The following is a 130,539-nucleotide window of genomic DNA, read 5'->3' as shown; positions in this document are numbered from 1 at the left end:
CCTCCTCCACATATTTTTACTTCCCTTTTTTAAGACACTTGCTCTTTGTCTCCCTCCCTCTCTTCCTCACCCTCTGTCTCATTAGGCATCATCTCATTTTGAGGAGGAGAGTGTTAAGCCAATCAGAGAGGAGAAGAAAGAGCGGAGGAAGCAGGGAGATGGAGAGGTTGCAGGAGGAAGAGGGCAGAGATGAAGAGAGAGAGAGAGAGTGACGGAAGGAAAGAGAGGGCGATGGATGGATGGATGGATGGATGGGGGAGGGAGGGAGAAAGAGAGAATAAATAGCTCTGGCGCACTCATCCCCCATTACCCCGGGAGGGCACTGTCGCCATGGCAATGTGGCAGAAAAAGGCTAGCACAAGCATGATGAGCCTCTACACACACACACATTTACAAATGAAAACTGTGGTTCACACATATATCAGCCCACATTAACAGTTTCATGGAAACAGCTTTGACAAGTTCGTACTTTCAAATACCATAATCACTCTCTATCTATCTATCTATCTATCTATCTATCTATCTATCTATCACACACACACACACACACACACACACACACACACACACACACACACACACACACACACACACACACACACACACACACACACACACACACACACACACACACACACACACACACACACACACACACACACACACACACACACACACACACACACACACACACACACACACACACACACACACACACACACACACAGCTGTGGAGGCCAAAGTATGAAAGACAGACAGTACAAACAAACAAGAAGCTGAAGAAAAGGCATCAGAGAAGAAAATGACAAAGGAGAACAGGAAAGCAATTTCTGGAGAAAATCAAGTATCACAGTTTTCTGCTGTGGCTTCTATTCCCTCTGAAATGTTTCCTCAGTTCTTTCTTTTTACTTTCCTTGATTCATGTATTTATGAATCATCTTGGTTAAATTTGAATTGACAGATTTTTCAGCTCGACTTGAGGGCGGCGCAACAAGTTGTAAACACAACATTGACATATTATCACCTTATAAAGTTGTTAGTGGAAACGTGTTAGCAAATCAGTTTCTAAAACCAAAACAATGAGCTAAAAGACGCTGAAACATAGTACAGTCTGCAGCCATGCCAGCAGCTCTGTGAGGAACAGGCACAGTGCTTTGCTAAAGTGCAAGCACATTTGTTAATTAGTATAGCTGGGGCTGATGGGAATGTCATTAGTTGTGCCGGTACTCGGTCATAAACAACACATCATGTTGACCTGATGGTAGAGCTACATGAAAAGCCAGGGATTAGAAGTTATTACAATTCAGCCAGGGGGGACATTTAAATCTTAACCACAAATTTCAACCTCATGGTGGCATTGGAGGTGAAGTCAGGGTATCACCAAAGCCAGTGGGATACATCCTCCGGGGACCATGAATGTTTGTAACAAATTTCCTGGGAATCCATGGTTTGCGATATATTTCAGTGTGGAACCACCACAAACTAACACACTAACTAATAAACTAACGCTGCTATCATGGCTAAAATATTGATTTAGTGCGTTTCAGATTTTGATTTGGTCTAATCTAATCTCTCCAAGGTAAATAGTGACCCCTGCTAGACCCCAATTATGTCTCTTTGACCTCTGAACTGTGACAACAATGTGCTTTGGCTCTTGGCAGGTCCCACCTTATCAATGTGTCCGTAGCTGCAGAGACAAAGTTCAGTTCCCAGGTCATGAGTGTTAAAGGATTCGTACTTTAACAAACTACCCAGGCCTGCTTCAAACAACAGGCTTGTTTCAATAATGGAACTCCAAAAACACTACTGAAAAATGTTGCCCCACAGGGTAAAACAATTCACCTGAATCAGTAGACTAAAGTTGGCTTTAGCGTCGCTCTCGTTGTCTTTGATGTGGCACACTTTTAATCTTGAAAATGTTGTTTGGATGGCAAATGTGGTGGTTAATTAGCTTGAGAAATCTTGTGTGCATCCCGCCTGAGGGCAAAGCTGAGAATGAAAGAGGCTGTTCTGAGACAGCCAGACCCCTGTAAACTCTTATGTAAGGCAGAATCTGCATCCTGTTTCTCTCAGCTACATTATTGATGCCGGCTTCTGTTACCACGCTGAGTGTGTTTGTGTGTGCGTACACGCTCGTGTACACGCTCATGTACACCTGTAAGTCACTGCCTCTCTCACCTCTGCTGTTTTGTAGAAAGGATGGTCTCCTCCAGCTGATGTCGTATCACTTTCTCCCCTCTGCTTTCCACCTCTCTGCATGCCCTCTTGTTCTTCACCTCCTTTGTTTTCCCTCCACTTGTATTAATGTATGTCCCCTTCCTCCTCCTCCTCCTCTTTCTCTCTCAGGCCTTCATTTCTCACTAACAGATGTTCTCGGCACCATGTGGGAGGGCATTCCTCTTCCCCGCTCTGAAAGCTGAAGAAAAAGAAGACTTACTTCAAGTGAAGAAGAATGAAACGAGTACAACGGCAACACAACTCCCTAACTTCTGCGGTCTCAAAGTAACGGCTGTGTGGAGAAGGTGTCAAGTTAAAGATCAGAGTGCTTTGCCCCCGGCGTTGCACAATATCTGAAAGGTCATAGACGTGCATGCATACGCAAAACATTACACGACTGGAAATCATATAGAAAAATGCTCTCACACACACACACACACACACACACACACACACACACACACACACACACACACACACACACACACACACACACACACATATTTCACTCCTTAGATCTCATGGGATCTTTAAAAATTCAAACATGCCAAAAGAGCACCGTGGGAGTCCTCCTTCAGGTCAGTAGTGAGGGAGGGATGAGATGCAAAAGGGAGGGGGGGGCGTGATATATAGAGAGAGTAGAGACATGAAAGTAAAATAGAAGAAAGATGTGTTTTGCTTTTCTTCCTTTCCCCCCTAGAGAATGAGAGTAAAGTCTGGCACTCTGTAGAACTAAAGGGAATTAGGGAAAATGCCTGTTTATGAGTGAGTGCATTTTATATTTCCAAACAAAAAACTATGGACCGAGTGGGAAAGAAAGGGGACAGTGGATGGAGAGTATAGGTTAAATGTGTGTGTGTGTGTGTGTGTGTGTGTGTGTGTGTGTGTGTGTGTGTGTGTGTGTGTGTGTGTGTGTGGGGACATGTACTGACATGGTGGCTGGGCGCTGGAAGCTGCAGTAAGGTGACCCAGTTACACAGAACTCCCCCCTCCTAACACACTTACACTCTGCACGCTCCTGAACACACTCGCACCTCACCCGCTGGAGACGGGAAGATGCTTTGGCCCCATTTCATACAGTAATGTGTTTCAAGAGTTGTGGGAGATGGGGCGGGAGATGGGGCGGGAGATGGGGCGGGAGGTGGCGCGCGTTTGTGTGTGTGTGTGTGTGTGTGTGTGTGGCGGGGATGAAGAGAGATGTAGCAACAGTACAGAAGAAGATGTTGGATTAAGGCAAAAATATTGGGGGTTTTTCAGGCTATTTTGCTTCTATAACATGTCTCCTTTCAGACTAGTGGACATTTAGGAGTTTCTTTTACTAACTTTGTCTGTTTGCATTCATAGAGTTCTCCTAAATTCTCCAAAAGTTAGCATTAGATAATGCCTAATTTGGATATTTAAACATACAATTTCAGAAAACGTCTGATGCAAAATGTAATAGTCTTAATGTAAGTAATCTAATCTAATCTAGTAATGTAAAGTGTCATGGGGATACCTGTTAGTGACAGATGTTGACCTTAGTCCCCTGTAGTGTCTTGCAAAATATATGGAATTTTACAATCTATATTTTTAAAGGCCGTTTTCTCAAAATGAGTTTTCTTTTCTCACGCTGAGCCAGAAACTCTTCCAACACCCGGTCCACTTCAGTGGCACTTTCATTCCTCTCTATATTCTGAAGGTTTTTACAGAAGCGTTTGTTCATATATCATTCATAGCCTGATTTATAGAACATTTTATTTATAAAAACATGGAGAAAATCGCCAAAATTCCACAAATGACAAAATTCCCTCTTTAATAAAATCTGACTCTAATATGTCAATAAAAAATTAAACAAGAATTTTGATCCTGGCTTTATCCAATGTTCAGATTTCTGTTTTGGAAATGTTTGCAAATTAGCACAAATTGAATAAGAGAATACAGAATTAAACATTTCAGACGACTTGTAATACAAAAAATAATTGTCTTATTGTAAGAGATCAACTGGGAAACTTTCATGTTGATATTAGTCTTATTTATTTTTTACCCTATTCACCTGTAGTGTTTCTCCTTATGGGAAGAAGCAAACAAAAAAGCAGGCCCACCGATGGAGGTCATTGAGCAGGTGTACTGAAGGTATGACGCGTGGGGAAGAACACACCAGGTGGCCGAGTGCATCAAAATAAATGGACAGGGAATACGTGGTGCCTTGTTAAAGTGCGTGTCTGTGAGCATAGATTTCCCTCTAAACTAATCTAGACTCCGTGTACCGTCATGACATTCAGCAGAAAGGTCAACTCCTCGCTGGTATGCACGAGATAACTGGCCAGACACATCCATAGTCCTCCACAGACAAACAATGAGATGATACAAGATAACGCCACACAAATGAAGAGGTGACGAACCGGAATTCATTATGCAGCCATTGCATTCAGGTATGAATATCTGATTGGCAACCATTGCTGGATAGGTGGCTCGCTCGGAGCAATCAGATCACTGGGAATTAACTCATTCACAACTTTAGAGGGCTAAATCAAATCAAATCAAATCAAATTTATTTGTATAGTCCAATATCACAAATTATACATTTGTCTCAGTGTGCTTTACAGACTGTACAGGTTACGACACCCTCTGTCCTTAGACCCTCGCATCACACAAGGAAACACTTCCTAAAAGAAACCCCATAATTAAAGGGGGAAAAATGGAAGAAACCTCAGGGAGAGCAACTGAGGAGGGATCCCTCTCCCAGGACGGACAGACGTGCAATAGATGTTGTGTGTACAGGATAAACAACATAGTACAAATACAACATTTGACAGAAATGATGTTGTGTTGGAAAAAAAAAAGAAATAGAAAGTTTGGATGAATCCAGGAAAATGTCAATAAGGCTTCCCGGTGTCCAGCAGGACCAGGTCAGCAGGCGCTGTCACGATTCCTGATCCTGACGTAAACTTTATCAGTGGCAACCTGCTACATGAGAGACAGACACTCCGGGGATGATGCCCCAATAGAAAGGCTAATAGAAAAGTAGAACGTGTAAGGGGAAGTTAGTGGCAGATGTGTAATATCACCATCTAGTGGAGAAGATAAATCACAACACATGAATCTACATTGTTCGCAGGACAGCATATTATCAGGAAGCTACAGTACAGGGGGGGATATATATATTTTTTTATTCTCTCTCTCTCTCTCTCTCTCTCTCTCTCTCTCATATATATATATATATATCCCCTGTTCATCCCTTTAAGGTTGTCCTGATGTTCTTAGAGGACAGAAATGTCTTAAAAACTGCCATAAAATTATATATTAATATAATTTTCCACTTTTATCTTTAGTCCTGATCCAAACATTCATTAATTTTCTCAATTTTGACAATTTAATTGCCAGTTTCTTTTTTACAGAATGCCACTTATGAAAAAACAAATACATAAGCATTTATTATTTTATGTTTACTTGATGCTATGGGGATTTGTTTTCTCATGACAAGCAACAAAATTGATTTTCAATGAGGACAACACGCTGCGCTGTTTATTATAGGAGCTCAACTTCCAAAAAATAAAAACCAAAATGAGAAAATATTAAAAATGTAAACGCCAAGACTATATGCATAAGGGATATCTTCCTGCAGTGAGGGGGCAAACATGGTTAATTACTCTTCTGAGTACATTGTGACCACAGCATGACAGCCAGTACAATATTTTTAAAGAAAATAAATTAAACCAAGTGTGATGCATGACAGGTCCACCACACATTGTGATCTTCTGCTCCGACCATCTGATATGTGCACAAGAACTGTCAACTAAAACTTTCTTTCTTCTGGTGGGTTTCCCCTGACAGGCCTTTACAGTGAGTGTCTGATGTGACAGCTCTCCTGAAACATGCTGCTCCCAAGCCGTTTGAAAACAACATCCACATACAGCACTGCTACACTCTCACACTAAACGAGGCGATGCTCGGTTTGCGTTTGTAAATCAAGGACAGAAAAGTGTGAAAATAAATCTAAATTAAATTTCAACTAAAAGTTGCTCCATCCTTTGAGTGCATTGCACTGAAATACGTTAAGATAGCTCACATGTCTCTTCTCGCCAGGTAAGGGAGAATTTTAGGTCCAGAGTTTTTAAGCTTGATCATGGAACAATGGGCCCCTGACCACAGACGTACAGTACAAAAGGCCCCACCACATCTCCTACATAGGAGCACGACACACAGACTTATAGTTGTTTAGCCTCTTTCTGTTGTTGTGTCTCTTTGTAATTGTTTTGGTATTTATTTCTGTGGTTTTGACCATTTGCTTCTTTGTGGTCATTTAAAGTCTCTTTGTAGTTGTTTTATGATTCTTTTGTAGATGTTTTGTGGTCATTTTGTGTCTCTTTGGTCATTTGTTTAGCCTCTCTGTAGTTGTTTTGTGAGAAATAACCATCGCATGTTGAAGGATATAAGGATTAAATCTGACATGGTTAAGGTGGTGATAAGCATGATGTCAGTTGGTCAAGCTGGACTGGTTTGACCGAATTCATTACAAGACAAACAGTCCAACTCCTGTACAAATAATTAACTGTGCAGTGGAACAACTTCAGCATCACTGCACAATTGGAAACAGGCGAGTGCAATGGTTACTTACAGTAGGAGATGAGAGGAAAGAACTTGGCTGCTGTTCTGAATATGTAAATGCAATCAACCATCCAAAGACCTTAACATGATTTGTCAGTGGAGCATGAGGTTTGCTGCTGTGGGTCTCCATTAATGAATGGACAGCCGTGTTTGTTAGTAGGACGTTTAGAATGTTCTGTTTTGTTATACATCAGGTAGCACAGTGTGGAGCAGCGAAGGATGAAGAGGAATAAAACACAAGTTATGAAACAGCACTGGTTCTGATTCATGTGACTGCAAAGTCATGCAGGGCCTCAGGCATCGAAGCATTCAAATGTATTCAATCATAATGTTCTAGTGGGCTATACAAATGCTTTCTGAGGCCTGAACCAATTTGAATTAATGCAAAGACTTAAAACTGGACCGGGACGTGCAGAGGATGTTAGAGGGGCAGGGGCTAAAATTCATAAAATGACATTTTTGCAAATAATGAAAATTTGTAACAATAAACACTTTAATTTCCTGCATTCAGTTTATTTATTTTTATGCACTAATGTGTGCCTTTTTTGGATAAATCTATAGTGGAAATGTCATTATTTATGTAAAAGAAAACAAGATTCAGGCACCAGGTGAAGGTTCAAAATGTTACAGATAAAATGGAATATAATATGTACGGCTCACAGGTATTATGTGTTGCTTGTTATGTGTGATCCCTGCCGAGTCAACACACATGTTGGTATGATTTACTTTTCAAAACTCTTCTGTGTCTTTTATTTGTAATTGCTTGTTAAATATTCATGTGCTACTCACATCAATGATAAATGAATTCATTGTAATTCATTTATAAACACCTGGACTGTAATAGCGCACAAGTCTCAGGAAGATTTCTCCTCAAGTTCAAAACGTTCTGCACATTCAACACACATCTATGTTCTGAGAAGTCTGTGTAAAGTCGTAATATTTACGAGAATAAAGTTGCAATATAATAATAACAATAATAATAGTCACAATATTTTAAGAAAGTCTGCTGTGCATTTAGTTATCGCTCTGCTGAAACGGCCTTCAGACTGTCAGTAGAAGTCAGTGCAGTGAAACGGAGTAGCAACACTGTTGTTAGGCCCTGACAGCCAACCATGTCGAGGTGGAGGGTGTGTATACACATTAATCAGCAAAGTCAACACATCAATATTGCAATGTCTGAACATAAAGATAATCTCTGTTTGTCCTGGTGATGAGGCAGGCAACAGGAAGCAGATACACTCTTCGCTTCGCCATACTACACCACGCCAAGGATTGATTATATTAATGCCACATATTATATCTACCATGCGATGATACTGATGTTGAATGCACTGGTATTGCCATGATGTTCTTAGCTATTATTACATGGGGAAATAATGGAGCACTTTAACAGCTTTACAGGGTGTTTGTTACCATTTCAAGATAACTCCCAGTTACACAATTAGTGCTCTCGCTATGAAAGCCTCTTGCCATAAAGGGGAAACTGATCCAAACTAATTGTTTATTTCACGATGTGTGAGGCAGCCTGAGCAGTATCTTAGGGTTTTTAATCATTTTGCTGAAATGCTGCATATTTAATGAATACAAAACGCAAATAACATGAGTCTTTAAGGCAACAGATTGCTCAAAGCTGCTTCTATTACAGCCTGATTTAATTGGTACGTTTGCTTATTACAGGATTAGTAAATTAAAGGTATATTAAAACCTGTGATAATATATCTGGGTCATTGGTGCCGCCTGTCGAGCTTCTGCTGTATGTTCATTAATTAGAATTTGTAGTGTTGTCATTTGGACGCAAGGTGGCGCTTTAAATAAATAAATACAATTAAAAAGTGAAGCCGCTGTATTAAAAGTCCTACTATGTATAATAAGAATAAGAATAATACGAATAATAACTTTATATAATCGTTTATAAATGACGCTACTGAAGTGACATGAACGCAGCTTAACAAACCATTATTTCCACGAAAAGTTGTCACAGGCTATATGAAAACATGTTCCTTAAAACAGACTACTTATTTGTATCTACTGAATAATCAATACAAAAACAGAGTTGGTGCATTACCTTTTCTGAGTCTCTGCAGCAAAATAAATCCCGAAGCTCGTTATTTAAGAAAAAACTAATTGACACTCAATGAAGAACACACGAGGCATATCGCTGACCTTGGATCTGATTTCTACTCGTCTCCTCACTCTCACTAAAAGAGGTGGTGGTGTCAATCTGATCCCAGGTCGGTGTTTTTCGCGCGCTTCCAGTCGGTAACCACGTGTCTCTCTCCGGCCTGCCAGCGGACCATGTGGAGCAGCAAGATGGCGGTGCGGTGGAGGGGGAAAGACGGGGATTTAAATGCCGGCAACAGCGACTTTCTGACCAACAACACTCCCAATGAGGTACAGGTTTGCTTATTTTAGTTTAGTGAAATCGAAATAGCTGCACACGAGCGGTTTTCCAAGTTTTAATAGGGGGTATTTCGCCTGCGCACGAGGCCACACGCGGGCATGGCGACACGTGGCTGAAACTGGCTTGTAGTACTACCGAGGTAGTAACCAGGGAGTTGGCAGAGCTGGTAGATTAATCTGCTACTTGACTCGTGGAGTTACGGTAACAGCTCAATGACACGTTAGTTAGTGTCGTTACCTCCTCGTGCATGTTTAACACATTCTCCACCGTCAATGAATTACACGTGTAAACTGCCGGTTCATTTCCTCTGAAGTACAAAATGTTCAGGGTGCACTCTCAGTGCACTGTCCCCAGACCCTTTCGATATTTCTATTCAACAAGACTCTTACAGTAAGGGTCTTACTTAACCCTGCTTGTGTTTGCTGTAAGTCTAAAATAAAGTTGTTTCAGACGAAATGCTTAACTGTCACCTAAGAGCGTTTAGATCATGGTTTAAATGCCTTGTGACTACAGTACAGGCCCTGGGAGCTGTAGTTTCTACTTCCCATGCACTGCAGGTTGTGCACCCACCTCTAGGGCCACTTTCCCCTCAATCTGACATCCTACTCACTAGAATGTCCCAATTTGGTACATCTATCTAGCACACTTCTCTCGTGGATCATTACACGTTGGTAGAGAGAGGCATTGCTCTATGACAGCGTCCATGTTTATACATTAATCCACAGATATAGTTTTACACTACATTGACACGTTCTCATGCACTAACCCCCCCATAATGTTTGTGGCTGCAGGAGTCCATACTTTGTCATGTACACATTTGTTTTCCGGCTTAATGACTCTGAAAAATTAAACTATCTGCAAATGATCCTTATCAAACTTAAGTTTCAGTGCAGCATATAACTAACAATCCCAGCTGTGGAGACATCGGTGCAATAACTGATTTCTGTTCTTTTTTAAACCATGAGTGTTTATTGTGCTTTTAGATGTAATGTATTCTATGTAATGTCTCTTGTCTGGAATTTGTTACAGTATAGGGTTCAGATATTTCTGCAGTATTCCGTTTTTGTAGAGCTGAAATAATTACTTGATTAAAGAATTAGTTGAGTGACAGAAAATGAATCAGCAATCAATTCGCAAATGCCAGAAATTCACTGGTTCCACCTGGTCAAATGTTGTTTTTCGTCTTTAATAATAGTATATGATTTATATATGATCTTTTGGTTTGAGAGTGTTGGTCTGACAAAACGTGACTTTTAAATATATGAAGTTGTGATATGAAATTTGTGAGTTACAGTGTTAGTTTGATTTATTTTCTGTAAGTAATTCTAATTTACAAAGAGATGTCTCCCTATCGATGCATTAATTTAGCTCATCGCTTTATAAACATGGAGCATTGAGCATCAGCTCTGCTGTACTGAAGCATTGGCAGAATTGGCAGCAAGATTATAGGAGGTAGGAATAGACCAGATCAATGTACATTCAAATTCCCAACACATGAGTGTAATATAATGTTTGTGTGTCTGCAGTTGGTCCTGAGTAGAAGTGACATGGACGGCGTGGAGATGGACGCACAGTCCTGCATGGATCACTCAATCCTGGCCATTTTTGAAGACTCTACTGTCGCTTCAGAGGTCAGAGTTAAAGCAGGTTTTTCCATGAACTCCTTCAGAGTACAAAGTTGACACTTACCACTTGTTGGTAGAATATGAATTTTGCATATCAACGAATAAATGTGGATACTGGTGCCCATTTTCAGGATAAGAGTGGAGCGGAGGAAGAGAGTGAGACCCTGCTGTCGGCCCTGACCGAGATGCTGGACAGTGTGGAGGATGACGACGTGACTCTGTCTCCCTTCGACACCCTGCCAGACACCCAGCTCCTCACCCACACAGAGCACAGGGATCACTCAGTGGTGGGTGCACACTCACAAGCCGGAAATCACTTATATTACCTTTTAAAAAGTATTAAAAGGCACAGAATTCATTAATCTAAAAATGTATTTGGTATTAAATCAATCTTTCAAAAGTCTTAAATGCCAAGAGATGGGAAGTAGGATTTCATGAATCTTTCTAAAATCTCAAAATAATGGGTAACATTTTTTTATTTATTTTAGATACATTTACCAAATGCCTCTTGTGTTATTGTCACGCATATCTGGATAGCGTAAATATTGCACTTCATTCCGAGTGGCATTTAAGAAGTTTTTATTTTATTTCTCTTTTCTCTTTAGGAACTATCACTTGCTGAGAGACTCAGACCAAGATCCAAATCATCAAATGTGACATTCTCAATAAAGATTGATGGAGACAAGGAAGATGAGAGCAAAATGGAGAGAAACGGCCCCCCCGAGCGGTTCAGAAAACAAAGTCAAACATTGTTTCACTCCAAGAAGCAGAAAGCAGAGGCTGAAGTGGAGATCTTCACCTCGACTTCTCTTGTCAACCTGGTGAAGCTCATGCACCCGTACTGCCTGAAGCTGCGTGTGGAAGAAGAGGGGGTTGAACTGAGGAAGGATCAGACATTCTCTCAGGAGGAGGTGTGGAAGTATGAGAGGCCCAGCGAAGAGAGCGATGAAGAGATAAATGTTGTGTCTGATGACGAAGTAACTCTGGAGGACACAAAGGAGGAAGAGGCAAGAGATGAAAAGAGAGATAATGACAACCTGTTAAAGAGCGGGTTGCAGGACAAAGACTCATCCATAACTCCGCCATCCAGAGAGAAGAAAAGGGTGAGCTTTGGCCCCGTTCAAGTGGTTTCATTTGCTGAATCAGTGGAAAAGGAATTGAATGAGAAAAATCTAACAAGTGGGCACACGAGTGAAGGTGTGTCAGTTCCACTGAACTGCACCAAAGCACTTGAAAACCCGGCTTGCTCAGCACCCCAAACACCCCCCACAGAAATGAACAGCAGCAAGGCCGAGGTTTTGCCACTCAGAGGTGAGACGAAGGGCAAATCACTCAGCCTCCAAGAGTACAGGCAGCTGCGCCAAAAGAGACAGCCCCTGGTGGAGAAACAGGGGAACTACACCACCAAGTGGCCCTGTGTTTCTGAGACCCCCAAGGAGCTGACCCCCATCCTCTGTTTACAGGGACAACGACAAAACAGCTGTGGACCAAATGCAGCCCATAATCCAGACGGTAGAAGAAGTGGTGCCGATCAGCTCCATAGATCTCAAACTCCTGGTCACAATGGCATCTCTGCTGCGCCGAGGCCACACCCCTCGGAGGCCAAACCATCCTCTCATCTACGTCGCAGCGGATTAAAGCGCCCAAGGACTGAATCTAAGATCCTCCCAGCTGCCGGTCAGCAGCCAGATGTCACAGCAGATCCAGATATTTCTGTGCCTGAAAGCAAAAAAAGTCCAGTAAAGAAGCCAACACTGCTCAGTAGTGATCCCCCAAACCCTGTCTTCCTCCCCTTGCCAGTTAGCCGAACAATATCCCCAACCACTGACCACTCCTCATCAGAGTCAAAAGTGGAGTTCTTAAACTCCAACCCTCGCACCACGCACTTTCCACAAATCCAAAATGAATCCTCAGACACATCTCTTCAAAGACAGACGGAGGTGTTGTTAGTAAAGCAGGGCTACACCACCCTGTTCCAGGAAATCAAAAACAAGCTTACTGAGATAGCTTCAGGTGTCTCCTCCCAACCTCAAGCACTGTGCCTTACCTCAACACAACTCAAATCTTCCTCAGACTGCAGGAGACCGCAGCCTCAAAGATGCAGTCCGAACCAGACGAAAGAAGCCATGCTGGAACCAAAGTCTCCTCTATCACCAAGTCCAGATACAGCGAGGGGGATAAAGTGTCAGCCGCCTGCTCCCGTAGAGGCTCCTACACCAGTAAAGGAGACATTATCCGAGGTTCACCCCAGTGTTTCCCCGTCTGAGGAACCAGCTGACTCAGGTAAACTCATGAGACATGTCTGTTAATGTGACGTATGATATATTGAGGTCAGTGTGATGATGCTTAGAGTAAGGGCTAACTGAGAAATAAACCGCATCTTCCAAAGTTTCATGTCTGTTTGTTCTTCTACTTCAGGAATCGAGGCGCCTGATCTGACCAGCCTGCTGGAACAGTTTGAGGAAACGCAAGGTGAGTAATTAGAAACCTTTCAATCTTAGGTGCCTGATTCGACTACCAGTATTACTGTCAAATCGTCGCAGTCGTGGTAAAATGTGGTTATGTAACAAAGGATCATTTCTTTCAGGCTATATTTGGGGCGCTGAGTGTCTGATTTTACATAGAATTACTTAGTTTCTCCCAATAAATCATGATATAAAGCCGGTATTGGTTTAATTATTTGACTATTAATAATACGCTGCTGACGTCCAATTTCTTTTTAACCTTTTTATTCTTCCTCATCCAGCGAAAGTGGAGAGGGTGTGCGAGAAGGAGCCGGAGCCCAAACTTGCTACTTCACCTTCAAACGTACAGACAGATGGACACTTGGACAGAAGTCAGCCTGTAGGAACACAACGAGCAGCTGTGGAAGAACTTGAACCTTTAAGCACTTCAGAATCACCTGGGAATCCAAAAACCTTTGGGGACTCGCCACATCTTCAAACGTCGGACGGTGCGGACATCCCAGAGCCCCTCAGCACTGAAATCATCCTCAGCACTCAAGATCTGCCAGCAAGACGCAAAAATCCCCCATCCAAGGCTATTCAGATAATCGACCCCCGTCCTCTACCGTCCAGGAAGACGCACCCGAACCTCCCAGAGCTCCTCCCTGCTCGTACATCTCCTCACATGTATTCGTCTGTATTCTCAGATCATGATTACTGCGGGTCCGTAGACCGCTCACTTACGAGTGCTCCTCAGCGCAGCAGAGCCTCTCAACTCAAGGATGTATCTAAAACCTCTGAGTTGCAGGTGACCCATGAATCAAGTGCTAAAAAACAGACCTCCACCTGTGAGGTTAACAACACCATCAGGGCTGTGGATAACTATGCAAAGTCTGTGATGCAGGATCTCTCTGAGAAACCCAGCACCAGATCAGGGACGAGCCCGTCCACAGACAAAGTCCTTTCAGACGGCGCTGCCACAGAGCCAGACTGCGCTTGTGCAGATGAAGACAAGATGGCCCCGTGCACTCTGCCCACTCCCCCACCCAGCCCTCCTGCCAGAGGGAGGGAGAGGAGATACCGAAGAAGATCTCCTTGTTCGGACTCCAGTTCCAGCTCTCCTTCCTCGTCGTCGTCCTCCTCCTCCAGCTCTGCATCTCCCTCTCCAAAAAGACAAAAGTAATCCTCCTCTGTTATGTTCAGTATTAGTCTGTATTTGTCCTCTTTGTGCATCAGTCCTAATTCTCAATTTTTCCGTATTGCAGGCGGCGTCACAAGCGTTCAGAGAGCAGTTCATGTTCGTCGTCATCCCCCTCTCTTTCCATTTCCCGCTCCCCACCTCGGCGCTACAGGTGGTCTTACTCAAGAAGGTCGAGGTGTAGCAGGTCACGATCCAGATCTTGGTCCACATCCAGATCCCGATCACCATCCCTGCGGGTTTGCCATCGGCAGTGGAGAGATGTTTACAGGTCAGTTAATGTTGACATAATAAATAAAAAGAACAGAAAATGTAGCCGTTCCTTTTTATAAATGTCAAAAATGTTTGCGTCTTTTACGAGTGTAATCTCAGTCTCCGTCTTCCTCTCATCCCTCCAGCAGCCGAGAGTCCAGGAAGCTCAGGAGAGAGCGCGAGATCAGGATTCAGAAACTTAAAGCCATAGTGAGTAAAAGATTACTGACGTGTAAACTGATGTGTTTAGGATTATTTATTTATTTTTGATTGTGTATTGAGTAATTATAAAAATGCTCTTTCAGGATGAGCGCAGGGTGGTGTATGTGGGACGCATCTGCAAGTCTATGACACACGACGAACTGAAGGAGCGCTTCTCTCAGTTCGGAGATGTGGAATGTGTGTCGCTTCACTTTAGAGATAGAGGGTAAGTGTGCACAATTTAAATGATGTTTTAAATGTTTTTATTGCCTTTTACAACTCGTCTGTATTTATCAGTATTAACACCCTGCGCCTTTTGTTTCCCATAGCGACCATTACGCTTTCGTCACTTTCTACAACATGGATGATGCGTTTGCAGCAATCGATAACGGCGGCAAACTACGGAAGCCCAATGAGCTGCCGTTTGACATCTGCTTTGGTGGAAGAAGACAGTTCTGTAATTCGCACTACGCGGATCTAGGTGAGACTCAAAACCACAAACAGAGTGCAGTGCAGCGCTACAGCGAAGCCCCGGTTTAAGTTTAGCTGTGTATAGTTTTGCTCTCAGCGTGCTTTAATCAGAAGGCAAGACACGGGAACTTGGCTTGGGACCTGAGGAGTTGTAGCATTTTATCACCAACATATAAACTGTACACACACTGCACTGCCTCGTTCACATGCACTTCATACTCACGTCACACACGGCGTGCGCATGGTGGCAGATTGGACGGTGAATAAAAATAATATGGCTTTAAACTTCTTTTGTAGTTGGAAGAAGATTGAACCCAAAATACCGACAAAACAGAGACAGAGGCCTTTGTCTTTTTTACTAGTCCTGTTACGTTATCCTCGCCACTCGTAGTCGCCATCTTTCTGAGCTCAGCTGCCTGTTGCACCAGTAGAGACTGACCCTCAATACATCGCATCAATACTGCATCAAAAAATAAATGAGCTACAGTATTTATGACTAATGTAAGTCATACCGTAAGGATCTCTAAATATCCTGGTATACTGTGCTACCCAAGCCTACACCATGGAAACTATAATATAATATTCCTGCTAGAATGTGGATTCATTGATTCAATCATTAGCTTATTATCATTAGTTACATCCAACTATAACGCATATTTTAAATTAACTTCCCCAAAAGTGCCTAAAGAAAATGTATAATTAATTTGCTACCTAACAGTGAGCTTGTAAATGTTCTTCTCTTCCTCAGACGCAAACAAAGATGCAGAGCCGTCTCCTGCCAACAGCAGGTTTGAGGACCTTGACTTTGATTCGTTGCTGAAACAGGCCCAGAGAGGAATAAAGAGTTAGCAGAGCCGTGTGGGAGGACAAGAACACCAAGCTAGATGTGGCAAAGTTAAAAAAGAACATGTTTTATTCTCATGAACCTCAGAGCCGTATGGCTCTTATGTAGCAATCTTTTGTATGTTAGTTTTTTCATGTTTCCACTCTAACGCATGCGTTAATATGTACAAATATGTAGCACTGTTAATTTGATAGCATGCTGTCTACTAAAGAGTTAAATTCCATATCACTGGTAAAGTTTTGTATATTTGTATATAAACAAAATAAAGGCTCTTAATTGTGTTTCCTCATGAACTGTCAACTTTAGCTAATTTGGTTTATTTTATGCAGGGAGCCTTCAACCAGTTATGTTATGAGTTAAGTATGTTTGACAAGTCAAACTGTCCACTGCCACAGTACAAACGAGTCTAAATGTCAGCTCCTTGTAGTGATTACAGACCTGTACTGACCCTGAATCCTGTTTCTGCTTTAAGCTCTATCTTCTATATGTTTCTGTTTTCTTTTTATTCCAGCCAATTTGTTTTGCAGGCCTCTAATCTTAATTTAAATCTTGTACAGTTAAAAAAAAATCTTAATCGTCTCTCTTTAACTCTCTTTACACATCAGCTCAAAGTGTTTGTAGTTTGTTTTGATCTGCTGCCTTCAGATCCTCAGCACCCTCATTATCATCCCTTGTGGAGTCGGCATCTTCATTAACACTCATCACATCAAGTGAAGGCTGCCCCATCAAATATCAAAGACGTGGCATCAAATGTGGATTTAATTTGGGTATATCCAAAATTTCCACAGGGCCTAATAACTTTTATTCGGTTAGCTTTAACTTCTCTGCTTGTTAAATAGCCCTCATGGCAGACAATGAATGATCAAAGGTGTAACTAATAAAATGAACATAGCATAAAGTTTTCTTGTTCTACAAATGAAGTTCCACATCGAGGGCCCCATTGTATCCCAACTGGCTCATTGTCATGGCAATCTAGCACACCTAAATGAAACAGCCAACGTTAATGTTACATCTGCATTTTTGATTTTTTTAATGAGGGAGAATGAGTAGGTGTAATTAAAAAGCTATTTTGTTGAGGAAAATAACCCAAGCAGTGTATATATATGTCTCAAACCACAATTAACAATGACATAGGCCCATAGCCTGTTCAACTTAATAAGTGTGTCAGTCACTGCTTAGATTGCTTGTGAATATCAGTCACAAATACTGCCAAATAAAGTGACAAAAGGAAAATTAGTAAAGAATCATAAGGTCATGTGCCATACTCATATGAGAACTGCACAAAGAGGAACAATGTTCACAAATAGATAAACATATTATCTTACACAGCACTGCAAGATGGGAAACCGACCACTTACGTCAGAATATCTGGCATATGAGCTATATTTACTGCAGAGCTATGAAATGCAAAGTGTTTGTTTGTGGCTGCTAACTTCGTGTTTTCAGGTGAACTGTCCCTTTAAGACGTCCGCCCGGTAGTCGGTCACGTTCTGTCAGCAGGCGCCTCCTGCATCTGAGGTGAACTTCAGTCATCACAACAACAAGAGCTGATTCTTTTATTATTCTTTCACAGTATTTACAGCTACAGACTTTAGACCATGTTAGCGTCATTATGCGCAATGCTGCAGGCGCTTTAAAGCTGACCGGTCTGCGCAGGCGTGAGAGGATGGGGCAATAAAAAGCATTTAAATTAAAGGCTGGCATACACAGCTATTGACTGATAATAGCGCGGTGTCAGTGCTGGAGTTCCTGTCTGAGCAGTAGTAAGCTGGAAGCAGAGACTGAGAAGAGACGACAACTCAACACTAAACTTAAAACATGTCGAAACCAGGCAGTGCAAAGGGCCGACCTCACACTGGGACAAGGCGGTTCATCAGTGGGGTAGTGGAAGGTGAGCAGACTGGGACCGTCCCAGTGTTGATCTATTTGCAAACATCCAAATTGCGCTACAAGCTAACATAATCATAATTCAGATATATTTTGTAGAAATGCATTCAGGATATCAACCATGTATTGATCACTTCTGGTGAGGTTTGGTGCATAACCTGACCTCTTGCTTGATGCAGGTTTTTATGGGCGACCATGGACTATGGAGCAGAGAACAGAGCTGTTTAAAAGGTTTGTGGCCTCCAAGTACAATTGCAGGGACATAACTGAAACTGGAGGTTAAACACTCCCATGCAAACAGAATCTGTCCCAAAAATGGCTTCATCTTGGGTGTTGTCTCATACTTTATTTTATGTGCACCTTTTATTTGGGTACAGGGGAGAGGTTAACACTGGACAAACACTATTTAGCGTCTCCTGGTGCCTAGGTTCATTTTCACTTTCTGGACACACAATGACAGACCACTTACAATAATCTATCATCGTATAACAACTGACATAACGGTTGATGTGAATTTGTTCATTGGCTGGTGTTTTACAGAGAACAGAAGTGGGGTTTGAACACGTACCTGTACGCCCCCAAGGACGACTACAAACACAGGATGTACTGGAGGGACTTGTACTCTGCAGAGGAGGCAGGTGAGCTTCACCCCTCTACATGTCCTCCGTGTTGATTGAACAAAATCACAAATCTCATCAGTGTCTCTGGGATCTGGAGGTTGGCCTGACTGGGACCACCCAATGACCAAAAGCACAAAAGACTGACAAAGCACCTCAGCCTCTCTACTTTTTCTCTTTTATTAGAACTGTTTAGAGAGTAAAAATGAGTTGACTACTCCCTGGGTATCAATATTATATTTTTCAAGATGTCATTTTTTAGGGTCTGAATAAAAAGTAATCTGTCCACATCTGTACAGAGAAAATGGCAACACTCGCACTAAATTAAATAACTGCGTTTTGGTGCAACAACTGCCTAACAAAGGTGGAATATATTATTTATATATATATATATATATATATATATATATATATATATATATATATATATATATATATATATATATATATATATATATATATATATAATAATGATTTATATTAATAACTTTAGATTACTTTTTCATTCCGACCCCTACTTTTGAAAGTATCCTTCATGTGTGTCATCGCGACCCACGCGTTCTTAAAACCCCCTAATGGCCGATAATCTTCCTGCTAAGAGTCCTGAGACTAAAAATATCGTGAACTGGTACCTGTAGTCTAATCATGGAGTACGTGTTGGCATTAGGATCTTCATTAAAACTGAACTGAAGTTGTCTCTCATTTTGTATCAGTGTCCTACCAAAGTCCCTTTCTGAGTCACCATTATCTCCTTGGACACATTGTTTAATTGCTCAGTTTGGAAGCATCTTATCAAAAATGAAGTTTGACCCATTACAACTCTCATGTCTGCAATGACTCAAAGTGCATGTCAAAACAGACACTGTCAGTGGACTTTGTATATAATCACAGATTATTGTACCTTTGCATAAATCACAGGCTTGAATGATGTCGGACATGGTGTGAACTAAACGGCCCAATGAAAGAATAAATTATCTAAAATCCCCACTTTGTATAGAGAGAGAAAGAGCGAGAGCAATAAACTGCTCGATATTGTACTTTGACCAATTCTTCATAAACATTTAAATCCAAATGGCTATAATTTAATGGTTTGATTCTGCAAACTGTTTTTTTTATTATTTATATGTATATATATATATATATATATATATATATATATATATATTTATATTAATATATATATATTTATTAATATATATATATATATATATTTATATTAATATATATATTTATATATATATATATTTATATTAATATATATTAATATATTATATATATATTAATATATATATATATATATATATATATATATCTATATATATATATATATCTATATATATATTTATATTAATATATTATATATATATATCTATCTCTATATATATCTATATATATATAATATAATATTTATATCTATATATCTATATATATATTATATATTAGATATTATCTCTTATTCTTTCCCGAACAACTCATCGCCCTGATATCAGCAGCTAAACAGCACGACGTGGAGTTCGTCTATGCGATCTCTCCCGGCCTGGACATTACTTTCTCCAACCCCAAAGAGGTTGCTGCCCTGAAGAGGAAGCTGGGTCAGGTTAGGACTTATGCAGAGATGGAGTGTGGAGCATGAGAGATAATTGTAGCTTTATGGCTCTCAAAGGGTTTGTGTTGGACACCATATTACTTTATATGAAACATGCCGCAGTAAAATAGAAGATCCACTGCTCGTAGGTGAACGGCCAACTGATATCACTGACACTGCTAGTAGCGGGTTTATTCCTGGTGGAATAACTTTATTATCTAATGTATAGTAAAAACATAATGTTGTTAAGAGCTCTAAAGCTGTCCTCTCTCTCCTTTAGGTGAGGCAGTTTGGCTGCAGGTCCTTCTCTTTACTGTTTGATGACATCGAGACTGAGATGTGTGCAGCTGATAAGCAGGCCTTTAGCTCCTTCGCCCACGCTCAGGTGGCCATCACTAATGCGGTGTACCAGCACCTGGGAGACCCTGAGACCTTCCTTTTCTGTCCCACAGGTCAGGCGGTGGGGTTGCCTTAAACTGCAGTGCGCTTGTTCTTTAAGTAGCAGTTTGTTTCTGTAAAGGGTAAAAGTTTCCCATCATTGACACTCGCTCTGTCGTTGTAACTTCAGATTATTGTGCTGCGTTCTGTACCCCCAACGTGTCCCAGTCCTTGTACCTGCACACTGTGGGAGAGAAGCTGCTGCCTGGGATAGATATACTGTGGACTGGTGAGGCTGCACTAAACCTCCACTGAAGAAGCCAAAGGTACAGTTGTATCACTTTTTTTTACTCTCTCTCTCTCTCTCTCTCTCTCTCTCTCTCTCTCTCTCTCTCTCTCTCTCTCTCTCTCTCTCTCGCCTATTTGTGTTTTTTAGGTCCTAAAGTGGTATCCCACAAAATCTCTGTTGAGTCCATAGAAGAGGTGTCCTCCGTCCTGAGGAGGGCACCAGTCATCTGGGACAATATCCACGCAAACGACTATGACCCCCAAAGGCTGTTCCTCGGACCCTTTAAGGTTAATTTGCCCAAAGATTGTATTTATTTTTGTTAATTTGAGCGGTCTCTAATCTGATCTGTATCTGGAAATAATTATTACAATTGATATTTTCCTGATAGGATCGTCCCACTGAGCTGATCTCCAAACTGGGAGGAGTGCTCACCAATCCCAACTGTGAGTTCCACCCAAACTTTGTGGCCATCCACACTTTGGCTACGTGGTGCAAAGCAACAACTGACGGAGGACAGAGGGATGTGGAAATGGGTGAGAAATGAAATGACACTCTCGGTGCTGCCATCTGCTTTGGCATATACACAGAAAATCCCCAAAACATGAGATCGATAAGATCTTCCCATAATCACTGATATGCATCAACTAAACAGGATTAGCTGAAATTAGGGTCATAAAATATCGATACACTTGAATATAGCAATATTATGTATTGTGATAATCTATCGTTTTTTTAAAAACATTTCTTAATTAAGTTTTAAAAAGATTATGCGTGTTTAACACTCTGTTTACATTTTTTATTTACTTAATTTGTTTACCTGCAAGCACCTTATTTAAATGTTTTACTGATAAAGGCAAATGTTAATTCCTTTGTTCAGATTGCACACAAAGTAATTGCTGTGTTGTTCAGGGACTGGGATAATTACGTTTTGCATCGCCAGATTCTTGCTCAAACACAGCCCTCGCTGAAATATATAAATGATCTGTTGAAGTGTGGATTGTCTCTCAGTCTCTCCATCCCCAGACGATGAGGAGCAGGACCCCTGCTACAGCCCTCAGAAAGCCCTGACGCTGGCTCTCACCGACTGGCTGCAGGAGTTTATGAGCACCGACCAACCTGGAGGTAGAGATTCATCAAAGAACACTTGAACTTAAACAACTTAAACTGCAACTAGGCAGGGGTGGGGTGGGTATCAGTGTCATCGCTCTCCTCATCATTCCAGGCCCTTGTCGTCCTGCAGCTCGTTTCAAGAAGGAGTCGTCAGAAGAGGAGCCCATGCAGACGGACATGGGAGAGAGCTCCTATGTTCCTGGAGCTGGGGAGAACCCTCTGTACACAGCGGAGCCCCTGACCCTCGATGACCTGAAGCTGCTGTCTGACCTCTTCTACCTGCCATACGAATACGGCCCGACAGCCCGGACCATGCTGCAGGAGCTGGACTGGCTCAAGAACCACAGTTGGGCTGCCACCGCAGAGACAGACAAGGTAGTCTTGCTTTGCTTTCCCCCCCAAAAGCAAATAATGTTCTTCATCCTGTAAATTAATGCGTAAACACTTTTTCAGACTGCGGAGTGGCGCTCAAGAGCACAGCAGTTCGATGACATGTGCAAAGCGGTGGTGCAGATGTTCAATCGTCTGTCAAACGCCCCGAACCGCAGAATTCTGTACGACCTCTACAACTACATCTGCGACATCAAGAGTGGGGTCGGTCTGGCTCGAGCCTACGTGAAAACACTCGGTGAGAAAATCTGAATCTGCTGGTGCTGATCGAACCACACAGGTCGCCGTGTAAAGGATACAGTATTAGACCTTTTGTATAGCTATTTAATTTGTTTTTAATTCTTCGTTCACCGTGTGTGCATGCATATACAAATGATCAGTTTGTGGGTTGAGTATTCTTTTTATAGGAGGAAAATATTAAAGACACACAGATGGCATCCTGTTTATTTTCCTATGGGGTGCAGCCTGACAGAAAAGTTAAATCAGTGAACTTTGTGCTCAAAAATGACAACAAAGAGTCCGACGTATTATGTTGCTCATCTTGAACCATATTTATAGCTCTCATTTTAATCCATAAAAGTTGACTTATTAAAGCATCACATGATGTGCTTTCTATAGGAGGGCAGGCTCAACCCTCAGCCCAGCTGTTGAACGATGATCCTGAACCCTGGGGCTTCAGAGGAGGCCTTTCTGGAGAGTTACAGGTAACTTTATCTAAAGACATTTGAAACTTAAAAAAATAAATCATAGATCATATTGAATCTGCCATTTTTCCCAGTCTGCAGTGCTGGGTGTCATTATTATGACAAGGCAGCAAGTATTGTTATCTCATTAAATATCGTTCAGCATATTTCTCCATGAATATACTGAGTATTTGTACTTGCAGAGAATGCTGCCTTGCCACGGAAACAGGGATCTGTTCAGACATCCTCCCATGACGGCGGTTTACAGCATACGGCTGTATTGCCCTGAGGACAAGGTCAGGATACAAGCTCTTCAGACATCATGGTACAGTTTTTGTTGAAATTCAGCAGTCGATGTTACACAGTTTTGCTCTCTGTACTAGCTGGAGGTGCAAAGGATTTTCAAGGAGATGCAGAGCGCAGGAGAGGGCAAAGTCCCCTTGATGATGCAGCCTCCACTGATCTGTGACGGGTAAGAAGGAGTCACATTTCTCTTCCTGGAGTTTTTCATGCTTCAGCCTAATGTTGCCTCTGGCCCCCTGCAGTCTGTCAGCAGGTGAGATCTCCCCCTCCCCTCAGTGTGCTCTCGTCCTGGAGGATGAGATCGGGATGTGTGGTTACGCCCTGGCGCTCATCGACGCCAAACCAGCCGCAGCCAAGATTCAGGTGATGAAATGCAACATCTAGTCGGTTTTTTTTCAGAATGCAAGATGATGATAAAATACATTACTTATATATTTTCTTATCTCCTACCTCTAGAGGGCACTAGGTGATTCAGTGTTCAAGGACTTCCCCTCCCTGGTTACCATACAAGTGCTGCCCCGGGTCACTGATCCCTCTCCAGCCAAGCGCATGATTGGTCGGTTGTTGTCCTCCATCAGGAGCAGTGGTAGGTCGAGGCCTTGCACAAGGCCTTTTGATCATTCTTAGATGCGCCCTATGGAACTGTCCTGCAACCAATTCACAAACTCAGTTTTAAAGGGACAGTTCACCCCAAAATCCAAAATACATATTACATTTTTTTTGGTTTAAGTTTGAACTAGATGGCACTCGGCTTGTGGTGCTCAAAACGCCAAATAAATAAAAACATTTAAAACTCAGCAGCAATGTCTCTTTGCAGAAATCCTGACCCGGTCATTCAAGATAATCCACAGACCTCGTTTTGAGCCGTTTCATGTAGGAACTATTTTCTTTCTACCGACTGTATCTCCGCACAGAAGGAAGCGTGCAGGGCGAGAGGCTCGTGCTCGTGCTCACTTGGTGGGTGTAGTCCGGTAGAAAGAAAATAGTTCCTACATGAAACCGCTCAAAACGAGGTCTGTGGATTATCTCGAGTAACCAGGTCAGGACTTCTGGAAAGAGAAGTTACTTGTGAGTTTTTCTAATTATTTTTTTGCAGCTTTGAGCACAAGACGAGTTCCATCTAGTTTCATTATATTGTAGAGAAGGCAGACATCTCTACGGCCGATATCTAACACTCTGCAACTCACACCAAAACTATCTAGATTGATAAATAGCTCTACAGGTAAGGACAAATATGTATTCTGATTTAGTGTGAACTGTCCCTTTAACACGTTGCTTATTTCCACGAGGAGGAACTGTTCAGTCATTACATTAGTGCCTTGCTCAGGGGCACAATGGTGACCTGACCAACATCTATCTGTAATGAGGGAATTTAACACCAGTTAATTCCAGCAGCTGTTGACATGTAAAGGTTTCCAGGCAAAGTAATTAATAACTCCTGCAATTTTATTACTGGTGCCAGCTGAGAGTTGAAGCTTCGGTTTTTCTAAAGGCCACACACTTTACGTTTTCTAGAACAAACATTACATCTCAATAATCTCAGTCTCATTTTCATACCTTTTAGGTTCCAGAGGAATGTTCTGTGAGTTGAGGCAGAGCGATCGGAGGATGCTCGACTTCTACACTAAACTGGGCTTCTTCAAACCCATACAGCCGGCCGGTCTACCTCCAGACATCATCGCCATGGGAACAAGCCTGTGATCAAGATGAATCACTAGGACTTTCCTCAGGTTTGAAATGTTGAGATGAAACTTTGAATAATGGCTTTGCAGCATTTCAAACTGAAATTCATCATCGTTTTTGATCAGTTAATATCATTTGTGTAGTTTAGTAGCCATTCTTGTGCAAAGTTGTAACATTAGTCAAGGAAATGTGCAATAAAGTACTGTATGATGAAAAGTGTAATGCAATACTGATTTTGTAGACATTAACATTTTAAAATGTAAAGATTTTTAAGATACATTTGTTAAAAATAAAACATTTAACAACCTTAAGTTCCTAATTTGTTGCATCTGTTTGACTCATTAAAAACAAGATAAATAAATAACAAAACATTCAAACGAGAAGATATTTTAAATATTTGTATTTTGGGAGGATACAAAATGAATTCATGAATGGTTACTGTATAAATAAAATAAAAATAGCTGGTGCTTCACTCGTTTTCTGTCCTGAGAAGCTAACAACAGTTTATTGACAGGTGATAAATGTGAGGTGGACCTGTTCCAAAGAAAAACTTATCACATGTAGTTTATGAATCAGAAGTTGATATGCATCTTGTAACTAGACCCATTACATTAATATAAATATGACAGACTTATGCGTGTCTGAACAGGTAAGATAAAACACAGAGCTATGAGTATATCTAATATTTCAAGTAATTTAAGGACATTTGATTCTATCCCTTAAAATATTGTATCCTGTTTGTTCCCCTGAGTGTCTGACCAGCAGTTTGGCTGCAGGGGAGGAGATCCACTTTGCCTGGTGCTTGATCGACTGACGGCTACTCGCTTATAAAGTTTGTTTTTCTTCCCCAGACTCCTGGAATATCTGTAGTGTCTTAAACATAATAGCATTTCAAATCTTACGACACGTAAATGTCTTCCCTGGTGGTGGTGTGGCATTCTCCTTCCCTGTTACCTTCTCTTGCTGCTCTCAATTATCATACAATAGAATTATGAAATATATAGCTTTGGGTCATACGACATTATTGCACAGTAGAACTGAGAGGGGAATGTAATACTACGGACTCAAAACAAGAGTGTTGCACATCTACAGTCCACTTCCTAATCTTCTAAACCATGGAGGACCCCTGCAGACCTTCAGCGCTGTCCTTCTCAAATAAACTCCAGTCCTTCAAACTTCACATCCCCTATCTTTGTCTCGGGCATCAGCACCTGACCGTCTAGCGTGAATGCAATAATGTAGGTGGCAATCCTGCCTGCATACTCCTCTGACTTCAGGGCCAGAATAATCTGATCGTCTGTGTCTGGGACAAATTTAAACGAGGAGAACCCATGGGTTGGGTTGAGCGGTCCGACGTGCCGCACTGTTATGTAGCTGAAATCTGTGGGGCAGGACAGCAGGAGGTTGGTGGCACGCCGCTCATCTGCAGCCTCTTCGTAGTGCTCGTGACTGGCGCGGCGAGGGAGGAAAAACCAGCGCTGGAGAAGCTCACTCCACGCTGCTGATTCATGGATAAGGTAGCCTATAGGGAGAGAGGGTAAGGAATTATAGAGACTGTAATTGTGAGCGTCAATCATGGATGACACATGTAATGTAATGTGTGCGGGAAGAGCTGCACACATTACTCAGAACTGAAAGAATACCGTCATCAACAGCTTATTTTCTCAATAAAAGATGCATAAAGCACTAAATCACAGAGGAGGGTTTTATTAAAAGTGCAAACAACATTATCTTCCAATCCAACCCAAAATTATTTGAAATACAGTTAGTGAATTGCTGTGTTACCATTGCACTAACAGTTTTATTTATTTCATCTTAACGAGCCCGACATCCAAAACACAAACTACTCCCTTGGTGCCAATTCAGTAATCATTGTATGTGGACAAGACTATAAAGAAGAAATCCCCAAAAAAGTAAAAACCTGGTGGTTGTATCCCTGTTGCGCTCCGCAGGGCGTTGTAGTGCGGCACCCAGTTCTCGTGCTGCACATCACCATGGTAGCCAACGACTTTCACCCACTCTGGGTGGTTGTTGACGACTTCTCCAGAGGTCGTGGTCCACTCTTTCCCCAGGCCGCCAACATACAGGTGCTCATCCTTCACCGCCAGCCACTCCGCCTTGAACCCTGCACACAAAACAAGGATCGATTTGTGAGAAGAAATGTGAACCTCTTAAACACAAATCAAAACAATCTGAGAACGGCTGCATTGGCTGTCTTTGGACTACATTTGTTCTAGACATTTTGAGTGCAAAAGAAATTGTGCTGTTGGAAGTAAATCAGAACGTTCAATAAAAGTTTGTTTGAGGATCTACGTGTATCAATGGATAGAGGTAGATAGAGGTAAGAGGTCTTCTGGAGACTGACCTTTGGAGACGGAGCCATCACCGTCAGGTAATATAACCCAGGGGACAGCCTGGTTGCCCTCGATCCTGTACACCACGCCCGTACGGTCGTCCACACTGTACAGGTGGCCGTTGAACGCCACCAACTCAGACAGCTCCATACCTGCAGCACAGTGAGTCCATCAAACATAGAGGTAACACACTGATGTAAGAACACCAATATAGCGAGCAGCGATCTCTGTCTGTGTGTGTGTGTGTGTGTGTGTGTGTGTGTGTGTCTCTCTCTACCTCGTCCTTTCTCAGCCAGATGACTCTCCAGTGTGACTGTCTCAGCATCCCACTCCACCTCCAGTCTGTCAGCGTTGTTGGAAACACTCAGGTAACCTCTCTTCATGTAGCTGAACCACGTCTGATCCTTAGAGCTACGCGACGCCGTGTCCAGATCTGCAATCACACCGATACGGTAGCGGATGCCGTGCTTCGTCTTCTCTGGCAGACTTAGCGGGTATGTGTCATTGTAAAGTTTTTCCCCTCTCTGGTGGCGGGAGAGGCTTTGTGCGGTTTGTCCGTTTGTGTCCCTGAAGATGTCGTCCTGCATTTGCAAACTGTGAACCCCGTTGCGGTAGTAACCTCTGGTAGCAGGGTCTCTGCCCCCTACTGTCCGGTTCAGGTATAACATGAGCACTAAAGCCAGCAGGGTCGCCACAGTGATCGCCCGCCATTTAGGGTGGAAGCGCGAGTCTGAGGCGGTAGCTTGTGTCATGGACGCCAAGGCCAGGGGGAGGCCTCGGACGGCAACGCCAAAGGAGGTCATGGAAGTATCGTCTCCATCCTCACTTTCAGGCTCGGACTGACCACTAAAGGCTGGGATTGAGCAGAGAGAGACAAATCAGAGGCATGATGGAGGAAGTGGTATAGCACAAACTGTAACACAAACTAACAAAGACAAAAGTGCAATTGCAAAAACTGTAAGAAAAGGAAAAAATAAATTATTTTAAATATCTGTATTCCTATTACACTGTGTCAAAACGGCTACGTTTTCTTAAAATATCAATATACATCATTTAGACATTTATTTAGGTATTCAAATCACATGTCAAATTTTCTGGTAATGTTAATTACATATGGCATCGTTTTCAGCTTAAAAGAATAAAAATCCATATTTGTAAATGCTTTGTATTGTTAATTGTATCAAAGATCTGTGTGATGTTTGATTAAAGAACACAATGGCAGGGGAAGATGAAAGAATGAACATGGGGGGGGGGGGGGGGGGGACAACAAGTTGGGAAAATAGGCTGTTGTTTCTATTGTTCTTTGTTCACAACAAAGCTTTGTTGTACTGTTCACCCAGAATCTCTAATATGTATACTGAGTAGGTAGCTGGCTCGTCCCACTTCCTCAGGACGACAAGAATACAACTAACCTCGCTCTGTTCTGACATTAATGTTAAATGATGTCTTCCTTCTATGTTATATACCAATAAAATACTTATTTTAAAGTATTTTTCCTTCTCCTAAACAACAAACTGTTAAAACATTTGTATGGATGCACTTTTGCTCAACCCAGTCATCAAAAACACACAGAGCATTTAGCATTTGTGATTGGTCAGCACCATTGAAACAATCAAAATGAAGCTTAAAGCACAACTTTGTAAAATGGTTTAAACTAGAATATTTCGAATAACAAAGAACTTGTAATTCCTGTGTAAAATACTGGATATATTACAACTCTAAATGTACCCTACACCTCAATGACAGTTAGACAGATTTCTTTAGACTAATGGATCGTATCGGATTATTAAAATGTACCCGATGATCATCTTTTCCTATAATTCTGCTGCGCAGTACTATCAGTTTGACACCTGTCATGCCTGTAGGCGTCTGCTGGCAATACACGTAATGTCATCAACAAATCTAGAGGCTAGAAGCTAGAAGCCAGTAAAACAAGTTTAATACATGAGATTTCACCAAATGTCCAAATCTAAACTTGTGCAGACAATTAACAGGATCCACACACTGAGGGTATGAACAGGTCCACATTAGTGAGTTATAATCAGCCATTGTCTACTTTCGTTTGAGTTGAAATCGGCTCTTCAATTATTTTAAGTTTCACAAACACGGTATGACGTGCCAACATACCTGAAATACGATAGGTGCACTTGTTTTGTGAGCACTAGAGTGCTGAGGTGATCCTTAACCTTTCCGTAGTCAACGATAACCAACAGGTGTAGAAAATAAGCTTCAACACAGTTGACTCATGTGGTTTATCCCTGTTTAAATCATTGTCTAGCAATAACTGTCCAATATTATCATTTCTGACCAGCCTCTCTAGTCTTTAAAACACATTTTGAAGCATTACCTCCCAAAACAGATATGAACGCTGCTTAAGTTTACTAGATCTTTTTCTTGCACATGTAGTACCACAGACCTTTATTCCTGCAGTTTGAAAAGCAATTCCCCAAACAAGTAAACCACTTGCCTAGCAATTACAAAATTACACAACTATAAATTACACATTTATGATAGAGCTGAAGCTATATCTAGGAGGGGCAGAGCACTTAAATGGATAAATCATCACCATTTAGCCACCCAAAATAAATGTCACAACAGCATCAACAAAATGTTCGTCTCTGTGAAAGAGAAATATCAGGCAGCCGAAGAAAAGCGTCTGCTTTAATGAATACATTCTCAAAGATATGGGTGTGAACACAAACCAGTTTGTAGAAATATTTACCAAGAGGCTATTTGGTGTTACTGAAGTGGAGCACATAATCCTACATCCCGTACAACTGGTAACCATTGCTTCTCTTCAGCAGCTCTCTGAACAAGTTCATACTCCTTGACTAACATGCTCACACACGCAGACATGTCAAATTGGCAAACTCAGCCAACAAATAATGCCCTTATTGTACGCATGGCCCCTATTCCCCCACCCCTCTACAGCACAGACCCAAACACTGTCTCCCTGTACGATGTATGAAGAATTCAATTATTCACCCTTTCTTTGCCTCTTCTCCCGTGAACACGGTGTAACCATCATGTTGCTCTGCTTCGCACGCATTCCATAATAAACTCCACGTCCCTTTCAGCCCTCTCGTCTGTCCAACATGAATAACTGATCTCCATCTCACCAAGTCTCCTCCTTTTCTCTCCATTACACTATCTCAAGTTTCTAACCCTCCTTGTACACTCAAGAAAGAATGCCGGGCTTCAAAAATGTTTAAATATTTATTGGGACAATCAGAAAGAAGAAGTTAAAAACCAATCCTGTAAAGGTGAAACACCATTTCAGTTCAAATAATAATAATGGGATTTACAAATAAGGCCTGGTAAAAAAAAATGTGCTGATTAGAGGTGGGGAGCACAGTGAATCTTGAACAAAGAGTTTTGAAACCAGTTTTAAAAGCCACGGTTGCACTTTCAATGAGGACTGAACAGATTTTCAAGTGTGGTTGATGTTGATACAAACTATATGAGGTTTAATACATCCAAGTCTCCATTATGTGTCATTTAAGGTCACAACACGGGCAGCACCGACTTCTAGATGTGTGTTTTTGTGCGTTTCACTGTTTAAGGCTCGACGGTGTCCTGCTTGTTGTTGCCTCTTCACCTTAACACTAATTCTAAAAGGATGTCAAACTGAAATTATATACATTTTCTATTATTAATGAGGCTCGAACCAACTACCAAATATGTGCAGGTTATAGCTTACTAAATGTGAAATGTTGCTGGCTTTCCCCCCCCCCCCATTTCATCAATCTTAAATTACACTTACTAGCTTTTTTTGGGGGGGAGCTTTCATCCACATCTCACGGTCACCCTCTGTGGGGGAAGTTTGCAGGGAAGTTTCCAATGGCATTATATATTATACTCTACACTGAAGCAAGTTTGAGTGCGCCGTTAAACAGGAACACAACCAAAGAGTAAATGTTTGTGTATCTGTTAGTTTAGCCTGACCTTCAGAAACACTGAAAACACCCAACAAGCGCAATAAAACCTTTTATTTTTATTTACCATTAACAGATAGTGACTTATATTTGAAAGCCAGAGGACGCAATAGATGCAGACACACAGGTAGTTGGTTACCTCCACACTGACCAGTCCTCGTTCGTGTTTTATTAGTGCCAACATGATAACGTTATGGTTTCAGAAACATTTCTGCTTTGATAGTTAGTGTAATTTAACACTTTCACAGCCACGAAGGCACAGAGACACGAGTCGGTAAAGCACCGGCAACACTAGTAAACTTCGACCAGCTTCCACAAAAGTGAACAAAATGTTCAAAACTCAACCTCAAAACGTTGTCTTCAAATCACACGAAATGATTTAACGTCGACGTACTTCAGAATAAAAGACATGTCGCTTAGTATAAAGTCAACTAAACACTTGCTTATGAAGAGTTGGAAACACCGGTTCCATTTTAAAATGTTAGCTATGAAGCTACGTTAGCTAGCAAATTGAGCTTGCTAGCATAAATCTAACGTAAGCCATGCTAACGTTAGTGTTACCAACAAGCTTAGTGACTGGATTTAGGACGTTGAACAGAGTTAAGCTTTGTCAAGTCGTCATTTTGTGATGTATACACCATCAGGGCTTACCTATCGCAGTGAGTCTTCAGGTCTTCAAAGCCCGGCCGGTTGGCCATATTTAATGGACTGTAGGAATCTCTCGGCGATGAGCTCCTTCTGCCTGGAGACTGAACCAGCTGATGTCAACGCTCAACTCCCCACTGTCTGTCAAAACCTTAGCAACTGATACCCAAAATACTTTAACCACTCCCTTTAACCAAGACTGATTTATTATTGACTACAAGTTAAACAAATTACAGAAATGTTTAGAAGTAAGTCTATTTTTCTGATATCTAATATAGCTACTCTCTTTTATATAAATGGGGTGGAGAAAATATTAGGAACACAAGCAGCTCTCTGAAACAACCTCACCACAAACTACAGCCTCCAAAATAACCATAAAGTTGAATAGTCATCTTTTCAAGTAAAGTACATATTAACCTTCATGAAGGTTATTTTGGAGCAATTCAACAGGCCACTTGTTGCTACAAATAATAGGAAATCAAATTACAGCAAATCTCATCTATCTGCACACATACACAAACAACTGTCATTACATGGATTCTCAAATATAGATATTTATTGTGATGATTCTCTTTATAATCTACAGTCATGATTAATAAAACATTTTGTGTAAACAATAATCTAAACAATTATTTAAGATGCTAGAATGAGCGCAGTAACAACGTGCATCAGGTAAATTGTGTATTGTGTATAATGTGTATTTAAATATTAGGCTCAAATAAACAGTGCAAATATATAGTGTTCATTAAAGTTCACTGGGTGAGATATCAGTATTGTGTAGTTTAAAATAAGAAGCTACATTAACTTTTTATGGTACATCAGCACTCTTGGCATGAGTTTCTAGTCTTGTCCTACCCATGGACTTTAGGTTGTGGTACAGATTGTCACAAGAAAGAAAAAGAATACAAAAAACAAACAGACCCACCATTTTACAAAATACTGTTAATATGCCAAAACTAATCATGAACTCTACAACTCTGTGGCGTGTGCTGGTGGAACAGTACTTCATGATGATAACATTGTGCACTATGGTAGTTAAATAATCTGTTTACAACTGGATATGAGCAGGTTTAACAGTTATAGAATTTGCTACAATCACCATCCTTGAAGTGACTCGGTTTTTAGGCACACAATGTTTTCTTAACACAGTTTTCTGACAGTAGTATCTACAGTGAACAAAGAGGTAATGATACAAGAAGCTAAACAGTCAAAAACAATCCATGCCACCTCAATGTTGATCAATCAAAATGATAGAAATTGTACATTTACCATTGTACAAACCTGAAATAATGCATATATTATCAGTATCAGTGCACGATGACTCTGTTCAGATGTGTATGTTTATACAGAGGTATGTTGACATTAGATAATGGGACAAAGACTGCCGCCTTAGCTCTTCCCCATCGTCTTCAAGAGAAGCTACAGAGAAGGAAAGAAATGTTTCAAACACAACTGTTTTTTTTTATGGTCCCTTCTATATACTTTATAGACAAAAAACATACTACAGTCAAGAAATGTATGCACGATTTTGGAGAAAAGTACTAAAAATGTGTTGGATGTTGAATGAAAAGTTGAGTAGACTAATATTGCTATTGCTGTTGTCAGCACAGTTACAGGCTTTATATTAACATTGTAAAGCTATTAGAAAGAAAGAAAATAAAATCTGGAAAATAGCATCAACATTCATCATGATGTTTGGTTTTGTGAGTGTGTGTACCTTTGTTAGGTGATACTCCCCATCTACCAGTTGCTCGATGATACTGAAGTGGTCTGTGGTCGCCACATCCTCCAGGATCACATCAAGTCCTGACGCCTCTAAAGTCTATAAAGCCAGAAGAATGAGGTTAGAAAATAATACAGATATCCACACAACAATTTTGAAATAGAGTGATTTGTAATCATGTTTCTCAATAAAACATGATTATAAAAATCACTCACATGCTGAAATTTAATTTGTCAGTTTGTAAAGTTGTCACGGTTTTAAACTACGAGGCGTTCAGAACTGACATCTTTAAAAAGGATTAGGACTTATAATGGGATAATGCACAGCAAGGAGGTCATTGTTGCAAATGTATTTAATATTGTATTAAATTATATTAAAATGTAATAATGATTTATTTTTTTAAATCAGATTAGAAGGTGATGATTTGTTGCATTTCACATTATTCTACTTTGAATGAATTTGAGTTGTGGACAAAACAAGTGATTTAAAAACATCAACGTCCTTGGCCTCAAAAACTTGTGTTGGACATTTTTCACCATTTGTTGACATTTTATAAACTAAACCACAGAATAAATCATCTTATTAATTATTCCAATAAAATAAAATATTAAAACATAATAATAATAATAATAATAATAATAATAATAATAATAATCTTTAACCTTAAAACGGTAGCCCAAGGAGTTTTTGACCACTAGCGGTGCTACGGCGCAATGTTTTAAGAGTGGGTTCCCATTCTGTTTGCATTGTAAACAGGGAAGCACATGCACAAATACACATTACTGCGACCCGTTTCTTGTTATTGCGCTGGTTGACAGTTTCCAGCAGTAACACAAAAAAGAACATTAATGCTTTATCAGCAGCACTGACTTTGTAGTATTCTTCTGACTGCTTGCGAAACTCCAGCGAGTCGTTCTCAGCGACGGCTACAATGATGCGGCAGCTGGAGGAGGAGAGTTTGAGCTGAGGGACCAGCTTGCTGGGGCTGTTCCTCACCGCCACCTCCCTGCCAACAGGAGACACCCGGGGGACAGAAGAGTCAAATACTGACACACACATACACGCACGCACTCGCACACAATGCTCTCTACATCACAGTTCATATACATGCACACACATAAAAATGGATTACTGCAGTGTTTCTCAACCTTATCTGGATCATAATCCCATTTTTAGATGTAAAGATCTTCAAACCCTCAGCATTTAAATTTGTTGAATTGTCATGTGAAATAAAAAAAGAAGCTCAAAATATAGTATCCTGAGAAGATTGTACATGCCATAGCTATTTTCTTTATCAGATTTCGCATAACTCCCTCTGGAGCCACAAAATGATTTATGCAACTCTTTGATCGGTAGTTTGGAGGGTTAAATGATCCGACATCTTTTCTTAGCGTGTATATGAATTGTATAGAAAAGATACAAACAAATGTTTTGTTACGTATTATTTGACTTCCAAAAATCAATGTAACAACCAATTGCAATGTATTGTAGCTAATTATTAATAGGAGAACACATACTACTGCATTCCTCCAATGTCCCTGTACTCATCTAGAATAAACCTGCATGAGATATCAGTCTCTTTCAGCCGCACTCAAGCTGTAACAATCAGATATCTGCAGCACGTTATTGCACTAAAGGTGCAGCTACATGCACTGCAGTAAGGAACTTACTCTGTCATCTTCAAAGGCTCGTTGACGTAGGTGGACAGGATGGGCAGGAGGTCATATATGCCACTGACAAGGAAAGCACCTACAACACAATTAGCGCAACAACAACAAAGATAAAAGTATATCAGCTGCATTTGTCTCAACCTTTCTGAGCATCTCTTCTTCTTCAGTATGTTGTTTGTCAGTCTTGTCCCTTACCTTTGATCTGAGGAGTGATGCTGTACTGCGACCAGTCAGTGGAGAGGACCATTGCAGCCAGGTGAGCCCCAGCAGAGTGGCCACACAGGTAGAGGCCACTGAGGGAGAGATCAGTAGGAGTTCATAAAACACAAACAGACACACAGTGGATTTGTGATGGGGACATGTTTGGCTCTTTCTAAATGAGAGAGAGGGAACGTTTAAAAAATAAATTGTAATGTAATGCATTAAACGCACAATATATAAGTTTCTGCCGCCAGGGTTTTTATTTTTAAAATCGGGAGCCGAATTATCTGCAGAGGTTTCCTCCTCTCCAAAACAAACGGAACTGGTGATTAAAACTGTCAAAAACACTGAATAAAGCGGTTTCACGTTAAAAATCTGTGTTTCTCTGATGCGGCTCAGCAAACATAGAAAGTCCTGGTTAACTGCCGCTAACATTTGGTCAGCTTGTTTCTCTGATAACTTAAGCCTCAGATGTACGATGACTAAAAATATAGTGTCTTGAAACTGAACAAAAAGTCAATTTCTGACAGACAAGCACAAGGGTAATAACAAGTCAGAAAACAAGCATGGGTACCTGATGTGGGAATACTGCTGGACAACAGACACAACACTCCGGCGTACTTGAGACACCATCAGGATCCATGTTGCCTGAAAGGGGCACAGGCAGAGGGCTGACATTCCCGATTCATTCTTCATAAAACAATCTCTTTTTTCAACAAGAAGAGAAACAACATTGTCAGAACTAAGAAAACTCTACCTTTGGGGGCTATGTCATAGCCGACGGCAACCACCACTACGCCTTTATCAACGAGTGGAACAGCCATGAATCCTGACTCCTCCTTGCTGTATGAGCACAAAACATAGACGTGAAAAACCTGAACAAGAAATTAAAATGTGCACTGCGATGCAGGACAGAACATAGCACCTCATGTACCTGAGAAACTGCCAGTAGCCTCCATGAAGGTAAATAACAAGGTGGACGTCTGAAACAGAGGGAATACAGGCCTGTTAAGCCTCACACATCATCTGTGCTTCTGCATATGTCATGGCAGTCACATATGTCCGTACCCAAAGAGTTGGTGCTGGGTATGTACACATCCAGTTTCTCTCCATCTCCCTCCCCATATGGCACGTTGAGCAACGTTTGAGCCAGACCACGGGCACGCTCCGTACCTGGACACACACCGTGTCAAAGAGAGAAAAAGAGAGAGAGAGAGAGAGAGAGAAAAAGAAAAAGAGAGAGCGAGAGACATAGAGAGAGAGAGAGAGACAGACAATTGGTCTACCATCACAGCTGTACAATTGTTTCCTAAAAAAAATTGTTGATTTTAACAAAAGACAATAATAATCAGGGGATGATCGGATAGACAACCCTAATAAAAAAATACAGTTACAAAGTACACATTTTGACTGATATGAGTATTTGATAAAAGGCTGCGTTAGATCCATGATTAGCAAATCTCATCTTCTCTAAGTCCATGAACAAAGCTATCTTTTTCATTATGTCAGGGTGTACTAATTAGGGCATGGTGGACAATGCTGCAAATCATTGTGAGCAACATTGGATTTTAACATCACTGTGATGATTGATATCTTAGCTACATATTATTTCCATGAAATGGTATGGCTAAAAAGACTACCCTCCTTTTATACTTTAACGATGCCAATTTTGAAACGTGTTTGACTATTACTTAACTTAAAAACACAAAGATTATAAATGAGCAAACTCTTAGATTATTTAGACATTACTTCAATTGTATAACGGACCCCAAAGGCTTTTGTTCTTCCCTTTCCCTACATGTTATTTTAAGAAATATATTTACTGCAACTTTTATAATGACAAACTGGAACATGTCCTCGTGTAATGAATGTATTGAATCTTTTCAATAACGTTTAAAAGAAATGAAAATTGTGTACCATTCATAATCAAGTTTCCCATAATTAATTTTTTTTTAAAAAGTTTTAAAAAGGCACTCATTTCCAATTTCCCTTTTCTAGCTCTGGCTACAAAACCTGGCACAGTAGCCTATGCTCCCCCAATTCAATGAATGTCCCAGTTAGGTAGTTTAGTGAGGATGTACAGAAGAAGGAGCATGTTTTTTTGTTTTTTTATTTATTTTTATAAATGGTAGGGTCTATTGTTTTCTTTGTAAAAAAACAAATAATGCTTACAACCTACAAAAATTAAGTTGTTCTAGAAATATATTTTAGTATATATAATAGTCTAATCGTAGAGCCTCTTTAATTAAATTTAGAAAAGGTGTGAACTATATTTCGTCAGCCTCAGCATGCGTTTTGTAAATGACAATATAAATGCTGTATCCTATCCCGGGCTACAAATCTTCAACAGGGGAACACAGTTTGGCAGAACACCTGTGTTCCTGTAACGCTGCTGGCCTCCCCTGTAGCCTACGGCTCATCCGGATTTCTGTGCATTGTTGAGAATTAGCATGTTAGCTTAAAAACAGACCGACCTTCCTTTAAAGCCTTCACGTGAGCCTTGATCACGTCGTCTGCCGACATCCTGTGCGACCACCAGCTGGGTGAATACTGCCTCTCGAGCTCCTGTCACACGGAGAGACTGCTGTCAGCTGAGCGGCCATGAAAGCCGAGACACCGACCACCATGAGCCGCTGATGCACACGGTCAACAGCGCCCTCCCCTGCTAGCATTAACCCTCTGCTTAATGAGACCATGCATTCATTGCTTGTAATAGGAACTATGAAAGATTGCTATTTTAAATATAAGCTTACAGTTAGAGATAGCCTATAGCTATTACAACCAGTGGTGGAAAGTAACACAAGGACGTTTACTCAAGCAGCCTACTTTAGTCTACTTACAATTGTATGATACTTTATACTTTTACTCCACTACACTTCATAGATAAATCGTGTACATTTTACTCCACTACCTTTTATTTGATAACTTTAGTTACTTTGTATATTTAGATTATTCATAGCCAATGTGAACCAACTAATCAATGATGTATTATTATTGGTTAACCTACCCAGCAGTATATAAAGTAATTCAAATGAGCCCCATTGTTACCAATTGCAACATTAAAGTGATGTACACATTAATGCATCAATAATTATAATCCATATACATGATTCTGAAATAGGCTATTCTGCATAATGAGTTTTGTTACTTTAAGTAGACTTTTATTTTGAATATTTTTGTACTTTTACTTGAGTAAAATTTTGAATGCAAGACTTAGGCTATTTATAACAGAGTAGGCTATTTCTACACTGTGGTGTTGCGACTTTTGCTTAAGTAAAATGTCTTTACTTCCTCCACCACTGATTATAACTCCTACAATAGACCATCATAATGCTAGCAGAGAGAGAAAGGTAAATAACACTCAAAATCAAACTTACATCTTTCTTCATTTCAGTCCAGTGCGGCATGTTTTCTCCTTAAATCGCTGAAAGTCCGCTGGCAAACAAATCCGAGCCACATGTGCGCAGCTGAAGGACTGCACTTTAGACTAAAGTTCAATTTGAAGAGCAAACCGATCGAAAAGCTCTCTGTCACTGGTAGTGAGACCTTGAAAACGTGTTTACTGACAAGTTAAACACGGGTAAGGTAAAGATACTGAATATATATATCCTACATGGACTTCTCTCTCTGACTGAACAACCACGTGACTACAACAGACACAGTAGCTGAGGAAGTAAAAGTCATGGATATAAAACTACAACAATACAGGCTTTATACGTGTTTGTTTGTAAATGATAATGAATCATATCAGTGTTCTATTATGAATGTGTTAACGGTGTGTCAGATGGTTTCTGGAATATGCACTACTACAGTAGACTAGGCTACTACTTCTACTACACCTTTTACATAATATAAAGCTTTATATTACGCATTTTGTTGAGAAATGCCTCAGTAAAAAGTCAATCTTGAGATTTCTTCTTACAGATGTGGGCATTTATACTTACCTCTGCAAACAAAAATATAACATGACATCTGAATGTGGCATTTTAAAATTGTGACAAGCATTAAAGGACAGCCTGGTTAGTTATAGATTAATAGAAGTATATAGCCTACTGTTTCTATGACGCAAGTATCTTACCATACTTACTACACAAGTTGTCTGACTGTTGTCGTTGTTGTTCTTTGAACATATCATGCAAAAAAAAACACTCAGGCCTACAGAACAGAAATAAGTCATACAAAACATATACAAAGCATAACATTAGAATATTGAAAGACAATAAGGCGTACATAAAAAACTGGAGTACATATATACACAGGTAGACAAATTATGCTTGTCAGATATTCACCCGTTTTATAGATCAATCGCTCCCATCCGGGGCATGTGGCGTCCTGTGCTCTGATTGGTCAGTTGTGGCGTCCTGTGCTCTGATTGGTCAGTTGTGGCGCCTTCGCTCCCCTACCCGTCATATCTCTGTAGAAGCTGTTTGGTTCAACCAGTCACGTGACTGCGCCCATTGGTTACATTTGACATAAAGGTTCCCACAACAGCCGGCGCGCCAGATTTAAGTTTTTGTTGCAGGACTTTACTGTAGGATTGAAAACGTAATATATATATTATTTATTGAACGGTTTGTTTTTTTGCATTTTCACTTAATTACTGCGTGAGTAAACATGGACTGTGTGGATTCCCCAAGACTTCTGCCAAATTCACCGAGGAAAGAACAGGGACAAATTCAGGTTAGTGTCTGATTCGTTGTCTCAACTATTCCCCTCATCTAGCTAAAGTTACCGAAGTTTACCTTAACTTGGATAAACAAGACATAGTATTCGCTAACGTAAGTGTCTAATTAAAGGAATGCCAAATGTGTCATCGGCGTTTTCAGCTCTTAACTTTACCGACTTCCTCAGTCTGACTAACAGCCCTCCCTGTTGTTTTAGGTCATCTTTGGACCAATGTTTTCAGGCAAAAGGTGAGTTTTTCATTCACAAACATAAAAACAGCACGCCTTCGTGCATGCGTAGCTAACTGTTTTGATTCATATTTACGATTTAAAGTAATGTTGAAACAATATTCCGCCAGAACTTCCCGTCCCGCCAAATATCCTCCATCGTTTACCCAGCTGTCATCTATATGAATCATATTTTGTAAAACCTACATATGTTATCTAGTATGCTTTGTATATTAACACATTGTAGGACCACTTCGAACTGATGTTACACATTATACTACACATTACAATATAATAAACAGTAGTAGCCTACACATTGCCTCAAACTTGTGGTGTAGTAATATGTTGTATGAATATGGTATTTGTTTGGTCACATAGCTGACAATTGTCATTTTCATGTACAAAAATGTACCTATGGGTTTCCACTGATAACTAAATGATTGTCTTTTAATGTGCAGCACTGAACTGATGCGAAGAGTGCGCCGTTTCCAGATAGCCCAGTACAACTGCTTGGTGATCAAATATATCAAAGACTCACGTTATTCTGACACCGGCATGGCCACACATGACAAGTAAGTCCCATGTTTGAATGAACCTTTTTGTATTCAGCATTTACAGAAATATATTTGTGTTTAGGGGCGTGGTGATGAATTCAATAGATAAGGAAGATATAAAGACTTTATAGCCTTATTGATGCAATATCCCTACAATAACAAATCATTCTTAAGGCGTTATTGGAAACATTGCATTTTAATTGTTTGCAAATGCCGAACTACTAAAAGGTAGATTGCTGAGAAAATCTCTACAAGTACAAAAATTAACATTTTGTTTAAAAGAGTAAACTTTATTTTGAATTTGTACGAAATCATTAATTACATTAGTTGCTTTTGAAAAGACAGACAGGAGAAAATACTGTGTCTTTCACTATCCTGATCCCTGAGCAAAAGTGGACCTCTAGTGGTGAGATTCCTTGGCATGTGTAGATTTGCCTGTCTAATTATCTTGGTAGAGCTCTGAATAAATCGGGAAGTAATTTGCAGTATAAGTATTAGTAGTATCAGATACATTTAGTTTTGCAATGCACTTTTTTGGAAACATTTTAAGTATAGGTTTTTTCTCCTCTATCCCGTCCACCTTTTAGATGCACAATGGAAGCTGTACCAGCCAGTATTCTGGGAGACTTGCGGCCTCTTGCATTACAAGCCTGTGTTATTGGAATTGACGAAGGACAGTTTGTAAGTATATATGCTTTATATTTTCCTCTTCTTTGTCCTAAGCTAGTTATTGTTAACCTCCATAGAAACCACTACGTCTTACTTGGGACAAATTCCTGACTAACCAACTCTGCACTTTTGTTACTGTAGTTTCCAGACACTGTGGAGTTTTGTGAAGAGATGGCCAATTTAGGAAAGACGATCATTGTAGCTGCTTTGGATGGAACCTTCCAGAGAAAGGTGAGATATTTGTTTTCCGTCTCTGCATGTCGATGTGATTCTGGCAATCGGACACTGTGTGGATGCTGCAGGGGCAGATAGAGCACCTCTGTCTGAAAATGTCCACGACAAGAAAGCATTTTTAAGGGAAGACTGAACAATCTGCATGAGCAGCACTGTACCATTGCTCATTATCTCTCACTATAGTGCGTCTGTTCTGTCCTTGTAATGTAATTATACCTCCATTCAGTGGTTCTCACTGCTTATCTCCTGTCCTGTGCATTCTTGTAGCCATTTGGAAACATCCTGAACCTCGTCCCTCTAGCGGAGAGTGTAGTGAAGCTCAACGCCGTCTGCATGCAGTGCTACAAAGAAGCTGCATACACCAAGAGGATAGGAGCAGAGAAGGAGGTGAGGCGAACTTCAGAAAAGTCTTCAATACGTTAATCATAAAGTGATTCAGAACACTTTTCTGGGTTGGACAAATGGCTATATTATGGTGTCTCTATATGCTGTGATCATATTATAAGAGAATGTTTTTTACCAAAATCTGTCCGCAATAGTTTATTTCACAAAATCCAAATGTGATGGAACATTTTAGAAGTTTTTAGAGATAAATCAGAAAATGATTTAGACGTGGTATACAACAGATTATTAGGGTTGCCGGGGAGGGGTTAATACTCTGAGATTAAAGTGGAAAATTAACAAGAAAAACTCAAAACCTTTTTTTATTGCAAAAATGTACTACTTTATTCTTGGAAATCCTGAGTCTTTTCTCGCAATATTGCCCAGCTCCCCCGGCTATGAAACGTTTAATTTTATAAAATAGACTATCAGATGTGTCCATATCACTCAGCTTTAAATGCAAAGCAGGGTAGATTTACTGAACAAAAGTCTCCCTTTCTTTCATCAAATTCTTAAACTATTGTTTGTGCCTCAGGTGGAAGTGATCGGTGGGGCTGACAAGTATCAGGCGTTGTGTAGAAAGTGTTATGGAGGTCTGGTGGTGGACAAAGAGAACAGCGCTCCCTTCAGGAACGAAACTCCACAACATGTCCTCGCAAGAAAACTTGTGGACTCTGCGGTTCCCAGAAAGCTTTTCTCCTCTCTCCATCTCTAAACACAAAAAGACTTGCAGAAGCTGAGCGGAGAGTATAAATCCAGGAATCAAATGTGTGTGAGCGAGCATTGTCTCAAAATTATTTTATCTGACATTAACTTTCAAATGTTTTTGGAGTTTCCTGTTTTTACTTACCTTGACGTTTCTGCTAAATTGGATTTGAGCACAACAATTTGTTTCCTTTTTGTATTTGGTGTCTAATTGGTGTGACTTAGTCTATGCATTTTAGTTTTTACTTAATGACCTGAAAATGAGTAAACTAACTAATTACTACAGTGGTGTTAATATATGTATCTTTATCCTTTTCAAATGTAAGGTTTTTATTATTATTTTTACAAAGTGTATTGTGTATTGTGTGTGTGTACATGTATATATGCAGTATTTTCTGCCACATTCATAAAGCAGATACCCTTTATGGAAGGTTTGGCATATCAGGAGTAATAAACTGATATTCTAATTATGTATTTTCATAATTTTGGAGATTATCCTTGTCTCCCATAAATCCCATTTTAAACTTGCAGTACATGTCTTTGAGTTACAAGAAAAGCGCTATACAAGTCTAATGTATTGTGTCTTTAGCTGTTGCAACCCAATACCCTCTCTGGCTAGAGGACCAAAATAACCTTTAAACGTTTAAATCCTGGCAGGCTCCAAGGCCTCGCAGTCAGCAGGTAGGTTGGAAAGTGTAAACTTGAATTACTGAAATACATGAATGCAACAATATTTTGAATATAAATGTACAGAGGCTACTGTCTGGTTTTATTCTATAAACAAACTCCCATCTATTGTGTTTTTGACACTGATGTGAAATCATAACAGGTTTTATAACTGTCAAAACACTAGAAAAACAAATCAAGCCAACTGACGTGATCAGTATTTAGTGCCAGTTTTTATAAAACAAGTTGAGCACCATAAATCATTCTCACATCAAACTGCTGAAATAAATTATCCCAAGAAAAATTAAGTTACTTAACTTTAAAAATAATTTTTTAGCTAATACTAAATCTAAAGTCTCAAGTTAGAGTCACTCTTTAAGCTGATGTAAATTGGGTAAATACAAGCTGCAGTCTTAACCAGCAGATGCATTCATTTTAAATGTTAACACATAATCATGGCACATTTTAGTCTTCATTTCACTTCCACAAAAAAAACATTTAAGTTTAATTTCTCTCCTTAAAAAGGCAAATGACAAATCCAGTGTTTTTCATATATTTGGCTTCAGTAAATTATGCACATTTTCTACATTATAATCAACAATGTCTTGTACAAATGTCTTCAATGCGATACAATAGCATCATGTTTCATACACACAATCAATTTCTGACCTCAGGCAAACCTTTGAGCGTCACTTTTAGCTACAACAGCCAGAACTGGATCCAGGCAACACAGTTGAGGCGTTACACTGACAGACTTACTGTCAGGCACAAAGTAAACCAGTTCTAAAGCCAGGTGTTAATCTGTCATTGGTAAAGAAAGACACCTGCTGCAGTCTGCCTTCAACAGTCTAGATTAAGGAGCCTGTAAACCAGTCAGTGTTCACAAAACTGAATGTCACAAAGACTTGAGGAAGTGTGTGGCCGCGCTGTCCGCAGGCTGAAGAGGGAGCTTTGTTTCTGGTAGTTAATAAGTTACTCTTCTTCAGCATAAGGACATGCTCCGTGGATAAACTTGTTCAATAAATGCAGTTATCTACAATCTCCTCCCTCCTTTTTATTTGAACGTTAGCTACAAGTGTAAAGGGCAACACTGACTATGAATGCCGATAAACACCTCTGTAGATTGGCACATGTAACCCACCTTTACCAACAATCTTGTTAAAGAAATAGAGCCATTGTTATGGTTTCTCATGTCACCGTCAAGAACACGTTTTGATTAGAGCAGTTAAAAAAAAAAAAAAAGCTAGATGGTGAAGCACAGAGATTTCAAAACTTTCTTTCAGGGGAGATTTTATGGCTAAGAAATTTAACTGCGTAATCTCAACAGAACTCACATTTTACAAAAAACAAAATCTTAAAGTGGACATTTGGCTTTATCGGGGTCCTTTCCCCACAAAATCATTTGGGAATTTAATACACCCTAAACTGTTTAAATCAAGGTCCTCAAGATAAGTGCACAGAAGGGGAAACATCCACTAAACCAAATAAGACAAGAAAAATCAGGCACACACACAACCATTAAAATGGCAGCTTTGCATAGTGAAATCTATGTACAAAATACACATCGTCAAGTTCCAACAGAGAGTCAAGAGGAACACATTCAGTGCTGGCTTCTTCTACACACACACACACACACACACACACACACACACACACACACACACACACACACACACACACACACACACACACACACACACACACACACACACACACACACACACACACACACACACACACGACCTTTGACCTCCTGGATACATTTTATCTACCTCTCCCCTTCAGGATCAGCCCATTTGAGGTAAAAAAGTTGTATCTTTGCACACAGGACTAAGGTCAGATTTCCCAGCGCTAATCTCAACAGTCAGACTGATGTCTTAAAATCTGACTTCAGACGCTTTGACGTAAACAGCAGCGTCCCTCATCTCTAACTTGCAGTTGCACTGCTCAGGCTCTCAAATCAGACAACACATGGAAAAATGTGTTGCATCAAACGTAAAACCACATCAATATGATATAGCTCTGTGTCTGCGCAGTGCAACTACAATCAGTGTACCAACAGATGACCGGGAACACGCCTCGTCCCTTTGTCTCAGTAGCTGGGCGGCTGGTAGCCGGCGTCTCCTTGCGGCTGGGGGTTAGGGGGGAAGGGAGGCTGCTGGTGCATGTCGGGCACACCGCTGGGATAGGCTGCGTAAGTGGTAGGGGTGTAGGTAGTGGGGTTGTAGGTAGTGGGGTTGTAGGAGGTGGGGGCGTAGGTCGGAGGGTAAGGGCTGTTGTGATCTTGTGGCGGCTCCACGTAGGTTGGGATGGTAACTTCGTTAACGCCGCGACGAAAGCGGCCCAGCGCAAAGTAGGTCAGGATTGCCTGCACAATGAAATTAAAATGTTAGCGTTATAACAGTTACTTTAAGACTTTTCCGGTATTTAATATTCCTGAGGATGTTCCAAAGCCTTTAGACTTCCATGCCAGTGTAACATGGTTGGGTAGGAACTGATTACATGGAATAGGGATTACAAACAATAAGTAACTATAATCAACCCAGATTACAATGGCCAAGGAACATTTGATTAAGTCTTTAAAATATGTCAAATTCAAAATTATTAAACGTTTTTCCATGAGCTTTTTCAAGTGCTCGACTTGTGTTACAAGAGACACAAAAGGAGCAGCATCCCACACGTTGTGGAATAACCACCTGCCAGCATTGTTTTTGTAAGGGTCATTTGATTTGACCAACTGTAAAAGCTGAATATGCAAAACCTATTTTATTTGCATTGAAAATGTATTGAGATGTTTGAAATAATATTTGTGGAACTCAAATGATTGCGGCTGCATCCATTTATTATAAAGTTGCAATTTTTTCAAATTTTGAAGTAATCCAAAAGCACTGAGATTTCTTTTTAATCCAGTGGATAATGTTACTAACTACAACATTTGCCATGTAATTTGTGTTCAGTAACTACATTGCAAAGTAATTCGACCAAACCCTGTTGCTTCATGTGTGATGTGTGGTAATGCAGTTTTCTGAATGGCGCATTCAAGTGATGGTGGGAATCTCCAAACACGTGATTTGAAAGTCCAGAAGACAAACAATAAGCAAAGGGTTTTGGGTTTGCTCTCAGATGTTATTGTGACATGCGGTACAAGAGTTAAACAAGATGGAAAATCTGTGTGTCTTCCACTTCAGGATAGTTTCCAGAAATAAAAGGCTCTTGAAGCGTCAAATGTCAGAGGTTCCCTCCAGTACATGAATGCACCAACCTAGACTTACTAACACTTTGTGACTTCATGTGTTATTACGCAAAAGTCTGCCGTAAAATAAATACTATAGAAGAATCAATGATTGGACCTAAAGCAGGTTTCAAGTCTACTGCAAGTTTTTGTGCCATAGTAGCTTGAACTGAAGCCAGTGGCTGCTTTAAAGGAACAATATGACTTGCAGAGACTTCGATGAGAATGAAAATCTGAGCTGTACTGTAAAGAGGACAACAGCAGTCCCACTCACCCAAGTGGCGATGGAGAAGAATGAGAAGGTAACAGTGGCACGCGCAGCGTCCTCTGGGATACCGCTGATATCTTGAGTTTTAGCCCACTGACTGGCCAACAGGCAGAAACACACAAACCACAGGAAGCTCCACGCCCCTGGAAAACATAGAGTGACACAGTTGCACAAACACACTCACAGATATAAATGATTGTCTTTTCAAAATGCATAAAAAAGACGTCAAAGGTGATCAGCTGAAACCCCTGATATGAAGCGTATATTACTGTGAAAAACATATTAAAAACAACGTCAAAACAATACAAAGGTCTCCCCTGTTGCCATCTGCTCAAATCACCACAAGCTGCTTTCCAAACTACCACTTCTTTGTTTCCTCAAAGAATGGCTGACTGTGAACTGTGTCATGTACTGATGAATGTTTAACTTCATCACAATATGTGCCGTCATCTGCTGCACACTCATCTACTGAGTGCAACGATGAATAATACATGTCATGTTATGTCAGGAAAACAGACAGCGGCCTGTTGCACATTATGCAAATACTCAGAGGCTTTCTGTATAAATACACCATTGACATATTAGAAAGTTGATATGGTGAATGTGTTAGCAAACATTCGCTTATTTTAACATGAGATACGGAGAAACATGAGCATTCATCTGGAGTCGGATTCGTCCAATATTCTGTCTCTTTTAGCTGTTTTTGGTCTACACCAACGCCTGAGGGAAATATCTGTATGTTTAGCTGCTAAATTCTCAACTATGTTCACCAGCTGGTCACTAACTTTATCTGTATAACGTTTGGTGCTGAGAAGGTAGTGTACAGTGGGATTTTAGAGTTTTTTTCCACTAAAAACAACTGCCCAGGTTGTGGCTGGAAAGAGGTTGATTGACATTAAAGCTGTGAGCCGTAAAAACCAAAACAATGAGCTGAAAGAATCTAAAACACCCCACAGAGCTGAGGGAGAACTGCAGAGTAGAGTGATAATTCTCGTTCATCACTACCAGCGACACCTTTCACATTACAGTCATTTGATCCACTGCAGTAATATAAAAATATGGATAGTGCAGCTTTAAAGCTTAAACATGACAAACAAATGACTTTAATGCTCCTGCTCACCTGAGAATCCCAGATCTGCCATGACAGCGTACTTCCTGTCCCGTGCGTTGCTCATAAAAGGCAAGTAAGCGTCCAACATCAGGAAGGCCACACACGCCAGGAAGGCAATCACCCCGATGCCTATTGCGTAATGACATGCGGAGTCATTCTGGTTGAAGATGCACGTCGCCTTGGCACTGTGGCTAGAGTTGATGTATCCCTCTGTTGTGATGGAAGCAAACACCACCAGGGCAAATATCTACATTGGATCGGAAAAAAGGAGAAAGTGGCCTTCAATGATTTGCAAAGTCACACAAGAATAAGTATCTTATTAAAAAGGAACATAGCGCTGGCTTTTCAAGTTTATCCATTAACTTCACATTGCATACTTTACATTACTGCTGACCATTTTTGTTTTGAGATGGCTACCTTGCGGGCAGCCATTGGTTTCACTTCATTTACATTACCCTTCGCTGACGCTTTTGTCCAAAGTGATTTATAATGGGTCCGTTTCCAAAAAGCATTGCAACCAGGAGCTCTATGGCCCTCATGCAAAGTTTCTTGAATGAATCGACAAGAGAGAGTACTCAAAACACTTAAAAATGTGTGACAAAATTAGCAAACATCCTCGGGTTGTGTCTATTGAAAGCAAACTTAACGGAAGAGACTAAAATAATGTGACATGCTGTAACATTTCAAGAAAGTCCTGAAAGAACCTGTGTCCATTTTTGATTGAACAATCTGTCCAAAACATGCAATCATTACACAAAACAGTGACATCATTATGTGTCATCATAAACAGTCTCTTGAAATAGTCTTGTGCCCATCGTGTGTTTATAAAGTACTAACTGCTGCCTGGTTCCTCTGACCGTCCCGTGCTCTGTTGCTTTCTCCTCTGGTTACCCACCTAACCATGTGACCTACTTCTGAGTGCAGCTGCCTGCCATGTGACTCCAGAGATGCCACCAGCTCCACTAACAACACTCATAATGAGATCCGGGAGGAGGATAGAGAGGGACTGTTTAAACGAGAACGAGGTCAGGTGAGAGGGCAGGGGGAGAGAAACAGGCCACAATCCTGCTGATGGGACAAAAAACACCGAAAAATAGCAGAAGACAGAGACATTAGGGAAGTGAATATGGAGGGAGTTCCAAAACACAAGACAATAGTGAGACAGAGGGCTCGTTAGTGGAGCAGATGATGTTTCTGTACATGAATGGACAGATGGAAAGTGTTTTTGTGTCAAGTGACAGATGTCAAAAACATGTTAATGCCATATTTACATACAGTGTGCTCTTTTGGGACTCACTGTGGGATGGGACGATATAGGATTTTGTTGTGGATTGCAATACAAAAACAAATGTGTTGAGAAGGTATAGTGATGTGATTCAGCACCTTAAATGACTAGGAGCCATTGTATGCAGACTTTTTCTACAAATTCTACAAATTCTTCCAGGAACAGGCTTGGTGCATTATGGGACCTATAGGCAGGGTTACAGAGCAAACAATCCTCTTTTGTATCATAGCTTCGTGGAAGTAAGATTAAAACATGGTAATCTAGCCAGTGTGCATTTGAGTTGTACTAAATATGTGTTTGTTTGTTTGTGTGTGTTTTGTGTGTATGAGAGAGAGGGCAGTGGCACACATTCACCAAGAGTAAAGGCGCGATGTCAACAGGGGAGAGAGGTATCGCCTTACCTGCCCATCAGACCCTGTTTACCAGTGACACACACATAATCTCAAAATCCCAAACACATCAACACTCAGCAGCTGGTGCTACCAAAGGCACATTCTGTCCTCATCTACGACACTGGATATGCTACAGTCTCCAGGTGACGCTGTGTGTTTTTCTCAACACACCTACACTCACCCTGCATGTGCATTAGCTAGAGGCCTCACAATTAGTTTACGCTTCATGAACCAAGTAAATGAAAATCAGTCTCTCGGTAATCCAAGGCATGAGTCTGAAAGGAGACGAAAACAGACACATATAATAAAACTCCCTGAGGATCCAAATCTGATTGTTTCTTTTCACCAAGGAGATGTTCAGGACAGATGAAACCCTTCAATCTGTGTGCTCACAATCAGACAACAATAAAAACAATTGTATAACCTGTTGGGTTACAATTCATTTTGGACTTTCCAGATCAGTGTCCTCTTAACCACCAAAACAAATCCTTGCTACAAAATCTGCCTAGTAACAGGTGATCAGCAACTGATAAACACGTCCCTGAACTTTCCCTGGTACATTAAAACTCCTCTTTATGCGAATACACTTTGTCTGTGAAATACCTTTATGATAACAGGAATTATTGTCTTGGTTCATTTTAACACATAAAATATTCTATAAGAAAGTAATATCTTATGTGTCTTTAGAAGTTTCTGTGAATGTAATCTTATTTTAGTCAACACAGTTGAGTAAATCCAAACGTCTTTGTGGTGTTTTGCTCCTTTTCTCAGCGTGTCCGACAGTTTTCTGTCTTTTGTCCTCTGACAACAGCAGTGTTGACCTGTGCTGTCGCCGAGCTGCTGTCATACACCAGCTGCGTGCAACATGAGCCCCGCGGAGACGCTGCCCATAGTAGCCTGTTGTTCTGGCCAACACAAACAGAAATATGGCTTTTATCCGCGCCACAGAGGCAGTTTACGCGCTCCACGCCAAGCGCACCTGCTCACAGACCATGGTGGAAATAACTTCTTTCTCTTTTGAACCTTTGAACATGCGCTGTTAAAACATACTCTTACTCCCACTCACCCAGCTGAGTATCCGCACGATGGTTTGAGGTTGTCGGACAAACTTGTAGAAGTCGAAGCCTCCTCCCGCGAGCGAAACCCCGTACGCACTTGCACCGCCCGTCTCCTCCATGTCTCCCCCGTTCAGCAGGTCTTGTGGAGCTCACCGTGTGGGTACACCAACCTGACTGCACAGCCTTCCAGTTTAACTCAACGAAACTACTGCCAGTGCCACCTTGCAACTCCTGCCGCGCTGCTTCACTGGACGAAGACGAATGCTACCCAGAGGAGCTGCGCACGCGGATGCGCTGTCAGGTTGCGCGGCGGAGGGGCGGAGTTTTAGGAGCCAGGAAACATGTTTGAGTGACTTATGAAGCCCATTTCCGTCAATGTGATTGCAACAACTGAACTGATTTAGTATATCAAAATAAGTTTCTCCTTATTCTGAGATTCTGCGTCATTATTTTGAGTTACTAAGTCACTATTCTGAGATACTAACTCATTATTCTGAGATACTAAGTCATTATTCTGAGATACTAACTCATTATTCTGAGATACTAACTCATTATTCTGAGATACTAAGTCACTATTCTGAGATACTAAGTCATTATTCTGAGATACTAACTCATTATTCTGAGATACTAAGTCACTATTCTGAGATACTAACTCATTATTCTGAGATACTAAGTCATTATTCTGAGATACTAAGTCATTATTCTGAGATACTAACTCATTATTCTGAGATACTAACTCATTATTCTGAGATACTAAGTCATTATTCTGAGATACTAACTCATTATTCTGAGATACTAACTCATTATTCTGAGATACTAAGTCATTATTCTGAGATACTAAGTCATTATTCTGAGATACTAAGTCACTATTCTGAGATACTAATTCATTATTTTGAGATACTAACTCATTATTTATGAGATACTAACTCATTATTCTGACATACTAACTCAGTATTTTGAGATACTAACTCAAATATTCTGAGAATGTTTGGTATTATAATTACTTTTTTTTATCACAAGGCTAAGTTTTCATCTTGTTTGATTTTTTTTTCCTTTTACTATGGGCTTCCATAGTGACTGCTATTACTACTACCAGCACACATACTTTAGAAAGAATAATAATTCATTATTCTGAAAAAACGTGACAGCACAGAACATCTTGAGCCAATGTTTATTAAACAACCACAGCCTGTGTTTATAACAGTTTGAACCCTCAGGGTCCCTCAACTGGTTCATCCTCCAACATTTTCTTCACTTCTTCAATTTGGGGCCATTCATCTACAGAGACTTCAGATGCCTGAGGAGAGACAGACAGATGAGCAGAAGAGTTTGCCAGCTTGCTTGTTTAAATAACCGGCTGATTGGTTGATTGATTTCAATAATTATTAATAATATAGTATAATATAATAATTGTAATTCAATCGGTCTGAGAGAAAACCAGACTGTTGCACCTCCTCTTGGCTTTGTGGCTTTAGGAAATCAAGCCTGTGACGGGAGACTTTGGCCAATCACAGGTCATTTCAGAGAGCGGGTGTTCCTATTGGCTGTTCTACAAATGCAGATGCGCATGCACGTTTTATCTTATGGTGAACGGCTGATACAACAGTGGAAATTCCTGCAGAACATGTTGCTATTCCAGCTTTGGGAACAACTGCCTACACTGCAAAGTAACCCCAAACAGTAAGAAAGACAATATTGATGAAGCGTTTCAGAGATGTAGAGAACATTTGACTAATAGTTAAGCCTTCTACTACATACTAACCGTAGCCAAAAGCTCACGGCTGCAGCTATTTTTTATTTTTTATTTTTTCAGAAAACTGTCTACCCTGGGGTACCACTTGAATTACAATATGCTGAAAGGTTATCTGGGATTCTTTGCCCTATGAAGCCAAAAATAATCTGCCTAACCTAGCTTTAATTTAGATTTTGCTCTGACCTGATCAAATTCACCACCTCTGGCCATCTTCACTACATCAGCATCCTCATCGTACTCTGAGAAATCCTGTAAGGAGAGAGAGAGCTCTGTGTCACGGTTAAGTATTTATCCTAATGGAGATGATAAATGTGTACAGTGAAGTGTACAGGCTTTTAATGATGGAGACACAGAAATATTGATTAACCAGCTCATCCTCATTTGAAGCCACCATTCCCTCCATCTCCAAGCTCAACCTGAGACGAGAAAGGTTGAGTAAAAGTTGTCACATATGCAGGTTAAGTTTTTAAAAAGTGCAGTGACATAGTATAAAATGAAAGTAATATAGGCCTAACTGCACATGGTGCGTTAGCTATCACAGAGGTCGGGGGCAGTGACAATGTTGTTTCTGGGAATATCAACAACCTGAGGAGGAGTGTACTTTCCATAGTTACACCCAAATAAACAAGATCATTTGCTCAAGAGTGATTCAGAGATTTCTTTTGACTCATCATATTTCAATTTGACTTCTTCTGGCAAAAAACATGATAACATTTCTATAAAGCAAGAGGAGTATTTGTCCATCAGCATTATACCATAGCCATTTAGCATTTGCTCCATCATATTGCAAAATAATGTTGTTTAATTCACTCAGTGAGAGGATAGCGCTACGAGAGAACAATTGACACTGCAAGACATTTCATGTTCAGTTTTATGTTTTATGATGTTACCTCTTTATGACAGTGTGACTGTGAGCTGCCTCAGAGACCAGTTGTGCAATACATCTATCACATAACCACATCCCAGTTCAACCTTTGTCACGTCTTTCCCTTCTCTCCCCAAGTTTACTGTCAATCTAAAAAATATGCTTTCAGATGTTTTTATTGTAACCCGAAATGCATTCCAAGCTCATTGTTGATGTTGTGAGTCTAAACTGGGAACAAGACGCCTTATTTGGAGCGATTATAAAAATAGGTATTGTTACTGTTGCAAGGTGTGTAGCATGTTAACATTTGTTGACGATTTGGACCCTTCCCTGAAAGCTGCTATAGGGGTTTTATGGCACCCAACATGGAAACAGGAAGTACTTTTTCACATAGCATCGGCCATTTTGTCATTTTAATTACAGATGCTGGATGAACTGCCGACATCCTTTTCCAAAATGATCAAGAAGCACCGTTCTCTCTTCACAAAAAGAATTAAAAGCTTCATGTGAAATGTGGTCGTCATGTAGCCTTTTTCTTTCTTTTTTTAAATATATATATGCTTTTTGTTGATAGTGACAGCTTAGAGAGAGAGAGGGGATGACACGCAGCAAAGGGCCCGGGTTGGGCTTGATACATGGGGCACATGCTACATCATTGTAGGTGTCAGAAGTACACAGAGAAATAACTCACAGAGACTTCTCTCCAAGCTGCCTTTGACCTGAAACAAGAGTTTAAAAAAATACATGAATCCACAGTAGCAATGACAAAGTAGCCAGACCACCAGATAAAAACAAGATTCTGAAACTCACTGGACTTCGCTCCAATGCACAAACAAATGGAGACCAGAAGAACCAGGAATGTGAAACATCCAAAGACAACTACCACCACCAAGGAGCGGAGACGATTCAGCTCTGTAGGAGCAGGAAGATGAAGAGGAGATGAAACCAGCTCACACCTGTCACAAGGATGTTTTACTTTAATCAATCAGTGGATTAACGGTACCTTCTTTATCCAAATACAGCATCTTGCTGCTTATGGCGGTGGTGTTGTCAAAGCTGTCCGACACTTCACAGTGGTACGATCCAGTGCTGCTCCTCCCTACAGACAGGATGAGTACAGACTCTTCTGGAGGCTGGTTGACCACGTAGTAGAAGCTTCCTCGGTCATGCAGGAGGGTTTTGTTGAGGAACCATTGGTACCGTGGGAGAGATCCCTTCGCTGCCTTGCAGTAGAACCTCAGGCTGATCACGGCATAGTTTTCTCCAATGTCATAGTCGTAACGCATCGTCACAGGCCCACCAACAGGAACTGTTGGTGACAAAAGACGCCATGGACGAACATTAAAAGAAAGTAGAGAGTACCACAGTGTTGTGTCAGCAGTTTCAAGCAATTCACATACCAACTTCTAAGGAAATCCATTGACTGTACTCGATCCCATCTCCATTGTTTGCCTGGCACTGGAGCCATCCCAAGTGCCGGCCCAAGACCATTGGAACCTTAAATGTGACATCTCTCTTATCAACCGTCACATTGTCAACCGATCCTCTCCTGTTGTACAGTGAAAAGGTGACAGGTGGAGTCCCTTTGGTTGTCTGACAGGCGACCATGGCTGAATAGTTGTGGGAATCTTCCTTTAACACGGTAAAGGAGATGTCAGGGATAGACACCAGGTCTGATGGAGAGATGAAGGAGAATGTTTTTTTGTTCAAAGAAGCCATAACATATCTATACAGTTTAAACTTGAGAGGTTATTCACTAGAGCTAACCTTTCACTGTGATTACAACTTCAGAGCTGTTGGCGGTAAAGACGTCTGTTTTGTTGAATTCGTTGGTGGCGACACACATGTAGGAGCCGCTATCTTGAGAAGTAGTTCTGAGGGTTACCAAGATAACCATTTCAATAACTTGTTCAGTTAAAAATGAGCAGCCTCCATGACAAAGGACTTTCTTTCTCAGACAGTGTTGGACCAATGTTTTTAAAAGGGAAAATGTGTCATAGAATACAAGAAGTTGCTTAATCAAAAGAAGCAACAAGACTTTACTTGAACAGCATTTTACTTATTTTGTGTGTGTTTTATTTAAAGTGTCTTTTTAGTTCAACTGCTTTGATACATTTTTTTGGTTACAGCAATTTTCAGTACAGTATTCTAATTCTAATTATTCATGTATACTTCGCTCCTGCTACTAGACTAATACTGTGACTGTTACATACACTCGATTTGAAAAATAAATATATATATATACAGAACTACTATCCAGAAGACCAACCAACCAGCAGCCACCCTAGCTTTATGCATGCACCACACAGTACAGAACAGTTACCAATTACCAAATAAACCGTTCAACTGCTTATAACACCATTGCAACCTGTAATGCATTAGCAGCTGTCATCTCAATGGGATTTCACTGACCTCTTGATCAAGAGATAGTCATCTGCAACATAGAGGAGACGAGATTGAGAGACAAGCTGACCATTCAGCATCCACGAGTAGGAGACATGATTTCCAACAGTAGGTTTACAGCGTAGCTCCAGTGTCTTCCCCTCAAAAAACTCCACTTGGCCTGAAGGGACGACAATCTTTGCACCCTTCACCGGTTCTGCAGGACACCCACAGAAACAGACTGAGAATTTATTTCGAACAAAAATGTATTCTTATTGGAAAAATCCTCTTGTTAGGGAAATAAATAAACCTTTGTGATGGTGTCCAAATGGGATTTTACTGTTGTTGTTTTTTAGTTTAGTTTAGTGCAGTCAATGTTGTCCTGTCAGCCTGAAGTACAACTATTGTACGGACTGTCATGTAATTTTGTACAGACATTCATGGTTACCAGAGGAAGACTCCTACTGTCGTTGGTGATCACTATACTGTTCCTCTATGTAGCGCCACCAAGAGGTTGACATTTTTGTCATCTTGAAAACTGTTTCATATATTGCTGTGAAATTTACGACAGATATTCAAGTCCCTTAATCTAGTGCAGGGGTCGGGAACCTTTTTGGCACGGAGAGCCATAAAAGCCAAATATTTTTAAATGTATTTCCTTGAGAGCCATATTTTTAATGAAATTGAGTTTTAAGTATATCACGTCTCCGAGTACTAAAAGCGCTATCAGTGTTTCCCCTACCATTGTCTGTAACCCCCCACGGAACCCCGCTTATATTATTTATCTAATTTATGTGCACGTTTCTGTGTCTACTGCACGGGTGTCAAACTCAAGGCCACAATTATATCCAGCCGCGAGAAAATATCATGTCTATCATAACTGGCCCGCTGGTTTTGGTAATTAAATCAATGCATGGCACAACCACGGGAAAATACATATTTGAGGAAGTATCTAAATGTGTTAGAAATTAAACTGCCCCGGGACTGACGACAGACAGAGCCTGCGATGTGATGAAAAGAGCACCAGGATGCTCTGGAGATGGAACATGTAATAAGCACCGTAACACAGACAGGAAACTTTCTAAGAGTCAATGCAAGTCTTTTCCTGAGGAGATACATTCTGAACATGGCGGTGCGATGGCTCACCACAGATCTCTGGGATGAAAAGTGTGGATGTGAGCTGGACTGTTTGTGCGACATAACGAAGCATCTCACTGTTAAACTTCCAGCTTCAGGGCTGTGTGATCACGAACATGTATAATGCAGTGAGAGCTTTCCAAGCCGAGCTGCCTGTGGGAGACTCTGATGTAGCAGGAAACTTTGGTCACTACGTGTTTCCAAACACTGACAAACCATCTCCACCGCTGTGTTCCCGACTGCGCATGAACTGCTCAGCAATCCGTTTGCAGTTGACGTGGAAACAGCACATGTGAACATCCAAATGGAGCTTGTTGACCTCCAGTGTAATGACACACTCAAAGCAAAGTGTGACTCTGTGAGCGCTGCAGTTTCCAAGCTTCACCCCCGAAACGATGCCTTAATGTTGGCCCTCTCTGTGATTGAGTTTGACACCCCTGGTCTACTGCTTGCTTTCCGCAGTTTCTCCTCTGCTGTTTCGAAAAGTGCAGGGCTCCGCCCCCTACACACACTGACACGCACACAAAACGCACAGACAGATACACACACGCACACAGTTACAGTCAGAGACGGAGTGGAGGAAAGGAGAGGGGAGAACTAAAACAAAATCCGCTGCTAAATGTTTTACTCTAAATGACACAGTATAATTATATATTACTTGTTAATCATGTTTAAAAATGTCAGCTCAAAATTGTCTGCGAGCCATATCTCGTCATCGAAAGAGCCATATATGGCTCGCGAGCCATAGGTTCCCGACCCCTGATCTAGTGCCATCATCTGGCCAAAAGTTTTCTTTGTTTTCAATGCTAATAAGCAAATGCTATCGTGCTAACACATTAAACTTAGATGGTGAACATGGACATGAACAACATCTGCGTGTTGGTATTGTCATGTTTAGCATGTTTTTATGGTGCTGTTAGCCTTTAGCTCAAAGTACCACTGTGCCTAAGTGCATCCTCACAGAGCTGATGAGAGATGTTTCTTCAACATCAAATTACAGGTGCGTCATGATCCCAACATGATACCACTGCTTTTTGAATGTTAATTATGGTAACATGATTTTGCTGAGTTCATCAATCAGTTGGGTGGCTACTATTTACAAAATAATGAGTATTTATTGAAGGTGCGACTGTGTTAAATTTCCACAATGCTACCAACCAGGTAAAAGTCTCATTGGGATTACAATCTGTTTTTCAATAGAAATTTGGGGCAGACTCAGTTTGCAGTAAAAGCAGTGAAACAATCATAAATGTAATGTAGACAACATTCCCAAGCTAAGAAAAACGTCACCTTACAAAAACATGCCCTTTGAGAAATGTTTTTCTCATTGTGTTGAGCTTTTACAAACATTAATGCTCATACTGCTTGATGTTACTGTTACAAGGAAGCCATTTATACAACATATGATATATAATATATTGCTGGTAATAAAGGTCCTCACCAACAACCTTCAGGTACTGTGTGTCGCTGACAGTGGGCTCTATGTTAGAGTTGTTCTGTGCCTTGGCCACACACGTTAGGTTGCCTTCATGGGAAGGTTTGATTACCATGGGGAAGACTGCAACCTCCCTATCCAGGGAGGTGTATTCGCCCAACAACTTGGGACTTTTATCCACCCTGCAAAAGGTTGATAATTAGAGGGATTTTCTATCATTACTTGTAATGCATTGGTTAAATTGTATGTGAACAAATACTCACTTAAATAACTGCAGCAGGATAGCTACATTCTCTGGGGAGATTTTCAGTTCACAATAAAAATCTACAACCCTTTTCACCAAAGCCTCTGTAGGGCCAATAAGTTCTGGGCGCCCCAGAGTTGACTGATCTATCAAAAAATGAAAATAAAATAAAACAAAACTGCACAAATACTACAAAAAAAACCAGGAGCCACACAATTGTACACAAAAGTGATACACACTAACAATACAACTGACTTACAGCTCTCCTTGCTACAGTAGTACAACCCTGTAGAGAGGAAAAAGAGATCAAGTAGTTGTAAAAAATAGTAAGTGTACTGCAGTTCAGTTTGTGTTGAGTAACTCACCCAGTATGACCACAAAGAGGGAAGCAGACATTGTTGAAGAGCAATGATTTTCTTTTATACAACTGTATACCTCAAATATGATTATGCTACGCTGTGTAATGCAGGACTTTTGACAGTTTTGGGTGTTGGTGAAAAAATACACACACACGCACTTAGAAACATGTGCAACTAGCTGATAGTATGACCCTACACCTCCCAGCAGTACCCTCCCTCGAAACAGCATAAGAGCAAGTATGTGGTGTTAAGTTATATTTTTAAAAAGTGAACATCAAAACAACATAAGACAGAGGCAATGTGAAGATGTGAAAGTGTAATCAAGCGTAATATTTTTCATTGGTTTGATTGAAAAAACAACAAAACTTTAATCACTTCAAATTATAATTTTTATTTGCAAACACATGACATTATAAAGTATTTTGCATCAAACATTATCTCCCACTGTTTTTAATTGAATGTTACACCATTTTAGTCATAATTGCCACCACATCTGCAGAACAACATAATATAGCTGCAGATTTATAAAGAAATAATGAACAATTTGCATGAAGAGGTGATCAATTTGACGAGAGTTGCATGTCCCTCCTGTGTCATACTGTGATCTCTACGGTCTAAAATAGAGAGAGAGAGAGAGAGCAGTCTTCTTGGTTATACCTGGGTCACATTGTTTCTCACATTAGTAAAAACAAAACAATCACTTCAGTTTAGCATACAGAGATGGTCAATAAAGTTAGATTCATGTACAGAAGACATGTACTTATTATTGGAAAAATAGTCACACTGTTTAATTAGTTTACATTGATTAATTGCTATTGTAACCATCAGAGTCTTTTGGTCAGTGAAAATGGCAAATAAATGTAATTCTCCTACAGGCAAACATACCATTTAATATATATGAACAATGATAGTCCAATGATCAATGAATAATGAATACATATTTACTTTGGTTAAAATGGAGCAGTACTTTCAATGAAATATTCTAGTACCATACTAGTTCTTTCCAGAAAACGTCTGAGGAAATTAATGGGAAATTGTTAGTAAAATACATAAACCCATAAAATAGCTTACATACCAATTAAACACTGTGTCCATTTTTCCTGTAATTACTATCAAATTACACATTCTTTCCCAGGAACATGTCAGTTACATAACAATTTATTTCTAATAAATTATAGAAAACTAAGGGACCTCTAAAGTAAAGCATTACTGGATAGTCTGTCATATTTCACTGATTCAAAATCATTGTGTTTGTATGGGGTGTTGTGTAGGCCGGTGTACCTGATTCTGAACATCCCATTCTGTAGACGAAGTATCGTTCTGTTCGCTGGATGTAGCAAAGTGGGCATGGGCTGTGAAAGAAATTAGAGGTGGAGACATACAAACAATTAATATAAATTCAGTTACATATTTCCAATTGTCAATTGATTTCTTCCTCACACATACACAGACACACCTTGATTTTGGTCAAACATGTTGTACACGCAGCCGACACCCACAACCAACATCAGAAAAAGGAAGCAGCAGAACGCTATGGCAATGACCTCTATGGTGTTCATGAAAACCTCTGTCGAAGAGAAGGGACAAGGCCACTGAAGTATTACATAATGTATAGGCAGCATGTAAGACATTTAAATATACAATATGTGATTTTTACTTTGTGGTGTTTCAGTAGGAGAAGTTGCTTCAGGCATGGAGTTGAGGATCCTGTCTGATCAAGAGTAAAAAGTGTGATGTAGTACACTAAAGAGCGCAGAGACTCCACACAAAGGACATTTATAAAAAGGCAAATGTGAAATTATGCAACATTATGCAAGATTTGGTATTTTTGTGATTTGGCACCCCTAGAGTGCAATTCATTTATACACCAGTGCAACAACACAAGACAATAGGAAGCCAGCTAATTCTACTTATTAGTCCAACAGCAAGAAGGCCAGCTATGCGTCTGTTTTACAGGCTTTTATTCTGCATAGCTATCGCCAATGACTAAAAGCCAGTCCATGATTTACTCTTGCTCTCATATTCTAATTTTCTCTTTTTCTCTTTTTCTCTTTTTCTCTTTTTCTCTTTTTCTCTTTTCTCTTTTTCCTCTTTTTCGCTTTCTTAGCTTTCTTAGCTTTCTTGGCTTGTTAGCTTAAACTTCCTTTTCAGTCTCTTTGCCTTTGCGTGGATGCTGCTGAACCCAACTTTGTTGCCCGCTCGCTCGGCTATGGATCTGGTACATCACCAGCGCCGCTCCCCACTAGCATTCCCCCTGAGCCTGAAAACATCCTCCTTCAAGCGGCCCAATGCTCCCGTGCTAGCGGTGTAAACGCCCATACCTCCCCAGTGCTCTGAACTCCCAGTCCTGGAAGCACGACTAACTGAGCTAACAGCTAACAGCTAACTGAGATAACAGCTAACAGCTAACTGAGCTAACAGCTAACTGAGCTAACAGCTAACAGCTAACTGAGCTAACAGCTAACAGCTAACTGAGCTAACAGCTAACAGCTAACTGAGTTAACAGCTAACTAGCTAACAATCAGTTACAGTTGACAGCATTTAGTGATGTACGTTACTTTAGCTATCTGTCATTCATGAAACTCCGTAAATCACAGAGAGTCGAGACAGAGCAGCCGAAGGACATTACAGAGAAAACTGAAAAATATTTTTTTCTGAAAAGATGATCTAGTTTCACCAAAATCAGTGCCATAGTGCTGTAAGGGTTTACATATTTCTTGCAGGACATCGTAACCGCTCACCAAAGTTACACAGAGCAAGAACAGGTGTCTGGGGGGAAGAGTGGGCAGAGGCCCCATTCTCTCTATTACAAGTAGACTAAGTGTAGCATCCAGATTATTTTGAAGCTGTTATTTTAAGGTAAAATAGGTAGACAGGGGGAAACAGTAAAGTCCAAAGGTAACAAGCTCAAGCTAGAGCACTTCTAAAACTCACAAATGAACACATTATATCTTGTTTGTTTAACCTGTACAAACGATTTCTTGACCACCGCTGGTTGCCTGGCAACCTCTTGGTGACAAGAAAACTCCAGTTTGTGACTGCATGTGGCCAAGACACAGACCGGCTCATAACCCCTGACAAAAAAGCTAACTGTTTCCCCTGTTTCCAGTCTTTGAGCTAAGCTAAGCTAACCTGCTAATGGGGGTATCTTATTTACCACATAGACATGAGAATGGTATTAATCGAATCATCATGGTAAGTTGAATAGGCACATTTCCCAAAATGTAAAACTATTTCTATAAAGGTTTACTTTTATTGGACACCTAGTCTTGATCTTTTTACCTGTGACTCGGACTAGCACGGCTGCACTCTCCACCCAGGGCCCGGAGTCATCGTAGCTGTTCCTGGCCCTGCAGCGGTAATACCCAGAGTCCTCTGGGCTGAATTTAGCCAGAACAAGGATTTGCCCATGGTCAGTTAGGGTATAGTGAGACGGGACAGCCTGAATATGGGAGTCCACGTGTTTCTCAGAAGGAAGGACAGAGTTGTTCAAGAGCCAGGAGACCTCAGGGAAAGTTCCTCTGCTGAGTCGGCAGCTCAGAATGGCGGCGGCCAGTTTGGAGTCGGCTCTGTAGAGATATTCAACCTCCACTTTCACATCACCTCCGACTGGGACTGGACGAACGGGGGGAGGAGAATGACAGAAAGATTAAAAAAGAGCGGAAAGAAAGGTAGGCAATCACAGAAACACACATTTCCTTCACATGTCGGTGTAGCTCATACCCACTTCCAGAGGCACAGGCTCACTGATCAACTCCTGCACCTCAGTATTCACCCGACATCGAGCCACACCCATGTCCAGCCCCGGCACCACGTGCACAGGGAACCAGGCAGCGAGGGATTCTGTAGCTGTGACAGATCGCAGTTCTTTGTTGTCCAACAAAAGAGAGAAGTTTACCGGAAGACTCCCTCTTATTGACCAGCAGGTCACGTTGCCAAGATGAATGTCTCCCACTTTAGAGGTGGAGAAAGAGATCCTTGGTTTTGAAACGTAGACTGGTGGAGGAATAAAGAGGGGGAAGATACAATACAGGCTGCAGTGAAACAAAACTATCCAACATTTCAGGCAGGTATTTTTTAATATAGTTTTTTGTTGACACATACCTTTGACCGTCACTTTGACCTCTGAGCTGCTGGAAAACCTCCTGGTGTCTTGCACCGTGGACCAAGCCATGCAAGAAAAGTATCCAGCTTGCTCTGGAGTCACCATCCCCATCACCAGCTTGTTTCCAGTGCGGTGAAAGAGAGGAGAGGTTGAAGATGTTACTTCCTTCCTGTTGAAAAACCACGTGTAGGAGAGGTGGGAGCCCTTTGTGACGCTGCAGTTCAGCACGATGCGTGAGCCCTCGTATGCGACTGGGGGGAAGGGTTCAGAAGTCACTATGGTGTTTGATGCTGGAACTAGAGGTTAGGGAATGATAGATGGTTGGGGAGAAGAGTAAATGGTCAAGTTTGGGAATGATTGTCCCCAGTAAAATAACAGGAAATTAAAGGGCCAGTTTGAATGTTTGGAAGTGGGGTTTTATGAGGTACTTATCCATAGTCAGTGTATTACCTAGCTAATAAATGTTCTGCTGTGGACAGGTGTGCCAGCACACATATTATAGCCACCTAAAAGAAAGACCCACCTAAAAAAAAAGGTAAAGTGATGAAAATATTCTAAATATAGGGTAGACTTAAACTGATTTAGATTATTTTTGGTGGACCTTTCATTCAGGTGGATAAAATACATTTTGCTGACGTCTCTGTCTACAGCAGTTTATTGTTTTGCTTCTGTTCCCTAAGACCCGTTCCGCCATCTACTGTGGATAATAAACTGACTATGGTGCCCCATGCATCCCCACTTCAAACAATCCGACCTATCCCTTTAAAGCTCTAACAGGAAGACTGCTTTCTCTGTCTCTGTGTGTCTTTAACTCACTGACTACAGTCAGCTTGATGCTGTTGCTGACTCCTGTGCTTCCTCCTGTCGTCGCCCTGCAGTGGTATGACCCCTTCAATGTTGCAGTGACCTTCAGGTAGAATGAGGCAGGTTGGTCCCCTTGAAGATCAGCGACCGTGGCGATCAGGACACCCCCGTCCCCCATCAGCTCGTAGGTGACTGGCAGTAAGGAGTCAGGTGTAATACAGCGGAAATCCACCCTCGAGCCGATGTAAGCCATGACAGGACCAGTCAACACTGGGTGAAGAGAGATCGATCCACCTAAAGAAAGACATAAAACACTCAGAGTTTGGTTGAAATGTACCCATAACAAGTTTTAAAGGGAGTATGAGCAGACACAGCCAACAAATTACTTTAATTCATGTTATGAGATCAAAGAAAAATATCTGAAAAGTTCGGAACCAACGAAAAACAATGTCAGCCAGTTGAGCTTCCTATCTAATGCACCATTCAACAAACTTACTTATCTTGACGAAGAAACATGCCAGAGCTGAAAAAAGTCAACAACACATTGCTGTAAGAATATTAATCCATTTAATTATTTATTTATGTTGCCATTGTAAAGTAATTTCGATAAACTCACCCAAAAATGGCAGCAAATGAAGAGTCTGTAGATTCTTCATAACAGTGCTCTGCATTTATACTTGGCATATCTCTGTTTAGTGTGTGTGTGTGTGTGTGTGTGTGTGTGTGTGTGTGTAAAAGCTACGGGTAGGGTTGAACATGTGTTGCAATTAGATAACATATAAGGCTACATGTTTGTTTTCATTTTTAGGGACACAAATTAAGTTTAAAAAAATTCACAAGCCACAAAAATGTAATGAGCAGGATTTATGAAAAACACTTAGTTCATTGAATACAAGTAAAGTGACATCTTGGAACACAACTAAATACTATTACCATCATATAAATGATGATAAAACAATATACATTCTTAATTGACTGTAAACACACTGTTTGCCAATCACACAAGGATCATAAAATAATAATCAAAGTTTTCAATCCTATTAAAAATGACTGTAAGTGACAAAGATTAAGAGGATGCATCGTATGAAGGTTAAAGTAAGATCTTTGCAGAAAGCGGCCACACCTGCATTTCTTATCTCTGTATGTATCTGGAACAGTGAGAGTAATTCATTCCTTTGAGTCCTCCAACCAGGGGTGGTCGCCCAAAGCAAGGATATAAAAAAAAAGGTGGAATCTGTGGATGCACAGGCCTGACAGCTCGGGGACTTTAATCAGTGTTTATGCATGGAGTCAATGGTTGAGGGGGACATCCTCTTTGATGGCTGCAGAACGGACTCTGGGTGGGTTCCTCAGACGTCTGAGCACGGTGGTATGCTGTTTCACCAGGAAGCGCTTATCAGAGCTGCTCTGTAAGGGGAAAGCACAAATCTATAGGCACAACATGCACACAGATACGTTAAGTATAGCTCACCAATAGACCAGTGAATGATTCACCTGCAGCAACCAAATCAAATATTTCCCTATCTTCTTTCTATGACTAATTAAATATTTAAGTTGTTTGATGACATGTGACTTACCATAACCAGCATGTCTTTCAGTCTCTCAATGGCCTTCTGATTGGCTCGTCCCCGTGACACATATGAGGTTAAGAGTATACTGAGGAAACAGAATCAAGACCGGCACATTAGATCCAAGTACATAATTTCTATTTTAAAACAGCGTGTATCCATTGATGATTATTACTTTCACTCTACAGGTATGCAGCTGTACACACAGAAACAGTCTTAAAGTAGATTATACTTCTTTCAAACCGTAAAAACTCATCAAACTGCAAATACAGAGCCAGTGTTTGTGCATTAACCTGTTGCAGACTTACATCTCAGCCAGTATGAGCGGCAGGGCAAAGGCTGCTGAGGCCAGGTAGCGAAGAGTGGACTGCGCAGGGCTTGGGAGGCTGTCCACACACACTCCTGTCACATTAAACACGCTTTCTCCATTTCCAAATGGACCACAGGACGACCTGGAGGGGAAACAGGTGAAGGTGAAATATAAATAGGATATTTCCTTCTAGTGCTAAAAGGGCAAATAGGTGTATTAAGAATTAAATAACTAAAGAAACAAATAGGGCAAATTGAGAATTAAGACTGTCACATGTAGTATGTTCTCTGGAAGTAAAAAATACAGTAAACAAAATACATGTTTTTGCCCGTTGTGACTTCTTGCTCGTAAAGGTTGAAGCCCAGTGTGGCTGCAGCCATGAGGAGACCAAGCATCAACATAAAGTGGAATAAAACGGAGGAGCTGGAGCCTCGAAACATCCTCTGCTCTGCCACACAGCACCGCAGGACCGTGAACTGAAGACACGAGAGAAAGAAACGGACATTGCTGGAAAATGTTCCAATACAGTTGATGGTCACATCCATCTATCACTGCAGAATCATGTACTATAGACCGGGTCGAACCATTTCAGGACTCAAATCTGTGTGCAAACAATCTTGTGTAACAGACTTTTTCCTGTCTGGGCGCAGTGACTTTATGGAGTCTCAGCCTGTTGCCTGGTGACGACAGGACTCCGGGAAGTCTCATAAACCCATGGCCATTTTTTACATTTGGATTTTTGCACATATTAAACAATATACCTTGGACAGAGCCGGGCTAACTGTTTCCAATCTTTACGCTAAGCTAAGCTAACCGGCTGCTGGCTGTAGCTTCATATTTACCATACAGACTATAAAAAGTTATTTTAAACAGTTTATTTCATTATCTGAACACCTTGTCAGCTTCTATACAATTATTTAAGTAGTATTACTATTTTATTGTTAGATTAATTCTATCTTTTTAGATGATTGTTTCATGGACATTTTGTGACATTCATGCCACTGGAGATTGTCAAACTAGAGACACTAACATTGAGAGACACAAAGAGGAAGAGAGAAAGATATTTCTTTGAGTAAGATGGTCCGTAACTCTAACGTTCCAGACAACCTTTTGGATGTAGAAGGTCGCCATCAGTGTGACAGCCCCTATCAGCGGCAGAAGAGGGCAGTAGTAGACTCCCACCCAGCACACTGTCTGACTGTACACGAGATCCAACACATTGAAAGGGATCAGGAAGTGTTGTTTTCTCCACAACCAGGCCAACAAGGATGAGGGATACTTCTCCTGCAGCAGCCTGTCAGACAGAGGAAAGATAGTTCACACAGAAAGTTCATGAATCTTGAGTAGGAAGTATAACTTCAATCTTTCCCCAGTTTAGTCGAACTGTTGGGAAATACTCAAGACTAGAACGAAAGAGACTGTTGATCTCAAACAAACCCACTTCCTGGGGTAGTTCAAGAGGAAGGCGTTGCAGAAAGTGCAGAGGAAGTTGAAAATACACAACTTGTACATCTCTCGACCAAACAGGTTCTCCCGGCAGTGAAAATGATTCTTCTGTAAAGAAGAACAGAATAGAAGAAAAGATGGTTAGAAACACACTTAAAAACATCTACCTACCTAACATCCCTCCTTCTTGTATACAAAGCCCTAAACTTAACCGCACCAAGTTACACTGCCAACTCTCTCAACTATGTGCCCCCAAGAACATTACGATCATCCACTACTGGTTTATTAAATGTTCCCAGAAACATCCAAAAGAAAATTGGGGGTGCAGCCTTTTGCAATTATGCACCAAAGCTATGGAACACTTTACCTGCAGACATTAGGGAGGCAAGCTCGCTCAATATCTTCAAAAGTAAGCTAAAAACATATCTCTTTACTTTAGCCTTTTAATGGTGATATTTTATATCTCTTTACTTTAGCCTTTTAATGGTGATATTTTATATCTCTTTACTTTAGCCTTTTAATAGTGATATTTTATATCTCTTTACTTTAGACTTTTAATGGTGATATTTTATATCTCTTTACTTTAGCCTTTTAATAGTGATATTTTATATCTCTTTACTTTAGCCTTTTAATGGTGATATTTTATATCTCTTTACTTTAGCCTTTTAATAGTGATATTTTATATCTCTTTACTTTAGCCTTTTAATGGTGATATTTTATATCTCTTTACTTTAGCCTTTTAATAGTGATATTTTATATCTCTTTACTTTAGCCTTTTAATAGTGATATTTCATATCTTTTTACTTTAGCCTTTTAATGGTGATATTTTATATATTTTTATCTTAGCCACTTTAAACTAATTTAAATGATTTCATACATTTTTAAGCTTGGTTTTCCTGAAGGAGGATCATTTAGTGTTGAGGAAGTAAGAAAGTTAAAAGTAAGGTTGAGAGAGCAAGAGGAAAAAGTAATGTCAAAGAGAAAGATTAAATCTGAAGCGTTGAAAACAATGGAAGAACATAAAAGACAGTTTATGTTATGGGAGAAGGAAGCAGAGACCAGGGATAGGAGGAAAGTATGTGGATTATTTGCAAAGACAAATATAGATTAAAGTACAGACAAAGGGATTATGAAAATGTCAAAGAATGTGTAAAGGCTGCTATTTTAATTCTGCTATTTTATATTATTTTAATTCTGCAATTTTATCTGCTATTTTTATAATGGTACTTCAAACTCATTTACATCTACACTGTGATTTTTGTACTGTAAATGCTCTTATTCTGTCCTTGTACTAATTGTTATGTTTTTGCTGTGAAGCATTTTGGGCTGCAATTCTTGTATGAAAGGTGCTATACAAATAAAGCTTATTATTATTATTATTATTATTATTATTATTATTATTATTATTATTATTATTATTATTATATTATTACCTGACATCACACATCAGTCTGTGGGACCTCGAAAGATAAATCTGATTTGAAACTCACTTGCTGATTCAGTTCAATTGTTGTGAAGATGAAAAATAAGTAGATCCCCAGTGAGGCCAGCTTCAAGAAGATGCTCCTGAAAAAAAAAGACAGGGTGAACCAATGCAGGAGTGTGTGTGTTTGTGTGTTTGTGTTTGTTTTGGTCATAGGTGGGACCAAGTTATTGTTTTTGCAAGTCACAAGTAAGTCTCAATTCTTTGCACTTAAGTCCCAAGTCCTAAACAAGTCAGGAAATAAATTGATTTGTGGCACAATTTCTAAATAACATACTTTTTAATCTTTGGGCATGGGAGATGGCATCAAATATTTTCAAGTCCTAAGGCTTAAGTCCAAGTGAAGTAACAAGTCATTGATGTTAAAGTCAAAATACAAGTCTTTTTTGATTTTGAGGAGTTTAAAGTCATCAAGTTGTGACTCGAGTCCAAATCATGTGACTCGGGTCCACACCTCTGGTGTGTGTACAATCATGGGTTTTTCTCCCTTACCTCACAAGCAGGGTATTGACTTGCACGGTGAAAGAGTAGTCTTCAAAAGATGAGATCTTGCGAAAAATGTGAGGGAGGAGTAGGTTGACAAAGCTGATGGTGATGGGAGGGAGGTAATGGATGACCAGCCTGACCAACCAGTAGTGATCCCTCTAAGAAACACAGCCGGGAGTGTCAGATAAAATCTATTCATCCAAATCCAGGACACACTGAAACAAAACCAGCATTAAAGTCTCACCTCGTCTTGTGATGTTTTTGTGGCGAAGTAGATGAGGGAGAAGGCTCCCCCCAGCAGAGTGAGAACGAGCAGGTTGAGGACGAACCTGAGCAGGTAGAGACGCACCCTCTGTCCGAGTGTCCTCTGAGCTTCGCGCAGGGAGAAACTCTGCTCCTCCAGGAACAGCTGAGGATGAACAGGAAACCCTTTTAATGTGACCATCAGTGTTTTAACTCTATCAAAACATTAGAACTGCAGTGTAATTGAACTGCAAATAAACCAGAATTATAATGTACAGCTTCACTAAATAGATTTTGTAGAAATTTTTCCTTTCGCCAGGTATTTTCATTTAAAAGGAGACGAAAATCATGAAGTGAAAACTCAGAGAAACATAAAACTAGAAAGCTGAAGAACATGTGTTTAAACATTTTCCTTAAAAAGAGCCCAGAGGAAATGCTTAAGGAGAAGAGTAGTATATTAATTTCTCTTTACCGTGAGTTTTGTACATTTTTATTTCACTTTTGAGCTGGTTCTACAGCTGGCACATTTTCAACCACTGATTTATACAATCGAAACCAAGCTTTGCATAGCTTTCTCTTCTGCTTCAAGCAATGTTGCCTCTCATGACATAACTTTTGACTGACATTTAACACCTTGTGTCTGTATGTAGGCTGGTGTGTATGTATTTGTTTTGGAAGTAGGCTGGGAAACTATTTGGCCAACCATTTTTTATCACCCAATAACACGTTTGTTTTAAATAAAGCTGTAGAATTGTTTATAAATATTCCAGGTTTGATTTTGAAAATGAGAATTAACATACTCGTGACAAATGGAAGGAAACCCCTGAATAGGTGAGGTGTACCTTACCAATGTAGATGTCTCCTTACAAGGTAAGAGGGCTCCCTGAAGTGATTTTCATGAAATGAATGTGAAAATATGCCTCAGCTTTGGGTTGATTTGGAACATCTCAACCCAATTGAACACCTACAATATGGACTGCCCTGTTACACCCAACATTACTGTATATGAGAAACAGTAAAGGTTAGCCAATAGGTTGGACAGATTCACTGTCGACTCTTAAAATTTAATATCATTTGGTCAGTGACCATGGTAAATCTGTCATGATGTCATGCAAGTGATATGTTTGCGTCCGCTCACCTTGAGATCGTTTCTGATGAAGCTGTGTTTGAGAGCAGCAGCAGGAGGGTCCTGGATGGTGAAGTCCCACCCACAAAAGATCTTATAGCTCACGTTCATACTGTGACGTTTCCCGAGCATCCAGGTGTGCTTGTAGCCAACCGTCGTTCTATCAGAGAAGTTTACAGATTCAATACAGACGCTTTCTTTAAAGCTACTTCAAGGAGATTTGAACTAGTTATAAAACTCAATTTCATAGCGATGCCTCTATATGACCTAAATATGCAAATAAAAAGGTCAGCGGGGGTTGGGGGGTGATGTGATGTGATATGCAAAAATAATAATTAAAATAATAATTTTTATTTATTTAAAATATATATAATATTTTTTGCTTTATCGACAAACAATTTTGCGACCCCCCTGCAGTACCCCTGTTGAAGACCTATGATTTAACAAATGGAGAGAATCGCGGAATTTGAAAGGATTCAAAACCGATCTTGTATTAGACCTGTTCCTCCTAGACTGGTATATAATATGTGTATTTCATTTATGAAATATATTACGAGACGGGGTTTTACATCAATACATGACTTTACGTTGGTGGCTAGCTAATGCTTTGGCTAGCGTTAGTTGAATGTAGCTAACGTAAGCGGCATTTGTCAAACAAAGTAACCACAGCAAGCTTTCTGTGATCATGAGCATGATGACCAACATGCACCAAGCAATCGAGAGTCGTTTGTATTGCTATGCATCCTACAAACAGCTTTGATTACAAATGAAAAATAGTATTAAAAAGAAGTTGTGTCTTTCTCTTCCATAACAAATTCACACCCAGAGGAGCCGGTGGTGCTAATGAGAAATGCAGCGTTCGTTTGTCACAGGGGCCGCCAAAATCAACACAAAATTACAGTTCCTTGTAGTTGCTTTAAGATGTAAGAAAAATGGCTATTGAAAGTGTTTGTTCTCTTGCAGTTATATCCTAACTGACCTACGGACCACCAGGATGAGACTGAGGAAGAGGATGGTGAGGATTCCAGTGAGGTACAGCAGAGGTGTATTCAAGCACTGCAAATTCAGTGAACCAGGAGTATAGAAACCAAAGAAGACCGGAGATCGATCCAGGTAGCCCTGTAGAGAGGAGAAGTTAGATTACATGAAATACATATAGAAAACATACATACACACACACACAAATCCTTACCGATCCCTGGAAAAAATCCAAAACGGAGTCATCGCCTCCAAACGTCAGAGGTTCTGTGAAATCACAGAGAACAACACAACAGTTTTTGCAGGAGTCTACACTGAGCTGTGGTTAATTTACTGTAATCTGTCATCACAGCTCACTCACCACTGTTCTTGCCTCTGCCATAAAATGCCGTAGGCCCCAGAACGAAGCCCCCGATAAGAGCACAGTGAAGTAGGTTCAAGTAAACCAGATATCTGAGGAACACAAAGTAAGCCTTCACGCCAACTCCAAACCTGCCTGGAACAGATCAGTGAGGGTAAGGGTTACACTTACGCACACTTACAGATCAGTGAGGGTTTTAAGTGTGCAACAACATTAGTTTAGGTGAAGTCATCTATTCATAGTAATACAACCAACAGGTGGCAAAACCAGTCCTTATAATGTACTTCAGGCCTTTCTTACCTTCAATGGCGTGGAGAGTGTGCTGCCATGGCAACAGGCCTGAGAGAGTTCCTCCCATCTGCGCCCAAACCCTCTTCCTGTTGATGCTCTGGCTCCGCCTCCAGGACTCCCAAAATCCAATGTTGCTGATTTGCATCTTCCTCCTGTCCCTAATTAGCAGCATAAATATTATATTTCGTGAATGCCTTTCCATCTTAACAAGTTTAAACCCTGAACCTAAGCATGGAAATACCATCAATATCATATTTGAGCAAATATTTAGTCTGCTCACTTTAAAGCTGAACAGAAAGCTTTTTAAAAGGAGGCAAACAAACATTTCCTTGACTAATATTTGAACTTATAGGATTCAAAGGGGCACTGATTTTACACATTGAGATCAGATGGCTCTGATGGCGTCATACTGAGGGTGTTCTCAGACTTTTATAGATTATAAATCTGTCTTTTGCAAATCTTCATCTTTATGAAAGTTAAATTCTCAATCAGTGGATTACCCCTTTCACTCAACGGCTTGGGGCAGAATGCCATCAGGGATGCTGTTTTTCTTCTTCTTTGTTTTTGTTTTGTTTTTTTATATTTCAGAAAGAGGGGACACCCCAGCCAAAAGGATCACAAGATACATTTTATGGGAAAGCAGAAGAAAAATATGTTTTGAAATACCACTATCTGAGAGGGGAGCATCACCCTTTGGTTGAACTGGCCAACACTCACACAGATGCAAGTAAACACAGTGTTGTAAAACAGAGCTTCACTTTATGGGATTAAAGCTCCAAAAAGGTAGAGATAATTTGGGATGCATGTACAGTATACAAAATAAAATATGGTAGTAGGTTGTTCACTTCCAAAAGAAAATCTCATTTATATTTAACTACAGTATGCTACATATTGTGCTAGAGTAGATGACAGTTTGGACCTTTTCCACTAAGATGTCAAAATAATATGCAGAATGAGAAGAAGCAGATTCGAGGAGTGTGATAGGCTCTCCCACCTGACTCCTCTCCTTCCCTGAATACACATGACCAGGTTCCTGAGCGGCTGTGTGGATGCCTTGACTTTGGGTCCTCTGGAATCATGGCTGACCTCCTCCCCTGCTTCAGAGCCACCCTGGTAGTCCTCGCAGGCCTGTCTGCTCTGCTCGGGCCGACTGGCCTGGATGCTGGGCAGCTGATCAAATATCTCCGTCTGATAGTACTCACAGGAGTCTGACGACACGGTGGAATGAGAGCTCTCCTCTGTGGTGAGAATGACACATGAGTTTAGATTACAGTGCATGTTTGCATACAAGATGTTTTACTAAACTTAGTTTTTGTTACAGGGTAAAGGGTAATAGGTATACTATATATTTTGTATTATTAATCTGCAGATTATCTTAATTAACCAATTGTTTTGTCTATGAAAAGTGAGAAAGTAGTGAAAAAAGGCCTACGGTTACATCCTCAAATGTCAGTAGTGTCTTGTAAGCCAATGCTAGTTGGGTACGTCTGAATAATAATAGTATTTAAATTCATAGATCATGCAAGAGTGTAATACTAAAAATTAACTCTTCATGACATATCTGTATGAATTAGACCTAAACAGGGCTAACCTACTGACATTAAGAGCTTTAAAATGATTCATTTGAAGTACAGATACAGTGTTCAACAAGCAAGATGTCGTCTCTCTCTATCACACACACACACACACACACACACACACACACACACACACACACACACACACACACACACACACACACACACACACACACACACACACACACACACACATACATTCAAATGCACAGACACATTTGTATTACCTGACAGGAGTCTCATGAAGTTGACATTATTGTACGCCATTTTTTCTCCCTGCACTTCCTCTTTAATAAGTAATGTTCAAACGTCAATCTTGTCGCTTCATACAAAACACAAACATCTCCACAAAAGTTGCAACTTAAAGTTGTGAAAAAAGTTATATCCAGCTTTGCACCCCACATCAGCGGCTGATCTGGAGCTAATGTTGTTCCTCAAGTCTTGATGTACATCTCACTTTCTGGCAGGTGGAGCAGATGTGAAATCTTTCAACATATAGACCGACTGAATTTGACAGATCACAGGAAATCACATGACAGGAAACAGAAACAGGCGTTTCCATGGTGTCTGAAAATATGAAACGTCCATGCATACATATGCACTGGACTGAAAACAAGTGAGAAAATGTTGAACCAGAATTATGTGAGTAAGATTGATTTTTTATTTTCTACTGTTCAAGTACTATTGTAATGATTTATATTGCAGTCTGATCTGTTTTCAGATGACTTTGTCTGTGAAATCCACTAAGGAGCAACACTAAATAAACATTTGGTTTCAAATTAAACTGTAAATTGGAATATTATTTGCAACCATTATCAAGTATCAGTTTAAGATGTCTAAAGCAATGTCACAGCCAAAAGTCAATTTCCTTTAAACTTCGGTAAGTAATAATGATCTGCCTTTTTCACTGAATCCATGTAAACTATTGTGCTAGATAGACTTGAAATGATTGACACTGGGCAATGTTTCATCATTTGGAAACTGACGTTTGAATTTTATGTATGAGATGATGAGGCAGATAGGCTCCTACCACCCACTCACTATACCACAAAGACATTTGAAGCTTCCAGTTAGTACCATTTACAAAGAAACATGAGCATGAGTGTCATTTCTTATGAGCTTTTTCAACATGCTTAGTTTCAACTCTACTGAGACTTTCAACTCTAGTTCACTTTCTGTGTTTGGATCAGACAAACGTATTTTGCTGTCACTACCCAGAACATATGGACACATCAGGTTCTACTTCAAATGTAATAAATAACACACTTTGAAATGAAAATGAAACATGAATGTGAACATGTCAATAACATATACGTTATGGAAGGGTATAGGCCTTTTTTGCAGGAACAGCACAGGTGTTACTAAATACATTAACAATGGCTCTATATTCCAGTGATCCTGCGTCAGTGTGACAGTCATGAACAACACCAGGACCCTGAAACTGAAGCATTTAAATGGAATTCAGCCATCGTTTATATTATCATTTACACTTGTGCTTTCCCCCTAAATGGGATAACAGTTACATGTTGTGGCCTTTTACTTGACAGTGAAGTAGCATTAATTAATTGTGGTCACTTTGGAAACAACCTCAAACACAGGCTGCTCAGTGTTTTCAGTGTTTTTTTTAGAGAGCCTAGTTGTGGCAGGTGAGTCAAGAGGAAGGGCCAGTATACTTTGTAGCTATATATAGTAAGCCTAAATTAGCCTACATGTTTGTTCATCATCTATCTTCAACAAGTGTGTTACAATGTCTTACTCTACTTACAGTTACGTTTTTTATTAAGTTTCAGTGTAGGTAACGTAACAACTCATATGTCAATTAATGACAACACTAACTGTCCGGTTAAGTTATGGTTAGTTAAGTTTCTTTGTGTACTTTGGCATTGTTTGAGTAGACAAATAAACCACCGGTAGAGGGATTTCTAAACCTGAATAGGACTGACCCAACAGTGCCGGCTATGTGAGGGGGGACATTTACGTTACCTCGTTATCAGAAGAAGGTTATTGCGGTGAATATGTTCTGTTTATAGATGAATTGGATACAAAGAACATTTTCAACATAGTAACTGTAAATGTTCTTACGCAAATGAAGGTATAGCTGTCGGTTTTTACTGTTTCGTGTTGAAAAAAAGAGAAACCCAACATCCCTCCGACAAAATGGTTTTTCCCCAACTCTCGGTCTGCGCGTGGATACTATTTTGACTGACACTGGCGAGCACAGACTCAACGGGTTTGTCAAGTTACTGAACGGGTGAGTGGACAACTTTGATCAGTCTTCGTCCAAATGTTACTGTTACTTTGCTTAATTTCGCTACCGCTGGGTTTGTGAAACCACATATTTGTTGTGACCTCTAATGTAAAGGTTTGTCAACTTAATGAAACTCATGGACAGGTTAACAAGCTCGAGCCTGCCGTTGGTCGTCACTAACGAGAGCAAGTCGACAACAGACAGCAACACAAGAGAAGTCAGTGTTTTTAAAAGCAGCTAACTGTAGGACTTTGCCCTGTGTCGCTCTGAGATGCGAGCTTGTTCAGCAGAGAAGCCCACAGAAGTAATTACAGATTCACAATCTCTTTGGGCAGGAGCGGGGTCATTTGTTTTGGCAGAACTATTTTTTCGTCAGAAACTTTGGGAATATGAACATTGATAGAAATGTTGGCCACATCTGTGTTTCAGCACCGTTTCCAGTGTCTGTCATGCAGCCAACGATGAATCTATAATTTGATGTCCCTTTTTTCCTGAATAAAGGCGAGAGACATGCCTCGGGGTGCAATAACAGTGTAATTGTCTAATCTGTGTTAGAGACAGCAGAGTCGAGGTAATTGCATGCACATTTTCTATTTTGTTTGCCTTCATCTCCCCTGGTAGTAGTCTGTTACTATTTATATTGCTAATGGCCTTGCTTCATTAACAATTTATAACTAAAAACACAGAGCTGCAGATCAGCTCCTATTTATCTTCTCCATTATCTCTCTCTAACCCCCGTTTCCCGAGGAAAACTGTGATGCCTAACAGATAACATGAGGGTACTGAAATACAAGTATCCCTGCTGCCATGTTTACTGTAGCTATGTGCCTCCCTGCTCCCTCCATTGTTTTCTCTCAGCACTGTGGGAACTGATTTCCATGCAGTTGTCGAAAGCTGTCAGAGTAGACGGATTCTTTCACACCCCTCCCTTCCCTTTACCCCTATGCCTCACCCTAATATCTGCTGAGAACTGTCCTCTGTTCTGTGTTTTATCCACTGGGAAATGTTCGGCAGTGTTTTCATTTGAGGACAGTGATGCCTTTCTTGTGTCTAGATTATACTGCTTTCTAGTGCACTTTGCACATTTCATACTGCTTCTTTCCTTTTTTTTTTATTAACAATGTTCTTGAATGAATTTGTAACCTAATTTAAACTTACTTTGAATGCATTTTGTGTTCTGTTACTTCTTTTTTCAAGCTTATTTTACTTGGCAATAGTGCAGCTCAACTCTGACCCTCTGTTGGGGTGGGTTGAGTGTTTTATCCAACCCACACAATATCCTGCCCTGGCTGTACAGTCTCAGTGGACTTCTTCAATATCAGTGATCACATACTGACATCAAAATAAGTCTCAAAGTGTCACTAAAAGGATTAACGGACAATGTTAGAGAAGGACCAGCTACCCCAACAACGCAGCGGTGCGTAAAGCGATTGTGTTTCTTTATGTGACCTGCAAATGTGAGACAGAATTGAACAACATTCACCATTTACACCAAAAGGGATCAGCTACAACACATGTATGGAATAGAAAATGGACCATTTAGATAAGTAACATGATCCTGGAAACTTCAGGTAATGAAAAAAGTATGTTTGAGAGAAAAGGAAAAAGAAAAACCAGATGAGTGCAGTAGATTGCTGCAACAGGGCCTAAAAAGAACGAGCTCAAAAGAAGGATTTAGATGGAAGTTTGATTGTTGGCTGATATTCAGAGCTGTGCCCTGCTTCATGCTTGCAGCTGATCTCATAGTCACTGAGGAGCAGAATCACAAAAACCTCCACCCCGAGCAAAGGTCTGGGTCTCATCATCACACATTCATGCGTGTCTAATGTTTGAAATGTGCTCACATTGTATGTTGTCATTCAGCCATTACATATTACACAATGCACTCGCATCAAACAAGCACAGCCATCTGTGCTGTGTTGGATGCACAGTGTATGTTATTGGTGGTTGAGTTTAGGGGAATTTTTCTTTTGTTCTGACTTACACAGAATAAGCCAAATGGTGAGTTATGTGGGATCAACAAGCAGCTCTCTGCATAGATATAGGCAGGGGAAACACTCCTTTGTACTGCAGAGTATTAAACTCTCAGCAAACCCTCAACCCTCAGATCTTTTCACAGGAACATTCAAAATGATCTTATGTGTCATTGTTATGTACCACTGTTTCTGCATGTCAACAGGAAGGGGATCTGACGTTGAATGTACCCTAATGTATTTTTACAGTAAACTTTGAACTAAAATTAGTAGTTGGCCCAGATATTAATCCTGATATTAATCTTAGGAGAAAAGATGCTACCCGATCCCATAGACATCCAGTAACTGAGATAAGGAGAAAATCTAATTATCGCAATGTTTTTGATCAGATACATGAATCAATTTCAACCTGCATGAAGTGAAGAAAAAAAAGATACAATCTTAAGTCAGAAACAACAGTGAATCATGGTGTTTTTAATTTTATATTCTGGAAAATCAATTGATAAATTAATTATGGATCAAATAATTAAAGATGAATGGCCAATCCAGTGACTTCAATGCCTGAAAGGTCGCTTTGTTTTGGCATATTAATGAAAAAATCCATTATTTCCATACAAAATCCTCTTAATTGATTTACATCATTGCACACAATAGCCCCATAAATCCAAAGGTATTCTAGCTGTGTGGTATGTGGACATATTCAGATCAACTATGATGTCCAAAGATCCATCAGTAAGCAGCATTTATAGTTGTTGATGTGTTTTATTTATCCACAGTCTCTGCTCTGCTTTATCAAGGCAGGCTTGGATAAATCTGATAAAAGAGGTTTTATTAGTCGCTAATGATGATCTGGATCTAATTTCCTTGAATACCGAACACAGTGATCATGTTTTAAAACAACAGCACGTGTCCTCTCTGGGTCTTTGATGAACGTTTATATGCAGAGGATTGCTTTTTGGACTGAAGTGAGGGCCTTTTTCAATCAACACAACAAACGCAGAGGAACCAGCAAGCTTCCTCCAAACCTCCCATATGACATACCATGACTGCGAACACTGACAATGCATCATTCTGTCTAATTTCACTGGTGACACTGCACCATCTGACTCTGACCTCATCACAAGCAGTGCCACAATGAAGCCCTCATGAGTGGGCAAAATGACCTCGACTCCATGAGTCCCATTTCGAACCAAAATGTATGCGATTTAAATTTAAAACAGAAAGCTTTAAATCTTTGAAGTTGTTTTTTCATGTGGCCTTGGTTATTTGTAGTACATGATGAGACTCCATTTATACTTGTATTCTTATGTAGATACAGATCACATATTAAAGCAAAGTGTAGATGAGACCTGAGGCTGTACGTGACGTAGTCAGTTGTCATCTATACCCTCGAGGTTTGTGTCCTCACTATGCAGTTAAATATGTGTGCAGGACAAGCAGTAGCACGACAAGAGCATTCAAATTCCAAGGAAGGCATTTTACTCATACCTGTAAATACAATCGCTCCGCCTCCCCCTCCTTTTCCCCTCCTCTCTCAGGTAGACGAATAAACACCATGGTGGGAGTGGAGTGCACGTCTGAGCAAGCGAGGGTGTGATCTCTGTCAATTGGTCGACAAAGAGACCGACGGCCAGACAGATTGAGACTGTCGGAGAAGAAGAAAAATGGCTCGAAATGTTAACTTTGACCTGAACCACCCTCTCATGGAAGCTGGACTGGAGTAAGTGTTTAAGTAGTCCTCTCTATCGCTTCACTATCCTCCTGTTTTCTTTCTTAGTTCCTGTTTTTTGTTGGCTGTTTCATGCAGCCTACCTAGCGCTATTCAACATGAAGGCCTTGAGGGTGGAAGGAAACGTGATGACTGGATTAAATGTGCTCTTTGATGTCTAATTAGACACTAAAGGCAAAGGCAGGGATATCATTTAGGCTATTTTAAATCATGGGACCAACTACTAACCTCCACTTCCTTGTCTTCATAAAAAGACTCATATTTGTTTGGTTGAAAGCATGTTTGAATAGGTGTGTGTGTGTGTGTGTGTGTGTGTGTGTGTGTGTGTGTGTGTGTGTGTGTGTGTGTGTGTGTGTGTGTGTGTGTGTGTGTGTGTGCGTGCGTGCGTGTGCGTTTGTATACAGTCTATCGCTGTGAGAGCGAATGTTTCTATTTGAAAACAGCACAGACCTGATTGCCTCCTCTGTGGCCCTCTTCTTGTGCAATCTGTGTAAAAGTACTAAGTCACAGGGAACTGGACTTGCTGTATTTTGTTGTGTTTTTTCCCCTCTTGCTTTGAGACAAAAACTATCCGTCCAGTTGGCTTTGACGGTACATCTAGATAACGCAGGAAGAAGGTCACACAGACGGCTATCTGGGCTGTGCTGCTCACAAATGAATGAAAAAGACTTCACAGACTTATCCTGGGCTGTCTGGTTGCAGTTTCCCCCCATGAGACAACTGTTTACTGAGTCAGAAGGTCATTGTGTTTAATCTGTAGTGTTGTTAGTGGCCAACAATCCTCCGAACACTCTGGATCTGTAACAAAGTCTCTTTTTTAATGTAACCTTTAGTTCTGAGCATGTATCACCCTCTTTTCTGTCTTTGTATCTGTATTCATGTCCATGTGTTCACTCTGTCAGGAGCCCAGTAGATGAGGAAGGTGTCCATGACTCGTTCAGCCAGCTGATAGCAGAGCAGAGTCAGAACAGAGGACCGTCTGACGCCTTCGAGCTGCAGCAGCTTCAGAGACAACTGGACGAGGAGGATCGAGGTAGTCTGTGTTTGAGAGCACATAGATGCATGTCTGCGTGTGCAGGGCTGGATTTGTACAAAAGCTATGTGACATTGATATGGCTTATATGTCACCTTTTGGTATTAAACGGCTACACTTTTCAAACTCGCTTAACTCTTTTTTAGCTGACTAAAATGAACAGTGACTGTGTCTCTGTAATCTTTTTGGCCATTATGTTTATGATGATCAAAAACTGTCTGTCCACAATATCCTCACATTATAGATGTTGTCTGTCTTTCACACCAGTAGCAATATTTTTCATTTTTCAGACAATGTAGCCTACCTGTCCAGCCCTGGACGTGAGTTTAGGGGAAGGAGGCAGGGCCAAAGGGACAATGAATGGGAGGACGATGAAACACAGACAGACCCCCTCATGGGGGAACGTTGGTCCTCGGCAACCATGAGGATCCTGTCCTCCATGCCCAGTCGCACAATCGGTGAGTACTGCAAAAGGCCAGTGAAAATACTGATGCTGAACTAACAAGTACGTTTTGGGTAAAATATTCCATTCAGCTTTACTCGGCAGCAGTGACCCAGCCTAATGTTATAGCCTGTACCGGAGTGTGCTGTAGGACTGAGCAGTTTTATTATTGGAATATTTCCCATAGGTCCATTATCGTAAAAAGTGAGATGTCCATGTCTTTTTTCATAATAAAGCTCGTCCAGGTGCTATATACATACTGTAAAAGTATCAAAATGCTCAATCCATGGTGAAATGCACACAGCCCGTGTTCAGAAACCGTGCCTTTAAAAGAGTCGTCAGGATCTCCGTAAGGTTGTGATGTCACAACTATACGATATGTAGGGTAGAAAGTGCAGCTGCAGTCCGCTATAGTCATTTCCTTCCTGCAATGATGCAGACGACCTGTAAACACAGACCAATCAGAGCAGCCTGAGTTTTTTCGGAAGGGGGGCTTAAAGAGACAGGCGCTAAAACAGAGCATTTCAGACAGAGGGTGAATACAGGTATATTCAGACAGTATGAGAAAAATAATGTGTTTTTTGAACATTGACGCAGGTAAACATGTTCCTATAGAAACCCAAAACACAAGTTTGAACCTGAAGATGAGCATGTTATGTCTCCTTTAACATCACTTAAAGATGTCAAGCTCCTCTGACCCGTGGTTCATTGAAACCCAGTGAAGATTGTGTAGCTGTTGAGAACAAGGCTGTTTATCATAGTTCCTGAAATACTTACCTTTTTAAGGGTCATAAAGTTTAGACATAAAGACACTTTATGTACATTGATAGTTGCTGTTGTTGAAAGTGCCTTACAGTACAATACTTAACCAACAAAGGTAAAGTACTGTGTTAGGATGGGTTGGTTCAGTGGAACCTGCACATGTTCACCTACAGTATAAAAGATAAAAACAGACTGTTGAGTTTCATGGGGAAGCAGTTAGTCTGTCATCTTCCTGTCAGCGTCTGTGGCAGGTCAGGTGCCTCAGCTCAGAAGATGACTCTATAGCTGTTGTGTGACCTCTTTGGCTGTACCACATGATGCATTTGCTGGTTTTGGCTTCAACATTGGCGCGGGAGATAGCTGTTTATCTTCCAGTACTCCCCCTCTGCAAACCGCCACATAAAGTCATTTGAACCCTGTTGAACCCGATACCCGGATGTTTTCTTGTTTTTAATGAGTGTTTAAAACGTTCATGAACATATTGGAAGTTTGGTCGACTAACAGGCCAAAGAACAATTAATTAGGCTCGGCAACTTCCCTGGTTTGAGTCAGGCCGGGGAGCTATGTCACATCTCAAAACTATGGAAAGAAAAGAGATGTATAGATGACCAATCTTGACTTAGATGCAACAATAGGTTGGAGACTTCAGTATTGGTGGAGCGCAGTAAATGCTGCGGACCCCATCTCTGAACAGTCTGATCCTCTTTCTCTGTCAGGTCGCAACAGGGGAGCCATCATCTCTCAGTACTACAACAGGACCATGCAGCTTCGGAGACGCAGGCAGAGCAGACCCGCCATCCGAGACTTCGCTCACTCGGCCAGACCGAGCATACGAGGCTACGGCATGGAGGTCGACAGTACGGACGCAGAGGGTGAGAAGAATGACGTGCACTGATAAAAATGAGTAAAAACTCATCTGTGCTTGACAAGTTTATAATGTAAGCATTTTTGCGCCCTGCGTGTGTCAGCGAGTAAGAGGGACCGCTTGGTGAACAACCTGCAGAACCTGTCAGTGAGCGACAGAGTCCGGATGCTCCGAGCGATGCCTCTAAATGTGGCCGAGAAGAGTGAACTCAGGTAGATGTAGTCCTTGTACTCATTAGTCCTATTTATTCAATGTGTTTGTTATGTGTTAGTCTGAATTTCTCCCTTGTCTCTTTGTCTTCAGGAGGCTAGCTTTGCAAAAGGAGAAACGCACATTTTCTGGCAGTCAAATCCCCTGTTGCAGTCAGCTCAAATATTACATCATCATTGTAAGTCACATACACCACCAGAAACATCTGTCTATCTTCTACTTCCTGTATTTCCTTCACCACACGTGCACACTGTAGACATTTTACCTCTTGTGTGTTTAGATACTGTACCAGTTTGTATTTCTAGTTGCCGCTTTATAAATCAATCTCACCTCAAGGTCCACTTAGTCGCTCTCCTGGAGCTCTTTATATGCAGCACTTTGCCCAGTTGACACTGAATTGTAGATGTTTATATTTCCATTTTTCCATATTTACACATCAAAATATCACACAGGTTGACCTCGTATGGAGTTGCGGCCCCTTTTACATTTTATAGCTTATTTATATCTTAACCCTTATTTGTTGGAGATGTTGTTCCTTCAACATATATTTTCCTAAAACAAATGTAATCTCTTGGGTGTAGAGAAGTGTAGGCGTGTTGCTTTTTACAGTATCATAATAATAATAGTATACTCAGTGATGCTCGCAGTAGAGAGGACGATCCTGCGTCCTGCTCCAAGAGATTTGAGCTCCAGTTGATTGGAGTGATTGAGGGACTTTGCGTTGCTTGTGGGAAGAAACATTGTGACAGTTTCGGTTTGTGTTCCCTTGCTTATGTTATTATCACTTCATCTGTCTAGACATAATGACCTCATGATTGTGTCTGTTTCAGCATATTGTGGATCAACTGGAAACGTAAGGTGTGATGTTCTTACAGACGTGTAAATTAATATCAATTCTATAGTGATAAATGGCACACAGAAACGCACATAAAAAGACAGCAGAAGACATTTTTCCTCTAAGGCTGTCAGTAGATATTTCCTGTAGGTGTTGTTATCAAGGAGCTGTAATCGCTCTGTTGCCCAAGCATTCATGGCTCTGAGGGTGTGAGTCACAAGAGCTAAACCCTAAGCATGTGTGTACACTTTGCCTGGAATTGTACTGCTGCATTGTGAGTCATTTTTAGTAGAACATGGATATGTCTCTGTTTCTCTATGTCTTTTTTTCTTAAATAATACTAATACATAATGCACTATTCCCCCTGTTCTCCCACACGTTCTGCTCCCCAGGGTGTAAGACAGAGTTGGTACAGCTGGCTGTCCTTCCTGCACTCCCTACAGCTGTGGCAAGTGGCGCTTAAAAGAGTGAGCGGCCGTTTCGGCACTGGTGTCCTCTCATACTTCCTGTTCCTTAAGACCCTACTCTTCTTCAACCTCTTCCTGTTTCTGGTGACGGGGGCCTTCATGGTGCTGCCTCAAGCAGTGCACCCTCCAGTGCTGCCCGCGGGGATAAGCTCCTTCACTGGGCTGGAGCTCCTCACCGGAGCGGTAAGCTTTGTGCTATGTTATTGCGACACCTCTCACACCCTATGAGGCCTCCGTTTTTAGAAAACATCCACCACATCCTTGATGTGTGTTAAAACAATAACAAAACCGTCTTTATACAGCTGGAAATAAAGTCCCCCTCCACAAAAAAAGTATTTGTTATGTCACTCTGATGTTTGAGCTTCACCGTACAAAATGTTTTTGACACTTTAAGGATTGTTTCACATTCATCTGCCGAAGGGGGAAAGTTTCTCTGCGCTCACTTTAAAGCTGAGTTTAAGGCGTGTTCGTACGAGCAGGAGTTTGTAACATCACAAGTTTGGAAAACAAATATAGTTCAATATGCAACTTTCACATTTGTGATGTGGAAGGTTGAAACTGCCAGTGCACATCCACTTAGAATATACTAAGTAGGAGACATCTTGTGTCCAGTGGAAACCTTTGAAACTTAAAGATATATACATATTCATAGGTTCTGGATATCAGAATAGATGTATTCCTAAGGATTTTTGTGAATCTTTTGGAAAACCAATCCAGACAGAAATAAATGACTCACAGCTGAGTATTGTTATGTGTCTTTGAACATGTCTGGAGGGGATTAGTCAAAACTATGCTTACAAGGTAAATAATCATTTTCTCTTTGTATGTTTTGACTCAAACTAAATATAATGAAGTTGCTTTTGAAGCAAAAGTAAGTTTTCTATATCTCCTTTGGTCTCAGGGCTATTTCTCCGACTCAGTGATGTACTATGGATACTACAGTAACGACACACTGCGTAAGAGCTGCGCGGATGATGGTGAAGTGCAGAATGTCTCTTTATCCAATGGAACCAGGCTGGACTGTGGGTCCAAGCACCTCTCGTACAACATGCCGCTGGCATACTTTTTCACCATAGGAGTGGCTTTCTTCGTCACATGTATCATTCTTGTGTACAGGTACAGTGTTTTAAAAATGCACGTCCAAACACGAACTGTACTAAGATAACTGGTTTTATTTTTCAATAATATCTCATGAATTATGTCAACTTTCAATTTCCCAACAGCATGTCAAAGTCGTTTGGTCAGAGCTTCAGAATCGACAAATCTCACAGCATCTTGGCCATAAAGGTCCTCTGCTCGTGGGACTTCAAGGTCATTAAGAAAACTTCTGTCAAACTCATGTCTGAGAATATCTGCACCCAGCTCAAGGTACATGTAAACACACACACTCGAAAACACATCCTCCCTCTCTCTCTGCTTCTCCGTCACATAATTGGCCGAGAGGAATGTCGTCATGATCTTATACTTTCTTCACAATATTGCTCCTCTCTCTCTCTCTCTCTCTCTCTCTCTCTCTCTCTCTCCGCCCTTCCTCCATCCACTCCAGGAGCTGCTAGCAGAGGTGAATCATAAGCAGGTCAACAAAACTAGATGCCAGAGGCTGTGGAGACTGATGGTTCACGGCCTGGCATGGTCTATCTGCATAGCAAGCACCACTGCCTGTGTGCTTGCTATTTACTACTTCTCTGATCACATGTACCAGGTGAGTCAGGGTGGTTTCAGGTCCAAAGTCAACATTTCCTAATGATCTACATTTTTATTGGTGAATACTCAGACTTCAGGGTGTATTTGTTTTCTTTTGTTGCGCAGTCTTTGGTCTTTATGCTTCTTAAAGTAGACATTCAATACAGTGCAGTATGTTCCTGCTGGTCACCATCAGTCCTGTCAAACTGTGGTCCAGGCAAATGAATAATGCTTCTGTATATCAAGCAAACAGCTGATCGGCTGCATGCTTGCTTTTTATCAGGGCTTCTTTAACCTTTTGTAACTTAAGGCCCACTTTTGATAGTTTAAAAAAAATGTCAAGGCCCACCTCAATAAATAAATAAATGGGAAAAAAATATAACATGAAAAAAAGAAGAAATGAACTTCAGTGTAAATATGTGTTATGCCACTGTCAGCCATCATGACCTAAATACATATTCTGGTTACTCTCAGCCATCACTGCCTGTCATTAAGGATCCAAGTTTAATGTATTCAGGATCAGATTTCCTCACCACACGCTTCAGAGCTTTTGCTGGCGCAGGGTTGTCTCCCGAATCACTTTCCCGTTTGAAAAAGCGATCCATTTAGTTTCACTGAGTATTAGATGGCTAACAATGTGAATTCTTGAGCACATTTAGATAGAAAAATAACTATTTTTATAGATTACCAAAAATATAGATTTGTTATTTGATCTGACCATGTGGCAGAGCCCCGGAGCCCACTAGATGGCGCTCTCAGTTGGACCTGGCACAACAGGGTTGCTGGTGACACCTATTGTAGTATCAAACAAAGATGCATGCTGGCTCACAGCAGTGCTGCTCGTTGTTAAAAATAATAGAAAAAAGAATATTTGTGAAAAATAAATATAGTAATTTCTGAGAGCTGGAAGAGCAGCATCGTTAAAGAGCACGTCATCTAGCTCCCCGTTCTCTCTCTCCAACAGAACCTCAAGCATCTTCGCAGTGTCGTTCTACGCAAGACCCCCGTGTTGAATGAGGCCAGCCTGCTGGCTCTCCCCGTGCTGGTGTCGCTCATCAACCTGCTGCTGCCCGGCCTGTTCAACCTCACAGCCTGGATGGAGGACTACGAGTCACCTTCTGTACGCACATATGTCTCCATCGGCAGGTATGAGCAGAATGCTGCGAGTTCACACATTGAGTTGAAGAGAGTGCAGAACTGGTGGGTTTTGGTTGGTAACATGTTGTTTTCTGTCTGCGTTTCTAGAAACTTGATGTTGAAAGTAAGCGTGCTTGGAGTCCTGTGCTACCACTGGCTGGGTCGGGTGGCTGCTGACCCCAAAATTATTGGACTGAAGGTAATTTAATGATGATGATGGGACATCATTGTCACTTTCACACTTTCTGTCACAACTGTGTTGAGGAATATTAATAATCTTGATTATTTGAGTTGACCTTGTTTAGTGATATTTGTTTAATGGCTAACTCTGTGTCTCCAGTGCTGGGAGAGCTTTGTTGGCCAGGAGCTTTATCGTTTCCTGCTTATGGACTTCATCTTCACTCTACTGGACACCTTGTTTGGAGAGTTTCTTTGGAGGTTATATTTGGTTTTATTTTATTTTTAAGTTTTGAAATGAATTCTCACACGTGAGCCTGTAAACTCACCTCCTCCTTTTGTCTGCAGGTTGTTCTCTGAGAAGGCGCTGAAGAGGAGGAGGAAGCCAGTGTTCGATATCGCCAGGAACGTCCTTGAACTCATCTACGGGCAGACGTTGGCCTGGTACCAGACTCACTGTTTAGATGTACACACAGTTATGTTCAGTAAAGTCAAATCGTTTCTGCGTAATGACAATGAACTTTGTGTTTTTCAGGTTGGGTGTTCTCTTCACTCCTCTCCTGCCTGCAGTGCAGATTCTCAAACTATTGCTGCTCTTCTACATTAAAAAGGTACTTCAATTGAAACACTTCAACAGAATTTTTTTTTTAATGTTCGGACAGTTACCTTCATAATAATAAATCAATTCATTTCTACTGTTCTTTTGTAATGTCGTGGTTAAAATGATCTTCTGTAGTGGCGTGCCTTCAGAAACTCCCAGCCTGTTCGACAGATTCAGATTTGTGTCACGTTTTGACCCTGGATCTGTTTGCATCCCTGCAGACTGTCTGTTATTGTGTCAGTATCATCACGTGTCGTATACACGGTGTAATATGTGTATCCTAGTCGAGTAGTATATTATCTTTTTATGTGACAAAAGTTAATTTTTTTCATTTGACTTCCTGTCTCGAGCATGATAATCTGTGACTTTGACAACAGTAGTTTGACAAAAGAAAATCTGAAGCTCTGCTCCTAGTTTTGTCAAATCTCTGATAATGGAGGCGGTGACCTTTGACCCCGGCCTGTGTTTTCTCTCCGCACAGAGCAGCGTGATGATGAACTGTCAGGCCCCCCGGAAGCCGTATAGAGTCAGCCAGATGACAACCGTCTTCATCACTCTCCTCTGCTTCCCCTCCTTCCTCGGTGCCTCCGTGTGTGTCACGTACACCATGTGGAGGTACACACACAAAAAAAATGTTCTGCTGCTAACCCATCTTTATCAAAAATAATAATTTTCTTATTTAAGTTTGGAAATCAAGTTACCTTACATGACACCTTTTTAATACTGACAAACAATGTACGGACACACACTGCTATCCCACTAACAAGGTACCAAATACGATACGATACACAAGCTATGTGAAAACAATGGATGAGGCAGAATGCACTGTTTAGTGTATGAGGACACCTCCAGAGTGAATCATTGCATTTATACCATGGCCACTTAATATACATGAGAGGCTCATGCTAGCTCAACTAGCACCACGGTTAGCTAACATTACAGCTCAGCCAAGGAGGACGCCATTAATGTTTACATCTCGAGCCTCTCGTCCATGAGTAGATGCACGCTCCCTTCTGCGCGCTGATACGGTTGGCGGGTGGGGATTATCTTGAGTAACCGGGTCGTGATTTCTGGAAATGGACGTTGCTGTTGAGTTTTTCAAATGTATTTTTTTGGTGCTTTGAACATCACAAGCCGAGTTCCATCTAGTTCCATTATTTTAAAGAGAAGGCCGACATCTCTACGGCCGACATCTCCAACACTCGGCAACTCTCATCAAAACAATCTAGATTGATAAGTAGCTCTACAGGTAACAGGAAATATGTCTTTTTGATTTTGGGGTGACCGTCCCTTTAACTGGTAACATAGTGTCAAGCAGGTGGACAGTTGCTAAACCTGAAGTTTAATATACTTTATTAAAATCAGAGGTTAAACTGTTGACGAGAGCTGTGTCTGTCCTGTTATTAGATTTAGTTGGACACTTGGCCATGGTAAAATCCATGTCAGAGAAAGGTCAATTAAATGAAGAGTCCCTTGTGACACACGCAGTCGCAACATCTGTCTTCTGTCCTCAGCATCACACCCTCCTCATCGTGCGGTCCTTTCCGGGGACTCAAAACAATGTTCCAGGCGGGGAAGCGGTGGGTGGAAAAAATGGAAAAAGATAATCCCAACCTGTCCGTGTTGGCCAGGGCTCACTCCTACCTGGTGGAAAACCCTCTCTTCCTGTTTGTTGGAGCAGGAATCTTCCTGTGAGTCCACATATAAACACACACACACACACACACACACACACAAAGCAAGCAGCAGTACACTATCATGCTGCACTATTATTGAAATCAGTGTTGTCTAGTAAAGTTCTGTTTGTATTGATCTGATGCACTCTCGTTTATTTCCGTCAGGATTGTCATCTACTTCCACAGTCAGGTGGTGGACGGTCAAAGGAAGATCATCGGCTTACTACAGGAGCAGATAGAAAATGTAAGACATTTACACAGCTGTTTCTCTATCTGTATTTATAAACAAAAAGCTTTTCCTGATATTTCTTGCTTTTCACCTCTCTGCTCAGGAGGGAGAAGATAAGAAGTTTCTCATCACTCGCCTCCAGAAGATCCACGAGCAAAAACGAACGCCCGCTCGAAGACTCGTCAGTCAGGTCAGTCTGTGCTGCTGTGGTGCTTTACAGCTGTTTTTGTCTCTGTGCCGTGGCCTCCTCTGACCTCCTAATTGTTTTTTTTCCTCTAGAACTCCAACTGTTGAGATCCCAACCTCCAGTAGACGAGCCTCCTCAATTCTCTGAGCATTGAGGTCTGGAGAAATAACTGGAATAATCACAGGGACGGACAACTGTATATATTACCAAATTCAAATGTATTTTGCATTTCAAATTTGGGCAGGACTTTATTGGCTGTGAGGCAAAAACAAACAAAGTGGAAATATCAGGTGAAACAGAGCTGTCCGCTTTATACAGTGTTGTTTATAAATGAAAGGCCTCAACTCAACGTTTTAGGAAATTAAATGTTATGGACGCACAGTACAACCCTGAAGCTGATGTTAGTCACCTTTACATGGATCAGCCATCTCTCGTAAAAGCACTTTCATATCAACTGTGAACAAATCGTTTTTATTATTATCCTGGTGCAACAAAACTGTATGTACTCCACAATGTTTTTTTTTTTAATGCTTTTTCATTTAAAAATTATATATACTAATTGTATCAGTATGTATGTTGGACAGTAGGTTAACTTTGGAAGTTGATGGTGTGAGTATGATTATACCGGAAACTACTTGTTTTTGTTTTTTAAGTTGCTCCTTTTTAAATAACAACCACTGTCATACTGTAGTTATTAAATTATGTTTTATCATATCAACATGCATTTGTATTCATTACTGCTTCTATAAGGTCGGGGCAGCACAAGAAAGACAAAGTTACGAATTTGACAGCCTTAAAGATAATATGGATATAATTTGTACAATTAGCATTTATAGTACTTATAGTTAATAGTATAGTAAAATGTGTGGGGACACTGTTACAGTAGCTAAATCTATTTGACTATAAAACATATTTTCAGTAAATAAATATTTTTCACTTTTAAGCACCCTGAAGAACAAAGTAATAACCTTAATATTTGTACCTTTATTATTAGTACATATTACCCATCAAATTATTATTTTTCCAAAATTAGAAAAAGCAGCATATTTGGTGGAGGGTAGAAAGTTCAGCAGCACCGTAGTTTTATCTCTCAATGTGATAGTTAGACTTGACAGCAGAGGGAACCAAGTCCCCACTAAACAACCCGGGAGGTGTTTTCAATCTTTCCTATCAAAACTATTTTAGCCGACCGCCATGACAGTCTCGACTACACATACATATTTAATGTATATACACACACACACAGGCACACTGTACCCACCTCACAATAATAGCATGTCTACAGTATATATATCTGTCTATATGTTAAACAAGTGATCCCATATGTTGTGTTTAAACAGCTCGTCTTCATCAGGCACTTGTGAGTTTCTGAGGTCCGTTTTTCAAAAGTTGAGTCTTGTTTGCGGTTGATGGAAGACAATGTTTGGAAGTATTGACAGTTTTCTTATTAGAGTTTTGTTTTCGTGTTCCTGTCGTCTTCCACTGATGTTCAGCCCCTTCTCATCTCTGCACTCAGCTCCCGTTATTGAGCATGCCCAGTAGCTTCCTGGGGTCCATCCCCTGCTGCTGGGCCATCTTCTGCACGTCAAAGCCCATGTGCTTCAGGAACTGGATCACGCTCATCTCCTGTCCCGTCAGCTGGTCGCGAATAGTTGGGCAGGAGGGATTACAGTGAGGCCACGGGCAGCTGTCAATCAAATGGAGAGGGCAGCCCCTCGCGGGTGGGGTCTTCTGATTCTGGGGGTTAGGGTTGCTGACGTTGACGTGGTTGTTCAATTGAAGGCTGCGGTCCCAGCAGTGGAGGGCTCTGGGCAGGGAGGTGCCTTTCACCTGAATGTCCATCCAGTAGCTGCAGGGACAGAGAGTCACATCGTGAAGAACTATACAATGTAAAAGTGTCAAATCTGTATACTTGCATGCAACCTTTGTGTAATGTTTTACACGATTATGGGCACTGTCATGAGGATCATTTATTTAAAATGTAATACTACATGAGAGAATTGTGCGATATGACGATATATACCATGGTATCTATTCTTTCAATTCCTCTGGGTTGTTTAACGACTGACGGATCAATATTCAAGTTATGTACAAAAGGTAAATTGACTAATATTCATTTATTTACAGAAACACACAATATGCTGAAACACATTTTATATGGATCCCTTACATTTGTTTTTAGGAAGAGTTACCAGTGTATGTGGGACATTTTACAACTGAAAAATAAGTTTGTCAGTGCTCTCTGGTGGACAAACTATGTAACAGTGACGAGGTTTCTTAAGTATCTCAAAACATTTCTACAGAAGTTTCTAGTTATTTTTCTGCTGACATATTCACCGATACAGAAAGATCTGTGATGAGCTCATATCTTTTTAATCCAGTTATTTTTCAGTTTTGTATGAATAGTTAAAGTTAATTGTAAAGTGTATAATTAAAGTTAAGATTAAACTCAAGCAAAGGTGGAAGTATCTAACTGATAGCACACAGTTAATGAAGTGAAGTGGAGAACCAGCAGAGTGTTTGCATCTCTTGTTAACGGAGCGAGCCTTTAAGATCCCGGCTTCTTGTATGAGAACCTTTTATTTACTTTTTTACTTACGTTCTAGTAATGAGTTCGTGCGACAGACAGGCCGGAGCAAACATCGCCCTGCCATTCAAAACACAGAAACACACAGTGAACAAAACAGTTTTTTTATTTACTTTACAGTATCTTGTGTGTGTGTGTGTGTGTGTGTGTGTGACAAAGTGAGAGAGAGAGAGAGTCAGTCTTACGGTACGTCATGTAGCGTGCTCCTCAGCTCCTGTCCCAGGTTCTGTATGTACCTCCACTGGCCCTCGTGGATGGGCTGCCCGGTCAGGTGGATGTTGTCGACCGTCAGCTGGGCCTCGTCAAACAGCCACTGCACCACGAACACCGGGCCTGGACAAGAGAGAGGACGCGGGTCAGAATTTAAGTGACACACCGGCCTCTTGTCTTAATGCTCGACGTGAGCCTTCTGGAGAATCTGAGGATGTTTAGTCACTCACTTTTTAATGTGGGGAAGACTTTATATCCAAAGAAACAGTTCCACTCCTCCCCCACATGAGCCTGTCTGCAGCTCTCTGGCACCAGACTGTCCCAGTACCTGCAAAGTAGCACCAATTTACTAAATCTGTACTGCCTATGAACCATCACCCAGAAAATGATCATTTGTTTAAACAGGCTGAATAACATTTACTTCAATTCATCAGAACATGTCTCCTTTTTTTAATTCTTTGTTTACCGTGGAGGCATGGTGAAGAAAACAAAGTGTTTCAAAGTAACACAGGGTGAGTAACTGATAAACTAATTGTGGTTTTGTGGGGGAAGTATTCCTTTAAAAACACCCCATCAATCCATTCACCTGTACCTGAACATCGTTCTGCTATCCACCTGTCCTACCTGATGCCTCTCTTTATGGCCTCAGTGGGGGCACAGCTGATGGTGTCCAGGCAGTCTGTGAATTTGTACTGTTTGTTGTCCAGGAACCATCCGGAGTCAGCCAGGCCCCTGACCTGCACCCCTCGGTGGCCCTGCGACTCCAGCTGCTCTGCAACGTGGTCCACGTTCAGCAGGACGCCTGTACCGCCCGCACTGGTGACAGGGCTGAGAGGGATCAGAGCGTGAGACTGAGCAATTACCTTTGGTGAAACACACTGACCCTGGTGACTGGTGAACTGACCTGCTTCCTGCCAGAAGCAGAACCTTGGCGTTGTCCAGTCCTTTGGTCAGCAGCTCGTTCACCACCTCCTTAATGATCAGAGAGCCCATGAACGCATAATCACCTGAGAGATCAAAAAACATATTTTATTTAGTAAGAGCCACGTGACACACTTTTCACTCCGACTACTGACTCTACATCGGTTAAAACTTTTACATTTTTACGTTTACACTTTACATTTTAAAGGTTTAATATTAAAAAGGATATATTTAAACAAATATCCGGTACAGTTTCAGGTTTTTTTACAATTAGCAACACTCAACTACAATGTTTAAATTAATAGTTGATCTTGATTTCAGGGATAAAATCAGGACATTTACTGGATACGTCTGGTGCTGTAACTCAGAGACTGGCACACCTTGCGTGTTAGTCATAAACCTGCAGAGTGTCCACAACATAATGAGGGTTTTCAATAAGAAAGGTTGTGGAGGAAGTTCGAAACTGTAAAGCTGATATATGAGCTAAAAAAAAAGCTTCCCACAACAAAAGCACAGAAAACTGAAGGGAACAATGAGCTCCCAGATCTTAAGATCTGCGTGTGCGGAGCCTCTGATGTGAGTCAACTGATCTATTGTGTCTTACTGTGATCTGTCTTCGGTGTGGCTCCGCTCCACACATCACTGGAGCAGTACGGGATGAAGCTGCGAGAGAGAGAGAGAGAGAGAGAGAGAGAGAGAGAGAGAGAGAGAGAGAGAGAGAGAGAGAGAGAGAGAGAGAGAGAGAGACTTATTATTTGGACTCAAGTAGCTGCTGGAACAGAACAGACAGGTGATCTGTTTTATGTATGAAAGGATGATAGATGGCAATAACAATAACAGCAGAGGTAGCAAACATACTTGTTATGTCCTTAAAGTACTTATTGTAACTGGAAATAGAAATACAAGAAATATAAACCATTAAAGATGAAGTCTTATGTGACACAAATAACTCAAGTCAAATGATGAGAAGATAAAAAATTTAAAGTCTCAATTCTATGAAGAAAAGTCTCCTTCGGGCGTAACAGTAGTTTAACACCTGATCAAAGCATCATATTTTAAGAACATTATCTTATCTTTTGCATGTTGAAGCTTGTATTGGCAGGTGAACACATAAATGTAACGCAATACAGACCAGAATTTTACAACGTGGAACTCTTATAAAGCACCAGTATGTCAAAATATGTAACATATAAAACAAATCATATATTGACACAAAGATATATTATAAAGACAAGGTAAAACACGAGTTCTTACACCATGTTGGCGTTCCACCAGTGAGGGTTTTCCTCTGGCTGAGGAGACATGATTCCTGTTCCTGTCAAATAAAGAAGGTAAGATGCAACATTTACTTCACTTTGTGGCCAAATGTCCTCATCAGACGCTTCAGAAAAGGTAAGAGAGGTTCAAATCAACCTAAAGGTTAAAGGCTACTTGTTAAAATTCACAAACCTTGATGCATAGTCGTCTGTGTGTGTGTGTGTGTGTGTGTGTGTGTGTGTGTGTGTGTGTGTGTGTGTGTGTGTTTCCCCTGCGGTCAATAAGTCATTAACTTTCCCTGCTTTGGTCAGCAATTACACGCAGGCATTGAAGAGCTCTGTGGCCACCAGTGTACAGTGTACACACAGAGGGTGGTGGGGAGAGAAAGCCATAAACAAACAAGTAGTCCCCTGATGGCTGGAGGGAAAGAGCCAGAGAGTTTTACTTTTAAAGATTAATGCAAACTCGGCTAAAGAGGAAACACAAACATGTCTATGAATCTCCTTCATTCAGGGGAAAGTTTTTTTTCCAACTGGGGAAAGCAAAGGCTCTGTGCAGAGAGTTTGCAAAAGCTGCACGAACCAGGTAACACTTCCATGCTGGTATATGTTGGTGTGTGATATAGTGTGCATTGATTGTTCTGCACACACACTGCAGGACATTTCATGTGTCTTCTTACCTGTTCTGGTTTGTGGCCACTTGGTGGAGCTCATCAGTCTCCTCATCGTCTCATACCTGCTGTCACAGGTCTGCCTGTTGAAACAGTACCATCCACCTGAACAACACAAACACACGCACACGCACACACACACACACACACACACACACACACACACACACACACACACACACAGGTTAACATGTCACATAGAGTTGTGTTTCACCGTAATGAGCGCTACATACGTTAGGTTCATCCTCACCTTCTAAGAACAGCAGCCACCTCTTGCTGCCTTTAGACTCCTTGATGTAATACCTGCATGAGAACGGCAAAAAACATCACTGCGAGTGTGCCACGCTTGCACACGTACACACAGATTCATACATACACAACGCAAGCGCCACAGTAGGGATGCTACCTTTGATCCTGACATGAAAGATTTGGCTCTGATCGCACCGCTAAAAAATCTCTGCAGGAGTCCGTTTAGAGGCTTTTTATTTATTTATTTTAAAAAAAGAACACGAGTAGAGGAAACTTGTCAAGCTGTTGGCAGCACACACACTCACAGGGGCTTGACATCTTGGGTGGCATATAGAAAGGTCCGTCTCATTCACACAGTCAGTGTTTCATTTTTATTGTTGAATTAATCCTGTTCCTCATACTCGGCATGATTTACTTTGGCACTACTCTTAATTTGACTTGTAATGTAATTAAAGAATACCAACAATGCCTCTTCTAATAGGTGTGATAGCTCAAAAGTGATTAGGATCTCAGGATAAGTAATGTCTGAGAGGCAAATGAGAAGAAAATGAAATCTGGTGATCTATTTTCTACGTCTGATCTAAATAGTTTTCTCTGCTTTGTAAAAAAAAAAAGAAGGTTTTTTTCCTTCTGTGAAAAGGTTTGGGTAGTTGAATTTTGTTTGTTGATGTCATAATAATTTTGGCCACAAGACGGAATTTACTAACATGTCTTTTTACAAGCTGCTGCCAAAACTGACTTAGACGTGGAAAATGGATCCCCAGAATTGTTTCCCTTCACTTGCCTCCCAGGGCTTCGGTAGTGAACAGTTACAGTCTGTTATATATTAATCTCCAAAATCCTGTTAGCTGCGCTGCCTCACCTGTTAATGATACAGGAGTCACATTGTAGCATATTTATTCCACATAGATGAAACAAATCTTTCTGATCATACTGAATCTCTTCCTCTTATCACAAAAAAAGGAATGCAGTATGACTGTGGGATGATTGGCACCACACACTATGCCCTCCATCCCCTAACCTTAAAAACTTGTGATCTGCTGGAGGCCCAGCGGTGGAGGCATGTGAGCCTTCTGTCATTTTGAGCTTCTTTTCACTTGTACAGTAGCTGCTGAGAATGTCATCCTACAAATGGTGATTAAGGCGCGAATCAGTCAAAGCTGCAGTCTAACTTTGACACCTTGTGGGAACAGTGAGATCAGTCTAAATGTTTTAGTATGTAACCAAGACTGTGCGAGTCTATCTGAAGGATTCATGTTATAGGATATGATTCATAGAAGTCCATGATTCTTCCATTTCTCCCACTGTAGAAAGAACAGACACTTGTTATGGCAAAACTTCTATTTGTAATCTGTATTTATTATTCTAATTGTATATCGTACAAATCAGACTCAACAACTTTGATCTGACTAAAATAAAAATCATCCCTTCAAAGTGTTGGCCTCTCTCTAATTGTGTATCTCTCTCTTTCTCTCTCTATGTCTCTCCCTTCCTCGCTCTCGCTCTAATCTGGTCCTTTGATCCATTTTGGTCACATCCGGAGTGACAAGGGACTGTAGGGCAGGGGAACTAAACCGCCAAAGTAACACACGTTGGATGTTTGGTGAAGCAGAGCGCAACTCTGCGCCTTCATGGCTTTACACAAAAACATTCTCTACACACAAACGACAGGTCTTTAAAGTGCCATGTTCTGAGTTATTGACAAAGTTTAGACGCAGTTCAGCTCACTCACTTACCCTGCTGCTGACCCATCATTGCAAGTCACAGAAACATTCTTCAAAAAGTGCAACTTCATGTCTTGATCCAGCTTCTGCGCAGAGCACGGGTACAGTGACTGCGCTAAGTTCTTTATCTGCACCATGAAGTTGTCCATGTTGCCCTCCACGGCTGTAAAGTCTAACGGGAAGCTCTCTGCTCCTTCCACCCGCTCCCTGTGCGCCGGAGTCTGCTGCTGCTGCTGCACCCGCCGACTTTGCGCCCGGCTGCCGTGAACTCTCCTCGCCTCCGCCGGTGCGCTCACATGGATGAAGAGCAGCAGCAGGCAGGAGTGCACCGCGGACACACCACGGCTCTGCATGTCTAATTGTTACTGGAAAAAGCCTCTCAAATGTGTGCAAGGTACTTCAATAAAACACAGCTCATCCTAAGAGTCGTTAGAAAAGTGAAAAGTTCTTTGAAAGCTCACAAAGACCTCTTGGAAGTTGACGCTCATGAAAGGTGTGCAGAGTAAACGCAGGCTATGGTTCTCCATGGTGTCTTGAGAGATGGAGAGCTGATTTCACTTCAAATGCACGTGCAGTCCCTACATAATTTTAATCCTAAAAAAATTAAGTCAGTAAAAAAAAAAAAAAAGATCATTACATGCGTGGAAGTCAATGAATTCAGCCCGGTTTCACTGACGACCCGTTGTCTCCTGGTCCAGGTCCTCGGGAGCTGCGGACGAAGTGGAATTTTATTTGAAGTCTCGCCCCCCCCCCTTCCTGTTGCCTGCTCTGTGCTTCTCACTCCCGCGGGCCAATGGTTATTATCGTTGGCTGATGCTCCTCGCGGGGCGTCTGTCTCACACCAAGGGCGCGCGGCTGCTTGTCACGCCCCCTCAGTCGGTTCAGTCGGTCTCTTTGATGTTGTGTCATCGTGTCACCACGCTGCCTTTGAAGTGATTGAATATGGTGTGCGAAGGAGAACCGCAGTTAGACGGGCTGCAGAGGGTCACACCATGCCGCCAGTGATATACATGTTCTGTGAAACCCGCATTTTCCTTGTTACTTATTACAAGGTTTAAGGTATTGATAAAAACTAATACCATCGGCTGTGAACGTGTCGAATGAAAACTTGTCCTTGTATTTGAGCCCATCGGGTTCAGAGCAACATGCTGTCTTGTGAATGCCATGAAACGTGGAGCTTTCACTCCAAGATAAACCTAACCTCAGGTTAGCGTTAACTACTTACTCATCTTCATGGTTAATTATAGGAAAGGCTTATCTGATTTCAACTTTATGTATTTGAAACACCTTCATGGTGCAAAGGTGCCCACAGGTAGCTGTTTGGTAAAATATTTCCACCTTCCACGTTTGTTTGCATTATCCTCATTTAAAGTTTTTTTTTTTAAGTCGTATTATGCTCTACTTTTGTTCACTTCTAGTGAAACTGTTAAGAACAGTTCAGTTGAAAAATCAACCAGACCCAGGATCCATCTTGAAGTCTGATGTTCAGTAACATACCACCATTAAATGTTTGTTTTCGGTTGTTGATGTTTTGGGTTTACAAGAGAGGAAATCCTGTTTTTAACAAGTCCATTTGTTTGCCATTCATTAATCAGTGACCAAATCTTTTTTGTGAACATGTTATGTAAAGACACAGATGCTTTCATGTGTTTTTGCACTCCATCCAGGCAGTTTTGAAGTTTCTTGCCTACTGAGTGAGGAAGGAAACTGATTGTTTGTTTGTTTATTCAGACGGTGGCAATTTCCCCTCAGAACTGAGAACTGTGTTCACCTCCCTCTCCCTCTCTTTACCAGGTGGACTCTGACTCAGCAGCAGCTCCAGTAAGGAACCCCAAACTTCCCTTCTCCGGGCCACATCCGCCAGCTCCGACTAGGGGATCCCGATGCGTTTCCAGGCCAGTGAGGAGATATAATCTCTCCACCGAGTCCTGGGTCTTCCACGGGGTCTCCTCCCAGCTGGACGTGCCTGAAACACCTCCCTATGGAGGAGCCCAGGTGCGGCTGCGAACCGATCCAGTGACTGTTGAAGGTCACAGACTGATGACGCCATCAGGACCACATCATCTGCAAAGAGCAGCGATGAGATCCTCAGGCCACCGAACTGCAACCCCTCTCCTCCACGACTACACCTCGATATCCTGTCCATGAAAATCACAAACAGGATTGGTGATAAAGCGCAGCCCTGGCGGAGGCCAACATTCAATGGGAACGAGTCCGACTTACTGCCGAGTATCCGGACACAACTCTCGCTTTGGGCGTACAGGGATTGGATGGCCCTCAAAAGTGACCCCCTCACCCCATACTCCCGCAGCACCTCCCAAAGTATCACCTGGGGGACCCGGTCATACGCCTTCTCCAGATCCACAAAACACATGTAGACCGGATGGGCGTACTCCCAGGCCCCCTCCAGGATCCTTGCAAGAGTGAATAGTTAGTCCGTTGTTCCATGACCAGGACGGAATTCGCATTGTTCCTTTTCAATCAGAGGTTCGACTACCGGCCAAACCCTCCTTTCCAGTACCTTGGAGTAGACTTTACCAGGGAGGCTGAGAAGTGTGATACCCCTGTAGTTGGCACACACTCTCTGGTCCCCCTTTTTGAATAGGGGAACCACCACCCCGGTCTGCCACCCCCTAGGCACTGTCCCAGACTTCCACGCAATGTTGACGAGGCGTGTCAACCAAGACAGCCCCTCAACACCCAAAGCCTTCAGCATTTCTGGACGGATCTCATCAACCCCTGCGGCTTTGCCACTGTGGAGTTGTTTGACTACCTCAGTGACCTCCATCAGGGAAATTGACGATGATCCCCCATCAGCTTCCAGCTCTGTCCTCTACCATAGAGGGCGTGTCAGTCGGATTCAGGAGTTCCTCAAAGTGCTCCTTCCACCGCCCGATAACCTTCTCAGTCAAAGTCAGCAGGGTCCCACCCTTGCTGTACACAGCTTGGATGGTTCCCCACTTCCCCCTCCTGAGGTGCCGGATGGTTTTCCAGAAGCACCTTGGTGCCGACAGAAAGTCCTTCTCCATAGCTTCTCCGAACTTCTCCCACACCCGCTGCTTTGCCGCTGCTATATATGAATGCATATAGATATATATATATATATGAATGAAGTCGTCCTTATGGGGAACAGATTGTATGTGTTGCCAGTGTAGACGGGGTCTATCTTTTATTAGGGTCTAAAGTAGGCCAGATTAATAATCTAGATGCTAGATGGTTGTGTTTTGTTATTATGTTTTTGATTTGGCTGTACTAAAGGTCAGGACAAGAATAATGATCTTAATGTTGTTTTGTATACTAATTGTGAGCTTTATTTGGTATTTAATTAATTTATCTTAAACAAATGTCAGCATTCATTTCTTAAATAGACGTTGAACCCTTTGTTTTAAAATTTCAGACATATTTATAAGACTACTTTTTTTTTTTTTACAAGAATTAAAGAAAGACATTGATTGACCTCATGGGGTTTTACATTTTCAATAAAATGTTCAATTTGGATATTATAGATTTACATGTTTACACAAGAGATGACCAATAAAAAGTAAACATAACGAGTGGTTCCTGTACAAAGGTGTCTTGTGCTGCCTTCCACAATATGTTTTCATGTACGTCCACACGTCACGTACACCATTATGCCAAGGAAATATGTCAGACGTGTGGTGGAGAACGCTGTCCTAACAATTTGTTCCAAAATTTCCCATCTTCAGCTGGGTTTTGAAAGCCATAGCAGATGGTTCACATCACTTTCATCTTTCCTCGTGCCCTGTGGGTGTAGGCATGGAAATTTTTCACAGCACACATTTTGACTTATTACAGCAGGAAAGGCACAGGTGTAATTAATATCATTAATGAGGGCAATTCCATTTAAATGTCCCTGTAAGTGAGCCATGCACACACATATGGTACTGGAACTGACTGCATGGAACTAAGCCATCAGTAATTTAATTATTTAAATTATAATGCTTTTTCTACTGTGACATGTCAAAAATGTTTTCTGTGAGAATGAAAATGCCTGTTGTATCACAAAGTATACCTGTAGGCTACTGTATAGAAGCATTAGCCTACATTAGCCTAGGTTTCTCTTCTCATTTTAGTTATTCTTTAATTTGTCAATTGTCTGTATGTATTTGTATGTGTATTATATTAAATGTTATATTAATACAAGACCTATCACTTTTTGTATCAATGTGGTCATGCTTTGGAAATAAGCATCATCTACATTTGTGGTTTATGTGAGGCATATTGAAGAATATGTCACTTGTCATGGGGTTGTTTTTTGTAGTTTAACATAGTTTCTATAAAAACAGTTCTGTGGATTGTTCAAAATAACTATTACAATGTTTCATATGCAAAAACAAAAACAGTGATTAAAAAGAAATATATAGTAGCGTTCAATGCTGTGAGCACCACAAACACTACCATAGAAAAATGTCTTGATGTAATTTGAGTGAATTGACTCCGTAAACCCTGACGTAATGTGTCAATAAAGTTTATTCAAATAAACACGGCGACGTCACGACACACAATGGCAGCCAGCAGTTCAGCTGTGACGGTTCTCACTCCTAATGGGAGAAGACAAGCAGTTAAAGTGTCTCCAAACACACCGTTATTACAGGTAACTTGTGTATTAAGGACATTTCATGTTTTCTGACATTCTACGGTTAGTTTCATTCTGGTCCTTTGTTTCCGAACCAGAGCAAACTATTCTCCTCCTGTTAGCTTGGTTGGCTAACAGCAGTTAGCCAGTGACAGATCAGTTTCTGTGTTTGTGCGGATGAAATTAAATTATTTTGCTTATTAGGTGTAAACTATTTTACTAAGTTTATGTTTTTCATCTTCAGGTGCTGGAGGATGTCTGTAAAAAGCATGGATTTAACCCCGACGATCACGGTTTGAAGTGAGTATCAGTTTGATTGATGCTAGCTGCCACAGTACTGAAATTTAAGCTAATTCAATGTTAGCTTTAAATTCCAGACCTGTAACTTTGTACCCTGAGCATCTAAATACATTTAATTAAATCATATGTGTGTACTGAATCGGGGTTAGTATGTTGTGTCTGAGATGTAAAGTCTGAGAAGTAGTGAACAATAATGTGTGAGTTGACATGGCTGCTGATATTTAACCAGCTGTTAAATTGTTATTGTCAGCAGCAGGCGTCTGTCCCAATTTATTTAGGTGAGTTATTCAGCGGTAGGGTTGAATTCAAGTACTGGATTTTATAGGTAAGAAAAACTAATAAATAAATATTGTTTTTACATTAACTTAAATTATATTGGGACTACCATATTCAATCTTATATTTAATTTGTACATGTGAGAAAACCCATGATTTAATCTATAAATAAAGATGCCTTCAGTTGATGTAATTTACCCTCAGGGGTCTTTTGCTTTCCGTCTCTTGTTAATGACAAGAGAACTCCGTAGCACTAGAGGAGAAGTATTTTTGTCAAATTCAATCGTACTCTCCATTTTATATGACTATAAAGGAAGAATTTGATTGTCCTCTCGTTCACTTGCCTCTCCTCTGTCATCGACTTTTGACAGGTTTCAGAGGACTGCTGTTGACCTTACGCTGCCATGGAGGTTTGCCAACCTGCCCAACAATGCAAAGCTGGAAATGGTGACAAGTACAAGGAAACAGGCTGTGGCTGACAGCCAGGTTAGTTTAAACAAAGTGCAAAAGTGTGTGAGAGGAAGAGATACGGAGATGGATAACAGTGTTGAACTGTGGTGGCAACACAACATAACAAATGCGCATAACAGTCGAGTGAGAGTTTGTGAGTACGATATGTAAGGGTACCGACTGTGATTGTCTGCGAGTCGGTACCACCAGTAGCACTAGTATATAGTAGTAGCTTGATTCTCAGGTCTGTCTTAGTGAAACGCATACATGTAGTTTTTATCACATGCATATAGTTTTTAAACATGTGGAACGTGCATTTCAATCTGTTTTGTATTTCCACAATTATGAACAAAAACTATTACACAATGAAACTGTTTGTTTTGTTTGATGTATGACTTTCATGGTAGGGCTGGGCGATATGGACAAAGTTAAATATCATGATATTTCTCACCAAATACCTCTATTGAAATTGCAACAATATTGTAGAGTTGACTATTGGTGCTTTCATAAAAATGTATATAATTAGATATACATATCAGTAATGTTGATATAGTGTCCTAAGTGGGTTGGCAAATAATTGAGCAGCTAGAACAGTCTGATAAGTAAGAAAATTACATCACTTTACTGTAATGCAGCCTTTAAAACCAGGATAACATATTATGATATTAGAATATCCAAAACATAAGACGATATATTGCCCTGCCCTATTTCATGGTCAAAAGAAGAAAAAAAAAAAAGATTGGCTCAGAATTCCTAGTCAATACAGATCCCAAATTCACATGGATATATTTATAGATATAGATAAATATTAATTGTATTAATTAAATATACATATATATTAATTAATAGATAGATATTAATTTTATTAATTAAATATACATATACATATATATTAATTAATTATTTAAAAAAACAAAAACAGCATGATGGTATCCCAACAGTCTTTTGTTATTCATACCGTATGTTTGTTTTTGTGTGTATTGAGAAATAACAACATTGATAATATTATTATTATTATTATTATTATTATTATTATTATTAACTATTATAATTATTGTTGGTTTACTCGGATAGAAACGTCAAATAAGTTCAAAATATTGTGTTAGATTACTGTGATGTAGACTTGGACTATGGACCAACAAAGTGTCTTAGTAATGTGTTGTTCAACCAAGAGCCACCAGAACAGCTTCAGTGCTGCTCGTCATTATTCACCTCTGTGAACTCTACTGGGAGAATGAACAGCACATGTGATGATGGTGATGATGATGATGATGATGATGATGATGATGATGATGATGATGATGATGATGATGATGGAGGCGAACACTGTCTAACATGTCGGCCCAAACTTCCTGTATTTGTTCAGTTGGGTTGAGATCTGGTGACTCGCATCATTTTCTTCAAAGCATTGAGCGACCCCTCTTGTCCTGCATGCAAGCATCAGCGTTCAGTTCGTGTTTCAGTTGTCAGTAACTTCAAATGCACAAAATCCCCGTATGTGTTCCTGCATTCACTCTGATCTGATCTGGATCCAAAACAAATCAGCAAAAAAACCACTTTGTTGTAGCTGAGCTGTAGTTTCCTATGACATCATGGCATCATAATCTAAGCAGTTAAATCACGGCTGGGTTTGATCTGTTGTTCTTGTTCATTTGATGCATGGTGGACTGTTGATACCTTTTATGTACTCACTCACACTCATACCACACACAAGCACACACTCCCAACCTTTACCTCAGCCAAACTAGTGTGTTAGGGAGTTTGGAGCTCTTTTCATCTCTCCCGGTGTGCAGCGTGTGTCCCGTGCTGGAGAACATGGTTGTTGAGTAAACATAAACAACTGGTCGAATGTCTCAGAGAAAGAAAGAACAAGAGACTTGCACTTGTGCCTGGTGTTACTCATTTCCACACTGAGGTGGACCACATGTGCAGCTTAATCAAGTTTGATTATCAAATAATTTTCTCAAGACTGTAGAGCCAACAACTTACAAATAGCCACTTAGGGGTTCTTTAATACAGTTTCCTTCCTGCAATTAAGGTTCTTTCAAACACTCCTATTTTATAGTATTTAAAGGCTTGGTAAATACTTTAAAGAAGTCAATGGGACTGTGAAAGTGTTTAATATGCTTGATTAGTGTTAATGCTGTGGTTCCTTTTTGCTTAAGATTGACCTTTTTCTCTCTAAGATCTAAATCTATGCAGTATTTCAGTAGAAATAGACAGTTTTATCCTGTGGCAGATGTGTCTGCACAATGTATTTTTCAATCAAATCCAGTTAGTCGTTTGTCTCAAGCCTTTATCACAATACATACAAAAGCTGCAACCAAAACTTCTTTGACATGTGTTTAAACTACAGTTGTGTGTGACTGTGTGCCCTCAGGTGCGGATTGCACTCCAGATGGAGGACGGCTCTCGGCTTCAGGGTTCCTTCTCCTGTGGACAGAGTCTGTGGGAACTGCTCACACATTTCCCCCAGATCAGGTGTGTGTATATGTCCACATATGCTAACTTAACTAAGTAACTAACCTAAGTTAACTTCTCGTCTCATGGTTTGTGCATACGGGCTTGTACGAGCAACTTTCAATCAAAGAACCAGATATTTTATGCCACAGTAGATAATCTTTTGTAATGATTATTCAACCAGGAGAGTTTCATGTTGATCGAAGCCAATAGCTACTTGTGTAGGAATGAACGCAGGCAAGCAATACGGTGTTGGATAACATCCCTTCTCCTCGCCACTCCTCTGCTGAAGTTTAAACTTTCCCACACATCACCACCACTCTCACACACGCACACACACACACACACACACACACACACACACACACACACACATACACAAACATACACAAACACGTGCAGCTGTTCCTCAGTAGTTCCAGCTGTGCGGTCCCAGGTGCTCATCCGTCCAGCCCTCATCTCTATTTAATGACATCACTCCGTGTCCTGATCCTCTTCCAGGGAATTTACGCCTCCATGAAATTAATATTAGCTCCACATCAGCTAGAAAAAGCTCTGTAAATGTTGTGCAGCAGAGAAGCTATTCAGAACTGAGAGAACAATAGTAAAACATTTATGGTTCAATTATTTTATATACAGGATTGTGCACACATGGTTTACACATGCTGCAGACTGCATTGCATGAGGTTTTATTATAAATTCACAGGGAAATCAGCCCTGTGATTTGTTTTGTCCCTTTTTTTAAAGCAAATAAAATTTAGTCATCCATAATTTTATTTTCTGTTTTTCCTATCGTCACCACCCGATCCCAGTGTGTCGGAGTCAGAATCCACCCCTGTGTGTGTTTACATGCGAGACGAGGTATACAATGCTACTTTTACTCTCATTATTTCAAATAAAAGTGACTTTTGTGTTAACAAAGCTGTGTTTGTTTGTAGGTGAGTGGGGAAGAAGCACTCAAGAAGGCCACTCTTAGGTCTCTGGGTCTTACAGGAGGAAATGCCATTGTCAGGTAGGCTGCTTGTGTACAAACAGCATCCTGTGCATAGAACCATGTGCACTTAAGACTTAATGATAAAGCTATTGTTTCTGTTTCTGTTTAAGGTTTTTACTCAAAAAGAACAAAGCACAGGGAGAGGAAGATGTTGGGAAAGCCACTGAAACAGCTGCTATGCCAATTAATCTTGTAGCAAAGGAAATCACACCTAGCCCATCATCTCCGCCCAATCCTGGTCCCTCACATCCGGAGACGTCAAAAACAGAGGTGCCGATTAAAAATTCAGTCCCCAATAGACCAGTTGAAGCCCATCCTGCTCCAACTCCCGCCTCTACCACAAGCAGCACACTTCCTGTTCAACAGGAGGAAGTTCCAAACTCCCAGGATGCAGTTCGGCCAAAGATTCCTCCCGTCGAAAGAGTAATTCCAGAGGAGGATGGCGAGGAGGCGGGGCCATCAGGACTGAACTCTCACCCTACTACTTCTTCTTCTTCCTCCTCCTCCGCCGCCCCCTCGGCTCCTTTCATTCCCTTCTCTGGAGGCGGTCAGCGCCTCGGGGGTCCCCGGGGGGGTGCAGTGGGACACTCACTTTCTTCATCCTCATCTCTGTCAGTGCCAACTCCAGTAATAGAATCACCCAAAGCCAAGAAACTAAAATCCAGCCACGGTTCTAACAAGGTGAGCCATATCACCACAAGAAGTGAAAATGAAGAAAGTCCTAACATCTTATTTTAGGATTATTAAAAACAAAAAATTCTAATCTAAAAATAAATAGTCATAAACACAGATTGCATTTTTAGATAAATTAATTCAAATCTTAAACCGTGCATTCAGCAGCAACAGTTTGCACAGTGATCATGAAACTTTACATTTTTCTCGTTGGCTTCAAAGTGATGATATGATTGAAAGCTACCGAAAGTCTTTTTTTGTTCCCATTTATTTTGTTGGTGTGATCCTCAGTGGGCCACATCCTTCTAGTGAAGAAGCAGAATACATTTTGGGTTATTTATTTGTTATATTAGACAGTGTAGAGATATACAGGAAATATGGGGAGAGAGTGAGGGCTGTGATGTGCAACCGAGGTGCCTGCTTGGAGTCGAACGGGCACCATATCATGCTTTCGTGCTACTTTTAAGGTAAACCGATTTTAAATGCCAGATTCCAGTATTCTTATCAAGTCATTTATATAAGCCCATTGGTAGATTTTTTTTATTTGGTACAAGCAAATTAGACGACATCCTACTTGAGAGTGGAGAGTTTAGACCTCAGAAACGGTAGAGGACAAATCTCTCTCCACAAGTAATTGAGTAAAACTTGTATCCTTTTCTGTTCCTTTCACAGCATCAATCCACTGGCAACCAGCCAGACGAGGACATGGATCTAGGGGAGTTCTCTGAGGTAAAGATAATTTACTTACAGAACTTTTAACTGCTTTCGTGTGACTTCCCCGACCATCAGCATGCACCTGCCGCTTTCACCTCACACAGTATCTTTTCGCCTCACATGTTGAAAACCTCTGCTTTAGATGAAAACATCGACGATTTAATGTCTCCATCCTTTCACTCACTCCCTTTCTGCAGCCTGTCGAGAGGGAGCTTCTCATCTACCACCTGGACGCTATGTCCCGTCACTCTAAGGACCACAGGGATATGCCCGACGAGTTCTTTGAAGTGACGATGGATGACGTGCGCAAGCGCTTCGCCCAGCTGAAGAGCGAGAGGTGGGAGATGGAAGCGTTTGGGGGACTTTGGGTCAGAGGATTCCTCTGATATTTGGTATAAATACCTTGTTGCTGCAGAAACGCGTCTGGATCAGATGTGCTGCGCAGTTTGTAACGGATAATTAGTCAGTTTGGCATTTGGTCCTGCGGTGTCGATGTATAATTGCAGAATACCATAGCAGTGATGAGAGGCCATAGGCAGGCAGAATGCCGGGCATCACTGCGTGCGTTTTGAAGGTTATTTCTTTCATTTATTATGAGTTTGAAGTTTTTTTTATTCGTTTATGAGCGCTTCTTCAAAACAGATGCGAACAAGTTTACTCTGTGCTCTGAATGTGACCTCAGCAGCCGTGGTCTGCATTGTGTGTTTCCAAACATTTTTCTAATTTTAAGACACCACGCACTCTACAAAAGCTTCTAAATATGGCATACAAGGAGCAATTAGTAAGCCTGTTTTGTGTTTATCCTCCAGCCATCGACGAAACAACGTCAGGTTGAGACCTCACCGCGTACATCCTTTCATCTCCGTCTACATTGACTTAGCTGGCTGCCTCATGGCTGCGCTACTACCGTGTCAATGACTGCAATTACCAAGGGGGCAATTAAAGCGACCACAGCAATTCGCCTCCGCCTCTGTCACGCACACACGCACGCATACACGGCCACACACGAGTAAGAGTAGAAGGTGAAACATTTTCTGATCATCTTTTCCCATTGTTGATTCCACAATGTGCTTTTTTTTTTTATTTCACAGCTCGTTTCATTACATCTCTTTCTCATCCTTCCTCCAGGAAGCTACTGGAGGAGGCTCCGCTGATGACTAAATCTCTGAGAGAATCACAGATGAGGGAGAAGATGGAAAGATATCCTAAAGTGAGCGCAAGTGACAGACACATGTTTTAAAATGTTTGTATGAAATGTACAGACTTTGAACAACTCGCCACCACTGTGTGTCTCCAGGTGGTTCTGAGGGTCCAGTTTCCAGACAGACATGTTCTACAAGGCTTCTTCAGGCCGCTGGAGACAGGTGTGTGTGTGTGTGTGTGTGTGTGTGTGTGTGTGTGTGTCGTGCGTTCGTGTGTTCGTGTGTTCGTGTGTGTGTGTGTGTGTGTGTGTTCGTGTGTGTGTTCGTGTTCGTGTGTGTGTTCTCATTTCAGCTGGCTCGCCACAGGTATGGCTGCAATGTTAAAGCTACTTGCGGCTCCCTCACCACATTTATGACTGTAGCCACACCACAGAGACAGAAATAATGAGACAGGTCTGTAATTCCGAGGATTAGATCTACCTCAGCCTAACAGCAACACGACAACCAGCAGAACAACAAATCTGAGGGGAATTCCATCTGAAAAATGAATTCTACTCCCCACAGTGACTAATGGAGGTGCAGAGAGATGAGCTTGTTGTGCTTAAGTTGATGTTTCTGTGTTTGTTTTGCATCCAGTTGGTGCCCTGAGGCAATTTGTGATCAGTCACTTGGAGGATCCTCAGCTCAGTTTCTACCTGTGTAAGTGTCCTTTCATTTTCCCACTTAATAACATCATCAAGGATTAAAATCCACCCCTGTAGCTCCTTCTGTGAAAGGTTGATGTTGCTATGAAACCATCTGTATTTTCACAGTTGGCCTGGAAAAATCTATATAAAGTTTTCATAATTTCTACCAGCTAAGACCCTAACCTGACTGGAACTGGATTTGTTAAACTGATACTGACGTAAACAAATGTTAAAAAAAAAAATATATATATATATATTATTGTGACACAAATAAATGATCGATTAGTCGATTGACAAAAGAATAATCGCTAACTATTTTGATAATCGATGAATCATGTAACAAATGCTGTTCAGCCTCTCAAATATCAAGATTTCTTTTTTCATGTTAAACTGAAACTTATTTTTAATGACGCTGCATTCCCAAATTTCAGCATTTAAATTGTTAAATATTCTGTAGGAAACGGTTCGCCTTTAACAAATAGTCTGTCTGCAAAAATTGGTCTCATTATTTTCCCTAAATCCCTTCGTTCAGTTTATTTTTCCAGTTCCAGCAAAACAATCAGTGTAGATTTGAGTGATGTGCCCTCTGTCTAATTTCTAAAACTTTTTCAGTCATCACACCCCCAAAAACCATCCTGGACGACCCCTCAGCCACACTGTTTCAGGTAAGGTCCCTCAAACATGCCATACAAGTCGCCAGGCAACACTTTCTTTAAACCACGATAATAAACAGAATGATTTGACTCAAACAAACCACATCACAGTCGAACTGCAGAAAACAACAACTACAAAACTCTTGACTTCCTCTTTGAAACACACACACACACACACACACACACACACACACACACACACACTAACTGTTAAAATGTATCGGCCGGTCCCTCTCTCCCTCTCTCCTCTTCAAAGCCCCACCACATTCCCGCTCTCCCCCTCTTCTCTCGCTCCTACACTCTCTCACACTTGTTCTCCCCCTCTCCACTATCCTTGACCCCAGCTGGGCTTGATTTTTCCCAGACTGGCACATGGGGTTAATACAGGCCTCGCTTTGATCTCGACACACACACACACACAGCAATGGGCAGCCTTGGTGCTTTGTTGCATCTGAGTTCAGAGCTATTTGAATACTGAAAGACAGCGAAGAGATACAAATGAAATTGTCAGATCTTTTAATTTTAGAACAGTTAGAACATTTTCGTCCATCAGTCCCTCCTGTTTTTTTCTTCCGTCTGACACTTTGAGTCAACCTTAAGTAGACAAGAAAAAAAGATGTGAAGGGGAGGAGGAGAAAGTTGTTTGAAGTAATATCGTGTTGTGATGATGAACAAGTTTCAGCTCCTCAGAGGGACTGCTACAAAAGATAACGATCCTCAAAAGCACACTTTGAAATGTTTGTGTGTGTAAAAGCCCTTTTGGTGCCACGATCCCTCTGAATCAAATCTGATGTTCTGATTCAAGTCGCCCGTCACTCTCCCCACCTGTTTATCACTACATGTCCCTCTCCTGTACCCCAACTCCAGCTTTCTCTCTCTCTTCTCCTCGTCCACATCTACTGTCCCTCTCTCCGGCCCTCTCTTGTGCCTAACCCCCATGTCTCTATCCATTAGGGACTTAAAAGCGTTAAAGCGCTCAAAACTAAAATCTTTAATCCCCTTGGTGTCATGTGTCTCTCTCTCTCTCACACACACACACACACACACGAATACTGTCTGGCTCAGTTTCCCTGTCTATACATCAACCATTGACACACACAAGGAATCTTTAATCTTTTTTTTGTCATGTCACATAGATATGAGTGCACACACATATGTCTCTTTCTCTCTCACACACACGCACACACTTTAATCACTTTGTGTCATGTCAGGAAAGGAATGTTTCCCAACCCAGAAGCCCTTTGATACCAGGCGTCCCCTCCCTCATCCGTCTCTCCCTCTGTCTTCCATCAGGATCCGTTCTGCCTCCCTTATGCTTTTTTTTCACACACACACACACACACACACACACACACACACACACACACAGGTCTTGTCGCCCTGTCTCATCCCTAGTGGAAGCCAGAGGAGCAGGAATGCCCATTGTTTCCTGCTCACAGCGCTGCGATTATAGCAATTAGGCCAGAGCGTCCCAATTTAGCAACCAGCTAGTGGGGGTGGGGGGGCAAAGAGAGAAAGAACAGTGTGTGCATCACAGGTTGTAGTGGAGGGTAAACCCACTTCATCCCAGTGACAGCCATGCCACCTTCTCTTTGGAAACAGTGAAGGACTGAGCTACGTGGACAATGTTTCACTGCAGCTAACGGTTATTATTACTCAATTGACTGTTTGTTAAGCCACGCCCCTTTGTTATTGCTGCTACACATTGTTGAGAAATGTAAATCTTGCAAGGCACATGATGCACACATGCAGTTTATAATGATGAAAGTGGCAGACTTACCGCCAAAGTTCTTACAGATTTTTCTTTTTCCATCAATGGTTCCTTGACATCAGACCGCGTTAGACAAAAGCTGCTTCTCATTTCTTGTCGGCGTCTATTCTGAAATATAAACTTATTCTGGCAGAATGTATTACCTGTTGCTCCCTGATGTTGGCTAAATGGCAACAAACATAGATTGAAGCAGAATACATGTTGTGGACATTGGCAATGAATACATCTATAATCTAAGTCATTGGAAATGTTTGGATGAAACAATCCTGCGCAGCCACCACTGGAATCTAATTCTGCAAATAGTATAATACTAATAACATTAGTGTAGCCTGATCTTTAACTGTACAGAATGAACTATTCGTAGCACTCGCATGCTCTCTCATGTTGCGGTCTTTCTGTGAACGTGCCCAAGACTGTTTATCTTAAACTAGTTTAGTTTGTCTACCTATTGGAGTCACAGACGCATGCTCTCTCTCTCTGTCTGCGTTCCTACCTCCATAATTGTACGCTTGGTAATATCTGCCTGCGAAAGGTCCATTATAACCATTAAGACGTTCATCGGAGAGGAGTGTTGCGCTTCAGGCGTGAAAGTGTTTTCACTAACCATTTGATTGTCGCTCATTTTGTGGTTTACTTCAAAGAGTTACTGGTGCAGATCCCCGAGCAATGAATCTTCTTCAGAAATGAACTCGACTTTGGATGTGGTGGCAGCGCTCGGTTTGCGTGTAGAAGGGAGCCAGTTTTGTTTAGATTTTTCCATGTTTTGTGCAGGTTGACGCAACATTTCATTTAATGGCTTCTGTTCACTTCTGCCTCCCCGTCTGTAGGCCGACCTGTTTCCTGGCGCTCTGGTGTATTTCGGCTCCGACGATATGACAGGTCTTTGTCTTTTTTTTTCTCTCTTTCATATGCTGATTTTGAATTAGATACTGGTGTATTACTGAGGAATGTAACATAACAAAACAATAGTTTACATTGTGTGACTGTTTCCTCCACAGACATTTACATGAAGAGGGAACTGACTGAATCCTCTGTCTCGGCCTTGCAAGCAAATGAGTCGATTGCAAGGTATGTGTGTGTGTGTGTGTGTGTGTGTGTGTGTGTGTATTTGAAGGCTATCCTGGCCGTGCGTGCATTAGGGTGTACATATGCACTTGTATCCTGCGGCAACCAGCCTATTTTCCTATCACAAAGCTTATATCATAGGAATCCCTTTGAGGTTCAGCCTAAACAGCAGGTGCCCCCGTGCGCCCTCATTTCCTCCACACACACACAAACCATTTTCCAGTCCTTCTAAAGATAGAACCCGTTTCCCAAACCCGACCCCCACCTGTTGTCCTTTCTGCTTCTTTAACGAGGTCACCGCTGCTCTGTTTTAGATCTTGATCTCACAGTTGTTTAACTTCTCCTCATGCAAAACAATGCTGCTTTAAATGGAGACAGGAACTCCTCAGGAAAACAAAAAACAAGATGCTTTCTTCAAAGCCTCTTTCCTGGTGAACATTATTTTTTTATATTAAAATGTTTTTCTTCTCATCCGACCTCCTCCACCTCAGCTGCATGCTCCAGTCCCCGACACAATCCTGCAGCTCTGAGGGCTCAGAGGAGCCGCCGTCTTCTCCAGAGCCGAGGGCGGACACCAGCAGGGCCACGCGGGACGAGGGAGACCCGTCCGCACACACCCAGCCCGCTAAACCTCCCAGATCTGACGCGGCCAAGGTGCCCAAGTGGCTCAAGCTTCCAGGTGAGGCCTGGACCGAGATGTAGAGCACACGTACTAAAACACTTGCATAGTCATTTCAGTCGCTCTCACACCTGTAGTTTGGTTTGTTTGGTCCATGCCAACGAAAGAATTGGTACGATAGGCTTCATTCACCAAGTGTTTTTCTTAAATGTGTCCTAATGTAGAAAGGTCCTTAAGAAAAGTCTACGTCAGGTTCATGACGTATTCTTAAACCGCAGAGATCGTCGTACCTGTGATCTTATAATGGTCAAGAATGCCCAAACAAAAGTGTGAAGAGGGTGGAGCCACGGACCCTTAACGTGAAAACAATAGTTCTGAAGTGGACGTACTTCTGCAGGAAGTGAACGCCAAACTGGCCGCTGTATTTAGGAGAAAAAATACGCTGTATCAGAAGTGGATATAAATGTACACGCACAAAGATGCATGGACTTGTTCGGTGTTGAAATGTTAGTGTAAAATTATGAAATTAATGTATTATAAATTATTATTAAAAAAAAATCTACATTTTTGTAGTTTGAATCCTATAATAAAAAGAAATTGTAATAAACATCGTAGTGTGCGTAGATTCTAAACACTTGTGAAGGTAAGGATCTTTGTGAAAACTGCGTAAGTGGGCTTTAAGAAGAATTATTAAATGAGGCCCGTTGTTCCCTTTAAGTTCGAGTCCGGTTTACATCTACACTGGCATTTTTACAAAAGAACGTAGAGCTGTAAATAAAGTCATACGGACTGTTATCCTGCATCAGTACATGGACCATGGGTTGACACTTACACTCTCCTGTCAGACTTTTCGAGGAGTCTAAATGATCTTTTCTGGCTTTTTCTCTTCGGGTTTCTCGTCATTCTGTGACATTGGTCACACTTGGCTGTTTGGCAGATGATGCAGTCCCACCGGTCCAGTTCTGCAGTACACATGGGAGATGTTTTTGCTTCTCAGGAATTTATTTCCTCCGTTGCAGCAGAACACGTTACACAAGCCATTGGAAACTCTGGAGTCAAACCGGGCATCATAAACCTATTTAGAGGGCTGACCTACTGCAACACGATGAACACACTTAAAGAAACCTTCTTGCCTAGCTGACCCTGAACACGGGTGCACCACTAGGCTGTGTGCTCAGCCCCCTCCTGTACTCCCTGTTCACCTACGACTGTGCTGCCAAGCACAGTTCAAACATCATCTTTAAGTTTGCTGACGATACGACCATCATGGGCCTCATCAACAACAATGATTAGACGGCCTACAGAGAGGAGGTGAAGATACTGCACAGCTGGTGTCAAGAAAAGAACCTCTCTCTCAACGTCAGCAGGGGACACACCTCCCCATCCATATCGGAAAGGGTCAGCAGCTTTAAGTTCCTCGGTGTGCTCATCACTGAGGACCTCTCCTGGTCACTTCACACAGACACAGTGACCAAGGAAGCTCGCCAGCGGCTCTGTTTCCTGAGAAGACTGAGGAAGTTTGGCATGAACAGCAGCATCCTCACAAACTCCTACAGAGGAGCCATCGAGAGCTTGCTGACGGGCTGTATCACGGTCTGGTACGGGAACTGTTCTGCTCACTCTGACTCCCTGCCGCCTGTTTGACACCCCTGCTCTAGACCCACAGACACACTCACTCACTGTCTGCACTACATAAATATTAGTGTACCGCACAACCCCCCTTTCTCATATATGTACATGCGCTATATTGTTTATTGTTTAACTTAATTATATAGTACTCTTTTTTTATATTTTATATTTCTTATTTGACTGCTGAGCTGACATGCTGTCTCTCTCAAACACATTTCATTGTACCGTTGACCCTGTGTCAACCTACATTTGACAAGTAAAACTTGAAACTAGCAACACTTTAGGCTTTTATACAACCCATAATGCAACACTCTGGGTTTTACACAAGAACTCTCCATTCAAGAAGAATATCAGATGTTGTGAATGTGTAATTGTTTAGTCCTCACATAATAAGACTCCCACTTTCTCAAACAGCTTACTGGAAAAGTTCATGATCAAAAGGTTGCTAATTGAAACACATCTGTGACAAAATCTTGTGGCTGATCTGCTTTGCTTTTACACAACAAACAGAGTCCATCTGGAAGACGCACCTCTTCAGGCGGCCCCCACTGGAGTTCCATTTTAAGCTTTCACACACACCAAACAAAACACACACTCACACACTCAATAGGATATGGCCTTTTGAAAGCAGAATTCCTCATGACTCAGAAGATAGGGATACATTTTTAGAATGAAGCACTTAGTTCAGGATGGTCACCCCCTCCGGCCAAGGAGACCACTACAGTCTCTCCGTGCCCAGCAGAGAGCCTGCTTCTGGGCCACATAACACAGCGTGAGCCCCTGTGGTCCATCCAGGCACGGTGCTTTTTTCTGTTGTTCTATTGTGGTGCTTCTGGTGGTCACTGTATTGATGTTTTTGTTTAGAATAATGCTCCCCTTTCTCTCTCTGTCTTGTTTTTGTTTTTGTGCACATTTTATTTCTGGCTGGTGTGTGTGTGTGTGAACGTTGTGGCTGCTTTCTCTTTCATGAGGCAAGTTGAAAGAAAAAGACAGAGGAGGGGGGGCTGAATCGGGAATTATAGGCTCCATGTGTGGAACCCTACTGTGCAGAGGACACTTCACACACACACACACACACACACACACACACACACACACACACACACACACACACACACACACACACACACTCTTGACTGTCCGTCACTGATGATGTCCGCTGGTTTAAGTTGTCTCATTAGAGACACAGTCTTCCTGCATGGAGACGATCAGCACTGCGTTCCCGCCGTGTTGACAGGAGTTATTACACGTTACATGTTCCACAGGGTGTTTTGAAACACAGCCGTCTCTGGATGATATATTGCTTGTTTTCAAATGATTTGCTATGCATATCCTGTGTCAGTGTTTCAAATTACGTAGTGGTTATACATTTCACCGTACCCGATTAAATGAACACATATTCAAGGGACATTTAGGGTTAGAAATACGCTGATTTGCTGAGTCACAGGATTGACGTCACTGCTGTCTCTCTGGTGGATATAAAGGTTCGGCCATAAATCGAGTTTATCTTAGCACAAAGACAGGAAACAGCTGGCTCTGTCCAGAGGTAGAAAACATGTTGTCTCATGTTGTTGCTCAACGAAGCAAACCAGAAGTTAATCATTCTTCTCAATAGAAAACATATTTAAATTCTTAGGTATCTTAAAAGCTATTTCAATGCTAGAAGATGTTACTGTACTGTTAGCTTGTATAGTTTTTTGACTGGCAGAGCTATTAATCACGGTCTCCTTGTTTCCTGCACAGGTAAGAAATGAGGCTGCGGTGTGTTGATGGAGGACTCGCCAGACGTCTGACGAGCTGCTGGCAGACTGAGTCCAGCACTTAAACCTTTTGCTGCGCTTTGATAAAAGGCTCGACTTTGTGACCGCAGCGGACTACATCTACTCACACTAATGAGATAAATGACAGTAAATAGTGAATATTTCATTGCGAAGAGGATTGTTGTTTCATTACGCTTGATCTCTGGGCGGAGAGAGTGCTGAGGAGGCGGCTTTTATTCAGCAGGTGAAATTGTGGAAATTGAATAAAGCTTGTTGTACTAAGACTCTCCTCTCCTCCTTGTGTTAAAGTTCAAATTGCACATCCATGTTTTAACAGGAGTGTTCTCTATTATTGACACATTATGGCCTTTTCTTTCCTCTCTCGTCTTCAATTGGTGGAAAATGCAGCGGCTGGTCTGTCAACACTATTTATCGGTCCCACATCATCGCAATTCTTGCCTCCCTGTTTTGGCTTCCAGTAAAACACAGAAATAATTTCAATATGTTAATTGCACTCAAGGCCTTGCATGTCCCGGCCCCTGCATATATAGCAGTTGTTGAGACTCTATTCTAGCTGTCGGCTACTCCGACCCTGTTCCCCGTCACTCACAGGTGACCGTACTTTTGGGGTTGTAGATCCTAAACTTTAAACAGCCTTCCCAGGCGGCTGCTGAAACCTCATGTCTATAGGTTAGCCTTTTTATAAATACTCGCTGTTTGCCTTTTTAGTTTTGTTTAATTTGTGTCTATGTATCGTGTGTGTGTTTGAGTATTTTATCCTATATGTGAAGCCTGTTGATGGATTTATTATATTAATTTCAATATGAATAGTGACTGAAACTGAAAACATTGTGTTTTGTTTATCCCGCATTTTCCTCCTGCAATCCAAAAAGATTATCCGATGATGGCATCAGTATCTGCTTTATTCATGTGTTATGTAGGTTCTGTGCTCAATTCTTAAGGTTAACAATAATGAGCCTAAAATGAAGGTATTGAAACCGAACTGTTGTGCTGTGTGCTGGCCAGCTCTCCACTTCTGTTTCTGTAGTTTCTGCCCGTCGCCTTTTGTAGGATTGGAGAGCTCTGCTCTATATGTTGAAAAATACCTCGAGAAACTATTTTAATTCCCAGGACAACGAGGGAAAGTAAAACTAACATATGATTGGATGTATTTGAGGTAACTGCCAAAGACTAGTGTGATCAGTCTGCCACAGCCACACGGGCACCGGCTGTATTTGTTTGTGTGAGTTTGTAAGAAAATGAATGTCTGTTAAAGACATGTCTTTCTGTAGCCATGGAGACCACAGCTTTGATCTAACAGTGCAGACCACATGATACACGCAGCCTCCCACTTAGCCTTTCTGACCACCATCCACAGGTGATGGCAAACAAGCAGCATGCGGCCATATTTTCACATTTAGTCAGTCACACACACTTCCTGCCTTCCTCCCCAGCACCCCCCCCCCCCTCACTCATAGTTGCAGAAAGGAACTTCAAAAAGAGGCCAAACACAGAGGGGAGCACGACGCTATGTGTGTGTTGTGGGAGTATGAGGGAGGAGTGCATTCCATCCACTTGTCTTTCACACACACACACACACACACACACACACACACACACACACACACACACACACACACACACACACACACACACACACACACACACACTTTGTTTCTTCCTCGTGCAAATTAATTACTTCCAACTGCCCCTGGAGTCTTTGATGCCAAATAAAGCGGCGGGCACTTAGAAAGGCTGCTAATGGAGTTTGTGTTGGTTGTTAGTCAGTGAGTGAAGTTTAACTCAGTTTAAGGTTTTTTTTTCTCCAATTTTGCCTCACACAATTTAACTTTAACACATAGAAACTGCTTTGAAAATAGGAACTTTTAGTTATTACTGCCTCAAAACTGTTTTTTTTTTTTTTAAATGATTTATTTGATGTCAGAATATTAAAAAGTGTGTTCGTAGTTGCTCATTTGCTTGATATATAGACAAAGATGGACATTCAAAGGTCCACAGAGCCTCTGGCTGTTCTTCAGCTGCAGTACTGCTGCTCTGTTACAATAGCGCCCCCTGGTGGCAGCTGTTGTGCTGTCCTTTACAGGGAGGCAGTGTGCTGGAGCTGATCTCAGCTGATAGAGGATCATAGACTGCACCCTGGACAGACGGCAGTCACAGCAGGTACATAGAGGTCCTCCATTGTTGGTCAGTTAAGAACCCCTTACAGGACAGAGAATATACCAGGGACCCTCTCATGTATGTCCCTGGGAATAATAATAACGTAGCCTATAACACACACACACACGTATATCAAGAGAAAGTTTTAGTGCATACATATGCTGAATAAAACTCAGATTCTGAATCTTTTCAATAATATCCAATTTAATTGATTTGAAGTTAGTATTATGAACTATGCTAGATTTAAAAATGTAAATATAATTCATTGAATTAGGAAACCTTTTGTAAAAACAATGATAAAAAAAATTATGTCATGATTATTTAAATGCATGAACTTTTCAAAGACCCCAGAGTGCCACAGACAAACAATTCACGCTCACATTCAACCTAATCAAACTCTTTGGACGGTGGGCAGACCCGGAGAAAACCAACGCTGACATTGGGAAATATGCAAATATATTTTTTTAAACAATATTCTGTTTTATACAACTTTATTCAATACATCTTCATTTTTTAACCCTGTACGGTTATAGTATGCAGCAGCTTGCGACCCAGATCAACAGACGAAAAACAGTCAAAGGCTTCAAAACTTTAAAAGGACATGGTAATAAATACATAAAAAAAAACTTTAATCATCTAACACAGTGTTCCCCAACCACCGGTCAGCGGACCGGTACCGGTCTGTGGGCCATTTGGTACCGGGCCGCACAGAAAGATTGAATACATTTTTTTTTTTTAAAGGTTTTATTTAAAAAAATCATCGGATACTTCTGTCTGTGCGTCTGTGTCTCTTAACACATGTCAAGACACTTGTCTGTCACGTGATACTTTACTTAAAAAAAAATAAGCCTACAAGCAACAATGAGAGGATAACAAACGTCTTTTAAAGGTTAAAGAGCTTTTTTGGAAAAAGGAAATGACTCAATGAGGAGACATTTAAAAGACATCAGGAGTCCACCTGTAGCGATAAACACCTCAATACATGTTTATCGCTACATGCGCAGCTCTGCATAATATAGGTAGTGTGCAAACCCGTGACAAAACTGTGTGACGTATGCGTGCGACTCCATGTTGGTTGGAAAACAAATCAACAATGGCGTCTAAAGCGAACAACAACAACTCCGACTTCTTCAAAGTATTGTGACTCTCTGGAGTCCTCTGCAAAGGCAAGATTCAGAGAAAAAGTCCAAATTGGCGACCGTGACCCGTACACGCTAAAGCCATCGGATTATATTGAGGATTTAGATTCATTACCGCCGATTGAATATCCGGATATTGTGAACTACCTTGTGCTACAAACGTCGTGGGCAACCAACGCACGAATGAAGGCATACAAGTGCTTAGATGCTTATAATGTCTTTGTTTCTGGCTGGGTTGGTAGTCTTCTTATCAAACCAGTGAAAGATGACAGGGTGCTCGTCCATGCCCGTGTAAATCACTCTCAAAGAGCTCGAGATACACCGCTCAAGCCGTGGTTTGTGAGTGAGAAGAGCGGCGATGTTATCCTCGCACACTGTGATTGTATGGCTGGAGTAAGCGAAGCATGTTCTCACATTGGTGCTTTGCTTTTCGCAAGTGAAGTAGTCTCAAGAATAAGCCAAACAAAAACATGCACAAAAGAAAAGAGCAAATGGCTGCCATCACATGTAAAGATAGTGCCTTATTTACCAGTTAGCGATATGGAGAAGTAAGGTCTTACAGTGTTCGGGTATATCATAAGCACAAATGTTTAACGTAAACATTGAAAACATAGCTTTAGCATGAGCTCTTACCAGATATAAAGTGGACGCCACACACACGGGTGAATTGTGCTTTTTCTTCTGTTAAATCCTCACGAGTTATGTTGCTAAACCAGCTTACGGCGTTCGGTAGACAGAAATTCATCCCTCTTTTGTGGATCGTTGTTTTTGATGATTGTAGGAAATCTAAAGAACCGTTTCTCTGGGTCACGAGTAGCGTTATTACAACAATTATACACAGCGCACACGATTGCCATTTTCTTTCAATCTTAGACGTTTAAATACAAAGAAAATTACGAAGCGTTGCAGCAACTCACACGTGAACGGGCGCAGTCTTGGTTGTGTAATCCAACCAACATGGCTGACTTCTGGGTTGGGAAATAAGCGTGAGGTCACATGCACACGATCTATACAGGCTTGCAAATGAGGCAACGAAGCCTTCATAACGCCGGCACCCGGCATTAAAAGACAAACCCTTGGAGTTGTTTTAAAAAAAAAAACATGAACAAAAAGGACATAAACAATTACTGATGGTCACCACATCAACAAATGCGAGTGCACTGAGAGCGTCATACTTAGTGACTAACCGTGTCGCTAAGGCGAAAAAACCTATTACTATAGATCGTGTGCATGTGACGTCACGCTTATTTCCCAACCCGGAATTCAGCCATGTTGGTTGTATACACAACCAAGACTGCGCCCGTTCACGTGTGAGTTGCTGCAACGCTTCGTAATTTTCTTTGTATTTAAACGTCTAAGATTGAAAGAAAATGTTGTTTACCAATTATAATAATATTCAAGTAGACATTTTGTAGACAAATAACAACTGAAATCAAACAACAGCTGCTAGAAAGATGATTCTGGTTCGATAATGAGTCTGGCTTATTTATGGCCACAGGACATGAGACAGTCAAAAAAAGAAAAAGAAAAGTACATTTTGACCAAAACTATCCGAAGCAAACTTACTTTAGGTTGTCACTACTCAGAGGAGCGGCCAGGACGGGAGGAGCGAGATCTTTTTCCACAATCTTGTACACCATCTCTCCATTCCTACTCAGACAGAGAGAGACATATACACACATTAGATAATAGAAAGTGTGTGTGTGTGACGATACAAGCAGAAGCTCGAAGGCACTTGTGCGTTACTTACAGCATTCCAACAGGATGCAGGTTGAGGCCGTCAGGGAGACTCACCACTGGCATAAAGTTACACTGGAGACACAAACACACAGAGAAAGTGATGAGACTTTAAAATGTGTTTACATCCTAACAAATAAATACTTGAGCTACAAGAGTGGACAGCTTCACCTCCTATTTAAATAGTTTTAAAATGCAGAACTCTTCTATTGGAGTTTTGAACTGGAGCTGCAGGACAAAGTCCAGAATTTGTCCTGCACAGCTGTGACTGTTCCAGCATTGAAATCCTTCTCCTACAGCTCTGCTACTAATCCTGCTGTCTGCTGCAACAGTGAAGATGTTCAGAGTGTGTAACAGGGTCTTACCGGCTGTGGAGCTGCAGCAGGGGGATGGACGGCTGCCGGGGTCCGGACATTGTCAACAGGCCACTGATATGGCAGGTTCTATGGAGAGAAGGGTAGGTTAACCAGCCATGATACTTACTCTATGCACAGGGAGGATATTTTGGTCTGTAATTACAACGCACCAACTGACGATACACATTTTCACTATCCATTAATCTGCCGGACATTCTCTTGAATAATTGATTGATCGTTTGGTCTTTAAGATATTAGAAAATGGTTGTCTAATGAACATCCACCATTGACAAGTATCTGTATCAATACAATTATTAATCTACTCCTAATGATACTATCCCTCAACTATTCTATAGTATGGTACCTGTCCCTGGCTATCTGCTGCTGCATGAGCATGCAGGTGACCTGTTCTCAGGAGGATTTCCAGGACCAGGCCCAGGTCCAGCCCAGCAGGAGCCGGAGCAGGAGCAGGAAGGCTGAGCGCTCCCGAAGTCCTCTCCGCTTTGACATGTTCTATATCTGAACCGGGATCCATCTCGGTAGATATGTTTTGCTTGCTGTTTAGAACGTGTTGTCATCGGACTCTTTCAGAAGAGCGACTGTCTGATGTCTAGTGGACTCCTGTCACACGTTGACGGTGGTTCACTGTAATAAAGAGTAACACTATACTGTATATCAGGGGTCGGGAACCTATGGCTCGCGAGCCATATATGGCTCTTTCGATAACGCGATATGGCTCGCAGACAATTTTGAGCTGACATTTTTTAACTTAACAAGTAATAAATAATTATACTGTGCCATTTTAGAGTAAAACATTTAGCAGCGGATTTGTTTTTAGTTCTCCCCTCTCCTTTCCTCCGCTGTGTGTGTGTGTGTGTGTGCGTGTGTGTGTGTGTGTGTGTGTAGGGGGCGGAGCCCCGCCCGTCGCGAGACTGCGCAAAGCAAGCAGTAGACCGGGGGGGTCAAACTCATTCACAGAGGGCCAACATTAAAAACTGGGACTACGTCGAGGGCCAAACACGGTCCACATTTATTGAACAGGGTACACATAAAGTGCAAAAAGATATGGAACATATTTAAGTCAACTGCAAACGGGTTGCTGAGCAGTTCAATTAAAATATCTGAGCTGCAAAATCGGCAAATGTGCTCAGTTGATCAGCAGAATGCTGTCGGGAACACAGCAGTGGAGATGTTTGTCAGTGTTTGGAAACACGTAGTGACCAAAGTTTCCTTCTGCATCTGAGTCTCCCACAGGCAGCTCGGCTTGGAACGCTCTCATTGCATCACACATGTCTGTGATCACACGGCCCTGAAGCTGCAGGTTTAACAGTGCGATGCTTTGTTATGTCGCACAAACAGGCCAGCTCACATCGTCCCAGAGATCTGTAGTGTGTTTCCCTTTGCTTTCCAAAAACTTTCATTTCATTCACACATTTAGATACTTCCTCGAATGTCTTTTCCCCGTGGTTGTGCCATGCATTGATTTAATTACCAAAACTGGCGGGCCAGTTATGACAGACATATGACATTTTCTCGCGGGCCGGATATAATTGCCTTGAGTTTGACGTGCAGTAAACACTGAAACGTGCACATAAATGAGATAAATAACGTAAGCGTTTAGTTTATTTAATAAAAGAGCTCCTGTTCAATGCAACACTGATACCTCTATTAGTACTCGGAGACGTGTTATTCTTAAAAAATGCAAGCATAAAGTTGCATTCAAATTTATATGGCTCTCAAGGAAATACATAAAAAAAATATTTGGCTTTTATGGCTCTCCCAGCCAAAAAGGTTCCCGACCCCTGCTGTATATCATACTCATTCAGGGATGAATTGTATGTTTTAGTTCACTATACTTATGTCACAGCTATAGTTACTTTGCAGATGTAAATTTAAAAAGAAAATACATATATGATGCTTTGTCTTGGATTTAACTCAACAACATATACAATAGTTATAACTTCATCTGGACCAACTACTGTACAACACTGAAATGCTGCTTACATGTTAATGCATCAATAATAATACTCTTATAATCTTATATTGCATACACAATATGACACTTTGAAAAGAGCCAGTGTGCATGTGTGCTTTTACTTTTATACTCCCATACTTTAATTCAGTAAACTAGGAAATGTACTTGTATAATAAAGTATTTTTAAATTGTGGCATTTGTATTTTTTACTATTTAAATATCTGAAAACCAGTGGTGTGATTACATATATTTAAGGCTGTACTTAAGTGCAATTAAAAGCTACTTGATTATTTCTATTTTCTGCAACTCTATATTTGTAATAGCAAATTATTATTTAATATATATATTTAATATATATATATATTTAATATATATATATGTAATATATATATATATATATTTAATATTTAATATTAAATATATATATATATATATATTATATATTTAATATATATATATTAATATATATATATATATATATTTAATATATATATATATATATATATATATATCTAATATATATATTATATATATATATATATATATATATATATTAAATATATTTATATATATCTTTATATATATATATAAATATATATATATCTTTATATGCTCTGCAGGTGTTAGCTCTGCTATACCGTTAGCTCTGCTGGTGTTAGCTCTGCTGGTGTTAGCTCTGCTGGTGTTAGCCCTGCTGGTGTTAGCTCTGCCGATGTTAGCTCTGCTATAACGTTAGCTCTGTTGATGTTAGCTCTGCCGATGTTAGCCCTGCTGATGTTAGCTCTGCCGGTGTTAGCTCTGCTATAACGTTAGCTCTGCTGATGTTAGCTCTGCTACTACGAGCAGCCAGAGTGCAGCTCGTCTGCTGCTGGATCAAGTCCCGACCAGAGCGTCAGTGTTTTCACATTAATTCAGATTAGTTTTATTTGTGGTGCATCTTTGGAATAACATTAATGCTTTTGAGCAGTGGCGGCTGAGGAGGACGGCGCTTGTTTTTGTTTTTCAAGCAGCACTTTATCGCTTAGCAAAATAAAAATAAAAGTCTAAAAACACACCATGTTAACTTTATTCATTCATGTTTCATGTTTATTCATTCATGTTTCGTGCTGTAATGCAGCTCGAGAGCCTTTTTCATGACCGCAAGCGCGTCCACGCAAACACTGGCCTTTTACTTCCACAAAGAAATAATCGTTCGTCCGTTTCTCCTGGAACATTCCGCATCCACCTTTCTCTTTGTTACACTCGCCATGCTGCGTTCACTGATGTCAATGACCGTCTTGTTTAATATTGAAGTTTTTGACTTGACATGACCACGTGATGACACGTTCCGCTTGTGTTGTGTTCAAGGACCCTGACCTTGGCCAGGAAAAACAATCAGTCGCCGGTTATATTCTATATCTGACTAGATTTTGATTTTTTTTTTTGGAGTAGATTTTTTGCGTGTGCTTATAAATTACCTTGCGGGCCGTACACATAAACGCCCCCCAAAGACACATGAACGCCCCCCTTTCTAAAATATTGCTTCCAGCGCCCCCCGACGTCCTCTGAACGTCCTCTGAACGCCCCTTGGGGGGCGCTGCCGCCCCCGTTGAGAACCCCTGCTGTAAACCATGATATCTTTCTGATCAAGATAAGGGCTCTGGGCTTTAACAATTCATCTCTACAGTCGATCCGCGACAGACCCCTGTTCCAGTTCTCTCTGCCGAGCTGCGGCGGTCCCAACCTGCACTCTCCCGACTTCGTTGGTGATCCTTCGTCCTCCAGAGGGACTCGTCTTTCGTCGCCGACCTCCTGGACGTGAATCGGCTGAGTTGCAGTAAGTCCTAAATACCCATCTTGTTTATTTGAGTTGTTCTTGCATTGCTAGGGAAATTGTGTCTGGCTTAGGAGAACATGTGGTCCTTAAAGAATGTGCTCATAGTTGTGCAGATCTGGGCTCAGGCTTTGCTCCTTGACAGTTTCAATAATTGTGCTTTATGAGTCATTTTACTGTGTTATCAACAGAATAAGACTGTAAGGTGTTTTAAGAACCCCTTAACACAAAATACACCTTAATTTATACTTTTAAGGACATGAATTTTCCAATGAATGTGCAAATGTGGGGAGAGAGCTACGGGTATATAATGCACCAAAAGTCCTAGGCTGTAATCAAACCGGCAACATTGCAATTAAGGGGCATGCACTGTAACCTTTCAGCTACCAAATAACTCCATGTTAAGGGATTTTAATAGTATTATATTAATATTTAATATTATTTTAAAACTATTAGAGATTGAATTTCTGGATTTAAATTTAAGCTTATCCCACCTTTCTTATTAGCGGTTTTGAATGGACTATCGATGTGGTTTACGGGTTTTACAATCCTTTAAGATGCACTTAAAAGTGAAATTATTGATGAGGATAAAAGGTTTACTAGATAATATGAAATTGTTGGAGTTGTTGGGACTACAAATCACTTAGTCCACTCGCTGTTGTACAATGGTGTTACAGGTGTGAAGCTTCTCTTACCTCATAAACAATCTTTGGCTGAGTACAGACCACACAGTCTCTGGTCCAGACACCGTAGTCCTGCAAAGAGCTCACAAAATAACCACAACCAAGTTTTAATTTGGTCTGCCATCAAGTTACAAATGGAATTTATGTTAAGTAGTAAAAACTGCTGTGACCTACTGTGACATTATTACATATAATATACATATTATTATAATTATAATAATTATAATAATAATAATAATAATAATCATTATTATTTTTATTGTTATTAATACTTTATTTCTTTAATAACGGTGCATGTTCGGAAATTTAAAGCCATAAGTGTACTTTAAAGCGCGCGCATCAGAGGCTTTTGGTGCGTTTGGGCCTTCAGTCTGTAAAATTAGTTTTTCTCTGCAGGTTGATGAAGATGAACTTTCTGAAGCTTCAGTCTCATCTCCTTTGTCTCTCTGTTTCTTTGTAGTGTTCTGTGCCGCAGATGGTCCAGTGGTTAAGGACGCAGTCAATCAAAGCTGAGACCTGGATTCACACCCCACCCAAGGTAAGTCACAAAGGAGTGTGTGAGATGTGTACGGTTTCGTTTGCTCATTCATCTGCTCTAAAGGTGCCAAACGTTGTTCATTGCGAATTCCAGTTGATTTCAACTTGTGAACTTACAAATAACCACAAACGAGGAAAACAATGTGAGATACCATGTCCTTCTGGGGGTGTCATGAAGACAATGGACCAGGCTTTGAATCCCCAGTGGCTTGCCAAAAATGTAGGGAATAATGCATGGTTGGTTTTCAAGTACTCATTGAGGAAAGTCTGCTTGGACTCTGATCCTTGAAGCTATATTTATGCTTATGTTGTTTTAAAAAATCAGAGTCTCTTCCTATGATTGACATAGTTATTCATATATTTATTACTCCATTCAAATATTAGAGCGTACCTACTGCACAGACCGTGTACTTTCATCTGGCATGGACCACATCACATGTCAACATTTTCTTATCTTGTGCAGTTGTGGGGTGTAACTGTTCTCAAGTACTGTACTTGAGTAATTGGACGTACCTCTACTTTACTTGAGTATTTCCTTTTTATGCTACTTCTACTTCTACTCCACTATATTTCAAGGGCACATTTTTTACTCCATCTGATTTAGTTACTTTTCAGATTAAATCAAATGTATTTATTCAAATAAAATATCTAAATAGTTTTTCCACCACTGCCATTTTTTTGACATTATTCAGATGCAGCTTTGTGTGCATTTTTACATGAATGAGTTGTGGAGCAGAGACACACCTGCAGGTGGAGACAGAGACCTGAGGACAGATATGATGAAACCAGAGTGCAGAGGACTGCTCTCTGAGGCTGCTGGTGATCATGAGATGTAAGCATAGTTAGATAGATTAGAAACAGAGTTACAATGTCAGATGATTATTTTGGATGCAGCAGTTTGAAAATGGCCAATTGGAATTCAAAGTGTTATTGATGTGTTATGTGATCTATTACAATTTGGCACAAAGATTGTTTTGTTCCCTCCTGACAAAATAAGAAATGTCACAGAGCCTTCACCACTACAAGGGTCATTACTTAGTATTTGTGTTCATTGTCCCGGGACACTATGTTCCTCGATGCAATGGCCATTTGTTTGTTTAAAATGTGGGGTTAGTCACCTCATATATACAGTCTATGTTAGTCACCCAGCTTTGCAGTTCTCCTCAGGTCTTTGAAGCCTTTGAATCTATTTTTGTCACGGTCTCTCTGTCTCTCCTCTACAGCCACATTCCCTATTCCCCCGGCCTCTTCATTGCCATTTTACATCCGTCCACCAGATGCTCTCGGACTTTCCTTCCTTGCCCCATCACCTGACCATCTACACACCTGTTCCCACTTCATCTGTTCTGCACTACCTTGCCTTCCCCGACCACTTCCTCGCCTGCATTTCATTATCTCGGAAGTACATATACCGGTCCACTTGCTTTGTTCCCTTATCAGGTCAATGAAGTTGCAATGTGGTTTTCTGTCTCAATTTTTGGGCCTCTGATGCCTGTCCACCTGACCTTCTGCCTAATTTGGACTCCTGCCTCTCTGCTAATAAATCACTGCTTTTATCCTGTCTGTCTTAGTGTGCATTCAGATCCTTCCCCTGTTGCCACTCTCCCTCACCGTTGTGACAATTTTAGATCAAATTTTCCCTTCCTCAACCTTGTCTCTGGTAAGCTCCTGCTCTGACCCAAACAGCAGACAAAGTTAGTGACTAGATGGTGAACATAGTGGACAATGGAGCTGCTAATTTGTCTCAGTCAGGGTAGAAAATCTAATATTTTCTCACAAAGATTTTGGGGCGATTTTTGCCTCCGGTGTCTGACATTTGGAAGCCACACATTGTTTTTGTTCCCTTGATTGCATTTTATGGGGCCAATACCTTGAATTTGAGGGAAATGTTTTCCTTTACTGCTGATTATTTCTGACACTGGTCTCAGTAGTTGGTTGAGACCAAACCCGAGCTATAAGGAGAGTGAATATTGGACTTACATTTTATTTACAACTTTAAATAAGAGCTCAGACGCTGGCTGACTATGGAGCCCCAGATATAGGAAATATATCTTCACACAAATAAAATGTCTTTAAGTATTATATGGGTTTATCTTCATATCATATTCAAAATGCTCTTTTTCTTAACGTTTTTTATTCTATTATGATATTTCATGACACATTTTATTTGATAATAATCAGATCTAAGTTTGTGTGGTTTCTTAGAATTATTTCACAATTGATTGGTTCATTTATATATTTTACACAATGTATTCATGTTTATGTAGGTTATTATGTATACATTATTTATTTATATAATATTGAACTCTTCAAAGCTCCATAGATGAGAGGCCTATACGTGTGCATGAATTATTGGCTTATATGCAGAG

General features: G+C 40.9%; 13 protein-coding genes and 1 long non-coding RNA gene across 37 annotated transcripts in view; 5 read left to right on the top strand and 9 right to left on the bottom strand.

Moving 5' to 3' along the window:
• The window catches only part of ldb1b (LIM-domain binding 1b), a 30,080-nt gene extending 27,705 nt beyond the window's left edge, over positions 1-2,375 (bottom strand). The window contains exon 1 of one of the 2 annotated variants that reach the window (XM_029429380.1): positions 2,179-2,375. The gene's annotated coding sequence lies outside the window, so the exon portion shown is untranslated. The remainder of the gene's footprint in view (positions 1-2,178) is intronic. The other variant, XM_029429123.1, reaches the window with a different exon arrangement.
• A 6,584-nt stretch (positions 2,376-8,959) lies between these two features.
• Positions 8,960-16,521, top strand: LOC115006517 (peroxisome proliferator-activated receptor gamma coactivator-related protein 1). 2 transcript variants are annotated; one of them, XM_029428902.1, is made up of 11 exons: positions 8,960-9,195; positions 10,732-10,836; positions 10,962-11,117; positions 11,436-13,113; positions 13,249-13,302; positions 13,577-14,453; positions 14,540-14,743; positions 14,874-14,934; positions 15,030-15,151; positions 15,255-15,406; positions 16,145-16,521. In XM_029428902.1, the coding sequence occupies exons 1-11, from the start codon at positions 9,100-9,102 to the stop codon at positions 16,243-16,245; spliced, it is 3,606 nt and encodes a 1,201-aa protein (XP_029284762.1). In that variant the 5' UTR covers positions 8,960-9,099; the 3' UTR covers positions 16,246-16,521. The 2 variants fall into 2 exon arrangements, with proteins under 2 accessions (XP_029284762.1, XP_029284681.1); XM_029428821.1 differs by having other exon boundaries at positions 14,871-14,934.
• A 1,221-nt stretch (positions 16,522-17,742) lies between these two features.
• On the top strand, positions 17,743-25,495 carry ogal (O-GlcNAcase like). Of its 5 annotated transcripts, none has more exons than XM_029434865.1 (17): positions 17,743-18,131; positions 18,307-18,358; positions 18,668-18,764; positions 20,210-20,341; positions 20,610-20,781; positions 20,898-20,996; positions 21,144-21,283; positions 21,385-21,529; positions 22,020-22,118; positions 22,219-22,481; positions 22,560-22,734; positions 23,115-23,200; positions 23,383-23,475; positions 23,563-23,651; positions 23,725-23,845; positions 23,939-24,068; positions 25,047-25,495. In XM_029434865.1, the coding sequence occupies exons 1-17, from the start codon at positions 18,059-18,061 to the stop codon at positions 25,181-25,183; spliced, it is 2,103 nt and encodes a 700-aa protein (XP_029290725.1). In that variant the 5' UTR covers positions 17,743-18,058; the 3' UTR covers positions 25,184-25,495. The 5 variants fall into 5 exon arrangements, 4 of the variants coding, with proteins under 4 accessions (XP_029290725.1, XP_029290718.1, XP_029290745.1 ...); XM_029434858.1 differs by having other exon boundaries at positions 18,668-18,765; positions 20,211-20,341; positions 22,005-22,118; XM_029434885.1 differs by having other exon boundaries at positions 22,237-22,481; positions 25,047-25,494.
• Positions 25,496-25,548: 53 nt separating this feature from the next.
• On the bottom strand, positions 25,549-32,262 carry cant1b (calcium activated nucleotidase 1b). Of its 3 annotated transcripts, none has more exons than XM_029434901.1 (5): positions 32,106-32,262; positions 27,797-28,372; positions 27,531-27,671; positions 27,087-27,290; positions 25,549-26,687 (listed from the first exon to the last, which is right to left on the bottom strand). In XM_029434901.1, the coding sequence occupies exons 2-5, from the start codon at positions 28,320-28,322 to the stop codon at positions 26,317-26,319; spliced, it is 1,242 nt and encodes a 413-aa protein (XP_029290761.1). In that variant the 5' UTR covers positions 28,323-28,372; positions 32,106-32,262; the 3' UTR covers positions 25,549-26,316. The 3 variants fall into 3 exon arrangements, with proteins under 3 accessions (XP_029290761.1, XP_029290760.1, XP_029290762.1); XM_029434900.1 differs by lacking the exon at positions 32,106-32,262 and adding an exon at positions 30,505-30,636; XM_029434902.1 differs by lacking the exon at positions 32,106-32,262 and adding an exon at positions 30,242-30,369.
• Positions 32,263-32,633: 371 nt separating this feature from the next.
• On the bottom strand, positions 32,634-39,731 carry afmid (arylformamidase). Its single transcript, XM_029434903.1, is given in 12 exon segments — positions 32,634-33,518; positions 33,817-33,921; positions 34,693-34,828; positions 35,493-35,571; positions 35,688-35,785; positions 36,268-36,329; positions 36,331-36,341; positions 36,451-36,536; positions 36,628-36,676; positions 36,762-36,866; positions 38,168-38,258; positions 39,071-39,731. Coding segments are annotated over 12 exon segments (882 nt in total). The 5' UTR covers positions 39,101-39,731; the 3' UTR covers positions 32,634-33,488.
• Positions 39,732-40,152: 421 nt separating this feature from the next.
• On the top strand, positions 40,153-43,968 carry tk1 (thymidine kinase 1, soluble). The gene is made up of 7 exons (XM_029434911.1): positions 40,153-40,373; positions 40,575-40,606; positions 41,044-41,157; positions 41,727-41,820; positions 41,950-42,039; positions 42,310-42,429; positions 42,959-43,968. Exons 1-7 carry the CDS (start codon positions 40,308-40,310, stop codon positions 43,136-43,138), a joined length of 696 nt encoding a protein of 231 aa, XP_029290771.1. The 5' UTR covers positions 40,153-40,307; the 3' UTR covers positions 43,139-43,968.
• On the bottom strand, positions 41,409-42,963 carry LOC115010398 (uncharacterized). Its single transcript, XR_003832464.1, has 2 exons — positions 42,259-42,963; positions 41,409-42,131 (listed from the first exon to the last, which is right to left on the bottom strand). It is a non-coding gene; the product is annotated as an uncharacterized LOC115010398 (long non-coding RNA).
• A 1,510-nt stretch (positions 43,969-45,478) lies between the features above and the next one.
• On the bottom strand, positions 45,479-51,450 carry syngr2b (synaptogyrin 2b). Its single transcript, XM_029434904.1, has 4 exons — positions 51,149-51,450; positions 48,415-48,652; positions 47,301-47,437; positions 45,479-46,162 (listed from the first exon to the last, which is right to left on the bottom strand). Exons 1-4 carry the CDS (start codon positions 51,257-51,259, stop codon positions 45,887-45,889), a joined length of 762 nt encoding a protein of 253 aa, XP_029290764.1. The 5' UTR covers positions 51,260-51,450; the 3' UTR covers positions 45,479-45,886.
• An 844-nt stretch (positions 51,451-52,294) lies between these two features.
• Positions 52,295-59,454, bottom strand: LOC115022469 (hemicentin-2). Of its 5 annotated transcripts, none has more exons than XM_029453830.1 (13): positions 59,322-59,454; positions 59,216-59,242; positions 58,976-59,102; positions 58,719-58,894; positions 56,171-56,357; positions 55,526-55,632; positions 55,159-55,431; positions 54,762-55,067; positions 54,569-54,670; positions 54,450-54,477; positions 53,261-53,309; positions 53,077-53,142; positions 52,295-52,437 (listed from the first exon to the last, which is right to left on the bottom strand). In XM_029453830.1, the coding sequence occupies exons 1-13, from the start codon at positions 59,350-59,352 to the stop codon at positions 52,354-52,356; spliced, it is 1,563 nt and encodes a 520-aa protein (XP_029309690.1). In that variant the 5' UTR covers positions 59,353-59,454; the 3' UTR covers positions 52,295-52,353. The 5 variants fall into 5 exon arrangements, with proteins under 5 accessions (XP_029309690.1, XP_029311093.1, XP_029311845.1 ...); XM_029455233.1 differs by having other exon boundaries at positions 58,976-59,097; positions 59,322-59,420; XM_029454409.1 differs by lacking the exon at positions 53,261-53,309 and having other exon boundaries at positions 52,302-52,437.
• A 232-nt stretch (positions 59,455-59,686) lies between these two features.
• Positions 59,687-65,037, bottom strand: LOC115013206 (Fc receptor-like protein 5). Of its 7 annotated transcripts, none has more exons than XM_029439286.1 (10): positions 64,841-65,037; positions 64,721-64,747; positions 64,237-64,518; positions 63,420-63,716; positions 63,039-63,311; positions 62,598-62,930; positions 60,973-61,026; positions 60,772-60,882; positions 60,597-60,667; positions 59,687-59,929 (listed from the first exon to the last, which is right to left on the bottom strand). In XM_029439286.1, the coding sequence occupies exons 1-10, from the start codon at positions 64,893-64,895 to the stop codon at positions 59,909-59,911; spliced, it is 1,524 nt and encodes a 507-aa protein (XP_029295146.1). In that variant the 5' UTR covers positions 64,896-65,037; the 3' UTR covers positions 59,687-59,908. The 7 variants fall into 7 exon arrangements, 6 of the variants coding, with proteins under 6 accessions (XP_029295146.1, XP_029295183.1, XP_029295154.1 ...); XM_029439294.1 differs by lacking the exon at positions 59,687-59,929 and adding an exon at positions 59,956-60,329; XM_029439277.1 differs by lacking the exon at positions 59,687-59,929 and having other exon boundaries at positions 60,371-60,667.
• Positions 65,038-65,075: 38 nt separating this feature from the next.
• Positions 65,076-74,602, bottom strand: tmc8 (transmembrane channel-like 8). 2 transcript variants are annotated; one of them, XM_029439255.1, is made up of 16 exons: positions 74,321-74,602; positions 73,511-73,754; positions 72,526-72,674; positions 72,226-72,360; positions 72,079-72,131; positions 71,866-72,005; positions 70,899-71,046; positions 69,762-69,926; positions 69,524-69,675; positions 69,039-69,114; positions 67,544-67,656; positions 67,210-67,396; positions 66,421-66,578; positions 66,101-66,244; positions 65,802-65,880; positions 65,076-65,652 (listed from the first exon to the last, which is right to left on the bottom strand). In XM_029439255.1, exons 1-16 carry the CDS (start codon positions 74,358-74,360, stop codon positions 65,515-65,517), a joined length of 2,121 nt encoding a protein of 706 aa, XP_029295115.1. In that variant the 5' UTR covers positions 74,361-74,602; the 3' UTR covers positions 65,076-65,514. The 2 variants fall into 2 exon arrangements, with proteins under 2 accessions (XP_029295115.1, XP_029295123.1); XM_029439263.1 differs by having other exon boundaries at positions 65,076-65,631.
• Positions 74,603-74,687: 85 nt separating this feature from the next.
• On the top strand, positions 74,688-91,065 carry tmc6b (transmembrane channel-like 6b). Of its 4 annotated transcripts, none has more exons than XM_029431711.1 (21): positions 74,688-74,735; positions 79,853-80,034; positions 80,946-81,076; positions 81,367-81,534; positions 82,997-83,152; positions 83,249-83,357; positions 83,449-83,533; positions 84,583-84,840; positions 85,559-85,773; positions 85,881-86,025; positions 86,204-86,359; positions 87,305-87,486; positions 87,586-87,676; positions 87,818-87,915; positions 88,003-88,098; positions 88,190-88,265; positions 88,737-88,870; positions 89,770-89,946; positions 90,097-90,175; positions 90,264-90,350; positions 90,440-91,065. In XM_029431711.1, the coding sequence occupies exons 2-21, from the start codon at positions 79,979-79,981 to the stop codon at positions 90,452-90,454; spliced, it is 2,514 nt and encodes an 837-aa protein (XP_029287571.1). In that variant the 5' UTR covers positions 74,688-74,735; positions 79,853-79,978; the 3' UTR covers positions 90,455-91,065. The 4 variants fall into 4 exon arrangements, with proteins under 4 accessions (XP_029287571.1, XP_029287582.1, XP_029287553.1 ...); XM_029431693.1 differs by lacking the exon at positions 74,688-74,735 and adding an exon at positions 76,233-76,344; XM_029431702.1 differs by lacking the exon at positions 74,688-74,735 and having other exon boundaries at positions 78,198-80,034.
• notum1b (notum, palmitoleoyl-protein carboxylesterase b) lies at positions 90,831-98,658 on the bottom strand. Its single transcript, XM_029431728.1, has 11 exons — positions 97,978-98,658; positions 96,243-96,295; positions 96,002-96,097; positions 95,320-95,380; positions 94,670-94,728; positions 94,049-94,151; positions 93,769-93,960; positions 93,375-93,472; positions 93,120-93,267; positions 92,947-92,994; positions 90,831-92,196 (listed from the first exon to the last, which is right to left on the bottom strand). The coding sequence occupies exons 1-11, from the start codon at positions 98,316-98,318 to the stop codon at positions 91,860-91,862; spliced, it is 1,536 nt and encodes a 511-aa protein (XP_029287588.1). The 5' UTR covers positions 98,319-98,658; the 3' UTR covers positions 90,831-91,859.
• A 3,791-nt stretch (positions 98,659-102,449) lies between these two features.
• On the top strand, positions 102,450-118,036 carry aspscr1 (ASPSCR1 tether for SLC2A4, UBX domain containing). 2 transcript variants are annotated; one of them, XM_029437499.1, is made up of 17 exons: positions 102,450-102,580; positions 102,807-102,862; positions 103,509-103,623; positions 105,968-106,068; positions 106,860-106,908; positions 106,986-107,059; positions 107,152-107,722; positions 108,386-108,442; positions 108,625-108,764; positions 109,556-109,637; positions 109,725-109,791; positions 110,206-110,268; positions 110,868-110,920; positions 113,507-113,558; positions 113,678-113,747; positions 114,236-114,423; positions 117,736-118,036. In XM_029437499.1, the coding sequence occupies exons 1-17, from the start codon at positions 102,491-102,493 to the stop codon at positions 117,744-117,746; spliced, it is 1,839 nt and encodes a 612-aa protein (XP_029293359.1). In that variant the 5' UTR covers positions 102,450-102,490; the 3' UTR covers positions 117,747-118,036. The 2 variants fall into 2 exon arrangements, with proteins under 2 accessions (XP_029293359.1, XP_029293348.1); XM_029437488.1 differs by lacking the exon at positions 117,736-118,036 and adding an exon at positions 115,301-115,657.
• The last annotated feature ends 12,503 nt before the right edge of the window (positions 118,037-130,539 follow it).

Source organism: Cottoperca gobio, chromosome 1, assembly GCF_900634415.1.
Source record: "Cottoperca gobio chromosome 1, fCotGob3.1, whole genome shotgun sequence".
Taxonomy (NCBI): domain Eukaryota; kingdom Metazoa; phylum Chordata; class Actinopteri; order Perciformes; family Bovichtidae; genus Cottoperca; species Cottoperca gobio.
Note: the sequence above shows the minus strand (reverse complement) of the source record. Positions and strands in the feature narration are given on the sequence as shown.

Bases quoted from the DNA above. Each gene is read 5' to 3' on its own strand.
- LOC115006517 (XM_029428821.1), top strand. From the start codon at position 9,100: ATGTGGAGCAGCAAGATGGCGGTGCGGTGGAGGGGGAAAGACGGGGAT. The intron at 13,114-13,248 runs GTAAACTCATGA...CTTCTACTTCAG, and splicing joins TGAGGAACCAGCTGACTCAG to GAATCGAGGCGCCTGATCTG. The intron at 14,744-14,870 runs GTCAGTTAATGT...TCATCCCTCCAG, and splicing joins CAGTGGAGAGATGTTTACAG to CAGCCGAGAGTCCAGGAAGC.
- ogal (XM_029434858.1), top strand. From the start codon at position 18,059: ATGTCGAAACCAGGCAGTGCAAAGGGCCGACCTCACACTGGGACAAGG. The intron at 18,766-20,210 runs GTGAGCTTCACC...TATTCTTTCCCG, and splicing joins GTACTCTGCAGAGGAGGCAG to AACAACTCATCGCCCTGATA. The intron at 23,652-23,724 runs GTAAGAAGGAGT...GGCCCCCTGCAG, and splicing joins CCTCCACTGATCTGTGACGG to TCTGTCAGCAGGTGAGATCT.
- cant1b (XM_029434900.1), bottom strand. From the start codon at position 30,568: ATGCGTGCGAAGCAGAGCAACATGATGGTTACACCGTGTTCACGGGAG. The intron at 27,672-27,796 runs GTAGAGAGAGAC...ACTGTGCTGCAG, and splicing joins TCTGGCTGAGAAAGGACGAG to GTATGGAGCTGTCTGAGTTG. The intron at 26,688-27,086 runs GTTTTTACTTTT...CTCTCCCTATAG, and splicing joins AACAGGGATACAACCACCAG to GCTACCTTATCCATGAATCA.
- tk1 (XM_029434911.1), top strand. From the start codon at position 40,308: ATGGACTGTGTGGATTCCCCAAGACTTCTGCCAAATTCACCGAGGAAA. The intron at 40,607-41,043 runs GTGAGTTTTTCA...TTTAATGTGCAG, and splicing joins CCAATGTTTTCAGGCAAAAG to CACTGAACTGATGCGAAGAG. The intron at 41,821-41,949 runs GTAAGTATATAT...TTGTTACTGTAG, and splicing joins GAATTGACGAAGGACAGTTT to TTTCCAGACACTGTGGAGTT.
- syngr2b (XM_029434904.1), bottom strand. From the start codon at position 51,259: ATGGAGGAGACGGGCGGTGCAAGTGCGTACGGGGTTTCGCTCGCGGGA. The intron at 48,653-51,148 runs GTGAGTGGGAGT...GATCCAATGTAG, and splicing joins TCGTGCGGATACTCAGCTGG to ATATTTGCCCTGGTGGTGTT. The intron at 47,438-48,414 runs GTGAGCAGGAGC...TATGTTTTCCAG, and splicing joins GGCAGATCTGGGATTCTCAG to GGGCGTGGAGCTTCCTGTGG.
- LOC115022469 (XM_029453830.1), bottom strand. From the start codon at position 59,352: ATGTCTGCTTCCCTCTTTGTGGTCATACTGG. The intron at 58,895-58,975 runs GTGAGTATTTGT...AACCTTTTGCAG, and splicing joins ATCCTGCTGCAGTTATTTAA to GGTGGATAAAAGTCCCAAGT. The intron at 56,358-58,718 runs GTGAGGACCTTT...GGTGTCCTGCAG, and splicing joins ACAGTACCTGAAGGTTGTTG to AACCGGTGAAGGGTGCAAAG.
- LOC115013206 (XM_029439277.1), bottom strand. From the start codon at position 64,895: ATGCAGAGCACTGTTATGAAGAATCTACAGACTCTTCATTTGCTGCCA. The intron at 61,027-62,597 runs GTAAAAAGATCA...ACTCTTGATCAG, and splicing joins CGTGCTAGTCCGAGTCACAG to ACAGGATCCTCAACTCCATG. The intron at 60,668-60,771 runs GTGTGTCTGTGT...TTTCTTTCACAG, and splicing joins CATGTTTGACCAAAATCAAG to CCCATGCCCACTTTGCTACA.
- tmc8 (XM_029439255.1), bottom strand. From the start codon at position 74,360: ATGGCGTACAATAATGTCAACTTCATGAGACTCCTGTCAG. The intron at 72,132-72,225 runs GTGAGTGAGCTG...GTGATTTCACAG, and splicing joins TGGCAGAGGCAAGAACAGTG to AACCTCTGACGTTTGGAGGC. The intron at 67,397-67,543 runs GTGGGTTTGTTT...TCTGTCTGACAG, and splicing joins CTCTTGAACTACCCCAGGAA to GCTGCTGCAGGAGAAGTATC.
- tmc6b (XM_029431711.1), top strand. From the start codon at position 79,979: ATGGCTCGAAATGTTAACTTTGACCTGAACCACCCTCTCATGGAAGCT. The intron at 83,358-83,448 runs GTAGATGTAGTC...CTTTGTCTTCAG, and splicing joins GCCGAGAAGAGTGAACTCAG to GAGGCTAGCTTTGCAAAAGG. The intron at 88,871-89,769 runs GTACACACACAA...TTCTGTCCTCAG, and splicing joins GTCACGTACACCATGTGGAG to CATCACACCCTCCTCATCGT.
- notum1b (XM_029431728.1), bottom strand. From the start codon at position 98,318: ATGCAGAGCCGTGGTGTGTCCGCGGTGCACTCCTGCCTGCTGCTGCTC. The intron at 93,473-93,768 runs GTAGGACAGGTG...GCTACTTTGCAG, and splicing joins GCCATAAAGAGAGGCATCAG to GTACTGGGACAGTCTGGTGC. The intron at 92,995-93,119 runs GTAAGACTGACT...TTTGAATGGCAG, and splicing joins AGCACGCTACATGACGTACC to GGCGATGTTTGCTCCGGCCT.
- aspscr1 (XM_029437488.1), top strand. From the start codon at position 102,491: ATGGCAGCCAGCAGTTCAGCTGTGACGGTTCTCACTCCTAATGGGAGA. The intron at 102,581-102,806 runs GTAACTTGTGTA...TTTCATCTTCAG, and splicing joins CAAACACACCGTTATTACAG to GTGCTGGAGGATGTCTGTAA. The intron at 113,748-114,235 runs GTATGTGTGTGT...CCTCCACCTCAG, and splicing joins GCAAATGAGTCGATTGCAAG to CTGCATGCTCCAGTCCCCGA.